This window comes from Rhinichthys klamathensis, unplaced genomic scaffold, assembly GCF_029890125.1.
Source record: "Rhinichthys klamathensis goyatoka isolate OS25496 unplaced genomic scaffold, OSU_Roscu_1.1 h1tg000006l_1, whole genome shotgun sequence".
In the NCBI taxonomy this organism is placed as follows: Eukaryota; Metazoa; Chordata; class Actinopteri; order Cypriniformes; family Leuciscidae; genus Rhinichthys; species Rhinichthys klamathensis.
This window is the reverse complement of record NW_026606559.1, coordinates 3,677,554-3,807,184: the sequence shown is the minus strand read 5'-3', so window position 1 is coordinate 3,807,184 and position 129,631 is coordinate 3,677,554. Positions and strand designations below refer to the sequence as shown.

Here is a 129,631-nt window from a genome sequence, read left to right as displayed (position 1 = left end):
TGTCTCCGATGTTAACCCTCGTAATTGCAAATTCCTGAACATCCTCTTCTTCAGAGTCTCTCCACAAGAACCGATGAAGATGTACCTCCTGGTCCTCAAGCCATACAGAATTATACATTTTTTTGATGTCCCCAAGCGCAGCAAAAACACCTTGCCGGAACCGTATGAGGACAGCACGGATGTCATTGAGTACATCTGGACCCTTGATGAGTAGGTCATTCAGGCTATGGCCCCTGAATTTCTGACTACTATTCCACACAAGGCGAACCGGTGTGGTAACAGAGTGGGGGTTTGGTGCAATTAGATGACTAATGTACCACACCGGTCCAGTCCATCTCTCCAGTTCTTCAGCTGACAGCTTGACAGCAGCGTTCCGCTCAACCATATCGTGGATTTGTGCTTTATAGGCTACCTTCCATTCCAGCTCTCTTGCCAATTGCTTTTCGGTCCTCCGGAACGTTGCTTCGACAGCCCTTCTATTGTTGGGCAATGTTACCGGATCCTCCAACCAGGGGTACTTTACATGCCAATGTGGCTTCTCACTGTGACGATCTCCAGTTACATACGTCAATCCACTTTTTATTTGCTCCAGCTCCCGCTCCTCAGAAATGGTCATCTCCTTCCCCCCAGGTTGACAATTTCCACATCTACAGCCACCACACCTGGGTTCACAGGCAGCCCCGATACTGTCCCATCTCCACCAATCCATGAAATCTCGCCTGGCAGCACACGAAGTGGTTTGGGTAAGTAGAGATGACTGGACTGAGCCATTACAGATGATTTCCTTGTACTCCGCAGCTGCTGTCCTCATGGAGCGTGCAAAATGCGTTCTGGAGCTATGGGCAGTGACTGTAACATCTTCCAAGAGATCCGGGTGAGAACCACCCACCGTTTTCCCAAGGGGACCATCCCATAGGACAAGGTCACCGACGGAATGCACCTTCTGAGGGACGAGCCGGCCTTCTTTATGACTGATGAGGAGCTCGATCTTAGTAGGACGGACCAGTTCGTGAAGAGGAACGTCCGGGAATATTTTTTGCAGTCTCTTGGGTGGCACATGCCGATTGACTTCAGCGATGCTATCCAGCCCGTAACACACAAGCTGGTGGGATCTCAGGGTTCCCTTTGAAGTTGTGACCCGGATCTTCAATAGATATCGCTTAGTCTCGACCGTCACTTGCATCCCGCCAACTCCATGGACTATAAGTGTGACATCCTCACTTCTCAAATTCAGCTCACCTGCAGCCTCATGAGTGATGTAATTGGTGTCGGATGCCAAGTCTAACAAGGTCCCAATCTTTTGCCCAGCATTTGCAGTAACTTCGAGGATCATCATTATGACTGGAAACTCCTCAAGGCCCTTCTCCACCATGGCTGAACTGAACGTTTTTGAGACAGAATTACAGAACGCATCCCTACACCGCTGAGCCAAGTCAGGGGCCAGGCTTGTCAGGAACTCCTCCTGGGTCTCAGTGTACTTTCTCAATTCGCCTCTTGCTGGGCTGGGCTTCAATCTTCTCAGCCCATCTCCCTTGCCTCCAACCTTGGGACAGAGGTAATAATGATGAGCCAGGCCTTGAGTATCCTTACATCCCTCGTTTTTACACAGAAAGGTGGTCTTGCACTCTGCATCGTTGTCGTGAACCTCGAGACACCTCCCACAAGCACCAAGTTTCTTAACTGCTTCTTTCTTGTCTGCTACTCTGAGCATTTTAAACTTCTTACAATAATACAGCTTCCTCCCGTGGGCCCTCTCTCCACAGACAACGCACAATCCTTGGGAGTTTGAGGAATTGGTAGACCTTGTCCGGGCGTGCTTTTGTGGAATTCTTGCCTCCCTCTTACCGGAGTCATCATCCCTTAATTGATCTAATTGCTCATAAATCTTCTCCTGACTTCTCAGAAACTTGAGTATGTCGAACCTGTCTTCAGGTGATACAGCCTCCTCTCCCTTTGATACATAGACCAGCCACTCCTTTTTTAAACTTTCAGGTAGTTTGCTCTCCAGGGACTTTGTTACGAGTGGATTTTTCAAGGCACCCGTGTTCCCCAACCCACCGAGGTCGTACAAGGCTTTTTCCACAACCTGGATCAAGTCCACAATCTTCCTGGGTTGGTGGCTTCTCACTGGTGGCAGCGCCTGCAGCTCCTCAACAATTTCCAGGGCGATTGCTGTTTTGTTTCCAAATCGATTCTCAAGGATACGAAAAATTTCGTCCGCCGTTCCGTAAGTTGACAGGCGAAGGTCCCTTGCTACCTTTTCCTCAAGGCTATCCAACAGCTGGAATTTCCTCACCTCCTTGGAGCCGGTAGGTTCCCCTTGCTCTTGCAGCGCCTCCCATTCCTTTTTCCAGAGATGGAAATTTCGCTTATTTCCATCAAACTTCGGAAGTGCTGTTGGCCTCAATTTGATAGCAGGTGATCGGTGTGGGGCTTCTCCTGGGGACCCCTCGTTTTCTAACTTCGCTTGTAATAAGGTAGCTTTCCCTGAAATCAAGTCAAGCAGCCGCCCTTCCGCATCCCTTATGCGCTGCCGAAAGTCAGGGCGCTCTTCATCTGGGACCCAGCGAGTCCATCGGCGAATGGCTTCCTTTGCTGCTTTCACCAACACCTCAAGGTTATCAAGCATTAAGTCATATACCTCCAATTTCAGGGCAGATTTATTTTTCTCCAGCCGCTTGCACTCCTTTTCAGCTGCCTCCAATACCAGGGACAATTCAGGATAGCCAAACCCTTGCCACAGAACACTCCGGACTGCCTCCTCCACATCCCCAAGCTTTTGCTCACACTCCTCTGCTGTCCTTTTAACGTCTTGCACTTCACCCTCTTTGGAGGTAGCCGCGAGCTCCTCTTCCTCAGTCCAAGCAGCATTCACCTCCTCATCTGCCTCCATTACCCGGTCAGCCTCCAGTGCGACCTTGCTGAAGGCTTCCTCCAGTTCTTCCGCCGACATCTTCTTGCAAGACTTCATCACTGAGTTTGCTAGTCGGGAAAACCGCTGTTTGGCAGTCGTTCTCTCTTTCTTTAACTGCTGCAGAGACTTTGACTCAGCCATCTTGGGCTTTGGAATGAACTTTAATTCGGCTTACCGGGCTTGGCTTGGCAGGAGCCGTGGGTAGCTCGGACAGAGCAGCGGGGCTGGGGACTCAGCTACAGGTGGACTTGGCGGGAGCTTTGGATGGACTCGGCGTCACAAGAGCTGTTGGGCCAGCTTGATCGGAGTTTCTTCAAGCAGTCTCAGCGGTTTTTCACTGTCAAGTGTTTTACTTCTTTAGCTGTGCTTTAACCCTCACTTGATAGGGATGTACCAATCATGAACATTAAACTGTTTCACTCAATAACCAGGCCTCAATTGGATCTTTGCCCTTTTTTCTTTTATTTGTCTTCACCTCATGAAGCCCAGACATTACAGGTGAAAAACCTTCAAAACCAGAAAACACCAACAATTTACTTTTTTGCATGTTTGAGGTAAAACAGACACATAGAGCTCAAAAGTGATTAATTATCAAACTTAGCACTAGACATATATATAAAAGTAAATACACAGATCTCTTCATGAACTATTTAAGTTTAAATTCATTCACAAACATTAAATTACTATTTAAATTACAGGAGGCACAATGAATTGCATGAGTATTTAAATATTCAAACAGTGAATTTAACTCATTTTTTACCCATACAAAATATTTTCAGTACATATTCACTCCCATTAAAATTGTACAAACTACTATTTTAACATTTAAATATTTTTAATTTCCATTTTAGGCAAATATTATATAAAAATAGGACCATGCACGATTTTAAACCATGTCTTTCCAAATCAACAATATCCCAAATGTCGGAGCACATATCAGAACTAAATCACTAAATGAAGTGATTTCGTAAATACCACGTGAGTGTCTACAACACACAAATACTACAGCACGCAAACATAAGTGTCTTCTTCCACCCGCACCTCAACGCCTCATCAGCGTGCAACAAAGTCTGATTAATGTGGCGATCTTACCGGCTGTCTGTTCAGTCTTTTGATTTGGTACCGATATCTGCACAGCTTCAGTGAAGTCTGATTAGAAAGCCGCTTTCCTTTCTCGCGCTGTACTGGCGTTGTTGCTGGTACTAGCTGACACATTGAATCTGAAATGTGCGTGTCTTTCCTGCTTGATTGCCCACAGGTGAGTGATAATTTGTTCCGCCTGATCGCTGACGAAAAGGGGCGTTCGCCGCGACACCCACAAAGAGTTAAGTCTTGTCATGTCACAGGCCTCCCCAGTCTGGTCAGGGAGGGGAAACAAGGAAATGTATGAACAGAAAAAAAAACCAGGCAACCAGAGCTCTCCTGTACCAGGCCTATCATAAGGTGGAATGTTGTGAGCCATTTTTATTTGTTTGTTTGTAGTTTATTAGCGATAGTATGAATTCTCCATGCTAGAAGTTTTCATCCCCAACATTGATTTATAATATACTTCTTGGGCAGTTTCAAAGGTTATGTCGAATTTGTGAGAAAATAACAAGATTTTGAGGATAAAGCTAAGGGTCTAGAGAAACGATTTTTAAATAGAGCCTAGAGGGTATACATTTGAACCATTCAAAAAGCTAAGATACTTGCAAAAAATATGACAAGGGAAGATTTGTTAAAAAGAAAAGTCTATTTTGTAACAAAATACAATACAATTGCTGAAAAAATGTAAAGAATTGTAAAAAATGGGGCATTTTACAGTGATGAATTGTTGAGAAATATATTCCCAAATTCTCCAATGATACGTTTTTTTTTTTTTTTAAAGAACAACCCTAGGGGACAAATTAGTGCATAGCTATGTACCACCCACCCGTGAAAGCTCCTGTTTAGGGGTTAAACCTATAAGGGTTGCTTTAAATGTCACAATTGTAATCATTGTGATAATGTTATGCAAGGTAAAACGTTTTTAGATGTAAAGACAAAGAAGATCTATTCTATTAAACATTTTATTAATTGTCAAACAACTTATGATATTTATAGACTGGAATATCCTCAATGTAAGGTGTTTTATATTGGGAGAACAAAAATACTATTACTGGATCGATTGGCTGAACATAAATATGCCATCAGGAGGGGTAAATGGCAAAACATTTTAAACTAATACATAATAGTAATCCATCTATCCTTATAATAATAGGAACTGATCATGTGAATAATAGAGAACTTAGCTGAATCAAAGAGAGATGTTTTGGATTTATAAAATAAAGGCTAATATATATCCAGGACTGAATGAGGACTTGGATTTTACTCATTTTTTTATGATGTTATATATAAATATATTTGTCATTGATATTTTAAATGGTGTTTTCGAGTATGGAAATAAAATGTAGCCTATTGGTGAATGTTAAATGCTGTTTTAAGTATATTTCTGAGAAGTAGGCTACATTAAGTATATTTCCGAGAAGTACATAAAAAGTAGACTGAAAGCACTACTTTCTTATTTTTAGCTTAAAAGAAGTATACTTATAGCACACTTGAATAAACTTATTTTTCATAAGGGTCATTAGTGAGTTGCCGCCACTTAATTTTAGTTTATTATTTAGAGTATCATTTCATTTTTCATTCAGCCTTAAAAATGTATGAGTAATGCATTCCTGCCTGGTTTCACAGACAAGGCTTCGATTAAGGCAGTAGCCTTTCTTAGAGGAAACATTTATTGCTCAGTTGCTTTTCCTAAGCTTAGGATGCTAATTTGTGATTGTCATATATCTCTCATTGTTGTATCAATATAATTTCAGATGTTTCTCCTAAAATATCTTAGGATAAATAAAAATAGACACAAATGAGACATGATAAATATTTGAGAGCAAAAGAGTCAAAACTGAGAATATGGCAGAAGAAAAATAGAACATCTCTTTATTGTCTTGCTGCAATCTCTCTTAAGACTTATAGGAATATTTTATTGCTCAGATGTTGCTCTGTTTAAGCTTAGGAGACTTAGGTTTGATTCTCAAATATCTCGCATTTTAGTATCAACGGTGTCTCAGATGCTTCTAAAATTTCTAAGGAGAAATAAAAGTAGACACAACTGAGAAAGTTCTGAGAAAAAGAGTCCAAAATGAGAATGGGCTGTGAGAAACATGGGAGATCTCTTTATTGTTGTCATGATTTGGTTTTGTTTCATGTCTGTCATGTGATCCCCTGTTCTATCATGTGATCCAGCCATGTGTTCTGTGTTGTCATTGGTTCATTGTTTCATTGCTCACAGGTGTCCCTTGTCTTGTCATTAGTCCTTGTGTATTTAAACCCTCATGTTTGCCTTGCTCCTTGTCAAGTATTGTTTCATGTAACTTCTGTTGGTAAGCTCCATGTCCCATGCATTTGTTTTATGTTTGATCACGTTTTGTAAATAAACTGCACTTGGGTTCTCTACAAACTTGCCTTCAGTGGACCATTATTACAACTGTCTTGCAGAGGCTGCTTTTTATTATTATCATTTTATGCCATTGGGGGTTTTAATCTTTAATGGACAGAACAATAGGAAGAAAGACAGGAAACAATGGGAGAGGTGAGAAGGGAACAGGAGCAGTAAAGTACCTTTAGCTGGGACACAAACTTGTGCTGTCTGAGGTGCAGTTGTGTCTCGATGTTGATGTGCTTCCCACAAGGCTATAGCTTTGACAGATGCTACTAAGTAGTGATTCTCTTATTCCTCATTTAGGTATTAGTTTTGTCATCAATTTTATTTTAGGATAAACATCCTATATTTTATATATATATTTTATTGTAAATACTGGCATCTCAAAAGTTTCTACTAGATTACATTAACATCAAATGGAGACTTTTGCTTGAGTCGCTTCTCCTGAGACAAAGGAATGCTCACAATGGTCTCCTTTAAAGTTTTAGAAGAGACCTCAACACACACAGTGCTCAGATTTTTCTCAAACTAAAGACTCCGGGGGTATCACATTTGTCTCCTCTAAAGATTCTGACGAGATCTCAACAACATCACACACTGTGCTCATATTTTTCTCCTTATAGAGACTCTGGATCACTCACATTTGTCTCCTCTAAAGTTTAGACGTTTAGTTACCATATGTAACTGAGGCCAGCAAGTAAGAGCTGTGCAGGTAAACCTCACTCCCGTGATCTCAAGAGTTGCTCTAGCGACTGCGGTCTTTAGCCTCCCTGTTAGAGCGCCTTCCTCCCAAGCCGGAGACCCATTTTCAAGGCCTGCACAGAGCGGGGCGAGTAGGACCTGAGGGGTGACTCCATCCATCCATCCATCTCCCGTTCCATCCTTCCCTCACACGTGAACAAGACCCCAAGATAATTGAACTCCATTTGAGGCATGAACTCTCCACCAACCTGAAGCGAGCAAGCCACCCTTTTTACGACTGAGAACCATGGCCTCGGACTTGGAGCTGCTGGTTCTCATCCTAGCCGCTTCACACTCGGTTGCAAATCATCCCAGTGCACGCTGAAGGTCCTGGTTTGATGAGAACAGCTAAAAATGACTGGAAGCGAATGACACCGGAAGCCAGACACATTAAAATTACAAATGGCTGCATCCACCACTCTTACCTGAAAAATAAGGTGGATAATGCACTGATTAGTTATGGTTCTAAATCACCTTAGTGCAGTGGTTCTCAACTCCAGTCCTCGGGACCCGCTGCTCTGCACATTTTGTATGTCTCTCTTATCTGACACACTCAGTTCAGTTCATGGAGTCTCTCCTAACGAGCTTATGAAATGAATCAGGTGTGTTAAATAAGGAGACATACAAAATGTGCAGAGCCGTGGGTCCCGAGGACTGGAGTTGAGAACCACTGCCTTAGTGGACCATTTTACCCAATTAATGTCCAGTGACTAGGAGAGGAGTAAATGGGTTCGATTCAGTCAATGTAGTGAGTCAATTAAGAATTAACTAGCTCACAATTTGTCAATAGAAGTATAACTATTTATCAGATAAAACGCATAAAATAGCCTAGGCCTGCGCAAAACAATAAACAAACAACGTAATAGAATAGGATTTGATTCAAAAGAGACGTGGAGATCTGGCAATGGTAAGAAGGTGCTCAGTCCAAATGAGTCTTAGAGAAAAGTCCTAGAGTTTTAAAAGTCTTAGAGTTTTAGAGAAAGTCCAGTCAAGACTCCGGGAAGGAAAGATGCAGATAGATGTTGATCCTCAGACGCATTGTAATCTTGACACAGGAACTTGAACAGGCAGTTATGCGTCGATATGTACTGTATCCTTGTCTGGGTCATAATAGACTGTGATGCGATGTAACAGTATAATCCGTGAGGCGTGTAGCTTTGTCTGTTACACAAAAACTGATAAAATCAGAGTGCGTGATGAATGTGTGTGATATGTGTTGAGCGTGGTTGGCTTGATAAACGTGGTTCTATAATAAAACAAATAAGGCCCAATTTGTTTTCTGATACAATTCGTATAACAAAGTGCTGAGTCATTATCACAGATATTGCAAAAGCATAAAACATGCAGAATATAGCAGCTATTCTTTTACAACTGAAGAAATCTCTTATAATACATCTAATAGGGTAATGATAATGATTAGACTAAACAATAAAAAATAAACACTTACAGTCTGAAATGATGCACGTGGTGGAATTCACTAAACAATCCTAAAGAACTGCAAAGCAATCACACAACATCGGCCGCCCATACAATATGAAACTGCTATCTGCTCACAAGCCGAGCACTCTTTGACCAATCTACAGCTTGATGGCCTTATGCTGCGTTCCAGAAAGGTTTTTGAGCACGTAAATCGCGACTTCAAACCACGACTCACGACTTTGTAGCGTTCCAGGCCAGTCACGCCAAACTACCTGAGCGCAAGGAATTGTGGTAGCTGTAAACAAACCATTGTTGTTTTGTATGGTTTCGCGGGCTATGTGACGTCAGAGCTCGTAACTGGGAGTACATCGATCTAGTATGAGTTCACGGATGGGAAGTCACGGGTTTGACTGCAGTTCCAGTGCACTTTCACGGGTATAAGGTTGGAAAAACATGGGTTACAGGTTGCCTGGAATCTACAGCTTGATGGCCTTAATCCTTAATATTCGGGGCATCAAAGTTATTTCACTTTTTTTTTTTTTTTTTTTTTTAGTAACACAATAGTTACTTTCCCAGGTAATTAGTTACTTTTATAATGATGTAACTCAGTTACTTTTTCTGAGAAGTAACTAGTAACTATGACTAATTACTTTTTTAAAGTAACCCCAACACTGGGTTTCGGACACCACTACAAATGGCGGTCCCCTCAAATAACGCCCTATTTGAAGGTATAGGGGGTGATTTCGGATTCAACCATTGTATCTATCACCATCTCCTTCGTCGTGCACTTTCTACAGCCACCAGACATGTTACACAAATTATAACTGAATAGGTGAACACACAAACTCACAGGTGCAAAATTGCTTGAGACTGCCTGGATAAAGATGTCAATCAAACTAAAGCATTATACAAAAACACATTTCATTTGTCCATGCATTGGATTCTTGTACTTGAAAGAGACAAACACTTAACACAAGGCTGTTGTATGTTTATTGATGATCCATAAAATAAAACATTGTGAACAACAAAAGTAACATATACAAGAAATAATCTCTTGTTGGACAATAGCCTGCAAACTGCCATATAACCACCAGTCGGAGCTATTCTCTTTAAAACGAGCATGTTAATGACCTAAAATCTTTAATGGCCTAAAATCAGAAACAAAACATTTTGAAAATGTTAAAATAGAACAATTTGTACAGACATTAAAAAAATGGTTACTTTGAGCACATAAACATCACCAGTCAACACATTTATACAGTATTACAAAATTCATAAAAAAGTTTACTCATGGGTATAATTTACAGTCATAAAGTAGGAGAATGTAAAAACATACACTTAAGGACTAGCAATAAAGAAATTAGGTAACACTTTATTTCACAGTGTCCTTGTTACATGTTACATGTAGTTACTATAGTAATTACTATAAATTGTGCATAATTGCATGTAACTAACCCTAAACCAACCCCTATTCCTAACCCTATACTAAGTACATGTAGCTAATTATTACTACTCAGTACTTAAATGTATAACTATACTGCAACACGGACACCTTAAAATAAAGTGCAACCAAAAATAAATATGATAGATTCTATAAAAATATACACCTTACTTCTGCATCCTGAGAGTTAAGATGTAGGGAATGCTAATGCAGGGATGCAGTGGTTTAGATCTCACTCTCATATGTGTGTAAGTACACTTTTAGAGAGAGAATCTCCTCATAGGTCCTGCTGGTGCGGCGATAAAAATCTAGTCCTGTGAGTAACTCCACGTCCCGTAGGCGCGCTGTGTGTGTCTTCATTAGTTCATCCACCCACTTTGAGTCGTCTTCTGAACTCTGTATGACAAAACGTGTGTTTAATGCTGTTTTTGCCTCTGACTTCAATTATAGACTCCTTAGTTTTTAGTTGAAAATGGTGAGGGGCCATTTACACGACACCATTTTCAACTAAAAACTTTGCCCTTTAATTTACAGGTGAAACTCGAAAAAATTGAATATAGTGCAAAAGTTCATTTATTTCAGTAATTGAAGTTAAAAGGTGAAACTAATATATTATATAGACTCATTACATGCAAAGTGAGATATTTCAACCCTTTATTTGTTATAATTGTGATGATTATGGCTTGTAGCTTATGAAAACCCCAAAGTCAAAATTAGAATATTGTGAAAAGGTTTTCATAGCTGTAATCCATAATCATCACAATTATAACAAATAAAGGCTTGAAATATCTCACTTTGCATGTAATGAGTCTATATAATATATTAGTTTCACCTTTTAAGTTGAATTACTGAAATAAATTAACTTTTGCACAATATTCAAATTTTTCGAGTTTCACCTGTACACGACGGCGTTTTGGTGGACTGAAAAACTTTTGAGAACGGGTTCTAAGTGCACGTTTTTAAAAACGTGCAACAACATTATGTTGTGTAGACTAAAAAAACATGAATTTGTGAAAACGGTGACGTTATGCACGCATGCATATTACGTGTTAGTAGTATATGTCGTTTTTCTTCACATAAAAAAAACTTTTCTTTGCATGCATATAATACAGCGTTTTTTAATTGTTTTTACGGATCCGTGGGAACAGGGATAATTTTGACAACGTCGTTTGTATGCGAAAAACACAAATGAAAAACTTTTCCATTTTTTGTACATCGTTGTCGTGTAAACACCCTGAACATGTACAATTTAAAGTGGCTATATGTAGAATTCAGAAACCCTATTATTACCGACACTGGTGGCCCTTAAGTAAACTGCAAACTACAAACGAGCTGGTTGCTTTTACCAGCACAATTAAATTTACAAGAATGTGATTTAAGGCACCGATATACTCACAGCGAAGTTCTTTTTTGTTCTTTGCTTAGAAGTAAAAAGTTGGAAATACTAGGAATACTTTATTTTGATGGTCCCTTTTGAACTATGACTATAAGTAACTTTGCAACTACATGTCAACTAGCAGTCATTAGAGTATTAGTAGATTGTCTGCTTTCTGCAAACTGTTTATTGTGATGGTCCCCCAACAGACATTCTACTGACTAAGTAACTTTGCAACTACAGTACATGTCAACTTAATCTAACTCTAACCCTATAAGTTTAATAATACTCAACTAAAACTCTTATGACATGTAGGTGCAATGTTACTTACAGTCAACAGAATGTGTTATTAAAGGGACCATCAAAATAAAGTGAAACCAAAATACGTTTGCAGCGAACAACATTTAGATGGTTATGTAAATATTTGGATTTTTTTATTATCAAGTTTTTGTCAAAATTAATTTCACCTTTTTTCAGTATCACATCTGTGACTTGCTGTTGTGTACTACGGGCAATACTTTAAAGTAATAAGAAACACATTTAGCAAGTATAATTATAATGGAAGCAATGTAAACAGACAGCTTGTATTTTTAAGCACTTACATGTACTCAATAAAAATGTTGAGCTATAAAGCTGCCTAAATCATTGTTGTGAAGGGACTACTTTTCTAGGTGGAAAAATCTTCTGGTTATACATGACTAATATCAGGAGCGCAATTACACATACTGTATGTTGAGGGGTATGCACATTCCCACTGGAATTTTTAAAAGTATGATTTTGGTGCTCATGTCCATTGTCCATGTAACTTTGCACGGGTAAGTTTGGTAAGTGATTGTATTAGCAGAAATTCTTCTGACAGCAGAATAGTTGCATAATTACTATCTTACATAACAGTGAGACTGCCTGCTAAGCTTCAATTTACCAATGTAAGTAATGTTACTGTAAATGTCTGGTAATAAACAGCATGAAGAGACGAGGAGAGGAGAGGAGAGGAGAGGAGAGGAGAGGAGAGGAGAGGAGAGGAGAGGAGAGGAGAGGAGAGGAGAGGAGAGGAGAGGACTTACATTACAGGTCTCATCATTATCTGATCGGTGTGGAAGGATGAAAGAGAATGCACTTAGAGGGCCAGCACAGGAGTCAGGAGTCTGTGTGTAATCCAGACAACTTGTAACAACAATGTAGTAATGAGTTGGGATTTGCACAGAGCCACTGACATATCTGTAAACAAAGAAAGAGTTACATACTCAGACTGAAGGATTATATAAAATTAAAGTATGTACATATTAGGGCTTGTAAAATGCTAGTTTTGTGTCAACTAGTCATGGATCAAATAACTTCAGTTGCATTATAAATCTGGTAATGGAGATATGCATACTTTCATTTGTTACCCCACATCATCTCAGATGCACAGACATTCTTTCCACTCACATACTGTCTGTCAACACAGTATTGCTTTTGCCAGAAAGAGCAAAAACCGCTGATGCAGCTGCTGCATGTGGAGTTATTTACACAAGATAAACTCTGACCCACAGACCAGTCAACAACTGGTCATTTTTTTGGGATAACTAGTAAGATCATAATGTGATACAGAGATACAGTATGTCTACACACCTCTGTTTAAATAGCTGTTTTTTTATGATGGAAAAAATGAAACAAAGATAAATCATATAATAACTATATCTATCGCCTTGGCAATGTTTTTTTTTGTAGCCCTCAGCTGAGCGTATCACTTTGGATTTCAGTGGTACTGCATAGGTTTTTACATCAAAGGTGCAAAAGTTCTGATATGATTTATCTTTGTTTAATTTTTTATATAACAAAAATCAGCTGTTTTAACGGGTGTGTAGACTTTTTATATCCACTGCATGTGCACTTAAATTTGTCTTAAAGGGTTCTTATCTGTCTGTCTTATCTTGGTTTAATGTTTCCTTGTTGGTTTTGTGCTTGAGCACATGGCTCTGTCTCTGTTTGTGTTGGCCATGTGCTCGCCATGTGCTCCTCTCCTCCAGCCTCCATGTTTCCTGTTACCACGCCCCCTTGTTTAAGCCCTCTTCATTCTTCTGAGTGTGCTCACCTGTTCCTCATGATCTCTGCTCCTTATTTATTGTGCTCTCTCTCACAAATTTTTTGCCAGGTTGTTGTAATTGAGTGTGTTGTGCTACCTGTGTTACTTATTGCCTCATTTGCTTTTCCATTGTTCCAGTTGTGGATTTCGTTGTATGTTGTTCCTGTCTACGTTTCCTGTTGTGTGGGTCAAGTCAAAGTCAAGTCAAGTTGGTCTTTGTGCTTCCTTGTCTTCTGTTGGATTATGTTCACCTCCTCTCTTGTCCTGCCTGCTGTGTGTCTCAATAAACTGTTTAAAACTCATTCTGTGCTTGAGTCCTCTCTCACTGTTTCGTGACAAAATTAATTAATGTACTGTATATGATAAGTGATGAGTATAAGACTGTGAAGACAACTTACTGTTTTATTGTCTCTGCTGAATCTCTAAGACCATTGTAGTCATAGTCGAAGATGGGCCCAACGACCACATTCACTCCATTTCTCTCACTAGCATAACGTTTCACAAGTGATTTCTGGAAATAACCCCACACACCTGAAACAGCCAAAAAAAGATATAAGAGAGAGAGAGAGAGAGAGAGAGAGAGAGAGAGAGAGAGAGAGAGAGAGAGAGAGAGAGAGAGAGAGAGAGAGAGAGAGAGAGAGAGAATAGTTAAAAGTTAGGACGAGAAATGCATCTTTAAAGGCCAGAACAGAGATTAAAGTTTAGCATAATGATTTTGAGTGAAAGATTTTTATTTAAATACGTATTTCAGAATTTCTTAGGACTGTTAATTCTAGAAGTTTCCTGGAAATCTGAAAAAGAGCATCTTGTGCTTCAAAAAAGAAGAAAATCTGACTTCTTGTACATGAGTACGATACAATACAATGGCCTACGATAATACTTCAGTGTCAGACAAAGTGTGACATTTTTCTTGCATCATAGTATCTATGTTCAGAATTATTCAAACCATGACACAAATTTATACACTCAGTCCTCATGTTACACCTTACAGTCACATGGTGTCACAAGATGTAACCCTAAAAAGGACAGAATGCTCAAGCATATCTGGCTTTCCTCATCATAGGAACGTCTTTACCCATTACAGTTTGGTACAGGCATTACCCTGCAGCAGATCTTGTTTATAATCTTCATTTTTACAAGCTCTTCACAAGTTCTCAGCTGGTAAAAATACCATCCTATGTACGAACATTACAATGAATGTATCCTCCTTCACCATATGTGCGGCAAAGGAGAAGGACCCCTTCAGCCCCTGCACCCACCATGGGCCCAGTGATGAAGCCCACCACGGAACTAGAGCCCTAGCCTGAGCCTGCCACGGACCCCACACTAGAGCGCACTCCAACAATGGAGCCAGAGCCAGCCACCGGATCTGGCCACAATATCTGTCCCAAGACCGGATCTTTCTGCCAGGTCAGCCCAAGAATCATCGCCTACTGCTCAGACCATTCCCGAGCCAGAAGCAGAGGTTCCAGGCTCATGACTTCACCTCATCCTGTCAGCCTGTTGGCTCCGTCTTGGCCCTGCGTTCCTTCAGCTCTACCGTGATCCATCATCCCTGTGGCTCCACCGGGCTCATTCGATCCTCCGGCTCCACCTTGTTCCCTTGTTGTTCTGGTTATATTGCGGACTTCAGGGCCTCCGGCTGCTCCTCAGCCCTTTACACCATTGGCTCCACCGGGTTACTCCTTCCCTCCGTCCCCACCTTTGTCCTCACTCCCTCTGGCGTCACCTGAGTCTGCCAAGCCCCCGGCTCCACCTCGGCCCCGCAAGCCGGCAGCTCCGCCTTGGACTTTCAGGCCTTCAGTGTCGCCCTGGACAGTCATCCTCTTGGTCTCTGGTCTCGATCACCACCTCTTCTGGCTCTGTCAGTCAGGCTGTCCCCAGGCTAAGCCGCTTTAAGGCACGCCTCCAAGGTTAGCAAAGTAATTGGAAAGGAGACCAGGGGCCATTTTTATAGATAGATGTTAATGGAGAAGAGGTTTCACTACACTGAATAAACTGCTTTTATGGGAAAATTTGCCCCTAAATATTTGTTTTGGATTTCCTAGAAATTACAATGACATTTTTTTTTTTTTTTATAAAAGAAATCATGGACAATTTTGCATCAAGGCTGTAATGTGATTGGTTATCAAGGCACACGTGATACAAGTGGGCCATTACATTTTCTCCTCTGGTAGAGCCACAGGCTGGTATCTCCCAATCATAAGACCATTTCTGCCCCAGGTTTGGCCCGGATCATCAGCAAAACTCCACCCTAGCTCCTCCCTCAGTCAGCTCCACCATAGGATCTTCCTCTGCCTGCTCCACAGGTGTCCTGTCCATCATCAGCTCGCCAGCTTTCGGGAGGGGGTGTTATGTCATGGTTATGTTCCGTTTCATGTTTTTTCCTGTTCCTTCGCTCTATTTAGTTTTGGCTTCCTTGGTTTCTGATTATGTCCCTATTTGTTTATATTGTTACCCATTATGTTATCCCGTGTCTTGTCTAGTTCCCTTGTTTGTTATTTGTATTTAGTTTGCAGTATTAGTCGGTTGGTTATTGTCATTGTTTTGAGTCGTTGTGTTCTATAATTAATATTACTCCTGCAATCACCTGGGTGTTCCTGGTTAAATTAGAAATAAAGTTTTTGTTTTGGATGCTCCATTGTCTTTGACAATTACTACAACCACTCGCATGATAAATACATTAATTTATACCAACAAAACAATTTGAATGAGTTAAATACTTCAGAAATAGCTCTTTAAGTTTAGTACAGAGTAGTAAGAGAGGATTTTTTAAAACATGTTTTGAAAAAAGACAGAGAGCACATTCTGCTGTAAGCTATGGAATGGGTTGTGTCCCTCTGTGGGTGGCAGCTCAGTTAACTGCCTGAGCCCAGCACAGCTAATCTAAAGCAGACACAGCATTCATCACTGCACTCTCCTTTCACCTCTGCTGCCAAACCCTCTAAATACACATTTACAGATTCCAGAAAGGCAAATTACATGTGGGGAGTCTGTTTGTAAACCTGAACTAGTATAAAGGAAATTTTATTTACATCTAAATAATGTTTTCTGTGAATATTTGAGTAAGCATTTTGTTTGGGTGTCTTTGTGGGGACTCATTTCCTATGAGGGGATGCAACGTGTGTGTACAGTTCCTTCTTCTGAAACAGAGGTGGCTCTTAGGTGGCTTGTTTTCGATGTGCTACTACAGGCCACACACACATATGCCTCTAATTCACAGACAGATGTACAAATTAATTCACGCACGCACACACAAGAACACTTAATTTCATTTTCACCTTTTTTTTGTAGGGTTTCCTGGGGGCCATAATGGTTGCAAACAAGCAGAGCCAATGATAATCAGGTACGGGGCATCTACGAACAACACAGGGACAGCAAACCAATATGTTCGGATAACGTCTGAACTGGCATTTCACAATAATTGCCCTGAGTGGAGAAAATTCTCTCCCTTCTACCACATGCTCTCTGCAGTGCCTCCACTTAGCAGCAACTATTGCAGCCATCCAAGTGCAAAATGGGTTAAGACGTGTTTTTTGGGCTGTTAAATAATGCAGCAAATACCAGTAAATTGACTACATACCTTAGTAAATCATGTTGCATGATTTATTTAAATACTCTCCTCCTATAAAGTTTGAATCTGAAAGGGGAAAATCCTACAAATGCATATACAATAAGGTCAGCCTTAAAAATTACTGTGTCCGTGCCTTTTCATCCCAAAATATTTCACTTCAAGTCTTTTGTAAACCCTGACAGTAGTTTTTAATGCCAAAGGAGGGTTTGCGCTGGCACAAACTGTTAGTAAATCTGGCACCAAGTGCTTTTAAAATTTTTTTTTAACTAATTAATTTTTTTAATTCAGTAAATGACAGCACCTGTTTTATTATTATTATTTAATTTCATTTGTGGGTGTAGTGGGTGAATTTAATTGTATTAACATTACCTCTGAGGGGCCTCCATGGTTTATCGGCCCATGGGCCTACCAGTCAATTCATACCTCCTACCTAACAATACAGGACTTATCTTTAAAGCTAGGTATGCAATCTGCCCAACTGTTAAAGTCTTGATGAAGTGGAAGTAGCAACAGATCTTTTGTTCCGTATTGTGACATCCATCCGAGTGAAACAGATTATCGGAAAAGAAAAAATATAGGACGGCGACTTGCTTCTATCTATCAGTTGTTGTTGATTAGATTTTGAGATTTGGATGTGGCACTCAAAAAAGGGGGGAGATGAATGCAAGCTTGCAGGGGCAGGGTTTAAGCACAATAAAAGATGTTCAGATGAGGAGTTTGTTCGTTTAATCCCATCAATCATGTTACAAAGGTATATAAGCAGTAACTTAACCTACCTCCCTCTGACAGTGTTTCTCCACCTTTAGGCTTATATTTGTTACTTTAGGTATTTTTCAACAGATGTTGGGTAATCTGAGAGCTCAGTCTCAATTCAAGATCAAATTTTTAGATATAGACACATCAAATCTGTTTCCCCCTTGCTCTTTAATTATATGATCAAGTGTCATTTTCACTAGAAGGCACTTTGATTAATTACAAGGTCAAAATTTTAAAAATGAAAAGAAACATATGCACAGATAAATTGTTCACAAAAGACCTATAACATGCACTCACAAAAAAAAAGATTTTAAGACTTTAAGACCTTTAAATTATTGTAGAAAAAAATGCGGTTATAATCTTGGCTGACTCAATGAGGAATCAATGCAAGCATTAAAAGAACACTTACGTTTGAATGCTGGATACATTGGTACAGTATTGGTAATGAGAACAGCATCATATCTCGGTTCCAGGGTGGAGGAAAGCTCTGTCAATTATAAGATCATACATTTTTTTTAACACACATCGAATAATAAAGTCAAAATTCTTGCAGTTTTATACCAATTTGTGTGAAAGCACAAAACTAAAAACACTAAAAACTGTGTACTAAAAAATATGCTCTGACCCAATTCTATCAATTGAGATATAAATTTTAATTTTATCCTTTGACACAGTTTTGGGTCCTATAAACTTGATTTTCAGGACAGAAGACCAATTAAGATTAAGCCCAATGCTGTACTAATCCTGTCTTGCTGGTTTCTGGAATTGGCTTATATTTAGTACATGACATTACTGAGGCTAGGGTGTACACTATAGAGAGAAGGAAGCCTCACGAGGTGGATAGAGGAAGCTGTAGGAGATCTGTTTGTCTGCGCGGTAGCTTGAGCAGGACTGACTGTAGGTTGGAAGAACTCTAATATCAGGCCGAACACAGCTACTCAGATCCTCAGTCAGAGGGGTGAAATCTACCTGCAACAGAAAAGCCACAAATTCAAGTTAAGACTCTAATACAACAGTCAACAGTTTACCTATTTTATTTTTTTGTGAATTGACAACAAACTAACATCATTTTGTCAATTGTACCTGCTTAGATACAGTATAAGATGTCCAGAGAGGCATAGACAAAGCTTCACTGTAGCCGCTAATGTATTCACTATGATGAAGGATGCAGTATTTGGTGCGGAACATGACCGCTGGACGACCATAAGGAAGATTCTTGTTGTCTAAAAATGAAAAACAAAATCAAAAGTAGGAGTAATCTCTTAATATGAAAAAAGAAAACCAGAATAACAAAATAGTACACCATCAATTAGTACATCAATTAAAAGTCCACAAAACCAAACATTTTCAAAAAGCGATAATTTCTGTTCAGAAAACTTGGATCAAAGCGCTTGATTCATATGGATTACAATGTCTTTATGTACATTTTGAAGTTTGAAAGTATTGGTTGTATGGACTTTCAGTGGATGGGCCAAAATTATGTTAGATTATTACAAATATATTTGGGCTGTATAATCCCTTTAAACCAGGCAAGGGTTAGTTCACCCAAAAATAAAAACACTGTCAATTAATTTCCAGCATGTTATTGTCACGTGTATGTTCTGTTTTGGTTTAATTCTAGTTTAATCCTGTTTCCTTTGTTCTCATTTTCCTGCCACTAGCCATTTCTGTGAAAACAGGTTTACAAATGCGTCTCATTACAAATCTAGTGAAATGCTGTAATCATCTGCCCATAAAAATGTTGGAAATTATGCGAATGTGAAAATAAATCGTAACTGGTGCCCGTTGCGTTCCCAAATGCATGCTAAACTCACAGCACATGCAGTTCACTGCATTCATCCACTGTGAACCGAGCTGTTCTGAGATGCGTAAAACACAAAGTTAAAGAACTTGGTAACACTTTAGAATACGGTTACTTCGTTAATGAATAACTACACAAGAACCAATGAGTTCTTTATTAACAATCTAGTAATTATTATTAACTAACAAGAAACTCTGATTAAAGAACTAGTAAGTAATAGCGCACAGATGAAAGTGGTAGTTCACTATTAACTAATCAATATACTATTTTTTAATGCTTCCCAGAGAACTACTGAAAAGTTTATTAACAATCTAGTAACTACTATTAACTAAAAAGAAACACTGATTAACGAATTAGTAAGTAATAGCGCAGTAAATGAGAATGACTAAATACTGACAGAGTTGTATAATTGGGTCAGCTATTCCCTTTTGATAGGCAAATAATATTAAGATAACACTCAATATGAACCATAGCAGCTAACTGTTAGCTGTGCATCAAAAAGCTGTTCAGCATCACTAAAGCATTCCAGAGAGAAGGGAAGGGAGTTACCATCAATAACTTGTCTCAGTCGTTGATTGAGCTCTTCCACTTTGTTCTGTAACAGACAGAGCCACAGTGACTCCAGGTTATAGCCTCTTACAAGGGTCACTTTCAATGCCCTCTGCCCCCTATTTTTTGAACGCAACTGCAAAAGATTAAAGGTGAAAATCTCCAGCAAGAGATCTACATCTGAGCAGAAGGCAAAAGCACTTTCAGAGGCAAGAGGATGAATCACTTTGATCCAATACAAGGAAATGTCAAAATAATCTAGGCCAGGGGTTTTCAAACCGTTCCTGGAGCCTCTCCAGCACTACAGATTTTTGGATGTCTCCCTTCTGTAACCCAAGTGAATTAAGTCATCGGCTGAATAGCAGAGTACTCCATGACCTGAGTTTGGTGTGTTCAATAAGAGAAACATCCAAAATGTGCAGTGCTGGGGAGGCTTCAAGAAACTTTGAAAACCCCTGACCTAGGCAGTTCAAGAGAAAAGCATTGGCAGCCAACTATCGTTTCTGAGCAGGACTCAAGGAAAAAACTTACAGACATTAAAGCATGCAACAATGATAACTGATAAAAGCATGGGAACATGCACATTACAAGATTTAATGAGGGTTTCTGCAAATAAAAATAAACTGTGATAGCAACAGTAAAGACTGCTTTAGAATCTGGTCATCTACCTCATTAAATTGCAATCATAAAATGTAGCACAATAATCCGGAACTGTACGTTTTAAAATAGAAACAAACAGAAGGAACTAAATCTACTAAACTATAATTACTAAAATAGAAACAATCAGAAATAACTAAATCTTCTAAACTATAATTTCTCAGGAATTGTGAGTAATGCTTGCAATTGGGTGGTTGAAAGCACATTGCTGAGTTGTTGCTTACTAGCCGAAAAAAAATAAACAAAAAAACATTGCCAAGTGTTTATGATATTCTGGTCCCAAAATATGATATGGGTTCCTACTTCATTGAAAGTGCATGATACGTTTTTTGCTTGTTTTATTATCTGCCAGATAAAAAAAAAGTCAAATTGCTTAGAAAAGTAATAGCACAATAGGGACAAATTATGTACCAAAGTTCGATATCATGGTAATTATAATCAACAGTAATAGCGATGCTTGCCTCAGCAAACACCAATAATAACCTAGGTTTTAAGGGTTTAGAATCAACATTTCTTAACAGACGATTAAGAAGATTAATAAAGATCTGAAAGTACTCTATTGCTGACCTTGTCTTCACAGGTGCAGCCCAGATCATCATTAACAGCTGTGACTAGTCCTGCAGGGTTTGGCTTAGACACTTCTTCAGGCATGCTGGGTGTGTATAGAGGGGTCCTTAGGAGCTGGTTAAGGCTACCATGGGTACCATTGTTAGGGGCTGGTTTCAAGCCAAGGAGATCTGGGAAGATCATGGAGGCAAAAGATCTGATGTGTTAATGTGCTTGTAAAGCATTAAACAATCAAGTGTTCTTAGAGTTGCCAAGTATGCAGTTTTTATGGTATTGAGCAACTTTTACATGTTTGCTGTGGGTATTTTTTTATTTATTTATTTAAATGTATTATTCTTTTTTAATTGTTTAAATTATATTTTTAATTTTCTAAATAGAAATTAATTTATGAAGGAATTCAATGAATTTCAATTAAATTTATATGACATAATCTACTTTTAATCCATTCTTAGATCCTAACTGATCTCTGATGCCAGACAGAAGAGGTCACTCGCAGACTTTACTTTAATGCCACTAATGCATTATTACATTGATTAATATAGAAAAATAGTGCAAGATCTTGGGGAAATGTTTAACTTTTCAAAGTTTTTATGCTGCTTATATCGGGAAATGCTATTCAAAAGTTTTGTATTTGCTTTGTGATTGGATATATTTTGAGCTTGCCTAATTTTGGTTGGACATTTACCTGTCCTTGTCATGCAGACCTGGCAACCTTGATCATTATGCAAATGTTATGAATAGAGATCAGTGCTTTTGTATTGAAACTCAAAATTATTGTGGTAGTCAGGAGGATCAAGCCTAGAGAATAAAAAATGAAAGGCACTTTTCCTCACCACACATGACATTGTAAAGCTCAATATTCTCAAATGGTGGAATTTTTGTCTTGAATTTAAAAGCTGGTCCATATCCAAGGAAAATGGTCTGGAAAAAAAAGCCCAACATAAGTAACTAATGTACCACAACTTTAACATAACACTTTCAGCTTAGCCATTAAAGAAGTAATTCAAAAAACAAACCTGCATGCTGTTGATCTTATTGTCATATCCGTGATCACCAGCAAACCCACATTTCCCATGATTCCTTTTTGTTTCATAGAACTTTCTGTATCAAACAAAACACAACATAGTAGGTCATTGCAGATTCTATCTAAAAAAAAAAAACATTAGGAGGAGATTATGCAGCAATCGTTAAAAGTCAACATTCCTAACCTGTATGATTCGACTATAGAAAAAAAAGTATGACAGGACTTAATTTTATCAGTCACAATAAAGTAATTTAATTTTTTATACAAAAAAATTAAATCGTGTCCTACATTTTGGTTCTTGTTAAATGGATCACTCTCACTCACACACAAATCACAATTATGATTTCATGATATCCATAAGAATAAAGGTGTAAATCTTCACTGGCTTGCTTTAATAACGTTTCAAAGGTTAACAATTCGGTTACAAAACGATTCTCAATGCATCACGATGGGATACAAGGAGTTAGTATTGTCAGTATCCCTGACCAATACCAGTGAAATACAATGATTCTTCAAACTAATTTTGATACCAATGATGAAAAGAAATGCTAGTGAATACATCTAAACAACTGTTTAACTACTTTAAGTATTACAATTTTTATTTTAACATTTTTTGATTACTAACTTTGTGTAATCATGAGTAGGCACATTTTTTAAATAATTACAAATGAATAATAATGTAAAACACGTGTATTCAGGAAAGTAATTTTCTGCTAAATAAATATAGTTTCACAAAAAACTATAGTTAGAAAAAAGAAACACAAGTCAATCACGTGGTAATGTTGCAGATGTCATGCTTAAAGACTGAACATAAAAGTCCAGTGTTTAAATTCCCTAGCATAAATCAGTATTTAGAAGTCACTGAACATGCTGAGTGAAGCTGTGTCCCAGAGCCAAATGGCTCGAATGAAGCACACTTAACCTCAGTCATCACTGTGCTGTAAACTGTCCAGTGTCCATTTTAAATCAGTGGAATGCAGTCACTACATTAAATCCAGAGATTCCAGCAATACGTCTTAGTACCAAAAGCATTCAGCATCTTCAAATAACAAGAGACCTGCTCATAAATATTCTATTTCATTTCATAAAACCTGAGTAGTTGATTTAACTGTCTGCTTCATGCAAGGACCTACAGGCCAGGTGAGACTACTTTAACTATGAAGTAGTTCACTTCATGAGTCTGGTGCCACCGATTAGACAGGACTATATCTCTACCAGTATGCCTGAAAGCTTTCTTTCATTAGGTATCTAGTGTCAGCCAAAGCAAACAAAGGAGGGTGTCCCAACCCGGCTGTGAGGAACCGTCTCTGGACCTGCCTCTCTTTTTCTGCATCCTCATCTATGGTGGATGTGTTGCAAACCAATGGCTAATTTCAGTGACCTCATTGATTTTCTTTTTTGGAGATTACAGCTTTCCATTTCAGTTGGAAATGAGCATACTAGGGAATACAGTGTGGTTTTAAGCATCTGAAGAAAAGGTAAACACTAAAAAGGTACTTCAACTGAGCAGCATAATACACTGCAAAAAAAAAAAAAAATCCTTTATCGGTATTTTTGTCTTGTTTTCCAGTTGTGAAATATCTGTATCGACATGACAGTCAAAATTGAAAGATATTAATACTTGTTTTCAGAGCATATATCTTGAATTAAGCCTATTTTATAGTATAAATCTAAGAACATTTAGAGAGGTTAATGTTTAAAATAAGCCAAAATGCTAACACTTTACAATAAAGTAACACTTTACAATAAGGCTCAATTGGTTAATGCATTAGGCATCATGAACTAACAATGAACAATAGTATTTATCGATCCAGGTTATTTCTACATAAGCTTTTACCATTTCAAGTTGTGTAAATTGATATTATTGAATTTGTTATGAACTAACATGAATAAAAATGAACATTAGTATATTTATAAATTTTTATCAAACATAATTTTGCCCCTCGAGTAAATGTATCTAGTTTTATAGATGATTGGATATTTTTATTGGAAAATAAGACAAAGTACTCCTTAAGATTTTTTATTTTTTTTGTAGGTTTGAGCATCTTTTAAGAAACATTCACAAACTTATTTTAACAAAGAAGGCTTAGATTATTTACCGTGCTATGTGCCATTTCCTCTCAACCATCAAGTGAATCTCCTCAATTCTGTGGTTGTTGGCATAGTGCAAACGTTTGGGAAGGTGCTGCTTCAAGTATGGTTTGAAGTGCTGGTCTGGCTTTTTACACTGTAGGAGAACCAAGTTTCATGTTTGGTGAAGTAGAACAGTGCATTTTGTACTGAAACATTCAAAATACATTTTTAATTAAACCACTAAAATAATCAATATACAGTGGTCCCAAAAAGTATTTAGAGACTACTGGAGACTAAAGTCACACAAATAATGCTGGATTTACTCAGAACTAACTTCACTTTTCAGAGCCATTTTTACAAAGAGTTTTAGCCCTAAGTAAGTTCCCCTCAAGGTCACAGAGATGTGGTAGGAAAATAACCACAGGATAGATCATTACATTAACTATGGACAAGTCTTACTATTTTTGACTACCACAAAAAAAGTGTCACATTTTGGGCCCACTTTAAAGCTTAGTAAAATATTAATATGATGTAAAGTTACAGTAGGCCTAAGTATATCATTATTAAGAATTTTAAAGAATGTCACTCACTGTAAGGTTTGCTACAACTGCTTTTGCATCGTCTAGAGAAAAAAGAGAACAATTTAATTGTTTTGATGCCAGATGCTTTTAAAACAATATAATTCCTAGAAATAGTGCATTATAGTCTATTCTAGTTTCCTCACTAAGTTACATGCTCTCAACCCAATTTTCTCTTGTAATGTGATTTCATTAACACCAACCAATAGCCCACACAGCCTAGGTGACATCAGCCAAAAAGAGAAAGTCATTTATGCACAGTAAGCTATTACACAAATTAGGGAAACACATTTTAAGGCCTAATGTGCTGATAAATTGTGAGAAAGAATTAGGGAAAAAACATTGAAGTCAATTTTGGTTACATGTTGACTTAAAATAAAAACAACACAAATTTAAAAATTTAACAAAGTGTGTAAAAAAGGAAAACAATATTTTTCACTCTTAGACTGTTCTCTCTTTTGATCTGATTGTACCTAATATGTTCGGACACTAAGGATATATATTAAAAAAAAAAAATATATATATATATATATATATATATATATTGTGATTTCTAATGCAACTAGACCAGGACAGGCTTAAATTCTCCTTCTGCTTTTTAATAACTAACATTTAGAGTTGTTTGGATTTCGGGCTCTAATCCTTCCCAGAGAGCCAGGAATTAGGATGATGTCATCTGTGTTGGACATGTAAGAGCTTAGGAACTCTGTGCGGTCACAATGAGCTTCCTCCATGCCTGAAGAAGAAAAGACTTATAATTTTATAATCGATTTGCAAAAAAAAGGGCATCATCCCTAGAAACCCTAGAACCAGGACTTCTAAATGTAGTACCATGGTCTCCAACCAAGATGATATTGACACAACGGTGCAGTTTCATCTGTTTCAGGCCATTCATCAGCTGTCCAATCACCTTATCAATCTCCCTCAGTGCACTGTCAAGCTGTAGAATGAAACAACATTTGTAAGGTGAAACATCAATAGACTTCAAATTTACTTGAGGCAAGTTTGAATTGACACACTATGGTTAGTGAATGTAAGCAGTGTTTACAGTGAGTCTGTATTTGGGCTGAGAAGTTTGTTTTCATTACTGCTACATTTGCAACATGACCATATATGTTTAGATGAGTAATGTGTGGGACTGAAGCCGTGTGAGAGACAAGAACAGCCAACTGATCTCATGAACTATATGATTCCTGTACAGTCTGCTTACCTCGGTACTGTGGGGTCCTAGTTTGTGGCCATAGGAATCCAGCTGTTCAGAATGCATTGCATAAACATATGGCCTGCAAAAACACAGACGCATGTTACCTTTAACCAAAAAACCTCCCTCAAAAATACAAAAAAACAAAAAGTATCTACTACTAGTAAATAGTACTATCTACTGTATAAGGCCACAGTTACTATAAGGCAAAGTCTAACATTAAAGTAACTACAAACTAATGTCTTTGTTAAGATAACCACATAGTGAACCCAAAGAGAAATTTCTCAATGTCCCATTCACTATAAAATACAGAGTATTGAACTCAGTGGAGTATTTTTTTTTTTTTTTTTTTGAGTTTTGAGGAGATTAAGAACATTTTAAATGAAATGCTCAACCAAATATATAATAATAAATATTATTATATATATGTATTATAAATATATAAATAATACACACTGACCTCTCTGCATCAGGAAGGTGAAGCCATTGCAACATAGTCAGAACTCTCCTTTCCAATGGAATGACACTGTTAATATACCACACATCAGAATTGGTGCATACACATAAATACTACGTAAATACAGAACATGCACAAAAATGGCCCTTTAAAATTCTTTAGTCACCCAGAATGGACACATAGACTGAAACAGATGACTTGAGAAGATGACTGCAGATTTGCAGCTCAAATCGGACATTTTTCATCAGAAGTGGGCATTAATTGAAAATTTGCTTGAAATAAATAGACTTAATATATGTTAATGTTTGAACAATGCAGATAATATACTGGTATGTGGTGCATTCTCTGAAGTGCTGTTAAGGATTTGTGTATTTATTTTAAGTTTATTTGTCTTTATTTGTTTGTTTTTTGTATTGTTTTTTTTGTATTGTTTTTTTGTATTTGTTGATAAGAAAACTGCAATAAAAACACAGTTAATTTTTTTTTTTTTTTTATTCACCATATTCAGGCAAATTTAAAGCATATATAGCTGAATTTTTCCCAAAGAGCTGTCAGCTGGGCAGTTAATTTGGCAAACCTTTGTATCTGAGTTTGAGGCCTGGACATCACATAGTGTTTATGTAGGATATCAGGGGTCAAGGGAGCAAGAAAGATTGTTTCAATCAATCTCTACAGGAAACCCTTTCCTCACTACCACCTCCATTCATCCTGACCTTCTGTCCAGTTGTATCAACATTAGGTCAATGTATGCACTCAGCTAAGGCTCCCTAACCCTACTGGCTTAGATAAGAATAGGCGATTTAATTTCCTCCAGCTTTGAGGCCAAAGGAAGTTGCTCTGAAAAGCACTTTGCCATTCCAATTTGCTTATTTCAGTATGCAGTTGATCTAAAGTATGCAGGGCCTTGATTTCAGAATATAGGACCTTTTCTCACAAATTGCTAGCAAAACAGTTCAAGCTGCCTCTTTCTATGCCTGAGTGAAAAAAAATACAGTCTGAAAGCTCTCAGTGAGTGCAGATGAGGAGACCTTTGTGTTACAGTCCTAGGAAAGCCTAAGACTTGCCAGAGAGCACATAGAACACAAACATTCATGTCATATGAAATCTCACTTGTGCAGTTCAGTTGTAATTTTCATGTCCTTTTAAGAAAATGTGAGTGGTGCTTGCCTGTGCAAAACTCTACATGCCATTGCTTTGTGGTTTCTAGGGTGATGTTTGATGTTTGTTTTATTGGCCCACAACATGCCCACCTAGGTCTAGGACCTAAGTCTCTATGACATTATGGTACCTAGGTATGATAAATATCGTGTTCATTGTAAGTGTATAGAATTTCTTTCTGCTGTCCCCCAGGCTAAAATTGTGACACCTCTCCTCAAAAAGTCACATGATTTGCGGTATCACTCATGTCCGTAACATAAACAGTATGGAATGAGTTATTTAATTAGCCATGTTACAGAATAAAGACATAAAATAAACATGGTTTGCATTTGAGCTTGGATCATGTTGACTTACACTGGCCAGAAAAATGTACCAGCCTTTACTCCCTGTTTCACTGCTGTTATCCAGATCTAGAAATGGAAGAAAATGTGTTATCATAGAAAACATATGTTGTACTTTCTGTGGAAAAAGAGTTTTCCTTTCATGTTTCTAAGAAGAACAATCTGTCTTCTCATTTCACACATCAGACAACCTGATAGATCCCTGATTTTATAAACAAAAAAAAAAGTGTAGGGATCACAATTCACAATTGAGAGACAACTGTTCTATATGTTGGGTAATTTTCACAAGTGTTTGGCAGCACTTTTCAAACTGCAGTGACGAGACTGTGTAAGTTCCATTTATGATGGCCTCATTTATACCGTCACAGCTCAGTCAGTGGGGTCTAGAAACAGCCAGAAGAAATAAAGTTCAGTGAAAACTAAGAATTGATTCCAGCTGTTGGAATAGCCGACATGTGTGTTGGAGATGTCTCCCTTCTTCTCATGTAGCTTACACATGATCACAGATCTAAAAAGCTCACTGACATTATGCTTTATGATTCCACTGCTTGCAGTTTCATAAAACTGTGCCGGTGAGGTATGTACATGACTGGATTGACCTTTGATGGTTAAAGTTTAAGTAGCCTATATTCAAATTCAAATATTATGTGAAGCCAGATTTAAGGTTGAAGATACCAAACAGCACTGGTTGTCATGTGTGTCATAGCCAGGAGGGTCTATTATCCCTGGATAGAGTTATCTGTCATGGAAATATATATGCCTATTAATTTCACACTTCTAAGAGCTCCCCAAGACAAATCAGACTCTGGTAAAATATCTAATATAATATACTTAAATATGTGAAAATCATATTGTACGTTGCTCGCAAAAAACCCCCCACAATTATTTATATATATTTTTACAGGTGACAACGTTGTCAAAACGATCCCCGTTCACACAGATCCAAGAAAACAACTAAAAACGCTGTATTATACGTGCCAGGCCAGTAGTTGGGGAGCTCACTTTGTAAAGAAAAACTTTAAATTTCGGCCTGTTTTTGTCACACAAAGCTTTCATATAGCTCTAAAAGAATTGGAATATAGTGCACAAATTCTATAGATTATTTTTATGGTTCTTATGGAACAATGTGAGTAAATGATGACAAAACTTCATTTTTGGATGAACTATCCCTTTAAAAAAAAAAAAGGAATGGAATGGCAACTCACAGGTTGTCCTCCCCACCATCGATGGTTGAGCTTTTCTTTCCCACGGAAGTTAAAGTTAGCATCAAAGCCAGGGTCATGCATGGAGTTACCCACAATTCCATGTGACTCAGGATAAAGCCCCTAAAGCAAAGAAAAAAAGAAAAAAAGAAAAAATGTCAAACTTTAAGATGTGTGGTAGATTTTCCCCTATGCACCTGACTTAAGTTTACCTGGGGCGTCAACGCTACAGTCGACACTTAATAATATTAATACTTTAGCACTGAGTCTACAGTCGACAACTGGTTTCGAGTCGGTCGATGTCTCAACTTTTTTGAACACTATTACTTGGGAATAAGGTCTTTATTGTTCCACTAACCTGCTCCACTAAACACTATCACTTGAGAATCTCTAGTGTCTTGCCTGCTGCCCAGCAATAGTCAAACAGACTCCAGACAATGCCTTCGAGTGTGCTTTAATCACGGCCGGAGGACCGCAGACCAATTTCAGAGAGAATCCCACCAGCAAAAAGAATACAACAGTTTTTATAGAATAGGAGCATGGCAAAGGTGACATGATTCATTACATAATTTTTCTACAATATGATTGGTTCTTCATATGTATAATTCAGCAAACCCTTCTGTTACTATAGGTAAAAGGAAATCCTGATTTCTTGATTACTTCACCTTGTTATTCAAAGTCATGAGTTTATATATTTAGATATCTGTCAAGTTTCATTTCCCCTTTTTGTTATATTCAGATATAATTCAGACACACACTGACTTTGGCCCATGGTTTGGGGACATTTAGGTTTCAAAAGCACATAATTGTTAATCCTGCAAGAAAAAGACAGAAATAATATTATAATATAGAGTTGTAAGTTTACATTCCCCTTGTAGAATTTGAATCCTATCATTAAAAAAGTACCATAAATATTGCATTTTTTTGCAGATTGTACAAAATTAATACATACCGTTGCAATTGTATACAAATTCGGGTAGGTTTTGGTTGGGTACATTGGTCTCATGTATGGTGCATGGGTTCCACATGATCCTACAAGAGAAATGACAAGTCATTTTTAGGACTGTTAATCAAAGGCATTAATTTAGTACAATAAATTATATATATACTTCCCTTGAAATTTTGAGATTGTGAGGGATAGACTGACAGCCTTTACAATGACATGAAGATCCTAGTTCAAATGTAATTGTCAGAATTCACAACTTTCACAACTGTTTTTTAGAGTATGTGTCTGCTGAAAGTTTTGGAAAGATGTTTCATCAGCTGAACAATTGCCATGTAGTTAAACAACAGTATACAATCTATTGAACCAACTATACTTCTATCTCTTGAGATAAGCATATTTTCAGAAATTAAATATGGTGTTACCCTGCCTAAGGTCTATTAGCACAGATGGAATACATGAACATGTTCTGTGAACAAGAATGTGTCCAAGGTTGACTGTTTACTTTGTATATTGTCTTGCCTGTTTTTACTTCAGAAAAGCTCAACTGCTAAATGGATTGCTGTAGGCTGCAGGCCAGTGATAAGTGGAGGAAAAGTCGGCAAAGTTTTCTCTGAATCAAACCACACAAATTCAGAATCGATTCTTGGGTTTAATTTTAAACCCCTGCTGCGTGATGGCACTTTTGTGTTTGCTAAAGACAGAGTCAAATTGTATATTCCACAAGGAAAAAGAAAAAGAAAAGAAAAATTATAAACTGTATATATATATTAAGTTGGATATATAGTACAACAAAGCTTACCTGCATACAAACAGTACACTCACATAAAGCAATATATACTATATAACAAATAGTAAATATACAATGTGATTCTTTTATATCGTAGTCAAATGTAAACCACATTATCGAGCAGCTATAAAGTTGGATGTATAAGTATACTGACACTATTGGATGAGAACTGAATTTAGCTGGACCATGAGCTGGACAATGATATCACTTTTTTTTCTGCAGAACTGCTTTATATATTAAATGAACTCTGTTTGCATCATTGAATCATTTTCCTGTTATCACTGTAAAGCTGCTTTGAAACAATCTGTATTGCCCTAGTGAAAAAATATACCTATACCTGTATTTAAAATACATTTATTTCATACTAAGTATACTACAAATCTATTAACATATTTACTGACATATCACTTGAGACTTATATATGATATAAATATTATAATTAAACTTTATTTAGAGTACTTCTTTATCACACATTTCTTAATATTAAGCCTAAAATGTGTTTTAATATCCGTATTAGTAAGGATAGTATGATCTCTAATATCACTCTTTAAATGCAAGATATTTAAAGTGTACCTAAAGTATACTTGCAATAGATCCACTTTAGCTCAATCAAGTATACTTAAGTATATCTTTAGTTGGACCTCAGCACTATTTCCGGATAACCTAAGCGCATTAAGTACAAGATTCGTTCCAATTTTGACTTTAAGTGTACCAATTTAGTAAACTAAAAGTACAATTGCAAGGTATTTATATTAAGTACATAAATATGTAAATGTATTTGAAGTATACATAGCATAAAATAATATTTTTCACTAGGGTGTATAAAGCACTATATAAATAAAGATGACTTGACTATATCCAACTTTATCCGCATTTATACATATATATATATATATATATATATATATATATATATATATATATACAGTATATATATATATACACTGTATATATATATATATATATATATATATATTAAACGTTAACATAATTATTTGATGTAAATCTGCTTTGAAACAATACAGTATATTGTGAAAAGCGCTATACAAATAAATTTGACCTGACTTGACAGAGTTTAGAAAGTTGTAAAGCAAAAAATTACTATAGGGCAATTTATGTGGTTTCATAGCACAAGATTTGTGAGCATATCCCAGGGTCCTATGTTCCCCATATTTACAGTATATGGTACATATTAAACACATGAAAAGGTGTCTTATGTTCCCAGGGTCCTATGTTCTCCAGTTCAAAGGTCAGTTAACACACATTAAGTAAACTTTTTAAAAGGCCAGGACTCACTTTCCCAGTGCTCGATCAACTTTATAAACGTCTACCCCTAAACCTTACCTGAAGAAGCTGATCTTTTGTGATTCTAATACTCTAACCATATGTTTAGTTCCCTCAAGTCAAGGCCTGTTATATAGTACACCAGTGCTGGGGAAAAGAAAACCCCTTCCCACAATAACCCATGTCATATTGAGCAAAAACAGTGTTTGGAATATTTTCTTTTCAGGTTCCCACACTGTAAAAATAAACCTGTAAAATGTACAGTAAAAAGGCAGCTGTTGCTAGCACTTAAAAAAAAAAAAACATTGGAAAAACATTTAAGATTTTATGGAACTGAATTTACAGTAAAAAACTGCATATAGCTATTCCCTGCCCTGCATTTCTTCGTAAACCCCGAAAACCGGTATGTAAACCTGTTGGGATTAACCATAACAACTTGAACGTGCTAACATACAAAGAGCATTCACAGGAGGTTTCGGAGTCCCCGTGCCTGTTGAAGTCTGTGTGTTTTAATGCTCGCTCTGTCAACAATAAAGCGGTGGCTTTATCTGACATCATTCTGGAAGAAAAACTTGACTTTTTAAGTATAGTCGAAACATGGCACAAACATTCGGACGGTCTTCTTTTTACTGAACTTACTCCAGCTGGCTACGGGTTGTTAGATCTCCCGCGAGCCACTGGCAAAGGTGGTGGCATTATTGTTCTGTACAATCAGAAATTCAATTTAAGACCTGTTGCTGTTCCTCTGTTCTCTTCATTCGAATGTTTTGTTTTAACTGTTTCCGAGTGTCATTCAATTGCCATAACTACAGTCTACCGCCCTCCTAAAGCAAACAAAGACTTTCTATCTGAGTTTGCAGAACTGTTGTCGTATCTGTGCCTTAAATTTGAGAGATCTCTTTTTTTGGGGGATTTTAACATCCAGATGGACAAAAAAGACTCTGCATTAACAAAGGATTTCTCGTCCTTGCTGGAGTGCTTTGGTTTAAATCAATTTGTTGACTGTACTACACATAACAAAGGACATATTTTAGATTTAGTGATATCAAATGGGTCTTTTGTGTCTGGGTTGTCTACTATTGATTTAGGATTGTCGGATCATCTAGCAAATTTTTTTGATATGCATATTCCCATTGCTAACACTGCCTCTTCTCGTATTTTGACATATCGGAATTGGAGATCAGTTGATCCTTCTGATTTCTCTGTTTTTATTGACTCTTCATTAAGTTGTTTTACTCCATCTGATCCTCTGGAGAAAAGGGTTTCTATGTTAAATTCGGTTCTCCTATCTGGCCTGGATTTATTTGCTCCTCAAAAGTCACACTCGGTTTCATTCGTACGTCCTGCTCCATGGTATAATGAGGATTTGCGTATGATGAAAACATTTTGCCGTAGAATGGAGCGCATGTGGCGTCTTTCAGGTAGGGTTGCCAACTTTCTGAAATGGAAATAAGGAACGGGGGGGGGGGGGGGGGGGGTATGTGGTAGTGACATGCCCCCTGAAATTCATACATTTTATATCATATTATAATGCAACTTATTAGGCCTATATATTTATAGAATAGCAAAGTAGGCTTAATCAATATACAAGACTTAGCCACACAGATATATAAAGGCTATCATGATCATTTTCCCAAAAATGAACCATGTATTTGTTTAGATTATAATACGTTTTATTTTTAACTTAAACAAATACAACATATAACATTCGAAACTCATCGGCTTAGACTGCCTTTGAAGAAAAATAAACACAACAGTTTTCTGTAGCCTTGTGGGAACTTATTCAATAGAATTAGACTTCTAGAATGTTCTTTCCGGTGCAAACATTTTTTTTTTTAATTTTTAGTAGTTTTTCTTATCATAGCCTACAAATGTCTTCGGAAACACATTTTACTCGATTTACTGAAGCCTGTAAAATGCATTTGCAGCTGCACAGCTTGCACATTGAGCGTCTGGCTCGCTCAGGCTGCGCTGCGGCAACTGCACATCCAGTGGCGCGGGCGCCTCTGACGTTCGACCAATGAGCCAACTCTACGTCATTACACGTCAGAGCCCGTCAAGGTGGCGCCAAGTCCCCGAATTTGCCATTATAGCAGCAGGTCTTCGTTCATTCATCATAGTCTGTCTGACATATATATTAGAAGCTATGCGTCTGTCATGGATTTGCACTGAATTGATTCTCAAAAATACGGAACAAAGTGCGTTCCGTATCAGTTCAATACGGAACAAGCCTTTTATGTGTCAAATACGGAACGATTCCGTATTATACGGAACGGTTGGCAACCCTACTTTCAGGCCTGACTGTTCATTATCAAATATGGAAAGACTGCTTACAAGAATATAAGGCTGGAATTGTTTCAGCCAGATCTGACCATTTCTCTAAAATGACTGATGATAATCAGGGTAATTCTAGACAACTTTTTAACTCAATTAACAAATTGTTGAATCACTCTTATGTTACTGCTTCTGATCATCTCTGTAATAAGTTTCTGGATTCTTTTGTCACCAAAGTCAAAAATGTTTGTAGAGGTTTTTGCACTTCTACTCTCCTGTCTTCTCCAGCTATTCCTTTTTATTCTGGTACTAAGTTGTCTAAATTCTGTACAATTGACTCATATTCTCTTTTAGCAGAGGTTTCAAAAATGAAAGCAGCTACTTATTTGCTAGATCCCATACCGTTTGGTCTGTTTAAATCATGTTTTGCTTCCTTGTGCCCCTTTGTTCTGAGTATTATAAACGACTCTCTGTGTACTGGGGTTGTGCCGGAAACTTTTAAAACTGCTGCAATTACCCCGGTACCTAAAAAGTCAAATATTGACTGTGAGAACTTCACTAATTTTCGTCCCATATCTAATCTCCCTTTTTTTGCTAAACTCTTGGAACGAGTGGTTGCTTCTCAGTTGATTTCTCACTTAACTGAGAATAATCTCTTTGAGCCTCTGCAATCAGGCTTTCGTAAATTGCATAGTACAGAAACAGCTCTGGTTAGGGTCACCAATGACCTGTTAATTGCTTCAGATTCTGGCTGTCTTTCAGTTTTGATCCTACTTGATCTCAGTGCCGCTTTTGACACTGTTGATCACTCAATTTTAATTACTCGTCTTGAAACTATTTTTGGGGTTTCAAATACTGTTCTTAATTGGTTTAAGTCCTACCTCTTTGATCGGAAGCAGTTCGTTGCCATGGGTGGATTTAGATCTGAGGTCAATGTTGTGCAGTCTGGCGTCCCTCAGGGGTCAATTTTGAGCCCTCTTCTTTTTAATATTTATGTTTATCCTCTTGGTCAGCTTTTGAGATCTCTTGGTCTAAATTTTCATTTCTATGGAGATGATACCCAGATCTACATTCATTTTAGACCTAATGAAATTGTGCCTGTTAATTTTCTTTCTGAGTGTATTTCTAAGATGAAGGAATGGATGACTGATAATTTTCTTTGTCTTAACAGTGAAAAGACTGAGATTATGCTTGTTGGTTCACCCCACCAACTACGCAAAGTAGAGCCGGTCACTCTAGCTCTTGATGGCTCTACTGTGGAGTTTCAAACTAAATTGAGGAATTTAGGAGTCATTTTTGATGCCAATTTAACGTTTGAGCCACATGTTTTGAATACTGTTAAAATCTAATTTTTCCATCTTAGAAATATTGCCAGATTGCGTCCAATGCTGTCGTTTACTGTTGCAGAGAGATTGATAAACACTTTTGTGTTTTCGCGTATTGATTACTGTAATGCCTTGGTAGCTGGCGTGTCAAAAGTAACCTTAAACAGAATGCAGGTTTTACAAAATTCGGCTGCCAGAATCCTTACAAGAACTAACATACGAGACCATATTACTCCCGTTTTGGAGTCTTTGCACTGGCTTTCCATTAGGTTTAGGGTGGATTTCAAGATTTTGATGCTTACTTACAAGGCACTGCATGGTTTGGCACCTCAATATTTGACAGAGCTTTTAACTCCATATACTCCAAAACGTGATCTTCGTTCTTCAGATACTGGTCTTTTAACTGTTCCCTCAACCCATTTGAGATTAATGGGAGATATGGCTTTTTCTTCATTAGCTCCAAAACTTTGGAACTCTCTACCGATTGAGATCAGGCAAGCCAAATCTTTTGGAATCTTTAAATCTCAGCTTAAAACTCATTTTTTTAGGTTAGCTTTTAATTGATTTATTGTCTTAATTGATTTATTGTCTTTTATGCTTGTTGTTTTTTATGTTTATTTTACTGTGTATTATGTCTCTTTTGTGTGTTGTATCTTTGCTATTTTTATTGTTTTTGTACAGCGCTTTGAAATGTACATTTAAAGGCGCTATAGAAAATAAAGGTTATTATTATTATTATTATTATATAGTATTTCATTATGTATATTTTAGTGATGTAAATAATAATGTTAATAATAACTTATAATGGTTAATATTCCATCTACAGCAATACAATCTTCTTCTTTTTTAACCTGTAGATTATACTGTTAACCACCGTAATAATACATGAATTAAGGTATATACTAATTTCAATCATGGCAACATTCAAAATAGTTTTAGCCTGTTATTGATTATTGCTGCTGTTGCAGCAGAGCAAGTATAAATAATGCAATAAACATTATTGGTAACACTTTATAATAAGTATACGGTAATAAAGTGCTTAAAAATAATTTGCAAACTATTAGTTTATAATTAACTCATAGTTCATTGTGTTAATTACAGTGACAAAGAATGAATAACTTACTATTTGTATACAGCCTATTAATATATTAACAATATATTAACTATGAATTAACTATAAACTAATAGTTTGTTAATGATTTATAAGTACTTTATTATAGTATATTTATTATAAAGTGTTACCAGTAATTACACTATTTACACAACATAAGATGTACCATAAAAACCCTAATGTATGGAAATAGTACAAAAAATTACGAGAAACAATAATTTAAACAAAATAGCATAATATGTAGTGTCACATATGGAATTGTGGGAATGTCAGTTTAAATTTTTTCACTGTAGATAATAAGATTACTTACAAAATCTGTACATTTAACAATATTTTATTACGTAAAATGTCCCCTAAAATCTATAAAAAAATTTCACCATATAGTAAGGGAACTTGCCATTAACCAATTAACAGTTTTTTAGCATTTTTACAGTGTTTTACCCTTAAAATGACAAACTGATGCATAGCTGTTTATTACTACACGCTACATCACCAGTGAGTGGCAGCTCACGTCAGTTAAGAAAAAAAAAATAGACGTATCATTGGGTCATTTTTGAATTGTAATGTGACTTAGAATCTGATATGAATCAGAACCAATTCGGATTAAATCGTGTGGTGCTTAAAGTTCAAAGATGTAAAAAGAAAAGAAAAGAAAAAGCAATATATTACCTTTATAATTATCTTCATTTGGAGACCTTTCTTAAATTTTAATATACAATTAATTGGGATTTATTTGATCAGTTAATCTGTATTTTATGTAATACATTTCATAATTTTGAACTGATTGACTGCTTAGTCAATATTCATTTAAATTCAGTTTGTTGATTTTAATGAAAAGGCATAGTTCTTACTGAGTTTCTCGATATTGGGGATCACCGTGCTTCCTCTTTTCATGTAAGATGCACGAAAGCCATCAACAGACAGCATGATGACAGGGGGCCGAACGAACCTAGATAAGCAGAAGCATAAGTACACCAAATACAAACAAAATTAAATTAGGATTTGTTGCTAAAATTTGTCCTTATTTCTAGTGGACAAGTGGTCTTTTATTTGAATGTTCTTTTTATAACAGCCTTCCTTAGGCATATGTTTAGGCTCAAAATCTCACACTTAATGTGCATGCATTAACATTAATTGTCATGCAATCCACCCAGCAGTCCTCCTGGATAGGTGTTGTCACACAGAAACCCAATATCCATCTCTTAACCCCACTGTGTTTGCCGTCATTCAGCACTTCACAGCATTAAATAAATAAATAATTCCCTTTCTTCTAGTATGTAAAGCATAGTTGTGAAAATATGAGTTTTGTTGACCTAGTGTTGAATATAAAAGGGAGGATGGATGGGGAGTGTGATGTTTGTCACTGAAATCACAACTGTGTCTCTCACCCGGAAGGACACTCATGGTTTTTAATCTCTTCACACTCGTCCTGTAACCAGGGAACATCACCTAACAGAGAGAGGAAGTCAGTCAGTGATGCACCAGGTGACAGTCATAGATATGCAAACACGTCTAATGTCCAGGCAATACAGTGCTCTTGTTTACAGTTGCACTTGAAATACACCCATCCCCACCTTTTTTTAACTGTAGTTGGTTTGACAAATATCAAATCATTATTGGAGCAAATCTTGATAACGCCCTGGCAGCTACTTTCGATAACACTTTAGATTAATGAATTCATACACTGTAAAAAATGATCTGCTGAAAAAGTTATGATAACTTGTATATGTCATTCACTCAGACATAAAATAATGTGTTATGAAATTTCAACTCAATTGTTTGAGTTTTCAATTTTCCAATTTAAGTTCATAAGTTACTTCAATGAATCACACATTCCAGGTGCCTGAATTAACTTGCCATTTTAAATTGAGTGGGGTACAAGTCTTAGGCGTGTTGCAGATTGAGTGGAGGACAGCTCTTTGCGCATGTGCGGGGGAGGGGGGGAGACTACCGACGAAGCCACGAGACGAACTAGTTTACGCGCCATCAAGCAACAGTCAAGCAATCAAACTTCAATCGCCCGGGTGCCTGTCAGACAAGACGAATCGGATTGGCGTGAACAAGGTCGCTATTGGTAAGTGTTCATGTTTTGTATATTAATAATGTGAGTTGATGAAGCCAATAACGTGATTAACGTTAGTTAGCTTTTGATATGTGCAACAACTGTGATGTCATTTAAGCGAGGCACATTTCAGCGACCGTAACGTTAGTTCGAACACGTTTGCTGGCAGTCTTTTCGTTCAGTCAGAGACGGTTGATAAAGCTTTATCTGAGACGATACCAGTTTTCATTGTAAACTTTGTAAAACGTTGTAGAAAACGCCATTTCTGATATTGCGTATGTCAAGGCCAAATACACTAACGTTAACGTTACCGTTCAAAAGTTTGGGGTCAGTCAGATGTTGTATCATGTTTTTAAAAGAAGTATCTCCTGCTCACCAAGGCTGCATTTATTTGATTAAATTAAAAATACAAACAAACACAGTCATATTGTGAAATATTATTCCAATTTAAAACAGCTGTTTTCTATTTTAATATATTTTAAACTGTAATTTATTCCTGTGATCAAAGCTAAATTTTCAGCATCATTAACAGTTACTCCAGTCTTCAGTGTTACGTGATCCTTCAGAAATCAGTATAATATGAGGATTTGATGCTCAAGAAACATTAATTATTATTATCAATGTTGAAAACAGTTGTGTGCAATTTTTTTTCTTCAAAATTCTTTGATGAATAGAGTTAAAAAGAACAGCATTTATCTGAAATCTAAAGCTTTTGTAACATTAAACACTAACGTTCAAAAGTTTGGGGTCAGTAATAATTTTTATTTTATTTTTGGGGGAAAGAAATAAAATAAGTCAATACTTTTATTCATCAAGGATGAGTTAAACTGATCAAAAGTCACAGTAAAGACATGTATAATGTAAGAAAATATTCCATTTTAAATGCTGTTCTTTTGAACTTTCTATTCATCAAAGAATTTTGAAAAAAAAATTGTACACAACTGTTTTCAACTTTGATAATAATAAAGAATATTTCTTGAGCATTAAATCCTCACCTTATACTGATTTCTGAAGGATCATGTGACACTGAAGACTGGAGTAATGATGCTGAAAATTTAGCTTTGATCACAGAAATAAATTACAGTTTAAAATATATTGAAATAGAAAACAGCTGTTTTAAATTTGAATAATATTTCACAATATTACTGTTTTTGTTTGTATTTTTACAACATTTTTTAAACATTTTTTCTTCTCCAATTTCAGGCCGAAGTGATCCACGATGCTGCTGCGAGTTGTCCTCTCCGAGATGGATATCAGGCACCTTTCCATCGAAATCACCCCCCTAGTGTTGATGCACTGTGCCAGGTGTTGCGTGCAAACCTTGGCCTGAGAGGTGGATTTATTTTACAATTTGAGGACCCTGCGTTCAAGGATCAGCTGACCAATTTGACCGACATCCGAGACCTTCCTGAGGAGAGAGCAACATTGAAAGTGTTGTTCACAACTGACGCAGCTTGCTCGGATTCCACATTGGATACAGCCAGCCTTCCATCTCTCAGTAGTGGGGAATCTGACTCCCAGCACTGGCCTGAGCCCTTCCCGATTCCAGAGTTCTCACATGATGTTGAACTCACGCTGCAAGAAGCAAATGGAAGATATGCAAAATATGGATCTGTGCTGATGATTCCTAAAGGTATGAAAACTGATATCCTGGACACACTTGCAGACAGCATGTCAAAGATTAGTCCTTATCCTGAGAGGCAACACTATGAGAATGTTGCCAAAGCGCTTGTGGAGAAGCATCCCAGTCTAAAAGAGCCAGGGTGTGGAAAGGGTTGGTACGGCTGGTTCCACAGCCTGAAGTTTAAGCTCGGAAACTATCGACAGAAGTTAAGTGCAGCTGGATGCCCAGAGGTGAGGGTCAACAAAAGAAAAGAAGAAGCCAAGGGACCACGTATGAAGAAGTCAAAGAAGGGCGAGGTCCACTACTGTCCAGATCCCCCTGAAGGACTGAGTGATGAAGACATGGAAGAAAAGCGGAGGATGATGGAGGTACATCATACACACACATGCACATCATACTGCATACTGCATACACACCTGCCTATATAATACTAACTACCTACACTTTGCTTTTGTGTCTGTGTTGCCTAATATTTTGTCTTAGTATGTGTCCTTTGTGCTTGTGCAATCTAATTCAGGTGGAAGTGCTGAAAAAAGAACCAGATCACCAGCAGATAGATGAGCTGATGTCTGCCACGTTCTCCAAGCGCAGAAAGGAGATCGTAGGGCATCAACCTCTCATTGGGGATGTCATAGCTAGATGGCCGGCCATGTTCTGTGAGAGACAGGTATAACAATAGGCAACACTCAGCCTAAGATTAATCACTTAATCCAATGACTGGATATCAATGTATTAGCTTCCCTCAAGGAAGTACTAGAGAGATGTCTGATACTATACTGTGGTCTGTTCAGAATCAAAAGTTAAGCAGCTGCCTCAAAATTTCACGTTTTTTTTTTTTTTTCTGAATGGTGGCGTGAATGTCCATACAGATAAGTGAGAGGATTGTGTTTAATATTACTGAGTGGATGAAAGCCTTTGACAACAGACAACCTTAGCTTACTAAATTGTGACTCTATGCTTTGAATTTTTTTTCTCTAATTTCTTAACTTTTTTGTCTCCTCAGGTTCGGGCAGAGTTCAAAAGAGTCGTAAGCACAGACCTTCTCGAGTCGTTCCTCGACGGACTTGATGAGCTGGCACCAAGACTGCTGGAAGTGTACGAAGCTGCGACAAAGTCGGCAAAGAAGCCTGCACTGAAAGCCATTTTGGACTGTCTGAAGAAAGACGTGAGTAGACAAGCTGAGAATTGTAAAATTGGGCACCAGATGTTTACAATAAAATCCCAACACTGCTTTTTTTTTTTCTTGTAGGACACAAACGAAAGGAGAAGGACTGCTGCTCTGCTGGGTCTGCCACACTACCTAAGAGAAGAGCCATCAGACATCATCAGGATGTGTGACGTAAGACGTTTTTCTGTCATGCATAACAGCCCATATACAAACCCACCCACCCACCCACATATACACACCCACCCACCCACCCACATATACACTTGCACGCACACACACACACACATACACGCCCTTTAACACAGAGATTGGATTAGATACTCATGGGTGTTGATGGCAGCAAAATAGTGATGATGCAGGGAGGAGTGAGGGGCAGAATAGTGATGGGGTGGACGAGGGTTGGGTGGAATAGTGGTGATGGGAGGAGGGAGGGGTAGAACAATGTTGGGGGAGGAGAAAGGAGCGGTAGAATAGTGATGGGGAGAGGACCCAGTGCAACATACACTTCCCCAGATCTGAGAGGACACAAGTTTTCACCCTGGCAGTAACCTTCCAACATTGCACCTACAAACATGCACACTCACAACTGAAAGCCCAAGAAGACTATTTTATTAGCCTGAAAAGGTTTATGATTACTGAGACTTAAGTAGCTTTGCAGAGCATGTAATTCTTGACCCAAACATTCACACTATTTTTTTCTGCTTTTCAAGGCCCATGGTGAGACTCTTGCTGAAGCCATGGAGGGGATGCAACTTGGCCTGTTGATAGGCTATGAAGGTGACAACCAGGATCCCTTTCCACATGAGGTCTTCAATGTGGCTGTTGTGGTTGAGGGGACTGTTGTGCTTCACAACTTCAAGGATGTGCCATCGAGCTTTGCCATGCTTTTGGGGATCATCTACTGCGTGAACCTTGAGTATCCACGAGCCATGAAGTATCCCTTTGAGTTCCTTCAGAGGGTAGTGATGAAGATCAAACCAGATCAAGCCTCTGCCAGAGTCCACGGCATCCGAAACAAGCTCCTGAGGTATAATTTGTAAACCATGCCCCAACCGAGAATAGGTTTGGAAACAGGAGAGGAGCCCTGATTTTTTTTGTTGGACTTGATACATTTGCTTTTGTTGGAATGAATACATTTAAGGCTGAATATTGTTCAAATAATGGGGTCTAAGTATACTGTATTTAGGTTTCAAATATTTGAAAACAACCAGCTGCAGTCTGAAGTTTTAGTTTGTTTGTGTTTGGGGTTCAGGACAGCTTTTGGTACAAGTCAGCTGGATCTGTGAGATTAATGTTAAAGGATTAGTTCACTTTAAAAAAACTTTTGCTGATAATTTACTCACCCCCATGTGATCCAAGATGTCCATGTCTTTCTTTCTTCTGTCGAAAAGAAATTAAGGTTTTTGATGAAAACATTCCAGGATTTTTCTCCATATAATGTGTTTCAATGTGCACCAAACGTTCCAAGGCCCAAATGAGAGTTTCAGTGCAGCTTTAAAGGGCTTAAAACGACACCAGACGATGAATAAGGGTATTATCTTGCGAAACGATAGGGCATTTCAAAAATAAATTCAAAAGTTTAAGTTTTATAAGCACAAATGCTCGCCTTGCTCTGTTCTGTGATTCGCGTTCTGATGACGTAACGTAATACGCAGGGAATCGCAATAACGTTGAAAAGGTCACGAACGAACGTCACGAACGCGCATCACAGAACAGAGCAAGGCGAGCATTTGTGCTTTTAAAACGTAAACTTTTTTATTTATTTTTTAAATGACCGATCGTTTCGCTAGATAAGACCCTTATTCATCGTCTGGTATCGTTTAAAGCCCTTTGAAGCTGCACTGAAACTGTCATTTGGACCTTGAACCGTTTGGTGCCCATTGAAGTCCATTATATGGAGAAAAATCCTGGAAATGTTTTCATCAAAAACATTAATTTCTTTTTGGCTGAAGAAAGAAAGACATGGACATCTTGGATGACATGGGGGTGAGTAAATTATCAGCAAAAGTTTTTTTTAAAGTTAACCAATCCTTTAAAAGGTTTTTTAAATGTTTAAATTTTAAAACCTGTTCAATATTTCAATGTTGTGTAAGAAAAAAAGCTAATGCTTTTAAAGGAATGTATTTTCTATTGGGTGAATATGAATAGTGTTCAGTACATCTTTGGGTGACCTAATGGGGATATGACAAGCAGAGTGCATATAGAAGGTGAGCTTCTATTTATCTTAGCTTCATGTTACCCACACCCAATTGAAGTTTGGTAACTAAAAAAGTATTGATTACAAGTTTGAGATGATTGCATGATTGAAATGTTTATGTATAGCTTGTATTGGCTTAACATTGGTTTTAATAAAAAAAATGTTTTGTACTCAAATTTGTGTGTTTTTATAATTAAGTTAAAACAAGGCATTATTTTAGATCATGTTAACTTGATACCCAAATTCAAAGACATTACTTAATTGAAATTACTATGTTGAACCCACTAATGGGGATAAGTGAACAGAATGCTCATTAATGAGTTCACTTTATTTTGAACTTGCATAGCAAAGTTGAAACAACAATAGTTGTATAGTCATGTTGACTCGCAGAAGACAATTCACAGCTTAACAAGAATCAAAATAATGAGTTAAAACAATTCATTAATCCATTTTGTTTTTACTTGAAATTTTGAGGCAGCTGCTTAACTTATGATTTTAAGTAGAACCAAGTAGATATTTTTTACAGTGTACACAGAAACAAAAAAGTAATGCATTATTAACACTCCAGTAACTACTATTAACAAACAAGAAATTCTGGTAAACTATAAGTAAGTAATAGCACTCAGTTGAATGTGGTAGTTCACTATTAGCTAATCAGTAGCTACTATTTTTTCGTACCTAACCCTAACAGGTTAATAATTAATATGAATAATGCATAATGCATAATATAAGGTAATGGTAACCCACTAGTAATGACTAGTATTACAAAATCCTTCATAAGGAATTACTAATTATTTAGATCAGTATTCTAAAGTGAAAAACTTGATAACTCTCTAGTAATTACTGAAATCATTGTAAACTTTTTAGATTTTTGTTAGATTTTGAATAGTAATTCCTTCCGATGGATTTGGAGTATTTCCTTTAGAAGGATATAGTAATACTTGAGTCATTACTAGTGGGTTACCATTACCTTATATTATACCTTATGCATTATTCATGTTAATTATGAACCAGTATAGTAGTTCTATAGTAGTCTTCAGTGAGGTATGAAAAACAGTAGTTACTGATTAGCTAATAGTGAACTACCACATTCAACTGAGCGCTGTTACTTACTAACTCGTTAATTAGAGTTTCTTGTTAGTTAATAGTTACTGGAGTGTTAATAATGATTTACTCATTTTGTTCCTGTGTAGTTATTCATTAATGAAGGAACAGTATTCTAAAGTGTTTCCCTACTTTCTAGTTATGCAAGTAGGCCTACTGTGCCTAAGAGCTTGATGGGAATTGACTAAAATATACATGATGGGTGTTTTAGAGCAAACAGTACAGCAATGTATTTGCCAATACGTGATAGGCACTTATAAATTAAAATATTTTCTAAGAGTGGTCTGTCTCCTCCACCTTAAACCAGGTTTGCTGAACTTTCTGCAAATTACATTAAAATGAAATACATGAAAGCCCCTCACCTTTGCAGAGAGACCTGTAGTTGGAGCAGCAGTCTCCTTTGGCCATGCAGTCCTCTGAGCAGTGACAGGCATGCTGCTCATTACGAGTTTCACCACAGCGCTCTTTACTGCACTCAAACCCTCCCGCTGAAGGCACAAAATAATGAAACATCTCTCGTAGACTAAATCAGCATAATGCAAAACTAAAGGAAACTGTTACAGTAGCCTGGCACAAGCAATTTAAGGTAAGCCTGTCCTTAGACAAAGACAAAAATTACAGAGGGGTCCAAAAGTAAAAAATACTTTAATTTGAGAATCATGAATTTGAGAACTTCTTAGTATTTGGTAGACAAAAGTTTGTGCAAAACCTGATGAATCTATGTTATCCAGCATCATCTGAGAAATAGCATTGTGTGCTTCAATGGATGCTTTCCTGTAGCTCAAACAGTAGAGCGTTGGTGCTTGCAACGCCAAGGTCATGGGTTCAATTCCCATGGAAAGCAAGAACTGATATGTATGTAAATGTGTACCTTGAAATGCAATGTAAGTTGCTTTGGATAAAAGCGTCTGCCAAATGCATGAATGTAAATGTAAATGCAATTAAAAGTGACCATTTGTACAAGTGAGTTGTCAATGTCAAAAATGTGCTTATTTCATTATTGACCTAACATTGCAAATTTTTTACATTTTCCTTCACATCATAAAGCCTCAGGGCCCTATTTTAACGTTCTAAGCGCATGGTCTAAAGCGCACGGCGCAAGTGCACTTAGGACGTGTCCGAATCCACTTTTGCTAGTTTAACGACAGGAAAAATGGTCTAAAAGGGTTGTCCTTATTCTCTTAATGATTAATGGGTGTGTTTTGGCCGTAATGTGCAATAAACCAATCAGAGTCTCATCTCCCATTCCCTTTAAAAGCCAGTTGCGCTCCTGCCATTGCGGATTTGCTATTTACATGGCGGAATTCGCAAGCGGAAAAACCGAACACTTATCTAGCGAGGAAACGGATCTGCTCATGCACAAGGTTAAAGCGCGCAAGCAGACCATCTGTTTAGACCTGTTTAGACCTATAGGCGCATATTACTAACGCGCTGTTTAAATAACAAAAAAAAAAATACTGTCCCATTGACTATAGACCAGGTTTTGGTTGGTCAATGTCGCTGTCTATTTCAGTTGTCTCAAAATAGCAACGCGCCAACAATGCGCCCGAACACACCTCGTTTTCAGACCAGCACGCCCATGGGCGCACAAATGGGCGCAAACGCATTTGCTATTTAAACAACATGGCGCAGGACGTGAAAATGATAACTGCGTCGGACTGAAACTAGCAAAAAACACTTGCGTCGCGCCAGGTGTATGATAGTGCCCTCAGACTTTGGACCCCACTGTCTATCTCGTAACTGAACAGAAAAACAAATAAAGATAGGGCTTACCTGTTTTCAGGCAGTGCTCATCAAAGTCTGAGCAACACGTATCGTATGTTTTACACAGGTTGTCACAGCGACAGTTTGGGGGTTCTGCTTCCACTAGTTCAAAGCACCTGTTTTTGCAGGAACCTGATAGGCTGTTAAGAGGATGGTCAGAGAGAACTTGGGGGGGGGGGGATAAAGATCAAGAAAGAGAAAAAAGAAGATGGAACATAAAGATTAAAGAGAAATTTTAGATCTAAAAGCACACACCACCTAAAATTAAACGTTTGTCATGCATGTGCAAAGACTGCTCTGCTTTGAAGCCTATGAAGCCTAGACAAGCATATGCAGTTCAATTACTTCCACCTGTAAAATCTCAAAAATGGGTCAAGGAGCTGAAATGTTCTCTGTACATCTCAATATTGACTTAAGGGCAGAGCAAAGCAAATATTTCCTTAATTTTCGATCACCAGCTGAGAGAGCAACAGAAAGTGGCTGTTTCATTAAATGTTCCTTGCTCATTACAACTTGCCTACGTGAACTGACTGACATGAAGGCTTGATTAAAAAAAATGCGGACCATTTAAACACACAAATGACGCTATGAAGTTAAATTGCAGAATGAACAATGAATCATTGAATACTGGATAATGCAAGGTCAAATTATTTCCTTTCGTTCAAGCTCGATTAAATTCTAAAAGCTAGGCTACAGAAACAGTCTTGACATGTTTAGAATGGCATCAGTTGAATTGGCCTAGTACATAAACAGACCAAATACACAGTGATGCTGTCCAAGATACACAGCAAAACCAACTTGAGTGAAACCTCTATAATATCACATGGGCTGGACTCACGAAGCTATTACATGCATTTAACACATCAACATAAATGTACATTTCATTACATTTCTAACTAAATTTCTAACATTTCTAATATCTGAATGTACGTTAAGTGATCTTTCAATCATTAAACTTTGTAACTAAATTAGCGTATTCCAAAGGAAATACTTGCAATTTGCAAGGAAAGTGTTAATAATCTGGGTAAAGGAGGTAAAGGTAATTTTAAGGCAGTTGATGCCTACTTTGCTTCATGCAACAGTTTGTGTAAGACACAATAATTTTGTATTAAATAATAAAAGTAATCAACAGAGCTGCTCAGTCATGATGACAACCATGGTCCTGTTGCCATGGGTTCCCTCAGGAATTTTCTGAGTTTACATAATAGTTGTGATATATATAATTGTGATAAAAATAAGGTTAATAACATTACTTAAAGAGACTTTCACATTTAGCTGTACAACATAAATTACGCCATCACACGACAAAAAAGATCAAAGAACTTATTTTACTGATGGCTCATATTTTATTCTTTTCCTCTTATATTATTCTCTTATTCCTTTCCAGATATTAGCACTACAAATGGTGGCACAACTAAGAAAGAAAGAAAGAATTGAATTTCTATCAATTTAAAAGAGGTCTCTGTAAGTTTTTCTTTTCGTTTAGCTATCCGTGAATGTCCCAATAGCATCGATAATCTTGGATTTTACACTGACGCTTAGTTTGTTTATTAACGGCTGCCACTTCGCAGTGAAGCTGTTTGTTCATGTTTAGTTTTCTTCCTTTTCATCCATGCTTTTCTAATAATATACGCATACTGAATGTAGTTGGACTAAATAATGATTGTTTTTTTGTGCGCTGTTGGTGGCTTGTGTTTTTTACCAGGCTGGCTCATTCATTGCCTTGGACTATGAGCTCTCTCCCTGCAGCTGTATTCTTAATCTATGTATGTGTGTATGAATCTGCGTATCCAATATGGCAGACAACTTGTGCATAGCAGGCAGCCCATAGAAATAGCTGCTAATGCAGTATATATGTAGGTTATAGATATCTATGGAAGTAGTTCTAGTAGTAATTCCATATGACAAGACATGTTATGTCAATATGGCAGCACCCTTGAGGGGGTGACCCACACTAAATAGAAACAGATTTTTCTTCATTAGAACTCTTATATTTTAATATTTTCATTATCTCATGTGACTGAACATCAAGTTTAGCTTATTTCTTCATATTTTCAGATTTTTTAAATGAAAAAAATAAATATAATAATACTGAGTATACAATTACAAATTGAAGCTATATATGGGATATTCCTGGTTTTCTGTGCCTTTTGGACATCATAACGTTTAGAAAATCAAACTTTGATTTGATGAACTTTGAGTGCCAATTTAAAAGAAATTTGTCCCCTTGTTAGGGACAAATGAACAACAGTTTAAAATAGTTATGATTCTAATCTTAAATAGATTATGTGTATCATTGTGTAGATTATCTTAAACAACTTGTGTTCCTAAAAGAATATCAGTTAATAAATTATTGGTAACACTTTACAATAAGGTTTCATTAGTTGACATTAGTTAACACAAACTAATAATGAACTGCACTTCTACGGCATTTATTAATCTTTGTTAATGTTAATAATAATAATTTGGTACATTTATATAGCTTTCAGGTACTCAAAGCGCTTTACACATGAAGGGGGAATCTCTTCAACCAACACCGACATCAACACCAACAGTTAATGTTAATTTCAACATTTACTAATACATTATTACAATCAAATGTTTTATTTGTTAACATTAGTAAAAGCACCGTGAGCCCTATAGTGAAAAAAAACCTATAGCAAAATGTATTTAAAATACATTTATTTCATACGAAGCATACTAGAAATCCATTAACATATTTATTGAAATTACTCTTGAGACTTACTGATGTAAATATTATAATTCAACTTTATTTGGAGTACTTTACTGCACACTTCTTGATATTAAGCCTTAAAATGTGTTAAATATCACTATTAGTAAGGATATGATACCTGTATAATATCAGTCTTTATGTATTTCAATATTTAAAGTGTACCTACAGAGTGGACATTCTGACTTAAAATCAGGCAATGCGTCTGAGCAAAAATAAGCTAACATAAAAGATTTCTCAAATAAAGAACTGTTTGGTTTTTAAAAATACGATTTTTTCCACTAACTTTTTTCATATTTTCATATTTTCCTCAACAAAGTGGACGTATTGAGGTTGACCACATCAAATTTGTTATCCCTCCTAAGAAGTGATGACTGCTTTATAATATAACATCATTTAATTTTCCAAATTTCAGTAGAAGGGAAAGTAGTCCAAAGTACTATACTTGTGTGTACTAAAGGACAATAAATTGAAGGGCAAGCTAAAAACCTTTAATATAATTGTTAAAATAAATGTAATAATTGAAAAAAAAACCTCTCTATATTAGAGAGAATCATTACTGATAGCTTTTTAAACAATGCAACAAAAATGGGGGAACAAATTCACAGATAGAAAGTGTTGTAGGCTATTTATCATAAAAATGGATAACACACCTCAGGAAAAAGGAAAGATTTTTGGTTCAAAAGGCTGTAAAATGTCTAAAACATTTTTTTTTAAACAACTTCAATATGCTTAGAGTTCAAATAGTGTTATTTAGGGCTAAGATTGCTTTAGATTACAAAGCAATTTATATTACATTTACAATTTATATTGTTCAATATTTTAAGTAAGAACATGATATTTCCTGCATGAGGACACAAAAGCCACCACCGAATCTATGTAGGCCTATATTATATAGTAGGCCTATATATATAGCCTATATAAAACAAATTCTGAAGAAACCTACATCCAGAGAAAGACTCATCTGATGATCCTGCCTTGTCGGACCGCTTATGTGGATAAGCCTCGCACACAGTGCACCGCGAGAGAAGATACATGACGGAGAATACCTGCGTACAAACACACCGTTAGAGAACACAACGGAGAATACCTGCGTACAAACACACCGTTAGAGAACACATAACGGAGAATACGGATATAGCAGTAAAACACACTCATTCAAACTTTGGATGAGGTAGTAGATATTGTAAAATAATGCAAATTTAAAGCGCCCGTCAGTTAATTTCACATTTCTATCAACATATAGGACGGTAGAGAAGACATAGTGACAGTGTAATAGCATTTTTATTAGACTTCTTGCATTGCGAAAAAGATAATTGAGGTTTCCAAACAGCAAATCCAAGCAGTCTAATATATTTATATTTTCAGCTGCCAATAAACTGCCTTTTAAAAGTTTTCATAAGACTATGTTAAAAGACCTCTATGTGCAATACAATGGCGTTATAATGCCTTTGGGTCAAGGCATATTATTTATTCACATCTATAAAATGTAATAGAAAAGTCAGCTTGAATAACTCTCATTATAAAGAGAACACAAAAACGTACCGTACCCATTTCAGTTGCAGCATGGTTGATGTGTGTCTGGTCCCTGACTCGCTGCAGCGCTGAGTGAGATTCCAACCGAGATTCACATGTTTACTTTACCCGCAACCAATACACACAAGGAAACATGAACTAACGTCACATCTGGCAGACCTGTGACGAATTACGCTGAGACTTTTAACAGCCCCCACAACACTTAGCATTGATATCAAGCAGACATTTGACTTAAAAAGAAAAGAAAAGAAAAGCACGAATAAATGCAATTAATGCATTAAGATTCCCTTATTGGTTCTCAAACTGTAGCAATTCTAGTTATCTGTTTGGATTTGCATTCAACAATGAGTTATTTTTGGGCCCAAATTATTTTGTAGTTAGGTCTAAAAAGATTGGAAACATTAGAAGGAAAAATAATAGTTTTAGTAAAATAACATCATAGTGGCCTGCAGGCCCCTAAACAATCATGAAAGTAAATCATAACAGAACATGGACATTTTTTTTTGTAAGTGTATTTTGTAATTATCTGGGATACTGATTGACATGTTTCGATAAACATAGTGAAACTCTACAATGAATCAAAAAATGGAAACTGATTATGAACTACATTTTGTATATGGAGACATTGATCATACAGGGATCAATACATATTGCATTTTAACTAGAAATTAAGCTTTGCTAAATTTTTATTTTGTTCTTAATATCAGGGTACTCCAAGCGTGCATCCCAAACACTAATTTCAATAAGCTTACAGTTCCTCACCATATGTATAGATGTACATGCCTGAGAAAAATTAAGACAATGACTTTTTTTTACCTATTTATCAAAACAGAGTTCCAATTTGAGAACTTTTTTTTTTGTAGCAAAAAAACAAAACAAAAAAACAAAACAAAGATACAAAGCTTTCAACAAAATCTCTTTATGGATTTATACAATATAAAAAGAAACAAGTGAACAAAACAACTCAGTAATTGCAGTACTGAATTATAAAATTCCTACATAAATGAAATACAAACTGGACTGGGGTGTAGATGTGAAACTGGTAAAAATGACTTATGGCTTTAATTATTACACTTTCCAATTAACAGGAAGTTCAGTGAAACGTACTACTTACATTTACTGTATTCAAATAACCATGAACATATTTCCTATTTAAAAGTTTGCTCACCTTAAGTAAACCATAGAGACCACAGAGTGAAATTTTCCCTCATAAAAGTACTTTCAGAATGTTGACATTTATCTTGAGATACAGTGGCTGCATTTAACCCTAGTGGTCCTGGGTGGTGAGAGTCAGTGGATCTGTGTGTGTGCGGTTAAGAGGGCATAAACCAGTCAGCTTTACGTGTGGTCAGATGACACTGCAGAACAAATTTTTCCTTCTCATGTACTGCATATGTTAGGTTGTTACAGGGATGGGAAACAAGCCACGATTAGTTAACTCAACATGAACATTTTGATTTACATGAAAGAATTTTCCTTTTTGCATGAACTATTGACCTATTGCATGTTGGCAATCCAGCCTTTAGAGCACTGAAAAATGGGTAAAAAAAATGTATCAAAAATGTATTAAAAATGTGTATTTTAATGTAAGTCAGGACTTGGACAATTAGTCAGACAGAGATGGAGAACGAATGGAGCGGCCACTGGCAGGGCTGTTACTAAAAGCGTGAGAATCTCTGTCTTTATCTTTGTCCTTACTCTCATGCTTGTGTTTGTGTTTATGTTTGTGTTTGTGCTTTTTCTTCTTCTTCTTGTGCTCATGATGATGATGATGGTGGTGGTGGTGATCTCCATATTTGGCAGATGTGCTCTCTTTGCTCAGTGTGGGCATGGGTGTTCCTGGCATGGACAGAATGGCTTGCTCAACTGAAGATGGTTCCTTCCCTATGAAATAGTGAGAGAAAAGTTGAAGCAACATAAAACACATTAAAACTAGATTACGCTAAATTACCAGATTGAATTTTCCAGTAAATACACAAATGTGCTTTTCACACAGGCAAAAGTATTCCATCTTTTTGCCCATAAGATACCATTCACACATCACATCAGCACCATGATGTCAATAATCTAAATGTCTGAAAGGGGCTAATATCTATAGGCAGAGATACATTTAAAAATCAGACTTATTCGACTTAATAGCCATTTCCAAAAATGTGTCTTGACTCTTGAGTGTGTTGTGTATTTCTGTCATGCCTGGAGTTGAAGGTCTCTCCAACATGTTCAGATGGTGGTAGATGAATGCCTGGCTGTCATGAACTGTGTCCATATCAATATCTTCCTCCTCCTGGGTGAGAAGACAGTAGTTGAGAAACATTACAGTGCAAAATGAAGCCATATATTTTGAGTTTTTTTTACTTTTTTTTTTTAGCCATAGAGTGACTGAGTGAGCAGTTATATTTAGAACATTTGGCACTATATACAATTCAAATATTTAGGGGTTTCTTTTTTATGGTAACATGGATCTAATAAGCATATTCATTGCTGATTATTACTCACTCTGCTCTTCACTGGTGCTTTAGCACTGGGCTCCTCTTGCATAACTTGTCCAGGTTCTGGAGATGAACCTAACGGAGTCTCTGCCTTCCTCTTTAAACCCTGTGGGGCCATGGCCACACCACTCAATGCTGGCTCCATGACAGCATGCTCCTCCTCCAGCTGAGGATGATAAATGGGGGAAAAAAATAATGAATTATAAGCACCTCAGGGGTTTTTAAGGGTATTAACATTCCTCAAGCATTCTGGTTTGTGTTTCATTTAAACTACTCATTTAAAGACAGGGGTGTCGAGTCCTGCTCCTGGAGGGCCACTGTCATGCAGAGTTTAGCTCCAACCCCATCATTTTTTTACAGCCTATTATAATAAATTTCACATTTAGCTGTGCCTATATAGTAAATATAGCAAAGGATTTGTTCTACTGGCCCAGTCAGGTCGGTTCTGATTTTTTACCTGCTCTGCCAAAATATATAGATTTATCCCTATTAAAGGTGCTCTATGTATTTTTTAGTGGCCTCTAGTGGTGATGTTTCAGATTGCAACAAGAGCGCTTGTGTGCGTGTGCGATCTCAAGAGCGAGCATTCACTACCGGCCACACGGAGACTTTCAATGCAACGGCGAAAGCATCACACAACATGCTGGAAACTCATGTAAACTCCCACTGCAACGTTACAATAATAGGCTACTTTTATCAGCTTGACGTTGAACTAATGCTCCATGCTCGTACCATGATAACGTTACATTGACTGCATTTAGCCGACATGTGATGTTATCTAGCATAAGGCATTTCACTAACTATTCGTGTATCTTTCACAATCAGCAATGTCAACATAGGTGAATGTATAATATGATAACGAAAACGGTGCACTAGACTGAACAATGTCAGTGTAACAGTAAGACAGTAGGAAGTAGCATTACTGTACTGAACGTGTCTGGAAATGTTTATTATAAACAATATGATAGGAGTGGGATGAGTGAAGTTAGACAGTAGATCTAGTACATAAAACAAGTATACATCCTAAAGCACCTACTTTTTCTTATCCTGGAACAGTCTTTTGTACTCATTTCATGTCTCATTTAGTTTACCTTGCTATTTCATTAGAGTTTACTAATAATTCAAAAGCTTTGCCGATGTTGATCCGTGTTTTCGTCCTGAGTCGATCAGAATCACGTTTGGCCTGACGAGCTTCAGCAGATAAAACTTTTTTTTGTTTTTTATATATTTGTGGAGTTTGTGTTGTGCTGGAGGCAGGTCGTTTTGGGGTGTTATCAGACTCCATGTCGTTAGCTGCAGTGCCGTCGGTCGCATAGACTGTATATAAATAGAGAGGCTCGGTAGCGCGCATGCACGTCACATCCGTTGGATTTCGTGGTAAATCCGACCCGGAGACTTCACATATAAATATGAATATTGGCCTTCAGAGGTAATAGCAAAACCCGACAAGTGGATCATTGTAATGTGTGATTACAACCCCTTCACACACAGGCAATAAAAAAAGGATTCATTTTAGAAGAAAAGCTACATAGAGCACCTTTAAGGCTACAAAAGTGATTCAGTCAAGAGCTGTTTATTTTAACTTTGTCTTTTGTTGTTTGATTTACATTAATGACAGACAGCAGCAGGTATATTAGGCTGCTGTCGCTTTAAGACCTGCCGCACATGATGCGGATCTGACACGCATCCGATGTTCTCATAACTCTTTACATTCGTATAAGCCTTTTTAGCTCGTTTAAGACTGTGCTTACGAGGATGCTCGCGAATAATGGGCATTTCGACAATTTTGGGTAACACTTTATTTTAAGGTGATGAGGTTACATTGTACTTACTCAAATAATCACTGAGAAATAGGGATGGGCAAGAGTACTCGTAAGTGACAGCGAGGATTGATCATTAAAATGATGATCGCCCTGACTTTAAAAAATATATTTCTCTTTTTTTCTGATTGGTTATTACGTTTGGGGCGTTTCCTGAAGTCTGATTTGTTAGCGTTAGACAGCACGCCTTCCAGATCGGCGAAATAAAGTGAAACTGGATTAGAAAGTGTGCTGCAGTGATGCCTGGAATCACTTTGATCATGAAATGCATTTAAGTGCAAGATGTGCAGTGCCAATCTATCATAAACATAACATTATAATGAGAACACGATTGTAATAGAATGTTGTATGTTGTTTTTCAGCGCACTGTTAAAGGAAGAGCACAGCAAGAGTTACACATCAGACAAGCACTGTCAAGTTCATGTGCGCATTCGCGTCCTTTTGTGCAGATGTAAGTTGTAGGATTACTATTATATTGTCTATATCTGATTAACCTCAAATATAAGACGTGTTTGGTTGAGTTTAATAACCAGCTAGCAAAACGCTGCAGTTTACCGACCGTTCATTCACTCTTCAGTTTCAGCTCAAATGCAATGTCTGACATTATTGACTATCATTGGGTTATTTGAGACACGTCTACACTGATGTCATCCTCTGTGTGATTCTGCTGTGTAGCCAACAGAAAACAAGATGTGTGCTGCATTATTGCATATTTGCGGTGTCGGTGTCATTGATTGGATGAACGCAGCATGTGGCCTGTTTACATAAAAGCTCTAGCATTGCGCATCCCCGAACTGCAAACTGTACTACTATCGAGTTTATACTGAATGGACATTTCAGACTATAAAGGTAAGATAAAAAACAATCATTAACCATGTTTATCCAATATCATTAAGCATATAACCCGGAGTTATAAAGCCCTATGTGTGAAAAGCCCAATAGGGTGTCAGGATACATGAATCAGTCGTTTTATCTCGTATAGTGTGCCACAGTGGACAACAACCGACGCAGCGTCTGCAACGCTTCACAAAGTCCAGACAGACACACTAGCAAGTTTAATTGTTTTCTTATCTGTGAGATTGATCAATATGAACACAGAAGCTCTTTCGTACACAGCTTTTAAACATGCCGAAACGAAAGAAAGACGATGGTATTGGTGCTGCACTGTGGAATTACGCAATGGAGGAAAGGTTTGTGGAGCTATGGAAACATTTCCCCTGCCTTTATGATGTTTGTTTCCATGAGACACTACCATGACAGTGAAAAAATAAATGCTGGCAAATGACAGTGGAGGTGATTCAGCAACCCGGTGAGTACAGGAATTAGCTTTAAGCCAAGACGCCGCTTCAATAGTCATTGTTTGTTTAAGCTCTTGTTTCCAGAAGTCGGTTGCTAGTTCTGCCTTCTCGATGACATCACACACGTCGATAACAACTGCAAGCCATGATTTGTTGGGAAGCAACATGTATTCTGACATGTTTCTTGTCCACGACATAAGAATTTAGGAGTCAAAATCTGACACAGTGATTATCGTAAAAAAAAAAAAAAAAGAAAGTAGTCTGAACCTGGCAGAACGTATATAAATCACGGAGGTGTGCTCTTAACAAATCATGTCTGTCCATCAATCACAAGACAAGGCCCGAAATTGCGACTATTTTGGTTTGCATATGCTCCCGAAATTTAATCTATATGCATTGCACATACTGTGCAGTAATTGGTGAACGTTTTGTACACAACTGTCACAACATTAATTATAGCCATTCAACATTACAGAGTAATTGAAAAGCTATACATTTTTTTTTTTACATTTATTAGGCTTCAAAAATATATTTTTAAACAACTTTTAATTTAAGTGAACTTAAAACAATCCTCACATAAACCCATAATAAATGTCATATTTACCTGTGCCCTTCCTACCTGTCTAACAGGTAAGAAATATACAGAAACTGAATAAAGTTATCAAACAGTCTGCACTGCATAAATTATATCAATTAAATATAGATTAATCCTTAACAAAGCTACAAAGTTCTTTAGTCAAGAGCAGTGAGTAATTTTCTGTTACCCTTGTTCTTAACATTAATGACAGACAGCATTAGTGGCTGCTGTCACTTTAAGATCTGCCGCTGCTGCACATGACGCGGATCTCACGCGCGTCTCATTTTCTCACAATTCTTTACATTCATTTAAGACTGCTATTATGAGATTACTCGACAAAACAGACATTTTGGCATAATTGTGTTATTGTTCGTGTTATTGAACAATATTGTTATTGTTCGTTCAAGCGCGAAAGAGTACGCACGATACTGGAGAACGTCTTTTTGTTTGTCGTGTGTCTCACATAGACAGGACATTTACAGACAGCGTATTTTGTCTTGTCGTGCTTGAATGGTTTTTGCATGAATAAGAGCTTGATCATATAATGTAAGGCTAGTCAAAGGATAACGGAAAAAACGGATGCTGCGTTATTTGCTTTATATTTTTTTAATGCGTTAAACTGTAAAAATGTATTGAAATTGAAAGGGTAGCCAAACTTTTGCACAGCCTATTTTTCACATTTTATTTTATTTCATAGAACTCAATAATGCTACAACTAAGAATTTTTGTCTGAAAAACATCACAGCTTTCTCTAGAAACTGAATCGCATATCACTACGATCTTTTCTTAAAAAGACAGAGCAAATTATCATGCAGCCTCAGAGGGATGCCCAAACTTGTGAATAAAACTGTATATACACTCACCTAAAGGATTATTAGGAACACCATACTAATACTGTGTTTGACCCCCTTTCGCCTTCAGAACTGCCTTAATTCTACGTGGCATTGATTCAACAAGGTGATGAAAGCATTCTTTAGAAATGTTGGCCCATATTGATAGGATAGCATCTTGCAGTTGATGGAGATTTGTGGGATGCACATCCAGGGCACGAAGCTCCCGTTCCACCACATCCCAAAGATGCTCTGTTGGGTTGAGATCTGGTGACTGTGGGGGCCATTTTAGTACAGTGAACTCATTGTCATGTTCAAGAAACCAATTTGAAATGATTCGAGCTTTGTGACATGGTGCATTATCCTGCTGGAAGTAGCTATCAGAGGATGGGTACATGGTGGCCATAAAGGGATGGACATGGTCAGAAACAATGCTCAGGTAGGCCGTGGCATTTAAACGATGCCCAATTGGCACTAAGGGGCCTAAAGTGTGCCAAGAAAACATCCCCCACACCATTACACCACCACCACCAGCCGCACAGTGGTAACAAGGCATGATGGATCCATGTTCTCATTCTGTTTACGCCAAATTCTGACTCTACCATCTGAATGTCTCAACAGAAATCGAGACTCATCAGACCAGGCAACATTTTTCCAGTCTTCAACTGTCCAATTTTGGTGAGCTCTTGCAAATTGTAGCCTCTTTTCCTATTTGTAGTGGAGATGAGTGGTACCCGGTGGGGTCTTCTGCTGTTGTAGCCCATCCACCTCAAGGTTGTGCGTGTTGTGGCTTCACAAATGCTTTGCTGCATACCTCGGTTGTAACGAGTGGTTATTTCAGTCAAAGTTGCTCTTCTATCAGCTTGAATCAGTCGGCCCATTCTCCTCTGACCTCTAGCATCAACAAGGCATTTTCGCCCACAGGACTGCCGCATACTGGATGTTTTTCCCTTTTCACACCATTCTTTGTAAACCCTAGAAATGGTTGTGCGTGAAAATCCCAGTAACTGAGCAGATTGTGAAATACTCAGACCGGCCCGTCTGGCACCAACAACCATGCCACGCTCAAAATTGCTTAAATCACCTTTCTTTCCCATTCTGACATTCAGTTTGGAGTTCAGGAGATTGTCTTGACCAGGACCACACCCCTAAATGCATTGAAGCAACTGCCATGTGATTGGTTGATTAGATAATTGCATTAATGAGAAATTGAACAGGTGTTCCTAATAATCCTTTAGGTGAGTGTATATATATATATATATATATATATAAATTGTAGTTGTGGTGCTCCTAAATGTTTGCTGGTGCTCCTACCTTTTTGAATTTGGGAGCACCAGTGCTAAGTTCGAGCTCTGTAAGACCCATACTGTTGTCAAGTAAGACAGCCCGACTTTGTTCTGTCCCTGGATGAAGACAAACGGCACCTAACTGCATACCCGTCCAAAAGATCAAACTATTAGAAATGCATGGCTGAAGTTTATTTTTAACAAAGTGCCTTAACGACTGAATGAATTTAGGTTTGTTCATCTTAATTATTCTCAACTTGCTACCAGTTTTTTTAAATATCTTGTATTGAGCATCAAAACACAGGTAACACAGACTGTGGGGGAGGATGTGGATATGGTGTGATAAAGTTCACCAATCACAGCATAAGGAAATTCAATTGTAACAGAGAAATGTAAGAATTTAAGTGAGATGTTTACAGTGCTGGTGAAGGTCATGTTCGGGGTAACCTCTGGGCCACCAGGGCCCTGTTCAGATTTGATGGTGGGGTTGAGAACAGCTTTTTTCTCCTTCAGGTTCAGCACGAGACCCAACTCTGGCAACGGCAGACAGGAGGGTCGGGTCAGCCCAAACAGAGTGTAGTAGAGATTTACGGCATCACATCGCAAACGCCAGTCATGACAGGTACCTGAGACACATACAAAGACATTTTAAGATTTCAACAAACCAGATTTGAAAGCAAAGATTGTCAGACTTTTGATTTTGTGAAAACTAAATCAAACCTATCGTAATAAAGCAAGCATGATGTGTACAATAAATTGTCTATAATTCAGTGGTCTGGAATCAAGTATTCTGTATATTTGCATATATATTGTGACATCTTTCCGGTTTTTGTTCCTAAACTGTTCTTGTGTGTAGATCTACTTCTTTACGCCCCTGATTAAGTATAGAAGCCTATTTATTAAAGGGGACATATTATGGCCCTTTTTACAAGATGTAAAATAGGTCTCTGATGTCCCCAGAGTGTGTATGTGAAGTTTTAGCTCAAAATCACGGAACGTGAAAATAGAGACACCAGCCCCATAGTCACATGTTTGCCGGGAGCCAGAACGCCAGACATTAATTCTGGCTAATGCTAAGCATAAATTATCTAAGATTATTATTATAAGATTATAATTATTATTCGGCTATATATTTAAATTAACTAAATTAATATTTTTTTACAAGAAAAATTAAACATCCCTGAACTTACTTAAGCTGGACTGTCTGTTAAGCTATTTTCTTCTGGAAAACAAACTTTGTTGCATTATTTTCCTGTCATCTCTGTTAAGCTGCTTTGAAACAATCTGTATTGTAAAAAGCGCAATATAAATAAATGTGACTTGACGGTGCTTATGATTTATGGGGATTAAAAAAAAGGAGTGGGTGGATTTCTATCATTATAAGGTGGTTGTTTACACACACTGCCAAACAAATTTAGGTTCAAACACCATGTAAAAGTGAATTTTGCATAATAGGTGTTTAAGTTTCTTGCTTCCAATTTTAGAAAAAATATATGGCATTGAACTGTAATGTGCCCACCAAACCTGGACCTACTACATAACCTACAGTCATAGAAAATTAATCAACAGTCTGTCAACCAATCAAAATCACGAATTCAGCAATGCCGATAATAAGAAATGTACATATTCAAGTCTGAGGAAATCACACTATAAGTCCCTTATCTTAGGAAATCCCTCTCTCTCTCTCTGTGGCAATGCACCACTCTAAAGAAGCACTATCTACGGATTTAAAGCAAATTATGCACAGAACTTTATGCAACAGCAAGGGCTGACTACAAAGAGAAAGATCATCATATGGACCTGCAGTTCATTGTTTTATTTAAGCACAATTTGTATGAGCCGTTTTTTAAATTAAAGAAGAAAAAAAGAAAGAGATGAAGCCATGCATTTTAGATAAAATACTTAAGATTGTTCTTGGATCAGTCATGTATATTAAACAAAATTACAGACTGTGCAACTTCAAAAATCACTGGAGGAACCACAGGGTATGAACTGAGAAAGAAGATCATGGGATAACATATTAAAGTCCTATAACAGTCTACAAATGCTTCAACCAAATTTACGAGAACTGACTTTAATCAGAGCTGGCAATGGCTCAGCACTTGTACTGCCAAGAGTGGCTACAAACCCTGAATGAACAGAAGTGTGTTTTAACACAATGAGAGCAGAACAAGACCTCCCCGTCAGAAAATAAACCAAGAAACTCCTCACTACAGCAGCAGCTCTATAAGAGACTTTGGTTAAAGAACCAATGCCAAGGGTTGTAAAAAAAAAAGATTTATGTCAGTTCCTAAGAAGAACCGCCAATAATCAAAAGCAGATTATAATGTGCTGTGGTTTCAACAGTATTGAATAGCTGCTTTCATTCAAAACTTACTTTTGTGTTTCAGGCCAATAGTGCCTTACTGTTAGAGAACCAGAATTGAAAGTATCATCTGCACATAAATATGTTCTGAGTATGAATACATGTAAAAACTCAAGAGTTCTTTTTAAAACAAACCACCTTGAGGGTTGCATAACAGATCAATATATGAAATGATTATTGGCAGAGGGGTTTGCTAAATGTCAGGACATATTCACTAAACGTTTTCTACAAACATGGACCGTTTAGGTTTTTGGCCCAGTCAACAATGGTAAAAAGATTAATTAAATCCAGGGCCCAGTTGTTCAAAAATTGTAATCTGTATCAGAATTATCTAGATTTGAAAATCCTATGTTTTGCTATCAAGGATCAGGCAATCCATCTTACTTTTGTGCCGGTTTTTCAAAACAAAATAAGATTGGATCACCCTGATCCAGATACACACTTTTTCAGATTATCAGTGTTCCAAATAGGGTTACATTTCACAATGTAGGCTGTTAGCTACTAGCCTGGTCCTACCAGACTCTCGTACACATTTCATTTGTACAGAGAGTCTGGCCTCTCTCCATTGACAAGCGTTAACTTCCTTGAAGGTGGGTACTCTGTTGAAGTTTAAAACTATTGGATCTGTCCAGAGTCACTCTGGATCTGTCATAACCAATCGCTAACGTTTGGTCGTGACGTATGTCTACAATTCAAACTAGCGCACCTCAGCGTCATCGTTCTCAGCCACTCCCTCTGTTCGCTGATTGGACCGGTAAAAAATTGATCGGAGAAAACCCAAGAATATACAGCAAACCCAGACGTAGTACTGAAGGAAAATGAAAATTGAGCGGAAGTACGTAGGAGGACGGAGCCAGGCTAGTTAGCTGCTGTATGCAAAGAACAACAGGTAGAAGAGTCAGTACGTATTTGAATGCTTTTGCATTAAAAGTAATCTGATCGGATTTCGGCTACTCTGGATTGGATCAAATCTTGAAAATGGGTTGTTCAAAAGAAAAAAAGGATTATAAAATTGGATTAGATCACAAAATCCAATCTTGGTTTGGATCAAGCTGGTAGTATGTGTTGTTTAAAGCTTTTTAGTAAGATTGGGATATCTTTGATACAAAAAAAATGGGTGAATTTTAGGAACAAAAATGTAATACAACTTTTAAATGGTCAAAATATCCAACATTTATATCATGTAATATATATAGACACATTTATATTTTTATTTTGCTCTTGATTAGTTAAATAGTTAAACCGTTAAAATAATAAAGTAGAATTAGACATTAGGCTGACTATTAAGCCTTTAAAGTAAAAAAGAGATTGACGAAATAAAATAATCCCCCAACCAGCAGTATAAAAATCAATATCAAACCGTTTTTTTAATCACTGTATATAAACTACATTGGCACAATCATCAGAGATAACCCAGTCGAAGGTAGCTTCTAACAATTGCATCCAGTCGAAGGTAGCTTCTAACAATTGCATCCCTTATTGAATGTACTGTATATTTGATTTTGTTGTGGGGGGTGGTGGGGCAAATGTTTTGCGTTCTCCCGAGAAACTTTCCAATCATTTGCAAAGAACTTTTTTTAAATGTGAATGCAAAGTTTATTGGGGGAATGCAAAACTTTTGCGAGAGAACGCAAAAAACATTCAAATATATTATTTTTCTTCCATTTCATATTTCTTTTCCCATCACCATGTACCTTTAGTGCCCCCATAGAGGTCTGATTTCAAGGAAATTGAAAATGGAAGGAGATGATTGTTTATGTTGTTTTATTTCTCTTCAAATAAAACAAAGTGACCCCACATTGACTCTACCTGTTGTCCTTTACATAGCTAGTAGCCAACATTGTGAAATGTAACCCCATTTGGAGCACTGGTAATTCAGATTTGGTAATCCAAAAAAAGTGTGTATCTGGATCAGAGTGATCCAATCCGTTTTGCTTTGAAAAACTGACCCAAAAGTAAGATGGATAGAAAAACATGGGATTTCCAAATCTAGATAATTCTGAACAACTGGGCCCAGATGTTATATCTTACGAGACAAAAAAGTCAATGTGTGTATTCTACCTGAGTTCATCAGCTTCCATAGTTGGTCCACTAAAGCTTCGTTACATAACGAAGAATCCACTGCTTTGGTGAAAGGTGGATTCTTGGCAAGCATGCTGAGAATCTCATGCCTAAAGAGGGTAGAAAATTATGAAAATCTAAAATAAATATACAGCAGGTAATAAACAATTAAAATTAATATCCACCATAAACTTTTATATCTGTTCCAATCTCTCTCTTGCTTCTTGTTCCATTTTAAAGATATTTTTTCTTAAATTCATGGAACAGTAAAATGACTTTCGTAAACTTTCTAAATTAATGAAACCAAAAGATAAGAGAGGTGTCACTTTACCAATTTTTCGACTGTAGTATTGGTCAGCGCAGGTAAAGCTTACAGTGAAAGTATCAACTCTATGTGGTTTAATATGGAATCAGTGGTTTATACTCTGTTCCCAACACATTTTTCCCCCTTAATAATAAATTAAGAAACCCAAATGTATTTCAGAAAATTTAAGAATCTCAAACACTTTCTTGGCTTGGAGAGATGTCAAGTCATTTAGAATAGGCACATAGGCACTGTCACAATAACTACTTTTTGTTGGGCGATATATTGTCCAAGAAATAATAGTGATAAACTATGTTATTGTCATTTTAAGACCATTTTATGCCACTGAATATAAAATCATAATATAACAGCACAATATTGCCTACACACGTTCAAATGGCAATGAACTTTTAATTCTTAAGAATATTTAGACACTGGAATTTAAGTGTCAAAAAATGAAATATCCTAAATTATAAAATAATAAAATAACTTTAAACCTTTTACTAACAAAAAGTGCAAAGTAACAAGTAGAAAAAAACAAACACACTTGTAACTGCACAAAAGCCAATTATATGGAGATTTTCCATCCACAGATTTTTCCCTGATCTTCTTTTCTAAGTAATGTAATGGTGCACACAAGAGGAAGAGCAAATTATACAGGTTTGTCTACAATTCGATGTATAAGAATGGTAAAATACGTGATTTTCACCAAAGGGGGTCTTTAAAAGTTATTTTAACTTGAGCACTGTGCGTTTACAATGCCGCTGCATCATGCATGAGATGCTGCAAAAGACGTGAGCGCAAAGGTCAAACATGTATGTCTAGCGCACGTTTATATTCAAAAACAATGCAAAAACAGCACAGTGAAATGCAAAACTGTTCTCTGTGAAAATGAACTAGACACTCGTGACTGCCGCATCCCGTGTGAAACGGCCTTAACACTAGCTGTGAGCGCGCACCATTTTGCACCGTCACGTTTATATTTGCACTGGAACAGTGGATTGTGGTCATGTCCATATATCGTGCGATAAGTCGATATATTGTTTATCAATCCAGCATGCCAAGACGCATGAAAACTGTGATTGGAAGTATCAGGGTTTTTCCACCAAATATTGATTTCTGAATTCTTCCTAAGTTAAAACCTTAGTATGGTGTTGTTTAAAAATGAACATAAACTTGTTTTCTTTGAATTATTCAAGGTTTAAACACATATCTTTTTGTTATTTTGACCAGTTGTCATTTTCTGCAAATAAATGACAATATTTTTACTTAAAATGTGAAAGAAATGTTGTCAATACATTACATAGAACAATACAAAAATGTTCATTTTACTTAAACACATACATATAAATAATAAATCCAGAGAAACTGCTAATTTTGCAGTGGTCAGTGTAAAAAAAAAAAAAAAAAAAAATTACAGACAGTGTTTGAAATCATTACTGACCTTATGTAATGGACTGGGTCATTCTGTACCAGATCCAGAAGCCACTGCAGTTCACTGGAACTCCTATCAACTGCCAATATACAAACATAAAATGCAAGTTTTACAAGATGTTTACAAACTATAAAGCTCTCCTTCACCGGCCACACAATCAGGCCACTTAGGAATAGTACCAGAGCTCAATTAATGAAGCTTATGTTCACTTCATGTTTCAGAGTATAGGAAGAGGAATATTTGTCTTGCAAACTAATATATTCAGCTCTCACACTTATGGTCAGAGAAGGGCCTTTTTTTAGATGTTCAATCTCTTAAAGAAAAAATGTGTTTAAATTCAAAGGACTTCTATTGATAGCTCTAATTTAAACAACATTTTATCAGAAACAATCTGATGAAGATCCACAATAATGCAATCATCAAAATACCTTGGCCTACAATGATCAACCAATGGAGTAGATTATTTCAAAGTTGTCTGGAGGGAATTTTGCTGAAGGAATACTTCTTTTTTTAACTCTAAAAACAGATAATTTTGTAGGTCAAGATGTTGGATGCAATGTGGTTCTCTTTGACAGTACGGTGCTTTTTGACAGTATAGCATCCCTGTCACTATACTGGGGTGTTAGGACCCACACAGACCACAGGGTGAGCGCCCCCTGCTGGCCTCACTAATACCTACTTCAGCAGCAACCTGGTTTTCCCAGGAGGCCTCCCATCCAGGTACAGACCAGGTTCAACCCTGTTTAGCTTCAGTGGGCAACCACTCTTTCTGTAGAAGTCTGTTACCCTTGTTATTGTGATAAGGGATTTCTGTTTTAGATGCTTGTTATACAGGCTTGTTATACATTTATTTTTTACAAAAATAATTTGTAAGTTGGGAAAGATGTAAAAGTGACAATATATATATATATATATATATATATATATATATATATATATATATTCTCATCATCACTGATTTTTTTATATTTATTTATTTAAATTTATATTGCTTTACTGGAAAGCCTTGAACAGACTCGCCCACAACAATCATGGTTGGCTTTTCAACACCATTTTCCACATAACACTTTAACTGGCAATTTGTCACTAACTATACAAAACTAAGAGAAATAAACATGCTTTCAAGGTTTCATGTATAGCTTTAATAGTTAATTTAATAATATTCGACAAAGCTATATTTACTGCTGTATTGATGAAAATGAAGTTGGGTTCAATTTCATTGACAATGAGACCTGTGGAAAGAACAGTTGCTACACAGTGCAGACTTACAAAAAAAAAAAGACAAAGTAATTCCAGACCAACTAAATGATCCCAGTTTTCATAACAAGAAAAAAGAAAGAGAAGGGTGGAAAGAGAATGTGTGGTTAAACAAAAGAGTGTGTACCTCTTGTATAGTCGATTACAGCCTCCAGTGCTGCAACCCTCACATCCACAAAGTGGCCATACTCAGCGTAGGCCTTGAACAGGCTGGGGTCACTGGGGATGTGGCCATTCCTCTGTAGCATGCGAATGGCCCGTAAGCAACTACAGTACAGAATTATAATAATAAAAAAAAATACAGATGCAAATAAGTGAAGGTGGAAAAAGTCTGGACTAAATATCTAAAAGCTTCTGTTTAAATACTTAGTTTTCTTTGATTGCCTACAAATTATTATTAATGGATTACTTAATGGACAATCAGCCAGCACAGATTAAAACTTCTGCATCTCTAGATTGTGGTTGAGAGAGTGCCCAGAGTGTGCAGAGATTTAATCTAGGCAAAGGGTTGCTATTTTGAAAAAAACTGAAATATGTTTGATTTGTTTTTCATTTCGTCAATTTCAAAGACTCCAGGTTTAACTGGTTAGCATGACCTGTTAGCTTACATGCCATAAATAAACAATTATACTGCCAAACATACAAACATCACAAATATTGTTATCCAAAAGATTATTAGGGCTGAAACACTGCAAATGTGGATTAGAATTAGGATTTTTTTGAGGTTTAAATTGCTTAAAAATCTGATTAAATAAATTACAAAATAGGGACACAGTAAGAATTTTAGCGGTTGATTTGGAGTAATAAAATAAATAAGTCAAGAGGTTAGGTGTGGTCAAAAATGTCTAAGCTTACACAATGATTACAAAATTGGTCTAATCATTAAATACCTTCCACAGTGGTTCATAGACATGAACTTATTCACATAATCATGACTGTAGTCATATGTAATTGATTATTATATAATTGTAGTCATGTATAATTATACATACAATTTATGTATAAGCAGTGTTGGTTGTTTGTTTAAAACAAAAAAACAAAGAGAGTTCTAGTTTTGGCAAATGTAAAGGCCCTTTCACACCATAAGTGAAATGAATAAGCCTCAAGCTGAAGGAAATGCAAATTCACGCCTGTACAGTTGAGGGCGCAGATCAAACCTTTCAGCTGTGCTACCATTCTGAATTGCAGAAGAATAGGACTCAGGAGACAAAAGTTCACCACTCAAACAAACAAATATCATTGTTTAACTAAAGTAATTTTTGCTTAAAAGTATGGCTGAATTGGATCAACGAAGGTCAGTAGCAAAAACATTGGTTAATAAAGTGAGATTAAATATATAAAGCATATTATAAAGTATATTTGTGTTTTTAAACAATTAATTAGTGCAGGTTTGCGTAATATTCTGAGTTTGCATTTCACGGTTTTTATTCATTTTGAAGAATGCTGAATCTGTTTTTGTGCAAGTGAGATAAGTAAATGCATGCTCACATTTGGTCTAGAAATATAATAACCATCATGTTTACACAGCGCACATGTCAACACGAGTCAATAAATGGGGAAAAAAAGTACTTTGCATTACTCGTTTTAAAAAATAACTAAAGTGCCCCTTATAGATTTCGAATATTACCTTTCTGTAAATGTTCTGCAAAGTTGTAAAGTCGAAAGTGCACGATAAATAAAGTTATTGTCTCCTAAAAGAAAGAATCGACTCTAAACTGCCTTTACGAGTCGTTTTTCCCCCGAATCCTACTGCTTTACGGTTCTACATCACTAGAAGACACATTTGCATAATGCCCGCCTATGTTGTCCGCCACATTCAACAACTTGACACACCCACAAACACGTTATTTTACTGACGACTGCTTCTCAAATCTCAAGTTCAACGCGGGATTCGAGAAACGTTTGGTGTTTGAGAATCATTGAACAATGTAGTGATGTGCAATGTATATTGTGAGAAAATGAAAGTGTTTTTTGACTTTTGATGCATAATAGGGTAACTTTAAAAGTAATGCGTTACTTTACTAGTTACTTGAAAAAGTAATCTGGGCCCGGTTCCCCGATAACGCTCACTCTTAGTGCGCTAAGAAGACTCAAAAGATATATCTTACCAAAGTTGTTTATGTTCCTAAGTGTGTTCCCCGAAGTGTCCCTAAGGAAGCTTCTTAACACGCTGCCTCTTACGTTCAATGTTACAAAGGCGCTGTCCCAAGTGAAGGTGCTGAGTTAGTTGGCATCGATTGCTCAGGAATCGATTTTCCACTTCACGCGAAGGTGCATTACGGCGTTAAGAAAGACAACACGTTCTATGCAAATGAAACATTCCTCAAATTATTCCAGTAACATTTATTTTAACATAGTTTAAGTTATCAGTAAAATATAGACTATTAATTAAATGATCAAATTGTCAGTAATATGTTCACACGATATGTTGTGACGGGTAGACGAACCGGGTATCCCTCGCTAATCATCCACCCTCCTTATCCCGTTGTGCCACTTGTGCCGCTTCTTGACATGGGTTTAACGACTTCTAAAAATTATGTAATACACTTTTATATTAATGGTAAGGTACTTTACAATCAGAATTGATTGGCAAGCAGCTGCAGTTACTTCTGTTTAATGCGGTATTGATTGCCATTGGTTAAAGGCTTAAGGGCTTAAAGCAAAATTCCGCCGCATTAGCCTGGCAAGCGCAGGTCTGAGAAGGTCCAGAAGCTCCATAATGAGTTGTCTTGGGAGGCGAAATTTTTTTAATATAGCCACGTCAGGCAAAATGTCAAAAGAGCTTAAGTTTTGCCGAATAAAAAAATTGACATGGACTAAACGGCTCCGCGGCCGGCGCCGTTCTTTGATTCAATACAAGGACACGTTGGATCGCTGCCATAGTTGGTCGCTTACTGGACACCACCATACCCATTTATAGATCTTAGCCATTTAGAGACAAATTGTTTGCCATATTTTAATTATCAAAAGTGATTGCTAATTTAAACGCTTTAATGACATTATGAAATAGCCTAGGCTAATTACCACCATATTAGTTCTGATACCAAATAAAGTCAACTTCATATACCGGTAGGCCTGTATCCATTGCGAACATATTTTATTATTAGTCTTAAAATGTCCATAACATAAAATCATTGCTGAGCCACAACATTGTCAACATTCCATAGTTTGACTTGTACTGCGCTGCACTGATTTCTAAAGACTGCTGCACAGTGGCGGCGACTAGCGTCTTGAGCTCAAACAACACTAAGAGAGAGCTTACGAATGGTCCAGACCAACCTTACGAAAGAGTGACTTACAGAAGATATACTTAGCGTACGAACGTGTCAGGAATCGTGCTATAAAGTTAAGAGAGAGGTTAAGGAATAGGTTAAGAACTACTTAGCGATAAGAACGTTTTGGGGAACCGGGCCCTGGTTATGTAATTCACTCTGTATAAGTATAATACTTATGATGCCAAGACATCTCAAATGGTTTCGATATGCCGTTGTCATGACAAATCGGGTCCTCCCTCGCAATCGGGTCACTATCAATTAATGAATTAATCATAATAATAATGATAATAGCCTATTAAGCGAATAATTGAACATCATTACATTATTTTTATAACTATAAATATTTGGACATTTAACACTTAATTACATTAAAGATGATTTTAAAGATGTCATTAAAGATGATGTAGGGTAAGTGCAAATGCGTGTATAAACTAAGCTATCAGGCTATTCGGATATTTGTAATGCATGTTATGCTAGAACATAAGTCAACTAATTAATTATCAGGCCACCAACTGGTACCGGTAAATAAAGCGAAAGGCCTACTAAAAACATTATAAACACTACAAACATAGCTATAGGCCAATGTAGGTCCCTTCACTCCACAACGAATCCTTTAAATTGAACGGTAATCAGAACAGAACAAGGATGAAAAAATATAAGAAACTATAAACAAGCCAAAACGAAATCATTTAAAGCGAAACTGAAAGTAACCGGTGTTGGGCTCATGTACCCAAACTATTTCATTTCAATCCAAATCTTTCCATATTCGCAATGTATTTGGATGCTAAACTATTTATTATAGGCTTTGGACTTCACTCACATTCCAGTATCGACGGAAAATATAATGCACAAAAATGTGCTTGGAAACATCACAGGATATAGGATATTTTTGCTGATGTCACTAACAAGGGGGGGGGGGGGGGGGGCGGCGGCTTGCTTTAAACAATGTAACCAATCATATTGGTAAAGTGTGACATGATTAGTTAAAAAGATAATTAAGTCATGAGGATTCTATTTTGATGTGTCTGGCTTTATCCTGTAAAGCCTGTTGTATTTATTTTTCTTTTTCTTTTGTATTTTCTGTTGAGACTCTGAGAACTGCTCGAGACTCCCGGCCGTAATAAAGAACATTTAAAGGACAATTACTCAAGTCTGTCTGTCATTTAAGCTGCGCAGCAAGAGAACAAGTAAGTTAGAATTATTGGCTCTGGACGCTGTAGTCGACTGTAGACTCGCTGGAGTGTAGAATTTAGACGGATGCTGTAGTCGACTGGAGACTCGCTGATGTATAGTTAGGGAGTGGATGCTGTAGTCGACTGGAGACTCGCTGATGTGTGAACGTAGCTAACGTAAATTATACTTATACGCTAGCATGTCTAAATATAATTTACGTTAGCTATGTTCACACATCAGCGAGTCTCCAGTCGACTGATGTATAGTTAGGGAGCGGATGCTGTAGTCGACTGGAGAATCGCTGATGTGTGAAGGTAGCTAACGTAAATTATATTTAGACATGCTAGCGTATAAGTTATACTAGTATAGTTGGTCTTAGGGAGCCAAATCTAAGATAGTTAGGTTTGAGAAGAAAATCCATTACAGTATCAGTGATACTGGCCTTCATTCATAAAAAGATGCCATTAAACAAGTACTTAAAATATACTGTCTTTATGTTGTCTCTACAATCTCTAATTTGGAGATTAACTGTGAAATTATTACATTGTAAAATGTATAAAAATCTAAATCGCGATTAATCACATAATTTTTTTAGATTAATCTAGTTAATTTTTTTAATCAATTGACAGCACTAGTAAACTCACACTAAAACAGAACATTGTGCTTTTGTAAAATAAATAAATCAAACACGATGCGCTTTCTGTCGCCTCGTTTTCCTTTCTGTCAACTTGTTTGTGGAGCCTTACAAAAATGAACCAAACTCAGCAGCATACTTGCGCACAGCTTTTTTCTTTTGTTTTGTTAATCTGTTAATTATTTAAGTCTACGGTAATATATTTTGCATATCTATTCCTTTTATATAGGCCTATAGACTATGATTTGATGAAAACAAATTTTGGTATTTTTATTTTATTTTTATTGTAACTCCATTTTCCTTAAATCGTCCTGGCCACCCATTTTTGAAGTCTCGCGACCTACCCGAGGGTCACAACCGAGGGTTTGAAAACCTGTGCTTAGGCCCTTAAGGTGATGTGAAGGGAACACACACCTGACTGTTACGGTGTTACGGTAGCTTGGCAGCAGCTTTTCCATGTTAAGGTAGCGTGTGATTTCCTCCAAGATCAGGCGAACATCTGCATTCAAGTTGTCCACTGTGCGCACCTCATTATTAATGCTGATGACAGGAGTCAGTGAATTTGTCAGGGCATCAATCAGCTCAGCACGATAGAAATTATCAGAAAACTGCAGTGAGAAAAACACATAATTACAACTGTTCTGTGATGTTTCCGCTGACAAGTAATTTATGTCAATAATTACAGCTATATTTAGAAAAACCATGAGCTTTAAGCATTAGCTCAATTGGAACACTTGCATTTAGCCTTATACCTTTCACTAAAATGCTCACATACTTTCTACAAAGTGCTTTTCTTTGCTCTATTACCTTGTTCTTCCGGTTGTCATTGTACTTGATGAGGTCCAGTATAAAACTCAGGACCTCTCTGGGACAAAGGTTCTGAACATCTCTGAGCAGAGCCATGGCCACAGGCATAGTCTACAAGAAAATAATAGTCAAGTCTACTTTAGTGTCATTCTAGCAATATACAGTATACAGCTGAGGGAGATATTGTTTCACCAGCACTGCAGCTCAATACACACAACAATAAAGAGTAAAACATCCAAACTGTGAACTGCAAAATAGACTAACTATGACAACAGGCAAGTACCAAAGACAAGAGACAATGGGATTAAATGCTGTCACTTTAAAGGGGTCATATAATGCCATTTTCATACAAATTAATTTGATTCTTTAGGGTCTAAATGACAAGTTTGTAATATACTTTAATTACAAATTCTCATTAGTATTGTAAGAAAACACAAATTTGACCTGGTCAAAAACAGCTCTATTTTCAGCACGCCGTTTCAGTGCATATGCCTTTAAATGATAATGAGCTTCGCTCACTCCGCCCCTCTGTTCTGCGGGCTTTTAGACACAAGCACGTGGAGTGTTGCCTTGATAACAGTTGAGGGTATATTTTGGAGAAAGAATGGCAGCGGGAGTCTCTGAGGACACATCTGTGCAATCGTATCAGTTTCGAACTGGAGTCGCACCCAGAACAAGATGACGGCCACAAAGAAGTTCGACAATTAAGGCTCGAACAGGACGTTTCTGAATGGTTGGTTAACATAATGTCACTTTGATCTATCTTTGTATGTAACTTACTGGCAGGGTAACGTTAGAGTAACTTAGTGAGATGTACGAACGCTATGTGTTTACTGATGTATACGTACTCAGTTTGTAATAACACAATAACCATAACGCGTTGTTCATTATAAATGTGGGATTATGAATTATATTGAGAACGTCTTACATAGAAAACATGCCGTAATGTACCCTGAGTGTAAACCCTCAGCCGCATTCATTGTGAAGCGTGCAAGCGATTTGCAAAGATTAATATAAAGGTTAACACAATTTTACACTCACTTCTTCTGGAGGTGCAGCAGGGACATGAATAGTTGGTACCGAATCTTTTTTCAGGAGCAGCTTCTTAGCAAAACCAGCTTTATGCTGATCCTCGTTTATAAAGCAGTCTGCTGAGAAAAGATTCGCGAATCGCGCAAACATGAAAGCATTGACGTTGCTCGTGGGGAATATTCCCTTCGAAAACAAAACTCAGCCACTGTGTCTTCAGCGGTTCGGATTTAGGAACATCAAAATGACTGCTGTGTTCGTTATTACACTCAAGAACAGAACACCACAATCGCTTAGACGCCATTCTGCTCCATCGTATCAACAATGGCGGACTATGATGACCGCTCGCTCAGGGCGGGGATGTGTTGAAACGCTGCTGTCAATCAACAATCGTGGGAGGGGCGTCCGACCGTGTGACGTCACACGGTCGGATGCCCCTTAATCTCCTTATATGTTTTTCCCTGTCTCAAATCGAGCCATTCGACCGTGTGACGTCACAAGGTCGAATGGCTCGATTTGAGACAGAGAAAAACATATAAGGAGATTAAAACAAAAACACTGGATAGATTTTTATCATTATATGATGGTTGTGTACAGGCACTGCCAACACACATTTCAGTACAATCAACTTGAAAAAGTGCATGTACCATTATATGACCCCTTTAAAGGGATACTCCACCGTTTTTTCATATTAAACTATGTTATTCTCTTATCTAAGACGAGTTGATACATACCTCTCTCGTCTCAGTGCGTGCACTGAATCGCTCTGTCGGGCGGAGAACTTTGAGAGCAGTTAGCTTAGCCCCATTCATTGTATATGGGCCAAACAGAGATGAAGTTAGAAGCGACCAAACACATCCACGTTTTCTCTATTTAAATATAGTTACACGAGTAGTTACACGACCAAGTATGGTGACACTAAATAAAATGTGGCGCTTTTTATAAGCGGGTAAAATGGATAACTATAATGTATGGCGGAATAGCACTTATTGGGAGCACTTCGACTCAGCGCTGTAATATCTTCACTCGTGAAAAGTCCTCTCCCCCCTCTCCCTCTCCCTCTCCCTGTCATTTCCGTCAATAGAACCAACGTGACCTGCACGCCTGCAGTAGTAGTAGTTTTTTGTGCAGAGTTGACGGAGGGAGAGGGAGAGGGAGAGGGGGGAGAGGACTTTTCACGAGTGAAGATATTACAGCGCCGAGTCGAAGTGCTCCCAATAAGTGCTATTCCGCCATACATTATAGTTATCCATTTTACCCGCTTATAAAAAGCGCCACATTTTATTTAGTGTCACCATACTTGGTCGTGTAACTACTCGTGTAACTATATTTAAATAGAGAAAACGTGGATGTGTTTGGTCGCTTCTAACTTCATCTCTGTTTGGCCCATATACAATGAATGGGGCTAAGCTAACTGCTCTCAAAGTTCTCCGCCCGACAGAGCGATTCAGTGCACGCACTGAGACGAGAGAGGTATGTATCAACTCGTCTTAGATAAGAGAATAACATAGTTTAATATGAAAAAACGGTGGAGTATCCCTTTAAGAACTGCACGGATCCAACATACTGTTATGAGTTTTCTTTGTCAACTATGTATGTTCACTTAAGACATAACCGACTGTGTTAACGAGAATTTCTTGACATATTTTTGTGCGTATTTGAACGTTCAAGAGCAAAAAGACGCAGAAGAGAAGTCAGTTTCAGTATCGCACACTATTCAGTATGAGAGGCGGCTTTCTGTGCGAACGGTTTGGATGTGTGCACAGCACAGAAAACAGCAAATGAGTCTTCTTGCGCTTTAATGGTTTAAATCACATTAAAACATTTTTATTTGTGCGTGTACGCGTTTAGGTACGTATCCTAAAGCCCATTTGCTTATCCGACTTAGGCGGGCACACAGAAAGCCACCTGGGAAACAGTGTCTCTGCTGCCACTTTTTTGCGGCTTAATGCGCATTTAATAACACTGTTTAATATCAAACACATCCTGCACTTTAGCAACAAAACTGCATTTTACAACACTCACTTATTTGGCAGATTTGGATGTTAAGTCTGGGAGTTTAGGGAGGAACAAAAGCACACCGCTGTGAAGGAAATGAAAGGAAGCTGCGCTGGACCTAGATTATCTTGTTTTCATAATCGTTGGTAGCCAAAATCGAAAATCAATTAAGATTAATCGCACAGCCCTACTAACTATCTATGGGCACTGAATGGCTTTTCTGAGATAAATGTTATGTTTGCAAGCTGTTTTACTGATGCCTTTTATCGTGGTTGAAACACTAATTGCACGATTACATGAGACTTTCGTATGATGTTCAAGTTCATGTAAAATCGAGAAATCAATATTTTCAACCCACCCCTAGCAAATTATATGGCAGGGAATGAGTTTGCAATAATTATCTAGCACAAAATAAGTAAACACTAATTGCTAATAAAGAAAAACATGTTTATCAGCCACTGAAGTACCACTGGGAACCACCCTCTAGCATCTTTACTGTGGAAGAGCTTCCTCATCTTCATCAGTGATATTTCATCCCTGACATGAACGACTGGGTTCGCAAGGACCAACTGTTCTCCATGATACTTTTGGTTGAGGACAAGAATCAGGTATTACCTTTTGCAGGAAGTAGGTCTGAAAATTAATGAAGTTGTTGGTCTTGACGATATTTGGGCAGCTTTTGCAGCAGAACATGCGGGTAAAGATAGACTTCATGGCTGGGGGCCCATTCCAGGTGCTCATCATGGAATTAGCAATCTAACAAAGGTAAACAGTTAATTTCAAACAGAAGACATTTCAAACAGTATGGGTACTGTTTGAAATCTATAATTTCAAACATCATGGGAATTCAACTGCACAACAAGGAAACTAACTATATAGTATTGATAAGGGATGTTGACTTCACTGACTTTAAAAGTAATGTAAACTGGATATCTGCCACATTTATGTTTAGACATTTTCAATTACTGTCACGTTAAAGTTATAAACAAACTCATGGCACTATTAACTACAACTTTTGCCTCAGTAAACTCCTTATTACTGCTTATTAATAGTTAGTAAGGTAGTCATTAAGTTAAGGTATTGGGTATGATTAAGGGATGTAGAATATGGTCATGCAAAACAAGGCATTAATATGTGCTTTATAATTACTAATAAATAGCCAATATCCTAGTAATATGCATGCTAATAAGCAACTAGTTAATAGTGAGAATTGGACCCTAAACTAAAGTGTTACCACATCTAGCGGTACAAGCAAAGTATGGTATGTTGCGCATCGTTATTCTGCGATAATTTAGGTCTATCTAACTTGCCAGCTGTAGTCTGCTTTTAGCAGTAAAAAGTCTCCTATGCTCAACAAGGCTGCATTTATTTGATCAAAAATAGAGCAAATACAGTAATACTGTGAAATATTATTACAATTTAAATACCTTTCCTATTTTAATATAGCCTGGATGCCAGCCCGAACCCCGCCCACAAAATTTTTTGGTCGGGAAGTTCGGTCTGGACTCGATCCATTGAGGAGTAATTATGATCGGTTCAGATTTCGTCGGGCCAATCAAATTGACAGGGCGGGCTTTATACGATGATGGACAGATGATCTGCAGTTACGTAATCATCACGTTATCAAAGAGCGCTTGGGTTGCGTCTGTTGTAAAAGAAATCGACAGCGCATTCATTTTTAAAGACGAACAGAGAACTGCAATCAAGGCATTTGTCGATCGGAAAGATGTGTTTGCCGTCCTTCCTACGGGATTCGGCAAAAGTTTAATTTATCAGCTGGCTCCGATGGTCGCTAAGAAGATGGGACGCAATGACAACCCTGTGGTCGTTGTGGTTTCTCCTTTGGTCGCACTCATGGAGGACCAAGTAAAAGAAGCAACACTCATTATTTTACTACTTCTTCCAGCGTGCGTGCAGTTGAGTTCTGTTGACAACTATGCGTAGCTCAACATACGCCACTTACTGCGTTGCTCAGATTGGTTGTAGGTCTATCCAATTGAGTGCAGAGTTTTTTTTTTCCTGGTTTGGTTAAGACACGCTTCATAATCAAAGCCCTATGGAGCAGTATCAGACTCACATTCTGACTAGAATATGAGTATGACGAAGTCAGGCTAATTTTAATATATTTTATACACATGATCCTTCAGAAATCCTTCTAATATGCTCATTAGGTGCAAAATAAACTTTGTTTATCATCATCACAGTTGTAAGAGGTTGTGTTGCTTAGTACTTGTTTTACCTTAGCAAGACAGAAGCAGGCCTGCATGCGGACTTTATAAAAGCACTGGTCTTGTTCTAGGATATCCGTAAGAGCAAGTCGTGACGCAGGAGTGGGAAATTTTTCCAACGCTGAAATAGCCTCCTCCTGGGCCACTACATCCCTCTCAAACCGCAGTTGGTACTGCCACATGAAATCGGCCTGTTCAAACTCTACCTTCCGCAGGATGGACATGTCTGGATCAATTCGGATCCACAGCAGAGGAGAGTCAGCACTGTGACGTCAAAACAGAGGAAAATGGTTTGTTGCAGGTAGGATGCTGAAATAAATCAAGCTCTCTTTGACTTGGACAAAAAGAATCTGAAGGACCTTCCTATAGCCTGGAATTGCCATGGATTCTAAATTCTGACTAAGGATATTATTTGCAAAATGGAGGCTAGATTGAAAGAAAAAATAAAGATAAAAAGGTAGATTCTATATGAACCTGTTTAACCAGTGCCTGAGCTCACAGTGCAGTGTACAGTGGTTGTAACCTTCTTCTCTCCTCATCCTCACCCTATGCTGTTGAGAATGGCTGATCTCGCTAGCTCCCTGTGGCAGCCCTTCCTGCTCTGACATCTGAGAGACAACAACACTAGTCATCACAAATCTCTCTCACACATCTCCATATTATTACGCACAGACAATCAATGTGTCAGATGTATGAATTACTAAAGTTTCACCAGTCATGTTGTCATAAAAAAACCCACAACGATATATAGATGACAATCATTATAAAACAGAATTACAAAGGTAAAAAGCCATGGTAGTGTTTATTTACCATCAGAGTCTGAATGTCTAAAATGACTTAAATCAGCCATGGTGGTTTTGTATTTAACATCACAGTCTGACATGGCTTTTAAAAATCTGACACCCAGGGGTGGAAAAATTACTGAAAAATATACTGAAGTAAAAGTACCATTATTTCCCAAAAATTGAGTGCAAGTAGAACAACAAGTACTTGTCCAAAAAACTACTTGAGTAAGAATAAAAGAGTAGGTGATTTAAAAGTATGCATGAGTAGTGAGAACTGGGATTCTACCCCCTTACATACTGTAATTCCCTTTTCCTGTTTGTCAGAAATTATTAAGAATACCTATATCCTGCAACAGTTTTAATTTTGACTGACAACTTTTTTTAAATACACAGACCTGCCAACTTAGAAGAAATTTTATGAGTACAATGGTCATATATTTTTGTCATTATTTTGAGAATGCAAGACACACACAGACACATGCCTATCTTCATAATTCTAGTTTTGACCTCTAAAGGTTTTTTAATTTGACACAAATACAAAATTTAACTTGCACTGCAATGCAACAGTGAAAGTCCAAAGTTTCAATCCTGCTCAACACCATTTCTTTATTCATGATTAATATTGTATTGCATATAATCTGTGCTGGTCAATTAGTCTAAAATTAAGAAACCCATAGATAACAGTAAAAAAAAAAAAAAAAAAAAAAAAAACAGGTGTGTAGGCCTACATGTTATTTATTTTAAATTGGCTACTTAATTTATTATTCCAATATCCAAATATGATATTAAATCCCACAGGGAAAAGGGCTTATATTTGTGACGTGCTGTCTTTGCATTTGAACATTAGGCTACACATTATAAACAGGACACGCATTAGCTGAATAAACTTTAGTCAATCCAAACATATTTATAGAAAACAGTTAACAATGAATAGACAGGATTCCTGTCACATGACCAATAATATAAGTGTTCGAATAAGACGAATCCGACATATAATGACGGCTGTTAACAGTAAAGCGTCCGTCATTTAACGAATTTTAAAAACACGAATGGATAATACAAAAAGCTTTGACATTTTGACATAAAAAACACAAGCAAGAACTTTGCCTGTCAATTTTTATTTTATAAATATCTTCTCTCTCTGTGTGCGCGAGTCTGTGTTTGTGAGAGAGCTCGCGCAGCACTGATACATGAAATACAATGGTAATTCTTAATCCATAAGTTCGCCAACTAACTCGCCAGTTTTGATACAAAATAAATATGTAACATAATTCGGTACTTTAGTTATTAACATAATAACGTAACACATGCAGGCTACGTTTCTCAACACTGAGAATGAAAAAATAAACGCCCGTTCTCTTTCATCATCTCGTGTTCGAGATCCACCTATGGGAAAGGCATCCGTACCTGACCTCTGCAGAAGCATCCAATTGCACCAAGTCTGGCTAGACAGACAGAAGCGCGCAGCCAATGCCCGGTAAGGCCCCGCCCCCTACCTGAGGGCATATAACGCCTGCAAGCGCTGCTATTCTCCAGTTGACATTCGCTTCTCGCGATCTCTGCACGTACACAGTTCGATTGCCAGACGTGACAGTCGTTTTTCAACCTATCAGCTGTGTTCTGCATCTGGAGCCGCCCGCGCTCTCGTCGTTCTCACCACCTCCTCCTTCCACGGCTGCCCGCCACAGATTTTTCCGAGTTCTTCGCCGATATGTCGCTGTCTTAACCTTCCGCTTCTCCGGGGAACAGCCCATCACGGGCCTGCCCGGTGGAAGCCCACCGGTGGAAGTGGAGCGTCGCTCTCTTTGGCCCCGCCGTCGCATTAATGCAACAACGGTGTGACGACAAAAAGAAGGAAGACGAGGCCTTCAAGTTATGCCTTCCTCGAAAGGCGGCCCCACGCCAGGCGCCACCTGCGCGTTTGCCTAACCCACCTGCCATGGGACGACATTTCCATCAGGGCAAGGAAAGGCCCCGCTACAAACCCCCCGCCCCACGGCAGACTAACCCACCGCCTGCTAAGCACTGGGGAAAATCGACTCCCGCCGCGGCTGCGGCTGGAAGACCTTTTAACGCTACCCCCACCGACTCGAAACGCAAGCGGCCTGCCTGATGTTCGGCCAATGGGGGATTCATCCCCCATTGGGGGGATGAATCCCCCCAATGTTCACGGGCCACGAGCCCGCCGGACTCTCTTCTTGTTTTAGAACCCCTGTCCAAAAGACGCAGGTTTTCCCGCGGATGGGTCGGTTCCCCCCGCTCGAGGCTGCCCAGCCCAAGTGTTTAGTGGACGTTGTGTGTCTGTGTGCAGAGGCGGGCTTAGCACCCATGAGAATGTCAGGTCTGAGGATTCTGACATACATAGACGATTGGCTCATTATAGCCGAATCGAAGGAGAAAGTGTTGCAGGACACCTGCCGTGTGCTCGCGCACATCACATCTCTCGGGTTCAGGGTGAATGTGAGCAAAAGCAATTTTATTCCCAGTCAGAATGTAATTTTCCTGGGCTTGGAGTTTTACTTAGTCGCCATGCGAGTGCGTCTCTCGCAAGAGCGCGTTCTCTCTCTAATGAACTGTCTGTCGCAGTTCAGAGAGGGGGCGAAAGTACAATATCGCACATGCCTCAGGCTGCAGGGTCTGATGGCTTCATTCATCCAGGTAGTGCCACTGGGACTCCTGAGAATGAGAGCGTTCATGAAATGGGTTTTGTCACTACATTTCAGCCCGATTCGCGATCTTTGCCGCTGTTATAGTGACGCGCGCCTGCTCGGCAGCCTTGCGCCACTGGAAGAGCGCAGACTTTTACACACAGGGAACCCCCCTGGGGACGGTTATGATGCAGAAAGTTGTGACGACAGATGCGTCCTTAACAGGCTGGGGTGCCACCCAGGAGGGCAGAACGGTGAACGGTCTGTGGCCGAGCAGACTACGTTCAGCGCACATAAATTATTTAGAGCTTATGACCGTTTGGAAAGCTCTGAATCATTTTCTGCCTCGTCTGCAGGGACATCATGTTCTCGTACGCAGCGACAATACCACGGCAGTGGCTTATATCAACCGTCAGGGCGGCGTGCACTCGTCGAAACTTCACGCTCTAGCTTACAAGCTTTTGGTGTGGAGCAGACGGGTTTTCCTGTCGTGACGCGCGACTCATGTTCCGGGCATTCTGAACAGAGGCGTGGATCTTCTATTGAGGGGAAACCCAATCTACGGGGATTGGCGTCTTCACCCGCAGATAGTAGATATGTTATGGATGAGATTCGGACAGGCAACCGTAGATCTATTCGCCTCGCGCGAAAACTACCATTGTCCTATTTTCTTCTCGCTAAAGGACGTGGACGCGCCCCTCGGGGTGGATGCACTGGCCCACCCATGGCCCAAAGTGCTGCTGTATGCTTTTCCTCACCTGTGCCTGATAATTCCCTCACTGGCCAGGGTGAGAGAGCAGGGCCTGTCTCTCATTCTGATAGCACCCAGGTGGCCCAAAGCACCGTGGCTGGCGGAGATAATCCCTCTGTTATATGCCGAGCCGTGGTGCCTCCCCCCTCGCACGGACCTATTGTCCCAAGCGAACGGGGAGATTTATCACCCACACCCAGACAGGGTGGCTCTCTGGGCCTGGCCGTGAGAGGACGAACCTAAGCGCACTGGGGCTTTCGCCGCGTGTGATTGCTACTATACAGAATGCCAGGGCCATTTCTACTCGGTCCTTATATGGCTGTAAGTGGCAAGTGTTCGAAGGGTGGTGCGATGGGCGTGGTCTCACATCTTATCAGTGTTCAGTTCCTGATATTTTGTGTTTTCTTCAAGACCTCATGGAAAAAGGGAGTTCTTTTTCCACTATTAAGGTCTACCTGGCTGCGATTTCGGCCTGCCATGTGGGTTTTGAGGGCTCAACAGTCGGGCAGCATCCTCTAATCCGCAGATTTATGAAGGGTGCCCGTCGCTCTTTGCCAGTCGTCAGGAGAACTGTTCCTGAGTGGGACCTCTCCATGGTGCTGGAGGCTTTGTCTCAATATCCTTTTGAGCCTCTGGGAAGTATTTCCCTAAAGCTGCTGTCCTTTAAGACAGCTTTGCTCTTGGCTTTGGCATCAGCCAAACGTGTCAGTGAGCTACATGCACTCTCGGTTCACCCCTCGTGCACTATATTCTCTCTTAGTGGAGATAAGGTTTCCCTTAAAGGGGTCATATAATGGTACATGCACTTTTACAAGTTGATTGTACTGAAATGTGTGTTGGCAGTGCCTGTACACAACCATCATATAATGATAAAAATCCATCCAGTGTTTTTGTTTTAATCTCCTTATATGTTTTCCCCTGCCTCAAATTGAGCCGTTCGTTTTTGTGACGTCAATAAAACGGACGCCCCTCCCGCGATTGTTGATTGACAGCAGTGATTCAACACAGACCCGCCCTCGCTCGTCCTGTCAATCATACTCCGCGCGGATCGGCGCGGTCATTGTTGATATGCTGGAGCACTGTCTATGAGCAGAATGGCGTCTAAGCGATTGTGGTGTTCTGTTCTTGGGTGCAATAACGAACACAGCAGTCATTTTAATGTTCCTAAATCCGAACCGCTGAAGACGCAGTGGCTGAGTTTGTTTTCGAAGGGAATATTCCCCACGAGCAACGTCAATGCTCTCATGTTTGCCGAATCATTTCTCAGTGAACTGCTTTATAAACGAGGATCAGTGTAAAGCTGGTTTTGCTGAGAAGCTGCACCTGAATAAAGGATCGGAACCTATTCGTCTTCCTGCTGAACCTTCAGAAGAACTAAAGTGAGTGTAACGTTTTATTAATCTTTATATTAATATTTATATTAATCTTTGCAAATCGCCAGCTGCACGCTTCACGATGAATGCGTCGGTTTACACTCAGGGTACATTACAGCATGTTTTCTATGTACAACGTTCTCAATATAATTCATAATCCCACGTTTATAATGAACAACGCGTTATGGATATTGTGTTACAAACGGTGTATGCGCAGAACAGAGAGGCGGGGTGAGCAAAGCTCATTATAATTTAAAGTCATATGCACTGAAACGGCGTGCTGGAAACAGAGCTGTTTTTGACCAGGTAAAATAAGTGTTTTCTTACAATACTAATGAGAATTTTTAATTAAAGTATATTACAAACTTTTAATTTAGACCCTAAAGAATCATATTAGCTTGTACAAAAATGGCATTATATGACCCCTTTAAGCCTAATCCGGCCTTCATGCCTAAATGCTTCCCTGCGTTCACTTCGGAGGTGTTGGAGCTGTTCGCTTTTCACCCTCCTCCTTTTTCCTCCCCGGAGGATCAGAGGCTAAATGCTCTGTGTCCTGTCCGTGCTTTACAGACATTTATGACCAGGACCAGTGCTTTCAGGAGGAGCGACCAGCTCTTTATTTCATGGGCGCCCCCTCATAGAGGGAATCCCATATCTAAGCAACGCCTCTCACATTGGCTTGTGAATGCTATAGCTTTGGCATATGAATCAAAGGGAGTGCAGCCCCCAGGGGACATCAGAGCTCATTCCACGAGGGGCTTAGCCGCCTCTTGGGCTTTGTTTAGGGGAGTGTCACTGCAGGACATCTGCTCCGCTGCCAGTTGGGCTTCTCCTCATACCTTTGTGCGTTACTACCGGCTGGATGTCACCAGTACCTCGGTAGCACATTCGGTTTTAGGGGTGGGGTCTTCTTAGCCCTTCCCTGCAACCCCGTTGGAAGTACAACTAAGGAGTGAATGGGGCGGCTGGCCATGCACATTCCTGTCACCAAGCACTTCTGGGTGTATATATGCACATTCGTGTTGCTGGGATTATTATCATGTGTATGCCACTTACATGTTTCAGCCTGCATGTGCACAGCAGTTATGTGTGTGCGTCTGGATTGCAGGTTCATGATTATGAGACTTGTCAGGCGCCGCCTCCCTGGGGCGACCGTCCTTTCTGGCTTTCAGAACCTCACTGTGAGTGTATTGGGCAATCGGGGAGCTGTCCATGTCTCTCCCATAGGTGGATCTCGAACACGAGATGATGAAAGAGAACAACAGGTTACTATCGTAACCCCGGTTCTCTGAAACATCGAGTGGAGAGATCCACCAGCTTTGCCCCGCTTGCCGCACGAGAAGCGAATATACTTACTGCAGAATAGCAGCGCTTGCAGGCGTTATATGCCTTCAGGTAGGGGGCGGGGCCTTCCCGGGCATTGGCTGCGCGCTTCTGTCTGTCTAGCCAGACTTGGTGCAATTGGATGCTTCTGCAGAGGTCAGGTACGGATGCCCTTCCCATAGGTGGATCTCTCCACTCGATGTTTCAGAGAACCGGGGTTACGATAGTAACCTATTGTTTCTCCAGATTCGCGTTTAACGTTATCAGTCATCCACAAATCACAGCACTTTCATAATCACTAAGACATAGCGATTTCAATTTTATTTAGATTTATTGTTCAACATTACTTGAGCATTTTATAATTTGCATGGCTGAATGGTCTTCCTCTTATCTGAGTTACCATGAATGAATTACGAATTACGAGTATTTTTTAAATAATCCATGCGATCACTCCCGTCCCGTGTGATAACCAATCCATTTAAAATTAACTCAAATACAATATTTCAACTTTCCACATCCACCCCAGCCCGTTTACCTTCAGGAGTCAGAAGTACCGTGACTACTGTAGGCCTACTGTCCTCGCTTAAATCAGTCAGACGGTGGGCGCGTGCGAGTCGAGGGTGGATCGAGCGGGATTCTTTATTGGTGTCGAGTTTCAGTCTCTTTTTAATTATAGGACTTACGCATCTGTCAATCATCTCCGCTTGCAATTTGGGGAATGAACCCAGCGCTATGATTGGTCGAACTCTTCTTCTTTTGCTGTTGCTTGATTTGAGGACTGCGCGTGCAAAGAGGCGTCACCAGGTTTTTGCGTAGTTTAGAGTGACAAATCGTACCAGCGTACTTTGAGGTCAAAATGCGTGCCCGCTACGCAAAATGCGTACATGTTGGCAGGTCTGAATACATCACTTATCAGTGATAAAATGTATCTACTTCCAAAACAACAGGGAAAGACTATTATAGAGAGGGAAGATGATAGTTATTTTCATTATGCACTCATCACCATTTTATATCATAATGTATGACAAAAATAGATTTAAAATCAGTAGTAAGGCCTTAATGAACACTGAGCGAGCTATTGCTACACATAAAATATCAATGTTCAGAACAGTGCAAAGAATAAAAAAAACTTTAGAAACTCATACGAGAGTTCAGCATCACACACACAGAGATGGGTTAAAAAAGAAGGTGTCAGTTTTGTTGTTTTCTGATGAAATGAGAATCACTAATAATATCAAACAGTTTCTCTCACCTAATGCACTGAAATAGGCTAAGATAGTGAGCTAACATGAACTACATTCATACATGTATTTCCAATTCCATTGAATAAGAAACAATTTAATCTTAAAGGCACATTGTTCTAAAAGGACCAACATGAAGGTGAGTAATTGATTACAGAATCTTCATTTTTGGGTGAACTATCCCTTTAATTACAGAAACGTGAGTATTTGTAATACATTACTTCACACCGATGCTGACACCAATGTTGTGGGCATTAGCGGGTTAAATTAAGAGCTAATTCATTATTACTTATGTACAGCAATTCTCTATTGGAATTATAAAATTGGTCTTAATGTTTATTGTGGAAGAATTATTTGTATACTTAAGATTACGATGCTTATATTTCACATTTATAATCATATTTTAACAGTTTGGCTACGCAAAATTTTGCATTTAATCATATGCAAATATGCATATAAGAGAGAAACTAAAAAAGAAAGATAAAGGAAAAAAAGAAAAGAACGATAACAAGTGAACAAATGAGAAATTACCTTTGTCTCTTGTTTGTGTAAGAACATAAATTGTGTGTGTGCATGTTGAATGATATCATATCAGAAAGATACAAATATGTAGAAAGCCATTAATCTAACTATGGCAGCCTCCTAATAGTCGACTAAACGTTAGTCAAAAAGAGAAGGCTTAGTCCACCAAAATTGTATTAGTCGGTTAGTCGCAGAATCAGATAAGTTCTGATAAATCTCAGATAAGACTATAACTAGTGTAGACACACAATAACAGCGAAACGTTGTGCTTTTGTAAAATAAAGAAACCTGTCGTCTAGGTCTCCGTGAACTGGAGCGCGTCACAAAAATGAACCGAAAACTCAGCGTATAGGCTATTTGCCTCACAGACATGAGAAATATATCTATAGAAATCTTCAAATGTCGACTTTTAAATGAACCAATTAGAATTTTCTTTAAAAACTCTTGATTACGTAATTCGTATGAAAGCTGCATTTCTCTCTAAAGGCATTTTAGTCAACTAATGGCTTAAATTAACAACTACTAGTAGACTAGAAAAATCTTTAGTCAGGGGCAGCTCTAAATCTAACAACTGGCTCATTTCCACCGAGCGGTACGGTACGGTACAGTACGCAATTATTTCTGTTTCCATTGTCAAAATTTGTGAATGGTACCAAAATCCAGACCTGTACCACTTTTTTGGGACGCTTCCATTGGGGTACTAGCACAGTAGCCTGGTACCTAAAGGGTGGAGCTAGACTCATTGCAGAACGTTGATTGGTTTGCAGAGAATTGTTACTTGCGCATGCTTTTTTAGCTGTGTTTTTGTGAAGATCTGCTGTCCTCCATTGTTGTTTACTGTGACGCTTTCTTCTTAACGCAAGAATGAAGTCGATCGCTACACCACGCTCATCAAGTAAGGGTACTGTTGGCGGTGGAAACGCAACCCGGATCAGGGTTTACCGTCCCAAATCTTACTGTACCGCTCGGTGGAAATGAGCTAAAAAATGTTCTTGCAATTCCTAAGTCTTTCCCACTTAAATGTTGGAACATTCATTGATCTGCATGGGATGGAAGCATAAAGCATAAAAACAGCTTACTCCATGGCTGACAAGTCCATGTCTACTTCCTCTCCATTCATTAGAGGGATTTTCTTCTTCTTGTTCCTGGCAGAGAGAAAATGTAAGAGGATATATATAACATTTTTTTTTTTTTTTGTTAAATCAGATAATGACCTATATCTTATTTCAAAGTGCTGGGCTTGGAAGATTTTTAAATACAACACCAATAACCTGCTATTATATATAGGCATATACTCTGATTAGATTCAGGCATGATCTTTGTTCTGGAAGCAAGTCCTACCTTCTGCTTTTGGAGTGGCAGGGAATGTCATGTTTGAGACTGTTCTCCTCTATCTGCAATGTGTGGTTAAATGACCCATCCAATTCCTGCACTGTCACTTTAATAGGGCCCTGATGAAAATCAAAAGCATACACATGATGACCATTTTTGTGCTTTCACTACCTGTTTGAAACACTTTCTTTTATCCATCTATACATTCTCTCTCACACGATTTTCCTTATGGTATTCTCTCTACAGTCACTCACCACATATTTCTGTGTGCCAGACGAAGTGTAGTCCTGACGGATCTCAAGTTCCAAAACATTTCTTTTCCTGTTGAAGGCAAAACTTCCAAAGAATTTTACCACTCCACTCTGGTCTCTGAGGTTGATGAGTCAACGGTAATAATATATTAAAGAACTACAATACTTAAGAGCTCAACATTTTTCAAGTTAAAAGCAACTGAAACATTTGTGTTTTCACAGGGTTGAATTTGCCAGGAGAGATCACCAAATGTTGTGCTGTTCGTGGATGTGAGTGGCGCGTCACTATAAAAGCAAATAAAACTCATAATCAATGAGCCAGGTATGGAAGCATGTTTAGCCATGGAATAAAAAAAAAAAGTAATTGCAACTCTTTATTTCTCACAATTGGGAGTTTATATCCCGCAATTTTGACTTTAAACAACGTTACGGTTCAAATATAGGTTTCTACAAAGTTTTATAAAGTGATAAACCTCACATTTCGAGTCAAAATTATAACTGGTTAAATTTATAATCTGATGAGAATGCAAATTTGCTTATTTTTGATCCACAGGTTAATGTGTGTGTACGCTGCATACAAATATGGGCTGATGTATTTACTGTGAAATGTGCAGCACTCACATTTATTTAAATGATCGCCCTTTGAAGTTTAATATTCACAATAAGCCATGTTGTGATTCCTGTTATTCTGTCCCCATATTTAAGACCTCTTGAAATGAAAATTAAGACTTTTCTTATGCCATATAAGATATTTAAGACTTTTTATGGCCTTAAATTTGATAAAACTAAATTTAAGACTTTTTTTTACCCAGAGGGACCCTGATGAGCTACTCCTGACAACAGGGAAAATTGATAAGGAAAGAGTAACCTTTTTTGGAACGTTTGTTTTGATGAATCCACTTCAGACACCATATTCACATCTCTGACGTTAACCAATCATAACAGTGGTCATATACTGACAAGTCTTAAAGGAGCTAAAACTGTTTTGATGGCAGATATTTGATGGCAGAATGCAGCAACTGACCAAATCAGAATCAAGTAGTCTTAGGACCCACAAAAGAAATCAAGAAACATAACTTCAATCCACATAAAGGCTATGCATTTGAAGGATACACCCATTGTTTGATGAGGGGTCCGATGTCCTTCCCTGAGACATTAGAAATGGATTTGAGGAATCCAGAGGTGGATACCAGCATCTGGCTCCACATGTGAGACTGATATTTCTGGGATGAGGCTGTGCTGGCCAGACTCAAGAGCTTGTTAAACACCTGAAGAGAGATTTGAATGCCTTAGACTGAACAGTTGATAAATCAGCCACAAGGACAATGACAATTTTATATAAAGAATTAGTTGCAAATCAATGTGTGTGGGTGGTCTAAAACTGATGATTTGAGAGGAACCTATTCAAGATGTAACCACCATGAAATATACCACTTCCTTTCTTAAATGTTACAGTTCCTATACCTGTAACATGAACTCCATGCTAATTCGGTTTTCGATGAGCCTCATGACCAGGTGGGCTTTGCACTGGAACATCTTGTAATATTCCCAGGACAATGTGTGGGGGTGTTTGATGGAAAAGTGCAGGTGGGGTGTTGGACTGAAAGGAAAAAAGACATAACTTTCTCACTCTGTGTGAAACAACATCTTTTGTGCAAGTTTGGACGAGTGTGTATAATTTATAAACAATGATAGAGGTGAGGTTATTACTTGTCTTTTTCTTTTCCTCCAGAGAAGGTGGGATGTAGCAGGACTCCACCCATCTTTAGCTCATACTCCACGATCTTGTCCAGTTCCTGAAGGTTAAGAGAGTAACAGTTCAGCATTTAAAAAGTTGATGTTAGGGCATTATCTCTCCTTTGACGACCACTTTACTTTATACCTCCTTAATCCAGTGACGATACTCATTGACTCCAAATGTTTTCTTCAGGTAGAGGCCATAAATGTATCCTGAAATTCCCTTCAAAACCCACTCATCAGACCTGCAATTCAAAAAACACATCGTATATAAAATACACCGTCATTTAGATTTTTTATAGTAATAAAAATCATTTAGTTCAGTTAGAGAACAGACACTACAATTAAAAACTGAACATGTCTGCTCAATTCAGCATGAACGTCACAGGAGTCAGATTTCACCTCACCCTTGACTGACAAGACGATGGCGGAAGATTTGGTTTGTAAATGTAAAAGCGCCTATTTAAGCAAGTTTGTCATTGTACTGTTTTGTTGTTGTGTTTTTCATTAAGAATAATAATGAACAGCAATTGACGCTCCCGAATTGGTGCTAATTTGAAAGTGAAAGTAAAATGCACACAGCCGCACGGGCATTCATAACGTAGTATTCACATTCATAAGTGAGGTGCAAAAGAGGGGGGAAAACAGTTTTATTTATTTTTAATAAAGTAGTACATTCCATATTCAGACCTTTTACCTCTTTATTGGATAAACAGACACTTAGTCAAGAATGAGATGTAAGGCTAGATTTAAACTTGTGGCACACATTTTCAAGGAAAGCTTAATTATCCCACTGTCATTAGGATAAATATATATTTTTTTTGATAAAAATAATAAAAAGAAAGAAGAAACAATCTGGCATATTGATTTAAATCTAGGCCCTATATCCTGAAACAAAAACAAAAAAACAGTATGTTTTAAATAATAAAATCATCCAAGACACATTTCACTTTCTTTGCTAATTGCTATGACATCATCCTACAGAACAAATTTTGTTTACACAGAGGCCATATTTTGTTTTTAATGTTTTAAAATCTGAGCTCACGATCTGGTCATGCAAAGACATGAGCAAGTGTGTTTGAATGGATTTCATTGGCAATGATAGAGAAAGCTCACTCTAAACCCAACACTGTCTTCAATTACAGGGTTAAACGGCATCAAACAACACCATTAATTGCAGGCAGGCGACTGTTCTCCATTTCAAAGCAACTTCAGTTCTCCAGCTGGGGCTCGTATAAGCTCAAAACAATAAATAAATAAATAAAGTCTGCTATAGAAACCTCCACATCTGATTTTGATTTTAGACAATTACCACACAAGGGAGTTTATTGTAAGTAGTAATCAAAGCTTTGGACAAAGAACTACAGCATCGGACCAAATGGACCTCAGTCTCTAGGGGACACACACACATACACACAAAGAGTACTTCAGTTAGAAAGCCAGCACGATGGGATAAATCGTCTTTATGATGCAGAACAGAAAAACAGAGAGGGATCTAACAAGCTTGACATTGAAACAATGAAAGACAAACAAGTAGTCCAAAACTAGAGCAGTGAAAAGGAAAAGTGAAATCAGGCTAAAAGAGAGACTGTGATGATCATACTTCCTTCATGGGTAATTTCTACATCAAAGACCTAACGCATTTTTTAACAAAACAAGCACAGTCTGACATATAACTATTTTGTCAGATTTTTTTAAAGCAATAGTACACATTACAGGCTCAAGTAACCTTTGGTTAAATGTCTTGCTCCGGTACAATGGTAATGTTCATAGACCATGTGGAGTTTGAATATAAAGCCAGGGACCAAAATTAACCCCTTTAAAGACAAAGATCGACGACAGCCTTAGATTATTGTTGTTCAACATTCACTGCACTTAAAAACATCACACACTTACTTGATCAGGACAAACTAAGTATTACTAGAAATATTTAAGACTCCAGCTTCGAAATTTGACCACTGTTTATGATAAAACTAGGTTGCAGACACATTAATTTCTTAATTTATGTCAGGACAGGAGTGCATAATCAATCTGTAATTTTTAATATTTTTAATAGAATAACAACATGCATATGAATTCTGTCACGTCTGCTCCGGTTTATTTGTGTTCACATAGATGCACTAGACATCATTCGTTAGGGCTCTTAGTCCAATAGTATTTGGAGTATTTGAAGAAATATTGATTTATTCTCACGTTTGCAAAATATTTTGTCAAACAGAATATAATTTCTATGCTTTTTCCAATGAATTATGCAACCTGGAGAGCTGAAAGAGCGAGCTCTGTCTCTCCTGTTCCGGGTTTGCATCAGTTATTACTCCGAGCACTCATTCGGCCAAGAGCTGTCAATCATCTTGCGTGACCATATTCTATTGAAAAACAAACCCAAAGAAACATTTCTACACGTGAAACGAGAAGCTAATAAACACACGATTATGATAGTATATGGTTTGTGTGTGATTTGCATGCGATTTATTCATATCAATAAAGGATGTTTACATTATAAATGCTAAGCAGGTGTAGCAATTAGCTTCATTTTAAAAGGCTAACATAACATTTCAACATCATTATGTAACTAAAATTCTCATTAGATCGTGATCGGAAGTTAATACAAACACTCGAAGGTGGTTTAAAATGAGTTGAGTAAAAACGTAATATTGATCTTTTAAATTGTGTTCTGTAGCTTGATGGTGCTAATTATCACTCTAATGCACTGTCGTGCTAGGAGTTATTATATTCCATAAACTAATTTGTTAAAAGAATTCACATAAGGTCCCAAGAATAAACTTTTTTTTTAAAATTGTTTTTAGAAAGACTTCAGATAATAGGTGGACTAATGTATAGTGGGATCAAAGCGATGTGGATGGGAAAGCCTTAATGCCAGAATAAAGGCTAATAATGGCTGAATACAAACAAAAGAATGATAAAAGAATAATGATACAAGAATAATGAAGAGCAGATTAGTTCTCATTCACGGCAGAGGTGTAAAAGGTTCGTCAAGTGAGTACAATAGAAACATGAATGGAACAGTTATCTTCATCGGAAATTAGAATGCAAATGGGTGCAATGAAATGTTTTATTAGCATCTTATCAGCCTTATCTAAAACTCACATGACATGGTCTTAGAAATGTCTCATAAAATTCATAGTATTAGAGATATCATCCTCAGATTTTAAATGAAGCATGACCACACGTATGGCTTCGCTTAAATTGTCCCTGTAGGGGTGTAACCCCGGCATCCTGGCCAAATTTGCCCCTTGGCCTCTGTCCATCATGGCCTCCTAATCATCCCCATATACTGATTGGCTTCATCACTGTCTCCTCTCCACCAGTAAGCTGGTGTGTGGAGGGCGTTCTGGCGCAATATGGCTGCCGTCGCATCATCCAGGTGGATACTGCACATTGGTGGTGGTTGAGGAGATTCCCCCTTCCATGTAAAGCGCTTTGAAAGCGCTATATAAATGTAACGAATTATTATAGAATTAGTTGTTATACCATATCCACATAATATTTTTATTAGGGCTGTCAGTTAAACGCGTTATTAACGGCGTTAACGCAAACCCATTTTAACGGCGTTAATTTTTTTATCGCGCGATTAACGGTCTTTTTGGCCTAGCAAACTTTGTATTTTTTTTTCACATGCTTTTGCAACAGGACGCGGCATGCGCGGCGCTGCGCTATGAAACCCATTCATTTCAATGGCTTGAGCTGCGCGAGGACGTTTTGTTGCTTCGTCGACCAAAGCGCAAGCGGATCTAGCTAGACCGGAAACAAAACAACAGGCACGCCGCACACACTTGTTTGGGCTTGCGATCCGGCCAAATAGTTGGTTAACGTTACGTTTTGAGTGGATGATGAGCGCGAGACGCCGAAATGGATGCCAATAAGATTCTGAATGGAAAGTTTACTTTAAAAAAGTTGCCAAATGGTTCCATTGACAAGACCAAAGTGATCTGTGTGTTTTGTCGTTGTGAACTGAGCTATCGTCATCGCAGCACGTCCAGTCTGAAATACCACTTGATGGCCAAGCACACACACAGCTGATGCGAATTCTCCGCCCCCTCGTCAATATCAGAACCTCGTCAGTATTTCTTTCACCCTTTTATTGATGGACAGTGTTACATTGTGTGAGAGATTATTTGCTCCAAGTGAGAATGTTAGTGTGAAATTGAACACAGTATATGCCAATGTTGTTTTCAATAAAAAAACATTTGCACAAAGCAAGCCGATCCACTTTTCCATGTTGATAAGAGCATTAAAATGAGAAAAAAAATAATGGGACAAAAATAAATCAAGAGACATTTAGAATAGATAAAAATGTGCGATTAATTGTGATTAATCGCGAGTTAACTATGACATTAATGCGATTAATCGCGATTAAATATTTAAATCGTTTGACAGCACTAATTTTTATACATTTAAAAAATATTTTTGTTTAGCCCCCTGGGGTCGGCTATCGCGCCGGCGCGATTGTCTCGCTTTTTTTCTTATCAGTGCAAAAGAGACTCAAAATACTCGGTTGATTTTGATCTTACATATAAGTGTGATACATCATTAGATCCTGTTAAGTTTCTTTTTTTTTTGTGGATACTCACAATAAAAACAAAGTGTTGTGCTTTTCACCAAATAAAGAAAAACAAACATGATGCGAGTTCTGCGTTCTCTCTGTCAGTGAAGTCCTTTCTGAAACGCGTCCTAAGATTAACTGTAACTCCGCGATTACTTGTCACACAGGCACGAGAGATTTTTCTTTATGAAGCTTGAATTCTATTCTTTTAAATGAAGTAATTTATATAAAAAACAAATATTCTCAGTTTATGCAATCTGTATGAAAAGAGAGTGCTGTCAGTATTTTTTTTCCCAGCTCATTACACTTCATTACGCGTTAATCTGACACGCTCACGGAGGACGCGCGCTATTCAAACGCAAATGTCGAGGCAAGCCATGACAATGCCCACATCAGCCGTTCCACCGCGGCGGTAAAATGTGTGGTGTATTTGCTGCCTTTTACCGCTAAGAGGCGCTACAATCATAGACTCTGAAAAGTGTTCGTTTATTCCGGTTTATTCTCTCTAATGCGTAATCTGCTACCGCACCGCGGCTGATTCAGAGCGATTGAAAGCTGGTAGCAGATGAATTCAACAAGTGAAACGTAGTTAAAATAATTCATAATCACAACACTGAAATTAGGCTACTGAAATGTAATTGAATAAATAATGAAAACATTTCAACATAAAACATTGCAATAAAAACATTTAGGCTACATCAATGAGGCTTTACAACTTTAACAGCGTACAGACGGTATAGCTCAGTGATCAACGCAACAACACGAGCTTCGAGGAGCTTCAATCGAGCCGAGATCGAATCTCAATGTAGCATGTTGTTAACCGATGTTGTCCTACAGCGTTTATATTTTACCACCTTGATGCTTAAATAAGTAACTGTTTATAACGGTTTACTTATTTAAAGTCAAGAGTTTTGTTTAATTATCATTACAACATAAATTTGCTACATTCCTGTAGAACCGCAGCCGCTGCACAAACGACAAAAACTGATGAAGGAAGATTGTCAGCCGATAGCATCAGAAAATGAAAATGAAGAAGCTCGTCTTTAGTCTGCTAAATTATTGTGTAATGTAAAAGAACACTAAAATTACTTAAGTTTGAAACCAAGTTCGAACATTTCAAGGTTTAAATAAAGTGTCGGGACAGTTTTTTTTAATTTAAAACAGGGTTGCATCGGGTTTAGAGTTTATTTCTTTTGCGATGCAAAATAAGAAACACTAGGCTAATCTTATTCTTGCGACATTTTAAATTTGTATTGCCAAAGAAATTACAGCTAAATTAAACAATTAAAACAGTACAAAACGAAAATTGTCCAAAGAAACATAATTAAATTAAAAACATGCGTTTCTCTTTGCCTCTCTCGCGCTGGATCTCTTTTTAAGTTTATTTAGTCTCCCTCACTGCGCGCGCCGGGTCTCTCTCGAAATTAAACATTTCAGGGTAAAAACACATCATACAGCTGATAATACTGTATATGTCGCTGCGTGTCAGCCATACAAATCACGAAAAAATTATTTAGCCTTTAATTGTTGCTTCAAAGACACAGCATAAATATCGAAACACGGTGCTTCGTGGTAATGCTGCTAAATTAAATAACATTTATAGAATAATTATGAACTTAAATGAAACAATATCGCAACATTTCGACAAATACATTATTTGATCTGTTTTTACATTTTAATTCAGGGCGATTTAGACTACATTTAATTAGAGCGAGATTTTCACCCTTGTCTTGTCATTTTCTCATTGGGAAGCGCTTACATTAGCCTACATGTTTGAGTAGATCCTCTGTACCTCTCGTTTTCATATGGATTAGCCTACATAATCAGATAACATTTATTAGCCTAAATATTTAGACATTTAAAGGCTTTAGACATAGCCGATTTCTTATCGTGACTGAGCTGAAGTGGCTTTCGGTTAATTTTTGTGACGCGCAGTTCCCGGAGACAGACGACAGATATACTGTTTTTGTCGTTAGCCTAATATGAATACAAGTTTACAGTTTTGAACGATGTAAGCTACTCTACTCTTATCTGTATGACCAACAAATTACGGAGTCGCCTATTAAGTTATTTTAGCTGTAATAATGAGAAAAATAAATTAATCTAAATGAACGCGCCGCCGTGTTTGTCGAACACTAACTCACCATGCCAGAATAAAACCCGAATTTAGAAAAATGCATAGGGCCACTCGGCGTGGTGTGCCAAAACACTTAATTATAAACTTCAATATTTCATTCAAAATAATCTCAACACGTTTTGTGAAATTTTGAAAAGCCGTGCATGCATTAGGGCCACTGGAACTAATGAACAACTGAAACGCTGGTTTTGATTTTATTGTTTGTCGTTTAAACGTGCCTGTTGCATATCTCTATTTTATATATTTGATATTGGTGAAGTAGCCTATAGCATTGATTAGCTGTGGAGGGAGGGGTGTGGGGATTAAAATAATTCAGCAGAAGCAGGGATGTTTAGACGAGAAGGAAATCCCAGTCCCCCCTGGCAAATCACACTTTACTTAAAACCATGTTTTTAAAAACTCCAGGTTGTAGGGAACAGACCTCTCTGCCATGCGCGCGCATGGTTTGGAGCACAATATCTGTCTCGCATGCACGCTCGCTCTAGATAGATTACGGGATATTTTAACTAATTTGCGGTATAACTAGTCGATCACGAGTGGCTCAACAGGTAGATCTATAGATAAACTATATCTTTTAGGAATTTGACCGACCGGGTTGACACTTCAGCGTGAGAAATCGGGGGTGTGGCGTGAGAGCGTGAGATTTGGGTCAATTGCGTGAGTCTCACGCTCAATGCGTGAGAGTTGGCAGCCCTGAAAAAAAATTATTTATTTTTTACAGAACTGCTTTTGAAATTACGATTGGTAGCCTATCATTATACAGATGCAAAGTTGTTCTGTTGGATACTATTTTGTTCCTTAGTGTAAAATGGAAATGCATGATAATTGTATTTTATAAATATAAGCAAAAAAACTGTATGGTGTAACAGAGTTTTAGAGCTAGACAAATCTAAATAAATATAAAATTTACAACAGACCATGTTTGTGCGGGATTTGAACCCGTGTCATCTTGATGATGAACCGTAAGTTCTACCGCTCGGCTATGAATTTTCTCACTGAAAAATACCCAAACGTCTGTTTCTCACATGAGCGAGAAAACGTTTTGTCTTTAGCCTGTGAGTGTAGGCCAATACTTTAGCCTTTTACAGTTTTAAAAGATTATATCTTATCTGTATGACCAACAATTACGGAGTAGGCTATAAATGTTTGTTGTAGGCTTATTTGGAAATTACCATAACTTGTAGTATTTCATCCTTAGGCTACAGACATTAGCCCCACTTACGTTTTGCTAAATGTCCCTTTGCGCCACCTGGCGGTCATTTCGCGAACGACTTTGAAATGCGACTGGTTTATTTTTACCGCGGTGGATGGCTAAAAATGGTATGTGGATGGCTAAAAGGTGTGACTAAAAATGTGCTTTTGGCTTTCATTTATATTTTGATTGTTTGTATATATATATATATATATATATATATATATATATATACACTACCGTTCAAAAGTTTGGGGTCGGTACGATTTTAAATACTTTTAAAAGAATTCTCTTCTGCTAACCATGGCTGCGCTTATTTGATTAAAAATACAACAAAAATCAGTTATAGTATTAAATATTATTCCAGTGTAAATCAGCTGTTTTCTGTGTGAATATATAGTAAAGTGTAATTTATTCCTGTGATCAAAGCTGAATTTTCAGCATCACCAGTGTCAGTGTCTTCAGTGTCAAATGATCCTTCACAAATCAGTATAATATGAGGATTTGATGCTCAAGAAACATTTATTATTATTATCAATGTTGAAACAGTTGTTGGTCTGTCAGTTGTACAGTTTTTTTTTTTTTTTGGATTCTTTGATGAATAGGAAGTTCAAAAGACTTTTGTAACATTATAAATGTCTTTACTGTCACTTTCGATCAATTTAATTATTCCTTGATAAATAAAAGTATTGATTTCTTTCCTCCAAAAAATAAAAAAAATTCTCACTGACCCCAAACTTTTGAACGGTAATGTATATGTGTGTGTGTGTGTGTGTATAAATATTTATTTATTTATATATATATATTGTCCTTGCATTCTTTCTTGTGTGACACCCCAGAATGAAAGGCTCATTAGTATGCAGTCTGCTCAGGTGAGAACGGCCTAATTATTCATGAGGGGGTTGGGCCGTTCCGCCCATCCGCATATTGCCTTTGCAAACAAAAAAATGTTTTTCACAATTTAAAACAATCTATTGTTTTATGTGAATGATTAGGCAGAATGATTTTCAGATCAATTTGAAGCAAAAACTCTAGGCGACAACATCCACTAGTCAAAAGTCTTGTGGACAGATATTTAGTATGTTATTTGTGGCCTTATATTAGAAACTTTATTTTTTTGTTTTTTCAATAACCACGCATAAACAATATTCTCTCAAAAATACAAACATGTACATACATGTTGCTCACATATTATGGTAGCCCTGTGTGTGCTATATAGAGTGTACTTTCACCTGTGCCATTAATATGTTTATAAGCAACTGAAAAAAGCAGAAATGTCAGAGCATGCCAAAACATCTCAAAGACCCCGAAAACACCTCAGACCCCAGAGGGTTAAATATATTATTATGTTTGCTTATGCTTATATATCTCCATTTTAATAACAGTCTGAGTAATTCTGAGTCTTGAATTGTAAACTCTCAAGTGTTGGCTTTCTAAATATATGTTGGTTATGTGTCTATTTAGAATGACTTATGAGCATCAACCTTTTTCAACCTATGTCATTTATGCCCCACTTGCCAAAATGGGGGTGTGTGCAGTAATGGGTAAAATTAACATTCAACAAGCACCAAATGTGAAATAAAACCGCTTTTGGCAAGAAGATTTGTTATCCCCCAATTGTCAGATGAGTAGTGGCTTTATAAGGAATTAAAAGGACATTTGTTAAAGGGATAAAGTTCACCCAAAAATTACAATTATGTCATAATTTACTCACCCTCAAGTTTCTTTCTTCTACTGAACACAAAAGAAGATATTTTGAAGAATGTCGGTAACCAAACAGTTGATGGGACCCCATTGACTTCCATAGTATATATTTTTTTTCAAACTAAGGAAATCAATGGGGTCCATCAACTGTTTGGTTACCCATATTCTTCAAAATATCTTCTTTTGTGTTCAGCAGAAGAAAGAAATTCATACAAGTTTAGAGCAACTTGTTTAGATCAACTTGAGGGTGAGTAAATGATGACAGAATTTCCATGTTTGGGTGAACTATCCCTTTAAGCCACCAAAATGAAAATAATATATGAGAACAAAATCATAATGTGTGTGGTGCAGTTTTAAAAGGAAACAGAGATCTGGTTAATCTTGTTGATTTTGCGAGTGACAAAATGGCATGGTGGGTTTATTTAAACCATGCGAGGAAAAACCTGCCAAATAATCCCATTGTCCTAAGGATTTAAAAAAAATAAAAAAATAAAATTAATTAAAATATTACTGTGGCGAGCAGGACGAGGTCGAGGGCCATGGGAGGACGGTCTTGTATCTCTCATGGAGGATCGGAAGCATAACAGGAGGAGCGACGACAGTGGAGATCGAGAGAGGCCAGGCCTGGACTATTTTATTTAATGTTTTGTTTTATTGTGTGTGTGGCGGCAGTCGACCGTGAGGGACTACCGTCTTTACGTTCGTTTTTGTATTTGTTTATTTTATTTGTTATTAAAATTGTTGAATGTTCGCCGGTCCCCGCCTCCTTCTTCCTACAACATCTAACCTCATTACAATTACAAAGAGAGAAATATTTAAACCTGGCTTGGCAGAATCAAATGCTTACTGAAACAAAAACATTCCGTCATGTGACCAGGAGTTACTGGTTCAATAAATACTGCATATCTTGCAAGCTCAAAGTACCTTCCTGCAACCTTCATGTATGAAAAGTATATCATATAATATTCTATATAACAAAAATGCTGCAATATGCAGTTTTGTGGCTGGCAACAAACATTAAACTACTATGGTTTCCCCATTCCTACCTACTTACCAGGACATCCTAGAGATGAAGCAACCAAAAAACTGCTGGGCCAAAGCATAAGCCAGAAAGCGCCTGGTCATCGGTGTCTGGTCTATGATCATACCACTGTGAAGGAGGTTGGTGCTGAGAAAAAAGAAAAGGAAAAAAAAAGCACAGACACAAAATCAAACAGTGCATCAAATTACATTGTAGCTTCTGTTAACAAGACCTCTGAAATTCACACACGAAAAAGAAAAAGAAAAGGGTTTTCCTGCATTTAAAATATCTTTGCAGCCGCCAAAATGAATCTTTGTCCCTCCAAAGATTTATGTGATAGTTTATCCTTTCATTATAATCCTATATAAAGTATAACACAATGTCAATAAGAGATTCATCGCACAACATAGACAGATTAATTGATAATAGCGGGAGTTTTCACAAGAACACAGCTTTGTGTACCTAACGTTGAACTGAAATAATTGTCAGCTTCAGTGATTATAATGAGAGTGATCTTTGCTCGCTTTCTGTAGTGTCACAAAAAAATATTGTAAGAATGTTATGAAAATTAATGTTGACAAATAGAAATATGACACGAAAACATGTCAATGAAAACAATGACTAGAAAAAATAACTCTGCTAGATTATGATGCATCAATGTTATTGAAAAAGAAACAGTGATAGAAACAGAAATAGTTGCTTGAGGTAAAGCTGAAGAGTAAATGATCTCCAGTAAACTGAAGCCTGTTCTATGACACATCGTATGAGATTATTAATAATCAAATATCATAGACACATAACATAAACGTAACATTACAACTTCCACAAAAGGACGTAAATGCGCATGTAAACTTGAGTGTGCTAGTTTTTTACAGTCTATGGTTTGAAAGGGAAACTCTGGATGCTCTTCCCTTAACAGCACGCTGATACACGGGCAACTAAAGCACAGAATTTACAACATTCTATCACAATCCTGTTTACATTATAATGCTATATATGGCATGTACATTGGCGCTGCACATCTTGCACTTTATTTTATTTTTAATGATAGAAAGTCATCACTGCGCGTTTTTGTCATAACGAGAAACAACTTTAAATAAAACATAGGTTTACTGTTAAAAAATTAGAACAAATTAACACTGCTGGATTATTAATATCATCAATGATTTAGAAAAAGAAATAGGTATCTAAAAGGAATATGACCATCTCAAATAGCCCAATGATAGTCAATTATGTCAGACATTGCATTTGAGCTGAAACTGAAGAGTGAATGAACGGTCGGTAAACTGCAGCGTTTTGCTAGCTGGTTATTAAACTCAACCAAACACGTCTTATATTTAAGATTAATCAGATATAGACTATATAAAGGTAATCTTACAACTTCTGCACAAAAGGACGCGAATGCGCACATGAACTTGACCGTGCTTGTCTGATGTGTAACTCTTGTTGTGGACGCGCTCTTCCTTAAACAGCGCGCTGAAAAACTCAAGCACAGAGAATTTACAACATTCTATTACAATCGTGTTCTCATTATAATGTTATGTTTATGATAGATTGGCGCTGCACATCTTGCACTTAAATGCATTTCATGATCAAAGTGATTACAGACATCACTGCAGCGCACTTTCTAATCCAGTTTCACTTTATTTTGCCGGTCTGGAAGCTAACGCTAACAAATCAGACCTCAGGAAACATCCCAAATGCCGCAATAACCAATCAGAATAAAAGACAAATATAATTTTTAAAGTCAGGGCGATCATCATTTTCATGATCGATCGACGCTGTCACGTACGAGTACTCTTGCCCATCCCTAGTTAATATTACAAACTGTTTCTTTGAATTTATTTTTGATTTATCGTCAGTACTGGGCTTGCAGTTCACATGGATAGGGTACATTGTACTGCGTGTGTGGATGACCATGTTCGACCAAGACCATTTTGGACCCAGGAAAAACCCTGTAATGTCATTATAAACATACCTAAAAATACTCATTGATGCATATGATGAGACCTGCACATAAGCCTCGTCCACAAAGACGGTCTTGAAGCAAGCATATGGGTAGCGACAGGTGAGGATCTCCTCATAGAACTCAAAAATCTCATGCAGGTAGGACATGGTGTGCTTCAGCAGGGGCAGAAGCTGAGGCAAGCAAAAATGAGTCACCTGTGAAAGCACAACATTTCTGATTTAGAACAATTTAGTGAATAAAAAAAGCAACAATAATTGCATTGGAAAGCATTTACATTTGAAAAAGTGTATTACATTTAATATATAAGCATTATATAAGTATGTACCTAATTCTCTCGATCTGGGGAATCTGGATGATCTAATGTATCTAACCTGTGACTGACCTACAGTTAGGACATTAAACATTCTGGCAGTCCATATAACATATTTATAAATAAAAAAAGCACACCACCATCTAGTGGACAACTGCAAAAGGGAAACTTGTTCGAGTCAATAACAATGCCAGGTATGTCTATGCTGAGTAAAAAGTTTAATACTTTTTAATACCATTTTAAGGAACTTTTTATAGTGTACATACATAAACTACATAATAAATTAATTGTGTTCATTTGTATATATTAAATAACTTAATTAACAGTAGTGCTTATATAAAAATCTACAAAATCTACAAAAGTATAGAGATGGATTTCAGCACAAGATAGAAAGCTTTAAAATGTACCATCACTACATCAACACCTTTATTAGAAACAGCCTTGCAGCAGTGTTTACAGTTTTTTTTTTTTTTAAATAAAAGTAATTTAATGCTATGTTAATAACGAGCAATGCACTTTGTCTCCTGTTTTGCTCACATCATGTGTTACTATTACACTGTAAAAAAACAAAAAATAATATTTTAGTAGTATTACTCAGGGTTATTGTCGTTAAAGCTGCAGTCCGTATCTTTTCCTCTTTGTCGCCATCTCTCTGTTCGAAATCTGTAACTGCAGTGATTCGCGAAATTATTATCTTTACGTGGGTTGTAAATCGGCATGAAACAGCGCGGATGAACACAGTGCTTTGAGGCGAGTGCTGCTGTCAGTCACCGCGCTGTGTGGATATGTTACTGTCATACAGAATCACAGATTCACTTTCTGAAAGTTTGACCAACATAAGAATTTTCATAAGAAAATGTCTTCTGAACAAGTAAGTAAAATCCATTTTTGTTCTGACCAACTAAGGGGGAAAAAGCATTCGACATGATAAGCTTCGTTAGATTTAATCAACGCGATTTACAGCAACCGTGCAAATTATAGCCTACTTTGTTCTCAAATTGTTCGTGTTAACAACATCAGCATTGCGTGACTAATGTTAAATTTAATGTGTTTTATGGTTAGCAGCTACCTGCGTAGTTCAGAATTCATATTCTCCATAATAGCAAAACGAGAAAGGCACAACAAAGGAAACTCCATAACTGTGTGAATTAAGAAAACGTACTGTTACACGATTGAACTATTGAAATGTCTTACTTGTTCAGCAGAAAAAAGCCGTCTCTTCTTCCGTTTTGAACCCCTTCAAAACACGGAGTTCACGCACTTTTCAAAAGCCCCGCCGATGTTTAAATCCTTGTGTTCGCATGAGACGGTTTCTTTCTCTTTCTCTAGCCACCTTAAATCCGAAGTACGAAGTCTTTTGGGTTTTATAACTGCTGAATCTCCAGTTGACACTGATGATTGTTGTTTGAATCTTTCTGGATGCCATAAGTTAAATTATGTAAAGTGCTGCGAGAAAAGCCTATACATCTAAACATCTCGTCACGCGCAGTATAGCCGGCTAGCCGAAACTCCTTCTTTATGTGTACGGGTGTGACGTCATGACGCAAAGACATGCTCGAATTTCCCGCGGAAACCCACCAGTACCACTGGAATTAAAATCATTATTACAAGCTAACCGTTTTGAATCTAGCTATGGCAAGCAGATAGTTTTGACCACTGGCAGAATAAGTTTTTTTTAATATAATTATTTTGGATTATTTTTAACTTAAAAAGTTACGGACTGGAGCTTTAAATAAATATAAAACTATTAAAAACATTTGTTTATATGATACTGATACCCGATACTGCACTCGTACTCATTAAAATGCTACGATACCAACAACCGATACCACGCAGCATGTACAGTACAGTGCTTGTGACAAAGAAACACAGACAACAGAGCAAACAAAGATCAGAAAGGATATATCAGAGAAGTATGTCTATGAAGTAAATGTATCGTATTTATACAGGGTTCGTACAGACTCTGTCAAATGAAATTCCAGGACTTTCAAGGACTTTTCAAGCACTACTTTTTTGGATTTCAAGGACTTAAATCGGCACTTATCAAACAATATCTTGATTATTATTTTTACTTATTGATGTTTCAATTCAGAGAGGTGAATCCATTGACCAGCGCTGTCAGGCATGGGAAATCGCCTTAACCATTGAAAGGATATTGAAACTGATTTGTCCCCCCATTAATATATATGATTGACCTGAAGAATGAAAGTTGTATTATATACTTATCATATACTTAATATCATGCTCATAGCAATGAGAAATAGCTCTATATCTCAGACGGGCTGCAGCGTTGATTTAGCGTGAAACAATTGTATTTTTTCAACAACAACAAAAAAAAAAAATCACAATATTTTGAATTAGGGATGGACCGATACCACTTTTTGCAGAACGAGATACCGATACTATAACCTATCCCTGAATTTTCACTGCATTTGTAATTTTTAAATGTATTAGTAATAATCATATTAGTTGGCTTAATTTGTTCATCAAATATGTATTTCTTTCAATTATTTGCATGCTTAATTAAGCCTGCTAAAATGCATTGTATGAGCTTTTGTTACTGTACATTCTATTGCTCTATCATATTTTATATATCATTGAATAGCACAGCACATATTTAGACTAGAGCAGCTCTAGAAATGTCAGTGCTGAGAATTGGGTCAGTGGTACAAATGTTTAGACACCAGTGAAATTATTTATTTCCAATTATTTATTTCCAAATCCAATTTTGATACTACAACAAAAACTGCCAGCCTAATTAATGTGAATTTAAAACATTATTAAAAGGTAAGCAGTCAGCAACAAAATAAGAACATATAATCAACTTACAAATAAATACAATAGAACAAAGAAAGGCTACAAATTACTGGATGAATTAAATATAGATGGATCTTTTGAAAGTTGAAAAGGGTAGACTATTTAGTCAAGAGCAGTGAGAAATTTATTTGTCCATTCATTGTTTGATTAACATTAAAACAGCAGTGGGTTTATTGAAGTGCTGCCCCGTTAAGACCGAACGCACGGACCCCATGGCTACGTTCACTTGATATACCTGACTTTGTTTACTAACTTATTGACTGCAAACGTCCAGTAATAATGTAGGGAATCACTCGTTATACATAAATCAGGTAACAGGTCATGTTTTACTTTACTTGATTTAGTTGTCATCCAAATAACACGTGCTGAGTGAACGATTTAGCAATCAAGAGCATTCAACAGAACTGCGCTCTCTCTCGTCAGTTAACGTTAATAATAAGCTAGTACATGCCTCGTTTTATTTTCTTTGCCATTGACATCCGACTAAACTACAAACCTTCCACTGATGTCTGTTTAAAGAGATGTGCTCGACCAGCTCGCGTGTCTGTGCTGCTGCGCGCTCAATCCACTGCGCGGTTTTCTCTGATGATCAGCTCGCGCACCACAGCTATGCGTTCCTATACACACGCTGCCTGGTAACGTTAGGCCTATCGGTTATTGGTATCGGAGCATTTTTATGAGTACATGAGCTCGGTATTGGTGCACCCCTATAATAATTCAAGCACTTTTCAAGTACCTCTTCAAAAATATGGCTGTTTTCAAGGGTTTTCCAGGACTTAAATTTCAAAAAGTCAAATTCAAGTACTTCAAGCACTTTAAGCACCTTGTACGAACCCTGTTTATAGAATGTTAAACAAATTAAATGTGTACGGCTATAAGTGAAACGCGGAGTGGGATTGAGCAGCGGCACAGCTTGTGGAGCGCACATCCCTTTTTCACAGACATGGCTGAAAAGTTTGTAGTTCGGTCAGATATGGCTGCTTAAAGTGCTTAAAGTGCTTTAAATAAAGCAAAGAAAGTAAATGAGAAGCATATTACTAACGTTAACTAGTGGTAGAGAGAGAGAGAGAGAGAGAGAGAGCATTTCTGTTGCATGCTCTTGATTGCTGCTCGTTCACACATGCGTCATTTGAAATAAAAGTGACTCGTATGTGCAAGTAAAAACATGAACTGTTACATGATTTATGTATAACGAGTAGTTCCCTTCATTATTATAGGAAGGCGGTGTAGTAATCACATGACGTTTTCAAGAAGTTGTCTGTGCGCAAACATTAGAAGCGTACACTGAATAGCCAGTTGAATCGAATTCTCTTTCATGTCTTCATGCACGTGAATGGACAAATTCACACAAAATTGTCAAAATGAACTTATAGGCAAGTATCCTTGTGAAACAGTCAGTTATGTCTTCAGTGAACGTAAACAGTTGAAAAGAAAACGCATGTAACAGTATGTTGGATACATGCAACTCTTAAAGTGACAGCAGCCTCAGTATCGGCAAGTACTAAAAATAAAAGTCTCGGTATTGGACTCATTCTGGAAAAAGTGGTATCGGTGCTAGATAATTTAAATAAAGCTGAAATAAAACAAAATATAAATATTAGTTGAAAAAACTTAGACTAAATGAAAATTAGAAATGTTGCCTTGGCAATGAACTGAAATAATTTTAAGTTATTATTTAAAATTATTAATTGGAAATAAATAAAAACTAAACCGGAAACGAAAAAATTAAACCTTAATAGTAATATATATATAAAAAAAAAAAACATTAATAAAATGACAAAAGCACCAGAGGTCGCGTCAGACTTTATCATTGTCTGTAGCTACACCACGGCCTGACAACACATTATTTTTGCTGTGATGCATTCTGCAGTGCCAAAGGGTATTACATGATTTACAATGAAAACAGTTTCAGGCTCCTCTCTCTACTGAAGTGTTAGGTATGTTATCAGCATTTTCTCAACCGTAATATTAGTCGTTTCATCAACTATTATCCTGACGTATCTGCTGTTGGCGATACGATCATCAATAGAGCTATTTATGGTCATTGCTATAGCCTCCTCCATCTGACTGACAGTGTCGTGGGGGTGTGCACGAGTGTGCACAGTTCAGGTGTGGATACCCAGCAGACTGTAATGGGTGAATTAGATTAGGATACAGGTGGCTCGGGGTGTTTATATTTGTCATATGCAACACTGTGCAAAACCAGAGGTGTCAAGTAACGAAGTACAAATACTTCGTTACCTTACTTAAGTAGAAATTTTGGGTATCTATACTTTACTTGAGTAATTATTTTTCAGCCGACTTTTTACTTCTACTCCTTACATTTTCACGCAATTATCTGTACTTTCTACTCCTTACATTTTAAAAATAGCCTCGTTACTCCTATTACATTTCGGCTTGTTTTAATTTCGGCTTGTCATCGTTCAAAAAATTACCAATTACACAAACGTTTAATAGATCTGAGTCCCGCCTCCTGAACATCGCTAAACTGATTGGCTTTGTGTTTTCTTTCTAACTTGTGAGAGGCTAGAGAAACCTAGATGCGGTGAGTGAGGGAGAAATCAACAGTTTTCTGCTCAAGAATATGGGGCAAATCGCGTCAAATATTGATTTGGGGACAGCCGTTTTTACAATACAGTACTGTAAGACAAACGCGGGATAAATGGCAAACATAATCGAGTGTGTGTGTGTGTGTGTGTGAGAGAGAGAGAGAGAGACAGAGAGAAGAGAGAGAGTGTGTGTGTGTGTGTAACCCTACATTATAGGATCAAAATATCCCCATAAAGATGGCAATATCCGAAATCCTTGTTTTTTTTTTGAAAACCGCTTATAAATCAGACTAAGTGATGTTTTTTGAAAATGCAGAGAGTTATCTGTGATAGGGTTAGTGTAGGGGGGTAGAATACACAGTTTGTACAGTATAAAAATCATATGTCTATGGAAAGTCCCCATAAAACATGAAAAAATAACATTGCTTGGTCTGTTGAAATGAGAGGCCTGTTTGATCAAGTTGAAACCTTGTCATACCAGTCTCATCAGCTGGACTGAAAGAAGTTTCAGTGCACTTAGGACCCTGAAAACATGTCTCAATGCAATGGTCACAAGTGACACTTGACAGTATTGCTGTGTATCGAATCCAACAGGACAAACTTGACAGTATTGATGCAAAACATATATGCCAACAGTTAATTTCTGTTAAAGGGATAGTTCACTTATTTAAAAATTAAAATTCTGTCATCATTTACTCACTCTCAAGTTGTTTCAAACCAGATTCTTTCTTCTGCTGAACACAAAAGAAGATATTTTGAAGAATGTCGATAACCAAACAGTTGATGGTAGCCATTGACTTCCATAGTATTTTTTTTTTCCTACAATGGAAGTCAATGGCTACAATCAACTGTTTGGTTATCGACATTCTTCAAAATATCTTCTTTTGTGTTCAGCAGAAGAAAGAAACTGGTTTGAAACAACTTGAGAGTGAGTAGCCTAAATGATTTTCGTTTTTGGGTGAACTATATCCTTTTAATGAAAGATGCAGACGTGTTTGGCTTCTTCAAAAAGCAAGGAAGAAGACAGTATTGCACTCTTGCATTGCACTATGAACGGAGTAAGGTTAAGTCTCTGTTAAACTGCCTTCTTGTCTTTATTAGTTACCTGTAACATTACAGAATTAATGAATTAACGTATTGTTAAGGTCAATATAGACTAAAAACCTTAATACATTATCCTATTAATTTCCTGATTCCTCCGCTCCTGTGAATGTCCCCAGTCCCCACCAATATCAAAATCAAACCTACGCCCTTAAAGAGAAGTATAAACATATACCATTGCGATGATAACATGCCTCTGAAGTTTGACTTTTTGCACCATTACAATACTTATAGGCAACTAGTCATCATATCTTCCGCTCCATGAAACACATGTTAATGCTCAGTAGTACACACATATGGTTCTTTAATGTATTTGCATTTTACTAAAATGGAAATTGGACTGAAATTCATTTTCTATGGGCATATATGCGGCTGAAACAGGTAGTGCATCCCAAATTTTTCAACATTAACATTTTAATATAACGTTACAGTGATGGCCTTTAAAAAACATGTTTTTTTAGGAGGTGGTAGTGCACTATCGGCCCCTGTGGCGCGGCCTAAGCATTTGTCCTTAATGGCATTTTTTTTTCCTTGCATTACTTTTACTTTTATACTTTAAGTAGTTTTGAAACCAGTTACTTTTACACTTTTACTTGAGTAAAAAGCTTGAGTTGATACTTCAACTTCTACAGAAGTCTTTTTAAACCCTAGTATCTATACTTCTACTTGAGTAACGAATGTGGATACTTTTGACACCTCTGTGCAAAACTGTGTTTTGAATGCCTCATTACAGGCAGCCTGTGATTTTTCGACATGCTTGACTACTCATGAAGCTTCGATGTGGCTATGGCTACTTTTGTGATAATTCAAAGCTGATTTCTGCATCGTCGTGCACCCTCGGACAAATCCGCTACTCATGTTAGCTTTTCTACAGATGTCGAAGAACATTTTGCCACCTTCCTTTCTCAGCCACGTGAATTCTTGCTCCCATTGAACCTGGTACTCCCTCCTGACCTCCTTGCTGCCGCTTGGTTGCCCCGTAACTGCTGTTAGTGACTGATAAATATTGTCTATTTGTCCTTCATCCTCCATTGCATCAGTTCCTTTTTTTCATCTTTATTAACAATATCACAACTATTTGGCCATTTGAAGAAACTTCTCACACTCACACTTTTGCAACTGTATGCAGCAGTGACAAAGACGAGACAATACAAGCTAATTGCCAATTAATATGTGCAATCACCATCAACTGGATAGGAGTGGGTTACAGTTACAATAGATCACCCTCAGTGTGATCTGTAAAAATGAGGGATGGCCTTCAGATTTTTCCGTCACTGCTAAAAAACGATGTCAACGATGGGAAATCTGCCAACGATGGGTTAAATATTCGGTTAACGCAACCTCTGAAAAGCACATAACGAAATTACTAAAAATTTAACTAAAATTAATGTGAAACTAAAAATATACAAATAAAAGCTATTCAAACTATTAATAAAACTATATTAAAACTAAAATAACACTGGTATTTTTATGGAGGCCTAAACCTGCATAAATAAATAAATAGGAGAATAAATAATAGGAGAATAAATAAAAATGACCTGATAAAACAAATATAATTATTTTTTAATAAAATTTTATCCTGAATTTTTTTTTCTTTTACTATTATTATTATACTGCTACTACAATTATTATTATTATTATTATACATGTGCCATTTGGGGTACATATAGTAGTTTAAAGGCACACCGCGGAACTTTTGGCCACTAGTGGCGCTCGACCTGTAACTTTCACGTCTAGCGTCCCTAGAGGCCACAAGCTCCGCAGCACTGTCGCAAAAGTCAACAAACAGTCAACCGGTCAGCCCATAGACAGTGGGTCAGCCTCCCGTGTCTTTAGATTGTGTGTGATTGCAGTGTTTGAGGCGGGCAGCCTTGCCGCGCTCGATTCCCTTATAGCAGTCTGCTGAGAGAGAGCGAGCGGGGCGAGCCCCGTGGGGCTTAGTGCTAACATGTCTGTGAGTGAATGTGGGCGCGGGACGGCGGGCACATTTACTGCACTAAAAACACCGTCGGCCTGAGCTGACTGTAACTTATGTGTGTTGGTTTCGTTTTACAGAAACCGTGGGACATGTCGTGTGTAGTGTTTGTGGGCACTGAGTCGTGGGCACGTTCACTACATTTAATGTACATTTGACATGAGTCGACTTTATTTGTGCGAGCCCTGCACTGTGGCGGGCTGTGTTTGTGTGTAGAAATGAACAATGGGCTGTGGGCATTTTATTACACTCATAACACCATCGGCTGTGGCCGGAATGCCAGAAAATACTACACTACTTATATGATTTATCTGGGTCACCTTGGAAACGGCATTTGTGTGCAGGCAAGCGTCAGCATCGGTCGGGCACCCCTCCTCCTCCTGTAGCTCACGCCAGCGAGCGAACGCTGGACCAATGGTGATCCTCGTCCTGGCTTTTCATTTGTCACTATGCCTTTTTCTTTTTTTTAGTGTCCTCTGACAAAACCTTTGCCTTCTTCCTTGTAGCTGTGGGTTCGGCCATGACGAAAACATACAGACGGCAATCAAACGCGAGTTGAGCACTCACGTCAGAATCTGAGGAAGTTGTGGGTGGTGGGGGAAGTGACGTATGCCGTAAAGTGGTTGGATTTTGTAGTTCTTTTTGTGCTCGGGTTCTTACCCGAAACCCGAAGTTACATTGTGCTAGGAAAAGCGATACAGACACCTTCAGGCTACGGCAGACGTGTCATTCAACCTATTGTAAGTCGATGTACCATCTCAATGGGTTTTGGTAATATATTATAAAGGTTGAAAAGTTCCACAGTGTGCCTTTAACAATAGTAATATATTCCTGTTTTAATTGACTTATGTATTATTTTAAAGGAAAACCACTGGAAGACCTTTTCACATTGTTGACAACTCGGACAGATCAGGTGAAAAGCTGTAAGCCTCTGCCCACAAAAATCTTTGAAAATGACCTTTGTCTTATCCTCCAATTTTCTAAACTATGGATTCAAAACTAAAAATGACATTAGATTTTCTCACACACACCTCATGCATGTAGGGGTCCACCAGAATCTCGAAGGGCCCCACAGCCAGGGAAATGTTCGGGGCCGCAGTGGGGATGGGCAGCATGTAGTGGTAGGTCTTCTTGCGCATATCGTTGGTGTAGACTGTCTCCACTAGGTCCCCACAGGACACTGCCACCATGGAGGCATCCACTGTGAACTCAAGCTTCCATGTGCACAGCTCAGAGTAGGAGTCTACACATGGAAACCAGAACCTAGTGAAGAAGATTAGGAAATATATAATAATCAGTAGTACTATTACACTCATACAGACAAGTTGGTGTGTATGTACATTAGGGGTGTGCTATATCGCCTGCATGATGTGTGTGCGCATTTAGAGTGCATTCTTTCTCTGCATGATTTTACATATTAAAATGCAAAATTCAAGATATGGGGGGAAAAAAATGTTTCTGTCTTTTATATTTATATCATTTGATATAGTTAAACAATATCATTCGAAGAGCGACATATCGACACAATTGACCTTTCGCCGGACCCTCTCCCAAAACGGCAGCAACCGTTACTATGTGAGCAGGTCCGTGAGACTGAGACACTGAGATTAGTCAAAGAAACATGGATAAAGCAGATCAAGAGGATCCACAAAGGATTTACGTTTTCTAAAGGGTTGTTGGTAACATGATATTTTCAGGGGGAAATGAGCAGCAGTCAACTAGCAGTGCAGCACCTGTAGACTACAGTTTAGAGGAGTGCACGTTCGCAACGGGGAAAGCATGAAGCTTACTTGACAACATCAGTTCATATATCAATATCGTAACGAATAGAAATAACCTTAAATAATGTATGGCTATCTGCATCTTTCCGTCTCTTATGTATAGTTACTTTTTAAACAAGAAAATCGCATTCAGCATGACACGCAAGCGGTTGCCGTGGTAATGAACAACCTGCTTGTTAAAGCGAATGTATAATCCTGTATCTGAGGCAAAATTACTAAATATGCAGCGCGAGTTATATATTTCTAACTCCAAACAATTAGCCACTGAACCAGCTTATAAAATCTTCTTCAACGCTGTGCTGGTTGCATTTGAGGTAACTTACAGGTCATGGGGTTTCTCAGATTTTGCTTGAGACCGGTAAGCATTAGCCTCGATAGTAGTCGTGTCTCCTTCATTGCGTACTTTTATATTTTGAATATATCCCTCCACTGCATACTGTAAAACCCCTTTTGCCTCGATCTGGAGGATATCGCTGAGGTATTGCTCACTGACACGCACGGGTATACCTCTTCCCGTCATGGCAATCTGTCGCGCTGGACGTGTTTGACCATTTGTTTGACGGGCGTAGTAACAATAACTAGGGCAACTGTTCAATAAACAAGAAGTTAATATTAAGTGACTTACACTGTAGATACCATATTGCCTGTTTTTGCTCTATTTTTCCAACAAAAATAAAGCCACAAACAAAGCCACAGCAAAACTGTTTTGCGACTGAGCAACACACAGCAGTGTTTCGTTACTGAATGAATCAGTCCTTTTGAATTAATCGGTTGAATGCATGATTCAATGACTCACTCATTAAGTCAGTTGCTGCATCAGAAATCGCATACTCTCGGAGTAGGTACATATTTTGGATAAGTAATAACTCTGCGACCGCTAAAATGTGTTCTATGTAATTGAATGTGTGTAGTATTTATGTAATCCAGAGATATTACATTTGCCATGTTGTCACTAGGGGTGGGAGAAAAAATCGATCCATCGATGCATCGCGATTCTCTCTCCAACGATTCTGGATCGATTCTGAGAATTCCAGAATCGATTCTGAGCTTAGTTTTTAACCAGATGTGCGATGACGTTGAGTTTGCTTTAGAAACACCCGTATTCTGGTTGCTTCCAATTCCTCACACACATACACCACTCGAACCTTCCGTAAAATAATCTTTCATAAAGTTCGGAAAGGTTGAAGCTAATTACAAGGACATTCACAGGCTTCATTGCACAGGATACGCTGTGAGAGACGCGCGCTTTCTTTGATGTTACACTTGAAGTGTGCTGTCTCGCCCGTCGGTATTTTCCTTACAAATGCTCTACGAAGTCATCATTTATGTGGTTTGGAATGCAGTGGACTTTATATTTAAAATATGAACCTCACTAACAGAAGGCTGCTTTCAATTTCAAATGCTGACGCGCGCTTTGTTTGTGAGACTGCTCGCGCATGCGGCTGTGCGACTCCGCGACTCCGTGTAGTGGTTTAATGTAGCCTACTTGTGCAAAATTAACGTAAACACAGCCAGTTGTGTCTTAAGGGATTAAACGGACAGGACACACCGCATTACTTCTTTTATTTCAAAAGAGATGCGTGCGTGAATGCAGCTTAATAGATCTCCCGCAGTCTATGATGTCATAGTAAAAAACAACAGTAAAGATGAAGAAAAATCACTCACAGTTCTTGAATGGAACGTTCAGATAATCTATAGGCTACTGAAAGCACTTTTTGTTTATTGTTTTTTATATTTTTCTATGCTCCTCTTTATTATTTGTTATATTAGTTAGCCTATATTAGTTTAAAATTCTTAACATACAACTGTTTTAATAAAAAAAAAAATATTTTGTAATTATTTTTTATAAAGTACTTAATTACTTATGTAAACTAATGAATTAATAAGGGGGGGGGGGGGGGGGGGGGGTAGATAAAGAATCGTTCTGGAATCGGAACGTGACTCCCAGAATCGGAATCGGATCGGATCGTGAGGTGACCAAAGATTCCCACCCCTAGTTGTCACTGTCATGTGACCTACCAGTGTCAGTGGTGTCACTTCACTGCCATTCACAACTGTTCTCCCATGGCCTCATGAGATAGTAAAGCATCTATCGTATGCACACTTCAGAATTTTGCCAGAAGTAGTACATATTAGGCATTTTTCGCATACTATATAGTATTAAAATATGAGATTTTGGATGCAGACAATTACTTTGTGAAGAAAATGAATCAGCAGTTTGAATGATTCGGCTGAATAAATGACTACATTGCTCACTTATTAAGAGTGACTTGCAACAACCTACTGCCGGTTTTAGCTTCATAAAAGTATAATTAAGGTATCTTTTAAATATATTTCATATTTCAATAATCAAAGTTTTATTTTTAAAACATTAATCTCAAAACATTATTTATGCCATCATAACTACAGGTTAAATTAATTCATGTCCCCTTTGAGTTATATTAAACAGTTTGTGTAAATAAATATAAATGCCACTTCAGATGCAGCTTTGTGTTTCCTCTGCATTGCAAAACAAATTTCATTTGTTTGGTAAAAATAATGTCTTATTATTCTAATTGTCTAGTGTCTAAATAATTCTATTGATTAAATGTAAAAATGTTACATAAAAGATAAGGTAATACATTTAATTATGTTAGAAAAAAAACTGCCCTTATATAGGTAAAATTGACTATAAAGGGTAAAAATAAAATCAATTTACAATATCACACTCAGGTTTTCCCTGCATTGAAAATATCTTTGCAGCCACCAAAATATACCTGCCGTTCTGCAGTACCCGCTAATAGCCGGCTGCTTTAAAACGCTTTAAAATGCTCCCGTGACTGTTTGTGTAAGCGCTCTGTGAAGAGCATCAAAGGTTTCTATTTACAACGTGTTTTTGCAGCGATGAGCTTTGTAGCCAATCACAGACATATCTGTTGAGTAGGGATGGGAATAACAGGACGATACAATACGATACACAGCTCATGATACTGATAATATCACAATACAGCAATTCTGCGATAATCGATATATTGCTAGACAATCTTGTAATGATACATCACAATATCCGTCTATGAAAAATAAATGCCTGTGAAAAGGTTAAGTGCAGGTTCTCTCTTTATTCAAGTCCAAACTGTTAGCACAAAAAAAAAATTCAGTCTGTAAATTACATTTAACATTTTAAGTAAATTAAACATTTTATGCTTATACTTTTTAAAAGCTTAAACTTTTCTTTGTGTGTAAACTGACACATTTAGCTGCTTATCGACTTGTTTTATATAAACCTGGTACATTAAAAAATTTACCAATCTCTTTCATTTAAACCTGGGAACATCTTAGTGTTTACCAGCTTCCTTAAAATAAACCTGGGAATAGTGTTGTCAAAGGTTATGTAAAGGTGTCAAAGGTGTTGTAAAGGTAACTTGGGTATTTTAACATTTTTAAAATGTGACGACACCAGCATTTCCCCCTAGAATTCCCCCTGAGCGCTGTTGAACGGATTCTTAAACACCTCTGATTGGCCATTGTGTTCATGCGCTCAACATTTATGTCTGTGATTGGTTACAATGATCAACGCTTTAAAAAAAATTGTTATACGCTCTTCACCGAGCACGTTTAAATGCAGGCATCTATCAGCGGATCCGTCTGTCAGAGGATATATTAGGTATCCGCTGATAGACGTCTGCTTTTTAACGCTCCCGTGTGTATCTGTGTAAGCGCTCGGTGAAGAGCGTCAAAAATGTCTATTTACAACATGTTTGTCCCATCAATTGTAAAAAAATATATATATATATTTTAAATATTTTATATAAAAAATAGAAGCTGAAGTGCGTCCAGACTTTGACCTTAAACGTGGCTGGGACATCTATTTTTTTACTCACATTGTCTATCCGCCATCCCGTTAAAAACCTTTTTCTTAGGTTAGTTAACTTCTGTTCACGTTTCCCTAATTCATGTGTTGAGCGCCACCTTGAGTCAAGTCAAGTCACATTTATTTATATAGCGCTTTTTACAATACAAATTGTTTCAAAGCAGAGATAACAGGAAAATAATGTAACAAGGTTTGTTTCTAGAAGAAAATAGCGTCACAGTTCAGCTTAAGTAAGTTCTGTGATGTTTCATTTTTGTTGTAAAAAAGTTATTAATTTAGTTGTAATTTACAGTATCTCACAAAAGTGAGTACTCCCCTTACATTTTTGTAAATATTTTATTATATCTTTTCATGGGACGACAACCCTGAAGAAATGACACTTTGCTACAATGTAAAGTAGTGAGTGTACAGCTTGTATAACAGTGTAAATTTGCTGTCCCCTCAAAATAACTCAAGTAGCTTAATGAAGCTATATATATATATAGCTTCATTAAGATACTTTCATTTAAATCTTTGGTACACAAGTATAACTAGGACACTTAACTTTGAGCCTTCCTAAAGATCACAATAATAATGCTGAGGATGTAATCTATATAGGATTGTAATCTTAGTAATTGTGAATCACTATGTGGAAGTAGCCTAACATCTTTAACCATAACTACCACCACAATGATCTTTCATTTCATGCATATGAATGTCTGCAGCTCACCGTGAGGAATTCTGGTTGCCGAAGGAGAAAACATGGGCTGCTCTTTCTGCCATACTTCCTTCCACATCAGGTACTACAAAATGCAACCCTCCTTTCGGTTGATCCAATGAGAATTCAATGTACACCTTCATAACTTTCATCTCTGCACACAAACACCGGGACAAACGGATTATTATTACAGATATTAATCTGTGCCTTAAAAAATGAACAATCAATCCTTGAGGCATTATTAAGGGACATAGTAAGCACTAGTGACGTCAAAAGTTCCGCCACTTCGATAGAAAATTAAAATACCATCATTATTTAATCTTCCAGTAAAAACGACAGAATTCTATCAGGTGAGGTGACAAGCTCACGCACATGTTTCTCCATTTTTTAAGTGCAACAACCACAACTCAAAATATTATCAACAACAAATCCCCAACCTACATTTTTGTCTTCTTCAATAATCAGCTACACTCGAATATACGTCACAGTATGAAAAAAAGGATCTATCAAAGCTTCCATTTCATTGGTTTCTGATTCAGTTGTTAAAACCATCAGATTACAAAAAACTCAAGCCATAAGAACAGAACAGACATTAAAAATTAAATTAAAACGTCATACTGCTTGATCTACTCACCATCTCCCTGTTTCCAGAGCTCAGAAGGAACTTTAATGGAAAGCTCCCCATTCCCAGCATCTGGATCCACAGCACTAACCGCTGCTGTGTAAGCACTGGAGAAATAGTTCAGGTTCCTCCTGTTAACCAGAGGAAAACATGCACCAAGATGAAGACAAGAACACACTTGAAAACCAATACATTATTACCCATTAGAAATTAAGATACTGACAGAAATTCTCAGGTAAATAATAATATCATAATGATAATGATCATTAAATTATAATAATTAATTAATTCATTAATTCAGGCCCTTAGCGTCGAGAACGACGATTGGCATGGCGCTTCAGTCTTCTACTGTTAAGGAAGCCTGTGTACTGCTGGCACCAGATCTTATGGCGGAGTGCCACAGTGCTCGGACGCGGGCAAGCATTTCCCAGGTTTCGCTTGGTAAATTATAAATTATATTTTACATAAAGAAAAGCCCATAGGCACATTCAAGAACCAATACGATTTTTGCATTTTGACATCGCGCCAAAATTCTACTTTCTGAAATACAGTAATGCAAATCATCCTATTAAAGAGAGCATAAAAGCAGAACAACAAATTATATGAAAATACTATACCATTTAAATAATTATTTTTCACCTTACAGTAATGAGAACTGGATGAAGAAATATACTAAATTGGCATTAAAAATTATGCCAACAAACATGTTAATGCAAAACTATGTCCTAAAAATATGCTTTATATTAAAATGGATTTTTTTAAAAATATTTTTTGGGGGGTTGTTGGAGGGATGAAATATTACGCATTTCATGACAGTTTTTGTTTGATTCATAATTCATCTTTCCGCACAATCCCAGGCTGGGACTCCTCTCACTTCATATTACATATTGTGTGTGTGTGTTTTCAAAATTCATAAATAAGTTCATAAATAAATCTGAGCTTACTGCTTGGATTCATGATGGCAGACCTCCAGCGTAGGGTCATTGTAAATGAATGGAGCCTCAAGATCATTCACTCTCACTCTGTAGATACGGCACTGTTTGCTGTTCAGTTTAATACGGTTCAGGTTCATCACTGTTGGAAAGATGGTCAGCTCCACATAACCCTACTCAGAGCAAAGAAATAATAAAAAATCCATACAAAAGTGCTTAAAAAATCCTGCCACATTTATCAATACCATAAGAAATATAGCTTTAACTGTAAAATGAGAAAGGATAGAATTTTTATCAACAAGCTATTTGCTAAGTTATCAGAAAATACTTCATATGCAACAAAAAACTGCATTAAATCTTTGAGTTAAAGGTTAATGACACATCTAATTATTTGACTGTCCATTATAATGTATTGTTCAGTTTTTCATAATGTTAAAAGGTAAAGCTCTTTACAGTCTTGTCTCAATCTACACAAATTTTAATCTGTCTACTTCATACACACACAATATTCAAAATCAAATATGTATGACTACTCACAATGACAGACTTCCTCTGAAAATTTATGTTGTTAATGCAGACAACCTGATGGGTTGTAAAGAGATAAACAAAAAGTAATGCATTAAATTCATGCGACGGTTGAGATGTTGATTATTTATTTAAGATACAATGTTGATTATTTATACTCCTGATTTGACATGTAAACAACTGCAATCATAACCATGCATGCGGTGAAAAAGAGTGCATTTTGATACTTATAGTTTATATGGTCGTGGGCTCTCAAAGCCCTTGTCTTTCTTGCGGTTCATGCTGCTCTTCAGTTTATTCACACAAACCCTCTCAAACAGATGATAGGCGGTGTTATTTCTACTTCAAATACTAAAGGCAAGTTCTTTCTTGCTCAAACATCGCTATAGTCCATCTCGTCATGTTTTAATTCATGGAATAGCTGTGAAGTGTTAAAAAATCAGCAACATCCTTCTCTATTTTGCCGAAAAGCAACAAAACTATTCTTCTTCTGCATGTCTTCAGCCATGTTGTTTGTAACCTTCGCCCTCCCGCGCTAAGGGTTCCCGGATGGTTGTTCATCAGTGTGGAAACCAACATTTAAGGTGCATTACTGCCACCTACTGAGTGTGGGCCAGTAGAGAATACCCATAATGAATGAATTCCCGCGTCTCGCCAGGAGATGGCGCCGCAGCTGAATCAATCATCCATCCGATCCATCCATCCAATTTTTTTTATTTTTTTTTATTGATTATGTATCAAACAATAAGCAGACATACATGACAGAACAGATAGAACTTCTACAGGAATGAAATTATATTAAATATATGTAAAGTTTCAAAAAATGTTTATATATATGTGTGTGTGTGTGTGTGTGTGTGTGTGTGTGTGTGTGTGTGTGTGTGTGTGTGTGTGTGTGTAGGCTATATATATATATATATATATATATATATATATATATATGTATTTATATACATACACACACACACACACACACACACACACACACACACACACACATATATATATATACACACACACATACATACAAAATAACATGATAAACATATACAGAGGAAATATTATGCATCAGTGGTATTACCAAAAAATCATCATAATATTTCAAGAATCTGTCACTTTTCTTGTTTTTAATCAACCAATCAAGTATTAGCTTTATCTTTATAGTAACAGATTATATATTTTAATTGAAAGGATTTGGAAGAATCAAGGTGCCTACATGAAGATATAAACTATTCCAAGTAATGGATCAGTGTTTCATCCTTATTCCCACAAAATGAGCAAGAACTGTCAACATCCATATATTTTGCCACAGTATCATTCACTGTGTATATGTAAGATCTTAAAATGAACTTCTTAAGTCTTATTGGAAATGCAGTACTTATGAGTTAACAGCAGGCTTCCTTCCAGTCTATAAGTTCAATAAAAGAGGCCCAATAAAATTTGCCTTTAGCAACATTATATTTTTTATTCTGAAGAATTTGTCAAATATGCTTATTATTACATTTCTTGTTAAATATACGTATTCCATCTAAGATCAAATCAAGTTCTTTGGTGACACTCTTACTAAAACTTAGATGACATTTAACAAGTTGACTTGCATACCCATTATATTCATTGCATAGCACTGCATTATATTCTTTAAATGGTAAGGGGAAATTATGAACAGACATAAATTCTTCATAAGATAAAAATGTACCAGATTTATCAAAAATGGAGAGAATTCATGTTAATATTCCTGAGATATTCCTGTTAAACCATGAGAGAAAAACAGATTTATTCCTAATCATTATATTAGAGTTGTTCCATAGAAAGGTTTAATGTGGTGAAAAATTGTGGGTGTATAACTTTGCAAGCAAGAAGGGCCTGCTGATGAAATTTAGATTCAATGCAATCTTTTCAGCAAGTAGTTATATTTTAATATACAGGGAAGGCCACCAATTTTTGTAAAGATATGATTCGGGATAAAAAAAAATATAGAATTAGAATTTGTTAAGCATCTTTTAATACAATTTATCCGAAATGTGTTCACTGTATCACTAAAATCTAACACTAACAATCAAATTGTTTTATTAATTCCTTTAGCAGTAGAGTCATTGACAAAAACGAGAAAGGGGATATACAAAACGAGATAATCCTTCTGCTTTAGATAAAAGAACCCTCGCATAAAGGGAAAGGTCTCTTTGGAGCCAAAGATTAAAGATGTTTTTGGTTTTGGTTTTTTTGACCCGGCCGTCCAGCTGCTAAATTTTTTTGTTAAATAAATACCAAGATACCTTACGGCCTCTTTTACTGAGATACCATCGATTGAAGAATCATCATTTTTATAGAGCGTCATTATCTCACACTTGGACATATTCAGATTCAATCCAGAAGCACATGAAAACTGCTCCATTACATTTATAGCCTTGGTTAATTGACTCTTATCTTTTAAAAAAAGAGTCGTGTCATCAGCCAACTGGGAGATTTTAATTTCTCTATCAAAGATGGATATACCTTCCAAGCTTTGTTCATGGATAATACTTAATGATAATAGTTCTGTAACTTAATTTATTTAATGTAAATAATATTTATATACAACAGGGATTCTCATATACAGGTTACATGAAAGGTTGCATAAAAAAGTAACTGATTTGTAAGAAGTTACATCAAAGTGAAAATTGTATTTGAGATAACAATGTATTTACATCAAGATGGAAATAGAGTTTCATCATATTAACAAAATCAGATTATATCAAACTTACTAAGTGATTTGAATTTGCAGCAATATATATATACAATTGAAACCAGATATTTACATACACTTCAGAAAAAAAACACAAAAACTTGTATTTCTTCACTGTCATACATTAAATCAGAGTAAACTTTTTCTGTTTTAGATCAATAAATATTAACATTTTTTGCATTTGTTAAATGTCAGAATCGAGCGAGGGATAATTTTTATGTTTTTTTATCACTTTCATCAAAGTCAGAAGTATACATAAGTTTATTGTGTCTTTAAACAAAAAGAAAACTCCAGATGATTCAATTCTGAGGTTCATAGATTCCATTTGAGTTAATTGGTGGCACACCTGTGGATGCATATAAAGGCACACCTCAAACACAGAGCCTCTTTCTTTGACATCATTGGAAAATCAAGAGAAATCAACCAAGACATCAGGAAAAGAATTGTGGACCTCCACAAGTGTGGCTCATCCTTAGGTGCAATTTGCAGATGCCTGAAGGTCCCACGTTAATCTGTTCAGACAATAATACGCAAGTATAAAAAACATGGGAATGTACAACCATCATACCGCTCAGGAACGAGACGGATTCTGAGTCCCAGAGAGGAACGTTTTTTGGTGTGAAATGTGCGAATCAATCCCAGGACAACAGCAAAAGACCTTGTGAAGATGCAAGCTGAAACTGGTAAGACAGTGTCATTATCCACAGTAAAACGAGTCCTGTACCACCATGAGCTAAAAGGTTACACTGGGAGAAGAAAGCCATTACTTCAAAACCACCATAAAAAAGCCAGACTACTGTTTGCAACTGCACATGGGGACAAAAATCTTAATTTCTGGATGTGGTCTGATGGAACAAAAATTGAACTGTTCGGCCATAATGATAAACGGTATATTTGGAGGAAAAAGGGCGAAGCTTTGAAGCCTCAGAACACCATCCCAACTGTGAAGTATGGGGGTGGTAGTATAATGTTGTGGGGCTGCTTTGCTGCAGAAGGGACTGGTGCACTTCACAAAATAGATGGCATCATGAGAAAAGAGAATTTTGTGGATATATTGAAGCAACATCTGAAGACATCAGCCAGGATGTTAAAGCTTGGGCACAAATGGGTCTTCCAAATGGACAATGACCCCAAGCATACCTCCAAATTAGTTACAAAGTGGCTTAAGGACAACAAAGTCAAGGTATTGGAGTGGCCATCACAAAGCCCTGATCTCAATCTTATAGAAAATTTGTGGGCCGCACTGAAAAAGCGAGTGCGAGCAAGAAGGCCTACAAACCTGACCCAGTTACACCAGTTCTGTCAAGAGGAGTGGGCCAAAATTCCAGCAAACTATTGTAGAAAGCTTGTGGAAGGATACCCAAAACGTTTGGCCCAAGTGAAACTGTTTCGGGGCAATTCAAGTCAAGTCACTTTTATTTATATAGCGCCTTTTACAATACAGATTGTATCAAAGCAGCTTCACAGTGATAACATGAAAATAATACAACAAAGTTTGTTTCTAGAAGAAAATTGCGTCAACGTCCACCTTAAGTAAGGCAGATCAATAATATTGTTGAATATTAAATGTCCCCAACTAAGCAAGCCAAAAGCCAAGGCAATTCTACCAAATACTAAGGAAGTGAATGTATACTTCTGACTTTGATGAAAGTGATTAAAAAAATACATAAAAATTATCCCTCGCTCGATTCTGACATTTAACAAAGGCAAAAAAAATATGTTAATATTTATTGATCTAAACCAGAAAAAGTTTACTCTGATTTAATGTATGACAGTAAAGAGATAAAAGTTTTTTTTTTTTCTGAAGTTATGTAAATATCTGGTTATATATATATATAGCCTCAGTAAAATATTTCAGGTTGGTTGAATCTAGTTACATATTCAATAATCTTACACAATTGCTTTCACTTCAACAAAATGTAGATGTTACCACATGCCTTTCATTTAAGTTAAATAGGCACAGTGCAGTTGTGAATTTGAGTTTCCTTCAGCCTGATGCATTTTCCTGTTGCTCATGGTGTAAAAGGGTTATTCGTCTGCAATTCATTATGCTTTTTCACACCTCGTAAGGTGTGAAAGTACTTTTAAACCGACCGGGTTGCAAGTGATAAACTTCTTGAATTAAAAGTGATTCAAAATCCAAATCAAATCAACTTTTTTTTAAAAAGTCAACAGACTCTGGGTCCAGAGCTTCCTAATTTTTACAATCTCCACTACACCAATGCTGGTAGAATTTAGTGTGTGTCAAAATTAAGTGTGTGTGTATATAGATCTTGTAAAAAATATATGTATATATATTTTTTACAAAATCAAATAAACTTTAAGACATTAGTTTATGACACTTAAAGGAAGGAAAGCAGAGCTATGGTTTCACTCAGAAAACACTATTATTTGCTTCCACCATCTCATATATATCAGTACAACTGAAGAGGAACAAACAAGTCTGCTATTTTTGTAAAAGAAAAATTCCATGATGCCATTCATTCCAAGTCTGTTTGCCTTTCTTCCGCAAAAACACAAAATATGATATTTTTAATAATTATGGTAACCAAAAGGTTTTGGAGAAGATACTTTGGTAACCAAAAGGTTTTAGTTACCATTGACTTCCATTGTGTGTGTGTATATGTGTATATATATATATATATATATATATATATATATATAAAAACATGTTTCAAAGTATCTTCTCTTATGTTCCACAGAAAAAAAAGAAAGTCATACATTTTGGAATGGCATGAAAGATAAAACATTTAAGATATTTCATATTTCCAAAGCTTGATTGTTCTGGTAGTTTAAAATAAACTGCTTTAAAAAAATGTATATACATTTCTGCATTGATTACTCGTATAATGTGGTCCGATCTTCATCTACATCTGGGTTTACACTGTACAATTTTGGCCACAATTTGGCCGTTGGAGACAAATGTTGAGAATCCTAAAAGATTCCTCTGATTCTATACCCCAAAATCTGAAGTCTTGTTTGACATGTTTGCTGACAGCTGATTAATGACCGTTGCAATCAAATTCTGGCAGTGTCAGAAGATTTGACGCACATTCCTATAGTGTTGGTTCTCCTACGACATATATATGTATATAAAATATAAACTTACAATTTTCTTTTGACAGTCTTTTTCCAATTTATACTGTTGTACTAGTTTTCTCATCATTGGTGTTGTGGGAATAAACTGTGGGCTGTGTAAGGTTCATGAATTGCAGTCTACAGCAGGGTGCCATGTACAAGAGTCTGAAAAGGTGCCTCCTAAATTTCTGTCTCACAAACGCATAGATAATGGGATTCAGGCAGCTGTGTGAGTAAGCCAAAGCTTCTGTGATCTGAAGACTTAGACTAATTGCCTTACTGCTGTCACAAGACTGTGTTATGAGTTCATTCAGCTCTAAGACTTTTATAAAAGCTGTGACATTGTATGGAACCCAACAGCAGAAGAAGACCACCATCACCACAATGACTAGACGCATGGCCTGCCTCCTGGAAGAGTGAACTGTCAGGAGTCTCTTCAGAATCATTGAGTAACAAAATCCAATCACAATAAGTGGGAGAATTAGACCCATGATATTCATTTTCAAGATACCAAAAGTCCTCAAAAAAAGGTTTGAATTTTGATCATTTGTTGGATAAGATGTGCAATGTATTTGTTCATTATAACCTGTGGTTTTCAGGAACATCAACTCAGGAAAGGATGCAGAAACAGCAACAATCCATATGAACACACTGACTAAGATCCCATATGTCCTTGTTCGGACTCTCAAGGCAAACACAGCATGAACTTCAGCTAAGTATCGATCAACACTCATAAGTACAATGAAGAATATCCCACTGTAGAATCCAATGTGGTGGACACTGAGGACCATAATGCACATAACATCTCCAAAGATCCACTGGTCTCTGGTGTAATGTGCCAGGAAGGGAAGAGAGGAGACCAGCAGCAGGTCAGCTATAGCCAGGTTCAGGAGACAGATGTCGGTCATGGTTCTCAGTTTGCCTCCCATCAAGACCACCCAGACCACCAGTATGTTACCCAGAAAGCCCAGCACAAACAAAAGGGAGTATAACACTGGAAGAATGTTGGCTCCATGTTCTCCATAAACACAGGAAAATGCAGATGAATCAATATTTCCAGCATAGAAGTCATCATAGTCGTATGGCACATCAGTATATGGCTCATCATCCAATTTCCCATTCGTACTATCATTTGAGCAGGAAAAGAAACTGTAAGCAAAACAGAACTCCACTTTCGACAGTAACTAATCTTAAATGCTTGTATGTCATAACCTCACCAGGATAAAGTATGATGATACAGTTGAAGAGGACCATTGGTTACCATCGCTGTCCATGGACGGAGTGCAAGGGTCCTGTTCATGATAAATGGCTGCTATCCAAATATAAAGGCAAAAAAAAAAAAATGTATCACTGTAACACCGTTTATAATCACAAAATAAAATTTAAAACAGAATCCAAAACGGGCGGCAGTCACTTTTCAGCCGAATGCCTCACATGAATAAAAGAAACAACAACACTAACACCACACATCTGTGTTTAACATTTCCTCTGTATAAACTAACAAAGGATCTTTCAACGATTTCACAACAGTTTCACAAAGTGTTCTTAACTCTGTAAAGAGAGGAAAAAGGGCTTACAACAACAGACGTTCCAATGGTCTTGAGTTTGTATGATTAACAAGAGTAATCTGAAAAATCTAATAAAAATGTAAGACATTAGTTTATGACATTTAAAGGAATGAAAAGGGGAACAGAGCTAGTTTCACTTATGATTTGCTTCCGCCATCTCACATCAGTAAAACTGAAGAGGAACTAACAAGTCTGCTCTTTTCTGTAAATCTCTTTGAATTTCTTCAGCACATGCACAAGAAGAAATTTTGAATAATGCTGGGTACCAAAAGGTTTTGGTCACCATTGTATGTAAAAAAAAAAAAAAAAAAAAAAAAAAAAAAAAAAGGTAAAGACTTTTTTCAAAGTATCTTCTCTGATGCACAAACAAGGTCAGCCAGAACCGGAAAAACTTCCTATAGCACCCGATGTACTTGTTACATCATAAGAAGAATGGCATCTATGCTAGTCTCACTGTTTATCCAGAGGTTTACCGTAGTCAGCCGGATCGGGCCGTATCCAGATGGATCAGATGGAGGACCTGAGCCTAGACACGACCACAGCGCATCCCTGAAGTGTCAGCGGAGATTGTGTCAACTAGACTCTCCCGTGAAGTCCTCATCGACACAACAGCCATCGGCACTGATCCTCAACAAACCCGTCTCCATACCGGTAGATGGAACTGGATAAATATTGTGAATGTTCCGATCCATTCTGACTTGGTCTGACTTCTGACCTGTAATGCTGCCTGAATCATAATCACACACTGTTCGTTCGTTGGCTCCCGACTGAGCCTGGTTTCTCCCAAGGATTTTTTCTCCATTCTGTCACCTGATGAGTTTGGGTTCATTGCCACTGTCGCCTCTGGTTTGCTTAGTTGGGGACACTTAATTTTTTAACAATATTATTGATCTGACTGCATTAACACCATTATATGAGAACTGAACTGAGCTGGACGATGACATCACTGTTTTCTCCAGAGCTGCTGTATAGATAATTTAATTTAATTAAGAACTAATGATTTTTACAATGAAAATTAAACTACACTGAACTTACTTCAAGGGTTAGTTCCCTCAAAAATGAAAATTAAAATATAATCAAGACAAATGAGACAAATAATGCAAAAGACAAATACAATCGGAGTTATATTAAAAAATGTCCTCGCTCTTCCAAGCTTTATAATGGGAGGAAGCTAGTGATTATAGTTTTTAAAGTTTTAAATATGGGTATACGGAAATGTAATATATAATGACATATATGTCCCTATATCGCAAGTGACGCTGTCATATATGCTAAATATATGACAATATATTGCTATCACATATATACATATCTCTAGATATATGTTGATATAGGTTTATAACATATAAATTGTCCATATTAAATGAGTATATTGACATATATTAATACAATGTATATGATTATTCTTTATATAATATTGTATGTTATAACCATATATTTCACTGATATGTTTAATTTATATGCCAATATATTTAAACAACATACATACATTTTACAAGCTTATGATTTCCTTATTAATTCATTCCTTCTTTTCCTTATTTGAACATCTTGAACTTTTAAACAAGTCTACACAATCCACATTTCTTTTCAATTTCTATCCCATTTTAGAATTAGCACAATTTTTTATAAATAAAATTGATTTTTTTTATTTATTATTTTACCTTATCTTAACTGGCTCATAAAAACAAAACAAATACTAAACAAATTATATTTGCAAACTTAACTTTTTTTTCATATCATCATAACCAAAATTTGAAATTTGAAATTATTTATGTATTTTATTCTTTTATTCTTTGTGTATTTTAGTATATTTATATTTATATTTAAATTGTGCTTTTTTGATTAGTTACTATTGCACTGAATTACTGAGTGGTGGATGTGTGAAACACAATTTCGTTTTTATGTAGGCTACACCATGAAAATGACAAATAAAGGAATCTCGAACCATATATCAATATAATCAATTTCTATATGTAAGAAAATACATACATTAATACATGCACTACATATGCAGATGCTTACAGAATAATACACAGTTAATTTGTCTCCAACAAAGCGTGGCAGAGCTGCAAAAACTGATGTCACTGATGTCAGATATGAAAAAAAATAAAACGTTCCTTCATAATAATTAAGAAAAGTCACCGGTATAATCACATCTGTGCTGTTCCAAAAGCATGTAAAAACACTTTCTGTGCATTTCAGGCCATACATTTATTAGCATGCGGTTCCAGCCCAATACCTTACGTCATTGCCTAATGCCCCGATCTTTATTAGGCGCGCCAAAATTCAAACGCAATCAAAAGACCGCCAAATTACGCGCATTCAGAGACCAACTGATGAAGAATGTTCGCCCTTGTCGAGTGGAAAGAAGAAGCTGATAATTAAAGTTGGAGCATTGTTCCAACATCACACATAAAAAACT

The 129,631-nt window shown here is 37.4% G+C and overlaps 3 protein-coding genes across 5 annotated transcripts; all 3 read right to left on the bottom strand.

Moving 5' to 3' along the window:
• Positions 1-9,914: 9,914 nt before the first annotated feature.
• enpp2 (ectonucleotide pyrophosphatase/phosphodiesterase 2) lies at positions 9,915-51,341 on the bottom strand. 2 transcript variants are annotated; one of them, XM_056257701.1, is made up of 25 exons: positions 51,281-51,341; positions 50,677-50,779; positions 47,009-47,164; positions 45,598-45,723; positions 38,469-38,529; positions 37,932-38,029; positions 30,306-30,385; positions 29,357-29,476; positions 28,165-28,220; positions 26,656-26,721; positions 26,205-26,277; positions 25,826-25,934; positions 25,605-25,730; positions 25,007-25,038; positions 24,443-24,570; positions 22,336-22,420; positions 22,153-22,240; positions 21,320-21,489; positions 20,096-20,231; positions 18,829-18,968; positions 18,579-18,714; positions 18,155-18,232; positions 13,814-13,946; positions 12,415-12,568; positions 9,915-10,371 (listed from the first exon to the last, which is right to left on the bottom strand). In XM_056257701.1, the coding sequence occupies exons 1-25, from the start codon at positions 51,296-51,298 to the stop codon at positions 10,201-10,203; spliced, it is 2,643 nt and encodes an 880-aa protein (XP_056113676.1). In that variant the 5' UTR covers positions 51,299-51,341; the 3' UTR covers positions 9,915-10,200. The 2 variants fall into 2 exon arrangements, with proteins under 2 accessions (XP_056113676.1, XP_056113677.1); XM_056257702.1 differs by having other exon boundaries at positions 20,096-20,141.
• A 959-nt stretch (positions 51,342-52,300) lies between these two features.
• taf2 (TAF2 RNA polymerase II, TATA box binding protein (TBP)-associated factor) lies at positions 52,301-120,387 on the bottom strand. 2 transcript variants are annotated; one of them, XM_056257700.1, is made up of 26 exons: positions 120,069-120,387; positions 119,854-119,898; positions 119,329-119,489; positions 118,397-118,515; positions 117,775-117,916; positions 112,466-112,697; positions 102,692-102,876; positions 100,747-100,860; positions 90,241-90,340; positions 90,069-90,154; positions 89,823-89,958; positions 89,472-89,626; positions 88,362-88,476; positions 88,117-88,226; positions 87,855-87,920; positions 78,144-78,396; positions 76,520-76,660; positions 72,878-72,988; positions 72,485-72,678; positions 67,116-67,255; positions 65,741-65,810; positions 63,993-64,102; positions 59,984-60,192; positions 53,763-53,921; positions 53,460-53,550; positions 52,301-53,150 (listed from the first exon to the last, which is right to left on the bottom strand). In XM_056257700.1, the coding sequence occupies exons 3-26, from the start codon at positions 119,454-119,456 to the stop codon at positions 52,873-52,875; spliced, it is 3,444 nt and encodes a 1,147-aa protein (XP_056113675.1). In that variant the 5' UTR covers positions 119,457-119,489; positions 119,854-119,898; positions 120,069-120,387; the 3' UTR covers positions 52,301-52,872. The 2 variants fall into 2 exon arrangements, with proteins under 2 accessions (XP_056113675.1, XP_056113674.1); XM_056257699.1 differs by having other exon boundaries at positions 119,854-119,908; positions 120,073-120,387.
• Positions 120,388-125,393: 5,006 nt separating this feature from the next.
• On the bottom strand, positions 125,394-126,979 carry LOC130090141 (C-C chemokine receptor type 5-like). The gene is made up of 2 exons (XM_056257707.1): positions 126,859-126,979; positions 125,394-126,766 (listed from the first exon to the last, which is right to left on the bottom strand). Exons 1-2 carry the CDS (start codon positions 126,939-126,941, stop codon positions 125,701-125,703), a joined length of 1,149 nt encoding a protein of 382 aa, XP_056113682.1. The 5' UTR covers positions 126,942-126,979; the 3' UTR covers positions 125,394-125,700.
• Between the last annotated feature and the right edge of the window lie 2,652 nt (positions 126,980-129,631).

Excerpts from the sequence above, each read along its gene's own strand:
- taf2 (XM_056257699.1), bottom strand. The coding sequence starts at position 120,122 with ATGAACCGCAAGAAAGACAAGGGCTTTGAGAGCCCACGACCATATAAA. Across the intron at positions 119,909-120,072 it reads AGCCCACGACCATATAAACT|AACCCATCAGGTTGTCTGCA; the intron begins ATAAGTATCAAA and ends TTATCTCTTTAC. Across the intron at positions 90,341-100,746 it reads TTCATCTCTAGGATGTCCTG|GTCTGATGAGTGGGTTTTGA; the intron begins GTAAGTAGGTAG and ends TTTGAATTGCAG.
- LOC130090141 (XM_056257707.1), bottom strand. The coding sequence starts at position 126,941 with ATGAACAGGACCCTTGCACTCCGTCCATGGACAGCGATGGTAACCAAT. Across the intron at positions 126,767-126,858 it reads TATCATCATACTTTATCCTG|TACGAATGGGAAATTGGATG; the intron begins GTGAGGTTATGA and ends CTCAAATGATAG.
- enpp2 (XM_056257701.1), bottom strand. Across the intron at positions 26,722-28,164 it reads GGTACATTTTTCTGGCCAGT|TGTCATTCCATTGGAAAGGA; the intron begins GTAAGTCAACAT and ends GTATATTAACAG. Across the intron at positions 22,241-22,335 it reads ATAAGATCAACAGCATGCAG|ACCATTTTCCTTGGATATGG; the intron begins GTTTGTTTTTTG and ends TTTTTTTTCCAG.